At 45.6% G+C, this 143,398-nt stretch overlaps 2 protein-coding genes, 2 long non-coding RNA genes and 2 pseudogenes across 12 annotated transcripts; 1 reads left to right on the forward strand and 5 right to left on the reverse strand.

Moving 5' to 3' along the window:
- Positions 1-9,895: 9,895 nt before the first annotated feature.
- LOC147375272 (uncharacterized) lies at positions 9,896-13,273 on the reverse strand. Of its 2 annotated transcripts, XR_015158610.1 has the most exons (5): positions 13,172-13,273; positions 12,955-12,999; positions 12,534-12,634; positions 11,348-11,544; positions 9,896-10,289 (listed from the first exon to the last, which is right to left on the reverse strand). It is a non-coding gene; the product is annotated as an uncharacterized LOC147375272 (long non-coding RNA). The 2 variants fall into 2 exon arrangements; XR_015158608.1 differs by lacking the exon at positions 13,172-13,273 and having other exon boundaries at positions 12,955-13,090.
- Positions 13,274-33,122: 19,849 nt separating this feature from the next.
- Positions 33,123-39,915, reverse strand: LOC147375273 (uncharacterized). Of its 7 annotated transcripts, none has more exons than XR_015161516.1 (4): positions 39,280-39,915; positions 35,405-35,606; positions 33,905-34,030; positions 33,123-33,627 (listed from the first exon to the last, which is right to left on the reverse strand). It is a non-coding gene; the product is annotated as an uncharacterized LOC147375273 (long non-coding RNA). The 7 variants fall into 7 exon arrangements; XR_015161520.1 differs by having other exon boundaries at positions 33,905-34,033; positions 35,458-35,578; positions 39,280-39,736; XR_015161519.1 differs by having other exon boundaries at positions 33,905-34,033; positions 35,458-35,606; positions 39,280-39,734.
- An 11,394-nt stretch (positions 39,916-51,309) lies between these two features.
- Positions 51,310-76,366, forward strand: CYP4B1 (cytochrome P450 family 4 subfamily B member 1). The gene is made up of 12 exons (XM_086394265.1): positions 51,310-51,521; positions 67,960-68,101; positions 68,283-68,327; positions 68,904-69,031; positions 69,874-69,998; positions 70,279-70,430; positions 70,585-70,691; positions 71,955-72,145; positions 73,893-74,026; positions 74,798-74,862; positions 74,963-75,045; positions 75,454-76,366. The coding sequence occupies exons 1-12, from the start codon at positions 51,342-51,344 to the stop codon at positions 75,635-75,637; spliced, it is 1,536 nt and encodes a 511-aa protein (XP_086250391.1). The 5' UTR covers positions 51,310-51,341; the 3' UTR covers positions 75,638-76,366.
- Positions 76,367-78,457: 2,091 nt separating this feature from the next.
- On the reverse strand, positions 78,458-79,543 carry LOC147375275 (nascent polypeptide-associated complex subunit alpha pseudogene; annotated as a pseudogene).
- A 1,726-nt stretch (positions 79,544-81,269) lies between these two features.
- Positions 81,270-95,302, reverse strand: LOC147375276 (taurochenodeoxycholic 6 alpha-hydroxylase-like). 2 transcript variants are annotated; one of them, XM_086394266.1, is made up of 12 exons: positions 95,108-95,302; positions 91,512-91,653; positions 90,885-90,929; positions 90,304-90,431; positions 89,250-89,374; positions 88,727-88,881; positions 88,176-88,282; positions 87,901-88,091; positions 87,671-87,804; positions 84,196-84,260; positions 83,995-84,071; positions 81,270-81,465 (listed from the first exon to the last, which is right to left on the reverse strand). In XM_086394266.1, the coding sequence occupies exons 1-12, from the start codon at positions 95,300-95,302 to the stop codon at positions 81,270-81,272; spliced, it is 1,560 nt and encodes a 519-aa protein (XP_086250392.1). The 2 variants fall into 2 exon arrangements, with proteins under 2 accessions (XP_086250392.1, XP_086250393.1); XM_086394267.1 differs by having other exon boundaries at positions 87,901-88,282.
- An 18,541-nt stretch (positions 95,303-113,843) lies between these two features.
- Positions 113,844-125,975, reverse strand: LOC147375277 (cytochrome P450 4A11-like; annotated as a pseudogene).
- Positions 125,976-143,398: the final 17,423 nt, after the last annotated feature.

Below are 143,398 nucleotides of genomic sequence, written 5' to 3' on the forward strand. Positions count from 1 at the left end.
CTCCCATAATTCACATTTTAAGAAAACACTGTCCTCAGGCAAGATACATCCTTGTAAAGACCAGGTATACTCCCATAATTAACATTTTAAGATAACAGAAGGTTGAATCCAAAGACTGTCCTTAGGCAGGATACATTATTGTTATATAATCCTAAGGAATGTGGAGAAAGAAAAAAAGTTTGTCCTTTCTTCCTCCTTGAGAATTCCAGACCCCTCTCTCTTTGGGGACCCCTAGACTTCCTATCAACCTGCCTAGGAACTGACTCTCTCATTCCCCCCTTTTCTTTTAGGAGAATTATGTTGCCTAGGGAAAAGGGGCGTCGTTCTCGTTCCATAACTGCTTCTGAGCTGACAAGGGGCGTTGTCCCTAAATTGGTGAGGCAACATATTATCCTAATCCTCATATTGAGGATATCTGATCCAGGGGCCCCAAATAGTAGTTGGAGGAAGCTACAGCAGTAGCAGGAGTTTGAGCAATCAGTTTCCAGCCTGTCACTGACCTATGATTTTGTTGTCTTTTATGAAATTTTTGAAAGTACAGGCCAAATCTTTTGCAAAAATGTCCTTCAATTTAGATTCAAAATGGTTATGTAAATATACACTCCCACCAGTAATTGTCATGATTTTTTTCCCTCAAGATTAGATTCAGGTTATAAGTGTTTGTGGGAGGAATACTTTATCACTGATATGTCTATCTCAGTGTATCACACCTGAGGGTAAAATGTCAGTAGTGTATTTATTGTCAACATTAGATTTTATCATTTGTTGAGGAAGTATCTCTCGGTAATATATTGTATTTAATTACATGTAAATCTTACATAACTTTAGTTATAATTGTTGGAGATATGTCTCCGGGACTTGGAAACAGCAAACCTGAAAGAACAACACTTGGACAGTCTCTGCAAGGACTGACAAGTTTATTTCTGCAGTCAAGCCTTTTTATAGGAGCAAGGAACAAAGAGCTTAGAGCGTAAGGCCAGCAGAACATGTACAAGGCTAGGATATAATCAGTAAAAGATACTTCAAGGAACAGCGCAAACTTAACGACCCATGTATTTATCCATGACCCATTTTCTCAAGCAACGTCTTTAATGTTTAATTGTTAAATCTAGGTGCCAAGCATAGCCAAAGGCAGGAAATGTTCTTCAGCAATCAGTACACAATGCCTGGGTACTTCTGGCCCTTGCCATTTTCCATAGACCTTCTCCTTCAAGGCTATTTTGTACTGTGCCTCCCAACAATAATTATGCCTAACTACTTTGTAATATTGTTGCTATTATAGTTCAGTTCAGTTCAGTTCAGTTGCTCAGTCGTGTCCGACTCTTTGCGACCCCATGAATTGCAGCACGCCAGGCCTCCCTGTCCATCACCAACTCCCGGAGTTCACTCAGACTCACGTCCATCGAGTCAGTGATGTTATCCAGCCATCTCATCCTCTGTCGTCCCCTTCTCCTCCTGCCCCCAATCCCTCCCAGCATCAGAGTCTTTTCCAATGAGTCAACTCTTCGCATGAGGTGGCCAAAGTACTGGAGTTTCAGCTTTAGCATCATTCCTTCCAAAGAAATCCCAGGGCTGATCTCCTTCAGAATAGACTGGTTGGATCTCCTTGCAGTCCAAGGGACTCTCAAGAGTCTTCTCCAACACCACACTTCAAAAGCATCAATTCTTTGGCACTCAGCCTTCTTCACAGTCCAACTCTCACATCCATACATGACCACTGGAAAAACCATAGCCTTGACTAGACGGACCTTTATTGGCAAAGTAATGTCTCTGCTTTTCAATATGCTATCTAGGTTGGTCATAACTTTGCTTCCAAGGAGTAAGCGTCTTTTAATTTCATGGCTGCAGTCACCATCTGCAGTGATTTTGGAGCCCAGAAAAATAAAGTCTGACACTGTTTCCACTGTTTCCCCATCTATTTCCCATGAAGTGATGGGTCCAGATGCTATTATAGTTGGAATCTTTTAAATATTGTTCTCTATGGCAAATGTTTGCTGCTGGTGTATAGAAATGCAATCTTGCAAACGTTTGTCCAATTGCCTTGCTCTGTTAATCTAATAATTTGTGAACTTTTTATTTCATCTTATGTGGACAATCATATTATCTGTACTTGATGACAACTATATTTCTCCTTTTCCAGTTAGTTTTACGTGAATGTCTTTGTCACCTATTAGGACTGAAGTTTCTCCTTTGGACTCTCTCAGCCCCTGTTCTTCCTTGTCATACAAAATTTTTTCTCTTCTGAAACTAAATTCTAAGGAAGGGCCAAGTATGTATGTTTCCCTCAAGCCAGGCTTCAGCAATATGTGAACCGTGAACTTCCTGATGTTCAAGCTGGTTTTAGAAAAGGCAGAGGAACCAGAGATCAAATTGCCAACATCCACTGGATCATCGAAAAAGCAAGAGAATTCCAGAAAAACATCTACTTCTGCTTTATTGACTATGCCAAAGCCTTTGACTGTGTGGATCACAATAAACTGTGGAAAATTCTGAAAGAGATGGGAATACCAGACCACCTGACCTGCCTCTTGAGAAACCTATATGCAGGTCAGGAAGCAACAGTTAGAACTGGACATGGAACAACAGACTGGTTCCAAATAGGAAAAGGAGTACGTCAAGGCTGTATATTGTCACCCTGTTTATTTAACTTCTATGCAGAGTACATCATGAGAAATGCTGGACTGGAAGAAACACAAGCTGGAATCAAGATTGCCAGGAGAAATATCAATAACCTCAGATATGCAGATGACACCACCCTTAGGGCAGAAAGTGAAGAGGAACTAAAAAGCCTCTTGATGAAAGTGAAAGTAGAGAGTGAAAAAGTTGTCTTAAAGCTCAACATTCAGGAAACAAAGATCATGGCATCCGGTCCCACCACTTCATGGGAAATAGATGGGGAAACAGTGGAAACAGTGTCAGACTTTATTTTTCTGGGCTCCAAAATCACTGCAGATGGTGACTGCAGCCATGAAATTAAAAGACGCTTACTCCTTGGAAGCAAAGTTATGACCAACCTAGATAGCATATTGCAAAGCAGAGACATTACTTTGCCAACAAAGGTTCGTCTAGTCAAGGCTATGGTTTTTCCAGTGGTCATGTCTGGATGTGAGAGTTGGACTGTGAAGAAGGCTGAGCGCCGAAGAATTGATGCTTTTGAAGTGTGGTGTTGGAGAAGACTCTTGAGAGTCCCTTGGACTGCAAGGAGATCCAACCAGTCCATTCTGAAGGAGATCAGCCCTGGGATTTCTTTGGAAGGAATGATGCTAAAGCTGAAACTCCAGTACTTTGGCCACCTCATGCGAAGAGTTGACTCATTGGAAAAGACCTTGATGCTGGGAGGGATTGGGGGCAGGAGGAGAAGGGGACGACAGAGGATGAGATGGCTGGATGGCATCACTGACTCGATGGACGTGAGTCTGGATGAACTCTGGGAGTTGGTGATGGACAGGGAGGCCTGGCGTGCTGCGATTCATGGGGTCGCAAAGAGTTGAACACTACTGAGCGACTGATCTGATCTGACCTACCAGTTTGTCCCTTTCTGTTGTCTTAACTTCTTTCTGTCCCTGTGATTCTTTGTCAATATCCATGTCCTCAGAAATTTCTATAGGTTGTGGGAACCTGGATAAACTTGTCTGGTCAAAACTCATCTGTGGAGATTTAGCAAGATTAGTGAGGTGGAGTCAAAATAAAGCTTTAAAGATGAAAGCAACTCCCTCGGGAGTTGGTCCACGAATTCCAGTGAGAAAGTATTACCAAGTGAGGCAAGGTCTTGAGAGCCTTACCTGAATACAAGGTGGGTTTATACCCAGAGACAGCTGTGGCTTTGTCTGGCTGACTCTGTTGACCTTCTACCACATTTCATGGCTTTGAGAGAGAGGGGATTGAAGAGCAGAAAGGATTATGCCAAGAGATGCAGTGATTGGAGTAGGTCATCCTGAGCTTGGCTTTATCCTCTGCCATTTCAGGGCTGAAAATCTGGGTCCTAGGAACAGGCGGACATAACAGCAGGTCTTTCTTTGATTCCCCCAGGCAGGCATAGTCCCCACTCCATCAGCACCTGCCTGAAACATGGCTGTCTCTCCCACCAGACTGGCACTTTTCAAGGGCAGGGCCAACTTCTTATATCTTCCTGGGGTCCCTAGCACCCAGTATGGTGGGGAAGGGACATCAGAAAGTGCTTGATCATTAACATTTGTGTGGTAGCTCAGAGCATGTCTGTTCACAGAGATCATCCAGGCATAATCTATTCTCCTGAAAGTCACAATTCTGTGAAACATGATAGAGATCATCATGCATTTTATAGCCAAGAGGTGCAGACAGGTGAGCTATGAATTCAATTTCAAACTGCTGTTAAGTGTCTGTCTGTCTGTATGCTGCTTCACATGTGCTGTCTCTGGAGGGATCCATATCTGGAGTGAGGCTGGTATCCTCCCACTAAAGAGCGTTTGGTGTATGGGGAATCTCCTCCGGGTGGAGTGATAGGGAGCTCTGTCTGGTGTCAGCATCCTGTGATTCTCTCCCCAGCAGAGTCTGCCTCCTTTGGTCAGCAGAGGGAAGCAGTGAAACAGAACTTTCTGAAGCCCAGGGCTGGGTTCACCCTGCTTTGTATGTTCAGAGCCTCTGCAGAGTTCTAGGCAAGTAATAGTGACTGCCATTTACCGAACACCTACTATGTGCCACAATTATTATAATATATATTATTTCTAATCTTTAAAACAGCTGCACATAGAGAGGATGACCATCTTCATTTTCTAGATGGGGAAATGGACTCAGACATGAAGTCACTTGCCTGTGGCCATGGAGCTGGTGAATGGTATACCTGGCATGTGAACCAGCTGTGCTGGTTCCAAAAAGTTTGTGTGTCTCCGTTAGCAAGCCCAGGACAAATGTCTGTTGAACAAACTTTTTGAATGAAGTCAAGACAGGGTCCTCCTCCCTCTCAGACACCCTGCTCCTCCCAACCATCCTACTTCTTGGGGTGAACACCACAAGCCCTCAACAGGGCTGAGAGCAGATCTTCAGCTTGAGGAGGAGATATTTCTGCTCCCTGCCTTCCCTCTTCTAATTCTGTTACCGCCCAAAGTCTTCCATAATGTCTTTTTTTCTTTCTTTTATTAATTTAATTCTTTTGGTTGTGCTGGGTCTTTGTTGCTGTGCACAGGCTTTCTCTAGTTGTGGTGAGCAGAGGCTGCTCTTCATTGCAGTGCATGGCTTCTTATTGTGGTGTATTCTCTTGTTGGGGAGCATAGGCTCAGTAGTTGCAGCACATAGGCTTTAGAGGGCAGGCTCGGTAGTTGAGGCACATGGGCTTAGTTTCTCCATGGCGTGTGGAATATTCCTGGACCAGCGACTGAACTTATGCACCTTGCATTGACAGGTGGATTATCTACTGTTATCACCAGGGAAGGCCTGCTCTTTTCTTTCCGAATCTATCTCCAATCTTATTTTCCATCCAAAGCTGGGACAGGAAACAGAAGCTTGAGGCTAGAATCTGGTACACTGGAATGGACAGGACTGGACTGCTGACCTCTGCTGCTAGTCTTACATCCAAGTGATCCCCAATGGCCATTGCCCTAGGATAAGTCTCTACCCTCTCTTGTCAGCCCTCCTCACTGCTCTCCTACCCTCCAAGTCTTTCCACATCCCCATATTAATCTCCACGTTAGCTAGAGTGACTAATGCCTCAGGTCCCTTTATGGCCTTCAGTCCTCCCCACGGGCTCTGGGTCAAGCTCCAGGTCCTCAGCCTGGCGTAAAAGGCTGGGCATGCTCTGGTTTGGCCTGCCTCTCCAGCCTCTCCTCTCAGTCTGAACCATACCCACGCCCTGTGCCCCTGGAATTATCCGACAGCTGGCTGACTGTGCCTTGCCTCTTTGGTCTTGGTTATCCATGTCACTTTCTCTGCTAGGGAATGCTTGTTTATCTTTCCAGATGCAGTTCTAATGACCCCTCTTCTGGGAATGCTTCCATGACCTTTCTTTCTATCCCAGCTGTAACAAATTCCTCGCCATGGTTCCAGCAACAGGAAACACTTGACTGCCCTGATTTGTTCTGTACTTTTCTCTCCCGCTCTGGGAGTTCCTCCATGTCTGAGATAGCTCTTTGTCTCCAGCCATCAGCACTAGTATTAGTAGCTCAGGATAGTAGTAGCTTACTGGGTATCTGTTGAATGCATGAACTTGGCCTCAGATGGCTTCCCTGCTCAGGCCTGTGGCTTCAGGCTACTGCTGCTCTGATTGCCTTTGAAGTTGTGCAAAGTGGTATGAAGAAAGAACCGGCTTCAGTATCCCTGCTGGTCAGGCTCTCCCTTCCTCTGGACACCCTTCCACAATGAGGGAGCGTTCTCCACCACATCCCACCAGGCCCAGAGGTATACCCTACTTTGGAGCATAAGCTTTGAGACACATACCCTCCTTCCTTCTCTCCCCACCACTTCTCTCTCCAAAAGTCTGCCAAGAGCCTAGTAAATCTCTGTGCAGCAGCTGACACCTGCTGTTGCCTCTGGCATTACTCACCCCCTGTTATCATTTGTCAGGAGAAAGGGAGAAGGAGCAGGTGTGGTTGGAGATAGTAAGACGTGAAGGTAGAGCGGGTGAGTCATACCTTGATGTTCTAGGGCTTCCATCTCCGTGAAAGGGCAAATGCTGATTCAGCAGAAGTAGCTTCTCTTTGGCCCTCTTTTCAGGGATGGGGTGAATGATTTAGTGTCAGAAACCCCAGGGTCTCCCCTGAGGGAAGGTCCTCAGAGCTATCTGAGCCAGCCTGCTGCCTTTTAGCAGAACCTGTTTCACACTTTCTGCCCTTGTCCTCTCCTTCTCACAGACATGTTTGTGATACATATCATCTGATTTGCTTTTTCACTTTCACTTTCAGACACTAACCATGCTGCAGAGGGGCTCAGGGTTCAATCCGTCTATGCTGATTTTAACTGTCTGCTTTAGTCGAGTTTTGATCATGGGAAGAACCATCACCCATCTCTGGGTATGTCCAGCACAGTCCTGGTCAGTCCCGAAGTCAATTCCAGATACTTATTCCCGAGTCTGCAAATTGCTGTACTCTCTTGTAGCAGTGCTTGTAGTGAGCACCACAAATTTTACACATTTGCCAAATTTTAAGCAAACAGGTTCACGATATGGAAGCAAGCCCGAATGGTTTCAGTTGTACCAGGTGTACACCAGTGTAGTTCAGTGCCCCGGGCAGAGAGTAGTGAGCTTACTACCTTCTGGGCGTGGGGGTGTCAGGCAACTAGCAGCATTGCCCTGGGTTTCCCAAAGTCCTCTAGCCTGTGCAGTCACACTACCCTTGATACTCAAATAGAAACATCTGAGATACATTTCCACACATGGTGGAAAACTAGAATGACCCTCACAATATTTTCAGAAGCTTCTGTTTCTCTTGGTGATTTCCTGGTTGTTGTAGTGATCTTAAACTTGTCTACAAATTCTTCCTATCAGAAGAGTGTAGTCTAATTCCTTCCCTTTGATGATGGACAGGCTTCAGTGATTTATTGCTCATAAACAAAAAGAGGCGGGGGACTTCTCTGGCAGTCCAGTGGTTAGGACTCCATGCTTCCACCACAGGGGGCATGGGTTCAATCCCTGGTTGGGAGCTAAGATCCCACATGCCATGCAGCATGGCCAAAAAAGCAAAAGCAAAAACCAAAAAGCTGGAAAGAGGCAAAGGTGATGCTGTTTGATGCCTGAGGCTAGATGGTACCAGATGATAGAATTTCTATCAGGCTCTGTTTTTGCATACTTGCTTTTGGAACCCACTGCCATGCTGTGAGGAAGCCCAGGCCACACGGAGAGGCCATGTGCAGGTGTTCTGGCCAACAGCCTTACCTGGGGCCCAGGTGACAAACGTGAGTGTTAGGTTTGCCACGTTTGAACGAGGAAGTCTTTGAGAGGACTGCAGCCCTAGGGAAGGTGATGGCACCCCACTCCAGTACTCTTGCCTGGAAAATCCCATGGACAGAGGAGCCTGGTAGGCTGCAGTCCATGGGGTCGCGAAGAGTTGGATACGACTGAGTGACTTCACTTTCACTTTTCACTTCATGCATTGGAGAAGGAAATGGCAACCCACCCCAGTGTTCTTGCCTGGAGAATCCCAGGGATGGCGGAGCCTGGTGGACTGCCGTCTCTGGGGTCGCACAGAGTCGGACACGACTGAAGCGACTTAGCAGCAGCAGCAGCAGCCCTAGGAGGTCTGCTGCCACCGTGCTGCGTCCTAGTAGCACCATCCTCTTTCTATGCCGCTTGGGCCCACATGCACCATTGTGCCTCCTCCTTCATCCCCACAAAGCCCACTCACGCAAGGTTAGTACATGTGCGATGTGGGGCTGCAGAGGGGAGCTGCAGCAAAGATCAGGACAAATGAGAACTTGAATTTGAATATTAGACTCCCATTAGGGAAGATTCACAGGCACTCCACAGGGGATTTTCGCTGGTTCTACAAGCGAGGCCTTCTGCCCTCATTGTGGGGCTCTCTTTCCACTCTCAGTCCTCCTCTCCCTCTTCAGCTGCATTGATTCTTGTTTTCATAGGCAGTCATCCAACCATCACAGTGTTAGTCCATAAATGCAAGGCTGCAGGAAATGAAAGACCATTTCTTTACATGTAAACTTATTTCCTTTCCTCAGTGCCCTTCCTACAGGTGGTGGAAATGTATCTCAGTCAACTCTGGGTCTCCTCACTCCTTCTTCCAGGTGTGTGTCGAGTTCTGGGAGTCACTGCAATACTGTTGAGGCTGGGCTGTGGGGTGCCTGACTCTCCTGAGTGTACACTGTTCTGCCTCACCCTCACTCTTAACTGTTAGCAAAGGTGGCCACTGTGTCTTCCTTCGTGTCCAACCACAAGGTCCTTCTGGGTCAAACTCCCTCCCAGTTGTCCCTGAACGCCCCCTGGGGGAACAGAGCATGCGTCTGCTCCCGTGATGTGAGGCTGTGAAGACCCATCAGCCTAGAAGCACCATGCAGCCCCTTCCTCAGCACCTTTCCAGAGCCACCTGGGCCATGCTGCTTTCCTAGGCTTGACCCTGGGAGGATGTGTGTCCCTTTTCCCTGAGTTCCCACACAGGTAACACAAGGACTTCTCAGGGACTTGCCAGAGTCACACCTTGTCTTCACTCTTCACTGGCTCTTTCTCTGTCCCTGTGTTGTAGAATCTGGAGTCACAAAACACCCCTCGGACACTCAAGACAGTGTAGTTTATTATGCCAGTTTATATTGGTACACCAGTACCAGTTCTAAGGGGAATTGGTTTACAATAAGGACCCTGATGATTTTGGAGGGCTTGGTTTTATGCCCTCTGCTACATGACTGGCCACGTTAGTAATTAGTTTTACAACATGCAGGTGCTGAAAAATTAACAATTACATGTAGGTACAGGCACTATAATCAATATAACTGAGACAACCTGACCTTTACTTCTAGTCTTTGTTTGCCATCTGTGAGGAGGGGGTTCCTGCTTTTTCTTTAATGATGGTTAACAGGGTTCATGCCCAGTTCACATCCTGCCTTAAGATGGCTGACAGTCTTCAAGATGGAATCCCTCTTGCCCTCCTCCCAGTAGTCCCAACATTCCCTCCTCCTGATGCTCATCTTATCTTTAATGGTGGGCATCAGTCATGGGTAAGTATTGTACATGGGGACTGTGTACCTGTAGCAAGGCTGTCAGTCTAGAGGTTATACACAGAGTTATACATTGGAGAATTCAAGGCCTAAAAATAATACAACGATTACAAAAAGATTTTTCCACCAATCACCTTTGATCCAAGAAAATATCGATGACCAAAAAAGGAGTATTATCATTAGACATAGCTTTTACCTCAAATGTCACACATGGGCTTGATCAATTTGGTTAGAGTTTGGATTACATCAAGAAAGAATCGACAGGTTGTGAGTTACTAAAGAAAGAAATGTTTCTCATTGTTGTTTCAAGAACGAGCAGAGGGGACTAAATTCCTCTCTGTGTAAGGGAGACACCCACCAAGGAAGTCCACCCCTCACCGACAAAGGCATGACCCCACAAACCCGACAGTTAAAGTTCGAATATGAGCGGGTCCAGGACAGGAACACATTATCCTGAGTTTGCAGTCCTGGCAGGGTCGTCATGCTGATCAGGAACAGCAGGAATCATCTGACACAGCTCCATCCTGGATCTGGTTGTTGATGGAAGACGAGTCGGGTCAGTGGTTCTTCCGGGTTAGGATGGGCAGTCCAGTGTCCCTTGTCCTCCACTGCTGTCTTGAGCCGAGTGTGGTGAATCCAGGGAGTGATACCTGGAACTTTAACTGCAATGGGAATGGTTAGTACAATTGTGAATGGCCCTTTCCAGGTGGGGGCAACGTCTGCTGCTTCCAGTCCTTTACCCATACTAAATCTCCTGGTGAGTATGGGTGTACTGTAGTGCCTAGAGAAAATGGAATTCTCTCCTGAACATAGCGGGTGATGTCATGGATCACCTTCCCCAACTGTTTCAGTTGCCACAACACCTCCATCCTTCCTGTTTGTAAATTTCCCTTTACTTCCCAAATAAGGGAGGCCTCCCAAACATTATCTCACAGGGAGAATATCCATGCAACTGGGCGGGGGGAGTGGTCATTCTGATTCTCATTAACACTAATGGCATTATATCCATCCAGGGGACGCCAGTTTCTTGCACCCATTTTGCCAAAGTCATCTTGATAGTCCAGTTCATTCTCTCAACCATTTTGAGCATTGTTATGTATGTAGTTTGTATGTATATATGTATATGTACAGACTTATACATTGTATGTAGTTGTACAGCCAGCAGTATAGGATATTGTTTTATCCTTATGGACTGAGCCCCCACCTTTAGCTCTATTATCACAGAAGGGTGGTTTTTCACAAGTCCTGGGGGGTTACTTTCAGCCCATACTTCAGGAAACAGCTTTGTTAGGGCTTTCAGTGTGTGCAACACACCCCCACCCCCTTCCCCGGATGACTGAGACAGCTTCCATTCATCTTCCCTTGGTAACATCACAGACAGGAGGAAAGTCTCTGTTCCCACTTGCAATTTCAGCAGTGATTTCTATCATCTGGGGGCTGGTAAGAGCAGAGAACCCCTCCATCTTTTGGTGTTTCCTTCTAGTATCTGGATATGACTGGGCCATGAAAGCAGCATGTAGGAGCCTTTGGTTTTCAGGGGTCTCTGGATCAAAGTGGGTGTATTGTCGAAAGGCCTCACACAGTATCTCATAAAACTCTGTGGGAGTCTTGTCTGCCTTTTGGATTACGGGGTTAGTTTTGGCCATGTTAGTAGGCTTGTGAGCCCCGCTCTTGAGGCCTTGAATAATGGCTGTCTTACACCGTTCCAAGGATTGCTTACCTTGGTCAGTATTGAATTCCCAGTCTGCTCTTGTGTCTGGAGTGGCTTCTCGGGCCCAACTTTCAGGGTCCAGTTGGCCCTCTGGTGCATTTTCTCAGAGCCACTTATGTGCCTCTGTGAGGATCTGGTGTCTTTCCTCCGTACTGAAGAGGGTGAGGAGAAGCTGGGCTATGTCATTCCACATCAGTTGGTGGGTCCTGAAAATAGTCTCCATTAGGTGAGTCATACCCTGTGCCTTCTCAGAATAGGGAGGGGGTATGCCTTTGCCAGTTCAAGTGATCCATGGTAGAGAATGGCTGATAGTAAAGAGCAGTGGGGCCAGGATGGATGTGCCTGTCTGGCCCCCCTGCGGTACTGCTTGGACCTCCGTAAGAGGCATTTGCAAAACTTCTCTCTTGAGGTTCCTTTGTAGACCTCAGCTATCTCTAAACACTTGACCGTCCCTTTTCTCCCTCTTCTAAACTGGGGAGGGGTGGGTATAATGTTGGTGCAGTAGCTCCCATTGCACTTGGTGGTGCAGTAGGAGGTAGAGAAACCTGCGGCACTGAGGGAAGCAGAGGAGGAAAGCCTTTCTCTTCTCTTGATCTTACCTCTTGTTCAGGGGGTCCCTTTCGTGTTCCCCAGTATGGAGGGTGAGGTGGGAGTTCCTCCTCCTCTGGATCATAATATAATTCCTTTAATTTTTCTCACTTGGATTTTGCCTGCGCCAGAAAAATCTTGCTTTCTCTTTTTCCAAGATAACATACCTGTGCCCAAGGGGGTGTATTCTGTACAATTAGTAGCCATGAGTACGGGAACTGGTCTGGGTGGCCTAGCTGCCTGGTTACCACAGAGTACACAGCTTGAACTTTGTCCAATTCTAGGGTTCCCTCTGAGGGCCATCCAACCCTAAAGGATGGCCAGTCTATCTCACAAAAGGTTCTAAGCTTGTCTGGGGTTAACTTTATACCATAGTCTCCTCTAAAGCCCTTTTTGAAGTTTTTAATCATGTATTCAAGAACGGTTGGCTTGGATTCTCCACTACCCATCCTGCTTTTCTCGTTTCTTCAATCACTTACAGAAAGTCCAACTTCTATTTCATCGCTCCTTTGCAGGGTCGTGTACCCCAGCCACTGCTGATGTCTCCACTCAAAGCACAACTGCCACTTTATCTCGGCTATGACCAGGGTGGAAAAGGTTTACTTACCAAGTGTTTCAGTGGTAATACCCCTCATGTTTTTCTCTCAGAAGCCAGCCAAATCCAAGCAATTAAGCCTTCCACGTACTCCTCCTTGCATAAGTCTGATCCTAGAGAGATCCAAGTCTGTCTTATCATGGGTCAGCACAGACAAACATGCATCCAGAGCCACAGTTCCCAGTCTGGTCCTAAACAACGTTTGGGAGTTCCCTGAATCCCTAAGGAGAACTGGAGGGTGTTGCGGCAAAGGGGACAGTCCCTTGGAAGCCAGAAAATACATGGACAAACAACCAGCACAGATTCAGTTAACAGTCTTTCTTACTTCAGTAAACAATTCCCCACTGAGCCTACGAGGACACAGCTGCTGCAGACTCATCCAGCCCCAAGGGGTTGATCAGGCCCCTCCTTCCATTATTACAGTGGGACATACCTGTGTGCGCTTCCCTTCTGTTGTCTACAGTTCTGTGAAATCCACCTAGAAAGAAGATTCGATTAAACAAGAGCTGATTCAGGGGAGGAGGCGCCTTCCCCTTCCGGATGCTCTCATTCCAGTGAGCCACAGGAGGAGGCTTAGTGTGCCTGTCTCTCTGAGGGTTTCCCAGCCAATGCACCAGAAATGTTGTAGAATCTGGAGTCACAAAACACACCTCGGAGGACATTCAAGACAGTGGAGTACTGTTTATTATGCCAGAGGGTCCAAAGGGAATTGGTTCACAACAAAGACCCTGATGATTTCGGAGGACTTGGTTTTATACCCTCTGCTACATGACTCTTTACACATTAGTAGTTAGGTTTACAACATGCAGGCGCTGAAGAATTAATAATTATAACATGCAGGTGCAGACACTATCGTTAATTTAACTGAGACAATCTGACCTTTACTTCCAATCTTGTTTGCCATCTGTGAGGAGGGGGTTTCCTGGTTTTTCTTTAACAATGGTTAACAGGGTTCAGGCCCAGTTCACATCCTGCCTTAAGATGGCTGACAGTCTTCAAGATGGAAGCCCTCTTGCCCTCCTCCCAGTGGCCCCAACACCTGCCGTACCCATTCATTCGGTCTCAGCTATGGGACGGTGGTACCAATTGTTCATGTTCAGTTCAGTTCAGTTCAGTCGTTCAGTCATGTCCGACTCTTTGTGACCCCATGAACTGCAGCACACCAGGCCTCCCTGTCCATCACCAACTCCCAGAGTCCACCCAAACCCATGTCCACTGAGTTGGTGATGCCATCCAACCATCTCATCCTTTGTCATCCCCTTCTCCTCCTGCCCTCAATCTTTCCCAGCATCAGGGTCTTTTCAAATGAGTCAGCTCTTCGCATCAAGTGGCCAAAGTATTGGAATTTCAGCTTCAGCATCAGTCCTTCCAATGAACACCCAGAACTGATCTCCTTTAGGATGGACTGGTTGGATCTCCTTGCAGTCCAAGGGACTCGCAAGAGTCTTCTTCAACACCACAGTTCAAAAGCATCAATTCTTTGGTGCTCAGCTTTCTTCACAGTCCAACTCTCACATCCATTCATGACCACTGGAAAACCCATAGACTTGACTAGATGGATCTTTGTTGGCACAGTAATGTCTCTGCTTTTTAATATGCTGTCTAGGTTGGTCATAACTTTCCTTCCATGAAGTAAGCATCTTTTAATTTCATGGCTGCAAGCACCATCTGCAGTGATTTTGGAGCCCAGAAAAATAAAGTCAGCTACTGTTTCCACTGTTTCCCCATCTATTTGCCATAAAGGGATGGGACCGGATCCCATGATCTTAGTTTTCTGAATGTTGAGCTTTAAGCCAACTTTTTCACTTTTATCAAGAGGCTTTTTAGCTCCTCTTCACTTTCTGCCATAAGGGTGGTGTCATCTGAATATCTGAGGTTATTGACATTTCTCCCAACAATCTTGACTCCAGCTTGTGCTTTTTCCAGCCCAGCGTTTCTCAGTATGTACTCTACATAAAAGTTAAATAAGCAGGGTGACAAGATAGAGCCTTGACACACTCCTTTTCCTATTTGGAACCAGTCTGTTGTTCCATGTCCAGTTCTAACTGTTGCTTCCTGACCTGCATACAGGTTTCTCAAGAGACAGATTAGGTGGTCTGGTATTCCCATCTCTTTCAGAATTTTCCACAGTTTATTGTGATCCACACACTCAAAGGCTTTGGCATAGTCAATAAAGCAGAAATAGATGTTTTTCTGGAACTCTCTTGCTCTTTCAATGATCCAGAGGATGTTGGCAATTTGATCTCTGGTTCCTCTGCCTTTTCTAAAACCAGCTTGAACATCTGGAAGTTCATGGTTCATGTACTGCTGAAGCCTGGCTTGGAGAATTTTGAGCATTATTTTACTAGCGTGTGAGATGAGTGCAATTGTGTGGTAGTTTGAGCATTCTTTGGCATTGCCTTTCTTTGGGATTGGAAAGAAACCTGACCTTTTCCAGTCCTGTGGCCACTGCTGAGTTTTCCAAATTTGCTGGCATATTGAGTGCCGCACTTTGTTCATGTGCTATTCCTTTAAATTTCCTGTTCATGTTACGGAGCTTATGCTCCAAATCCTTCCGGGCTTAGGTTTTTGAAATCTGAAAGCCTGGTTTTTGCAACTCCATGTCTTGCCTTTTGAATCTGCAAGTCAAGAATGCTACTCTGAATGCTTATCTAGTACCTAGAGGGTACTAGGAAGGGAATGGGGAGAAAAGTGCAGAGAGATTACAGAGTACTGGGAAGTAAACATCTTACACAGTGTTCTGAAGTCTCTTTGTCCATTCAGCTCACATCTAACCTGTGGCCAGGGGCTGTGCTGTTCTTAGCTGCTCAGTCATGTCCAACTCTTTGCAACCCTATGGACTGTAGCCCTCCAGGCTTTCCTGTCTATGGGGATTCTCCAGGCAAGAATACTGGAGTGGGTTGCCACACCCTCCTCCAGGGGATCGTCCCAACCCAGGGATAAAACCCATGTCTCCAGCACTGCAGGCAGATTCTTTACTGTCTGAGCCACAAGGCACTTCATTTAATTTATCTCCAAACCAAAATAACATTCTTTGCCTAAGAGCAATTCTACCTTCTTCCTAAGCCAGTTGGCCCAGATGGCAGGTGACTTTTAAAAAGAACACTTTGTCCTTACTGTTACATAATTTAAAAACTGTCACCAGAGCTATAATGGACACCAGCACTGGGGACCTTGAGACAGAAAGTAGTGACCAATGAGTTGCAAGGGTCAGGTTGATTTCCTGGAAGAAGTGACATTTGAGCTGGGCGCACATTCCAGGCAGAGGGGAAAGCAGGAGAAGAGCTACAGAGGTTGTCCTGGGATCCAGGAGCAGGAGAGGAAGGAGGGAACTGCAGGGTGCCAATGGGGAGAGGACACCAGAGTGACCTGCAGGAATCAGCTGTGCCAGGCCTGGGTGGCAAAGTGTTTGAATTCCATCTCAAGGGTAACAAGTGTGATCCCTTTAGTAGATTCTAGACAGGGAAGGTGTTATTCAGTTGTCCAACTCTATGTGGCCCCATGGATGGTAGCATACCAGGCGTCCCTATCCTTCACCATCTCCTGGAACTTGCTCAAACTCATGTCTATTGAATCAGTGATGACATCCAACCATCTCATTCTCTGTTGTCCCCTTCTCCCCCCACCCTCAATCCTTCCCAGCATCAGGATCTTTTCCAATTTGTTGGTTCTTTGCGTCAGGTGGCCAAAGTATTGGAGCCTCAGATCCAGCATCAGTCCTTCCAATGAATACTTAGAGTTGATTTCCTTTAGGATTGACTGGTTTGATCACCTTGCTGTCCAAGGTACTCTTGGGAGTCTTCTCCAACACCACAGTTCAAAAGCATTAATTCTACTGTGCTCACCCTTCTTTGGAGAAGGCAATGGCACCCCATTCCAGCACTCTTGCCTGGAGAATCCCATGGACGGAGGAGCCTGGTGGGCTGCAGTCCATTGGGTCGCTAAGAGTCGGACATGACTGAGTGACTTCACTTTCACTTTTCACTTTCGTGCATCCGGGAAGGAAATGGCTACCCACTCCAGTGTTCTTGCCTGGAGAATCCCAGGGACGGGGGAGCCTGGTGGGCTGCCATCTATGGGGTTGCATGGAGTCGGACACGACTGAAGCAACTTAGCAGCAGCAGCAGCAGCCGTCTTTATAGTCCAACTTTCACATCTATACATGACTACTGGAAAAAGCATAGCTTTGACTAGACAGATCTTTGTCAGCAAAGTGATGTCTCTGCTTTTTAATATGCTGTCAGTTTGTCATAGCTTTTCTTCCAAGGAGCAAGCATCTTTTAATTTCATGGCTGTAGTCACCATCTGCAGTGATTTTGGAACCCAAGAAAATAAAGTCTGTAGCTGCCTCATAGTAGAAACAGACAAGCAAGTGCCATGGTTCAGGCAGTTTCCTCTCTGACCCTTTCCTGGTGTTTCCTCATTCCACTACCCCTACTTGAAATGCCAGTGCCATTCTCTTCCTTTTATGGGAAAGATATCTGGCCTGGCCTGCCCTGCACTCTATTTCCTTTCTCTCGACTGAAACTTGCATCTCATGGCGCCTTCATTACAGTGACCCTGAATGCACAGGGTCATGTGAAACTTGTGACTATCCCCGTTACTCTTCTACCCCTAGGCCTTTGTTCTTGCTGTTCTCTCCACCTTCCCATACTTCTCTCTGTCTGCCTCCCTCTAACTCATCCTTTAAGTCTTGGTTCTGTAGCTGTGTCCCCAGATCATATCTAAGTCCCTCCCCACAAGTGTTTCTGATCTGTGTCTCCCCTACTTTCCAAAGCGGTCCCAGCCTAACTCCCTGGCCAGAAGCCCCAGCCCTGGGCCTGGAGCTATCTAGGCAGTGAAACTGAGTTGCTTCCTGGTTTTCTTTGGCAGCAGTGTTCCCAGGAGGTGGGATTGGCAGTGTTTCCAGGCCCTGGACATTGATTCTGATGTAAGCTTCAGGGCCACATAGTATAAAATAGGATTAATGGGCAGATCATTAGGCAGCAACAAGTGAGGCTGTGGCACCAGAGAAAGGAACCAGACTTCGTGCTGGGTTTCATGGGCCTTGCTCTAGTTTCAGAATCAGAACACATGTGTCCTAACCCAGTGCCAAAATTACTTTGCCAACAAAGGTCCGACTAGTCAAGGCTATGGTTTTTCCAGTAGTGAGAGTTGGACAATAAAGAAAGCTGAGCACCAAAGAATTGATGGTTTTGAACTGCAGTGTTGGAGAAGACTCTTGAGAGTCCCTTGGACTGCAAGGAGATCAAACCAGTCAATTCTAAGGGAAATTAGTCCTGAATATTCATTGGAAGGACTGATGTTGAAGCTCCAATCCTTTGGCTACCTGATGCGAAGAACTGGCTCATTTGAAAAGACCCTATTGCTGGGAAAGATTGAAGGTGGGAGGAGAAGGGGACAACAGAGGATGAGATGTTTTAATGGCATCACCCACTCAACGGACATGAGTTTGAGTAAACTCCGGGAGTTGATGATGGACGAGGAGGCCTGGCGTGCTGCAGTCCATGGGGTTGCAAAGAGTCTGACATGACTGAGTGACTGAACTGAACTGAACTGAACCCAGTGCCAATGACAATTTGCTATGTGACCCTGCTGAATCTTTTGTCTCCTGAGCCTCAGTTTGCTCATCTATAAAATGAAAGGATCAGACGAAATGATCTGCCTCTGGGGTCTTCTCAATAAGTATTCTTGAGTACCGCACGGGCTCTGCTGGTGATAAAAGGATGAAGCAGACCCTGTTCCTGCCCTCATGGGGAGTATTGTCAGTGCGGGGCAGACCCATGCTCAGCTGGTTCTAATGCAGTGGCAAAGTGGAATAGGTGGGTTTTGTGCTCAGACTGAACTGGGCAAGATTTGGCTGAGTTATCTTGGGCAAATGTCTTTATGCCTCTGAGCCTCAGAGCCCCTTCAGTAAAATGAGGCTGATCATGCCTGCATATGGAGGTTTGTGATGAGGGTTAAATGGAAAAAAAAAAAAAAAAAAATCAACGTGCCTAAAGAACTTGACACTCCAGGCATTATTTCAGAGATGACAATTCTCCAGAGGGGCCTTGTGGGGGGTCCCAGGAGGGCGGGTTCTCTCTGCTTGGGGTGGAGGTGTACCGGGGAAGCTCACCAAGCTGGGCCTTGAGGGTAAAGAGCAGCCCCGGGGGAGGAGCCAGCTGGGCAGGTCCTTAGTGCCCACCCATCCCTGGTCAGAGCACCATCCTCACGGGCTCTGCCCAATCTGCACCAGGCAGGGCCTTTTCTCCCTCAGTTCCCCTCAGCTTCCTGGGCCCCAGCTCCTGTGTCCTTTCTCTGTGGCTGTTCCCGAGCTTCTCCAGCTGGCCATCATCTCCTACTCATCCTTTTCACTCAGGGCAGCCTCCCTTCTGCCTGAAACCTTCTCCTCTGGCTCTGTGAAGGACCTTGTGTCCTTCTAGGTTCCCTCAGAACCCCACCTTCACCCCACCACACTGTTCTCATGCTCATTTGTCCCCTGGGTGCTGTTTATCCTGCCCCGTTGTTCTTGTGTCTCCTGCCTGCTTGGGACCTGGATCTGTCTTTTATTCCCCAACTCTGTCCTGCATTCTCAACTGTGTTCTCTTCCAGTGTCTTCCCTTCAGCATTAAACAATCCTCAGGTATCTTATCTTAGGGCTTCTTGATGGCTCACAGTAAAGAATCTGTCTGTCAATGCAGGAGATTCAGATTTGATCCCTGGGCCAGAAAGATCCCCTGGAGAAAGAAATGGCAATCCACTCCAGTATTCTTGCCTGGGAAATCCCATGGACAGAGGAGCCTGGCAGGCTACAGTCCATGAGGTCACAAAGAGTTGAACGTGACTTAGCAAGTAAACAACCATGAATCCCCTGACGGATTATCAACACCCCACACCCCTTCCTTCACTGCTCCATCCACAGGACCTTTCTCTGAACACCACACCTTTTTAAAACCTGTTCAGCTTCTATCAGCAGGGGTGAGGGCCAGGCAGTGTTTGCTGATAACAGAAAAGAGAGCTGTTCCCAGGGCAGGGCTGGAGACAAGTGTACTTAATATAATCTCTCCGAGGTTTTGGAAGCTGTCCTAAACCCAAGCCTTGTTTAATTGCCAGAGCTGCTGCAGGGCAGATGCAGGACCCACAGTATTACTGAAATCTGAGCCAGGTAATTTGGTAACTTGGTCTCTTGACTGCCCTGCCCCAGCGATCCTTGATAGTTCTTGCTAGAGATAGGTCCACCATCCCACCTCTTTTGGTGAAATAGAGCCCTATTTTATGAGAGGGAAAGGAGTTTCTGAAGGCACTATTCTTTCTCTTTCGTACCCACTAAACCTCAGCCTTGCTTGCCCACTTCCAGTGATGAGGAGGTCACCACTCAGAGGTACCTGCCTGGCAGGCTGATTGTGTAATGGATCTGGCATGGTAAGAGTTTTATAACTGAATTCTTGTTCTCGTGCCCTTTTTCTGTCTCCAGGCAGTGCTACATGTTGAAGAGTTTTTGCCCCATTCTGTCTGATTTGCTATTGTTTGGTTAAAGCATCTGCCTGCAATGTGGGAGACCTGGGTTCAATCCCTGGGTTGGGAAGATCCCCTGGAGAAGGAAGTGGCAACCCACTCCAGTATTCTTGCCTGGAAAATCCCATGGACAGAGGAGCCTGGTGGGCTACAGTCCACAGGGTAGCAAAGAGTCGGACATGGCTGAGCGACTTCACTTTCACTTTCAGTTGCTAAGAAGTGATTCTTTGTGACCTCATGGACTGCAGCGCTCTAGGCTCCCTTGTCCTTCACTATCTCCTGGACTTTGCTGAGACTTGTGTCCTTTGAGTCAGTGGTGTTATCTAATGATCTCATCTTCAGCCCCCTTCTCCTTTTGCCTTAAATATTTCCCAGCATCAGAGTCTTTTCAAATGAGTTGGCTTTTCACATCAGGTGGCCAAAGTATTGGAGTTTCAACTTCAGCATCAGTCCTTCCAATGAATACTCAGGATTGATTTCTTTCAGGATTGACTGGTTTGATCTCTTTGCAGTATAAGGGACTCTAAAGAGTCTTCTCCACCATCACAATTCAAAAGCATCAATTCTTTGGTGCTCAGCTTTCTTTATGGTCCAACTCTCACATCTGTACAATGACTACTGCAAAAACCATAGCTTTGACTATAGAAACTTTTGTTGGCAAAGTGATGTCTTTGCTTTTGATACGCTGTCTAGATTTGTTATAGCTTTTCTTCCAAGGAGCAATTTTAATTTCATGGCTGCAGTCACCATCCACAGTGAGTTTGGAGCCCAAGAAAATAAAATCTGTCATTGCTTCCACTTTTCCCCTTTCTATTTGCCAGGAAGTGATGGGACCAGATGGCATGATATTAGCATTTTGCATATTGAGTTTTAAGCCAGATTTTTCACTCTCCCCTTTCACCTTCATCAGGAAGCTCTTTAGTTCCTCTTCATTTTCTGTCATTAGAGTGGTATCATCTGCATATCTGAGGTTATAGATATTTCTCCTAGCCATCTTGATTCCACCTTGTGATTCATCTTAGCAAAGAGAAGGGAAAGAGGATTCCTAGCTTAGGGAAGAGCATGCATGAAGGCAAGATGGAGCAGAGTGCCTTGGCAGACCCAGAGGAAGATAGGTGACAGTTGCAAGGGAGAGGGCGTGGACAGAGGGATGAAGCTCAGTCGTGGGAATGGGAGCTGGGTTGGGAGTTCGATGAGGGCTGCATTCCAGACTTTATCTTTTAGCTTAAGGGCAATGGAAAGAAACCATAGAAGAGTTCTGTCCGGAGAACCGTGACTAATACAGGCAGCACCTCTGCCATCACATCAAGGCAACAAGATAGTGCTGGAGAAAAAGATAAAGCCAAGGAGTGACCAGCCTCGGTGGCCATCCCTGTCAGACTCTCTGCTGTGACTCAGCCTCATATCAGCCTGTGGAGTTGGCCATGTGAACTCTTGTTGGTTCAGACCCTGTGCTGGCACCACCTCTTCCTCACGCACCACTGTTCTTGCCTCCCCATTGCTTTGCAGAAGCTGGAGCCTTGCTTTTCCCCTTTGGCCTCAGGTTGCACCTTCTGGGCAGATTCGAGATTTAGAGAAGGTCCTGGAGTTTGTCCCTAGGACCCTTGCCCTCTGGGCCACAGATTTCAGGATCCTCTGGCTTTTCTCAGCTGCCAGGAACTCTGCCCATTGCACTGTGTCCTGACTCTGGGCTCCATTCCTGACTAGCTCCAGCTTTTCTCCTCCCTTCCCTGGGCATTGACCCTGGGCCTCCAGCTCTGCCAGAGACTTTCTGTATCAGAGATCACACAAATATAGAGATGGAAGTTCTCCTCCCAGGTCTTTCAGTGACTTGCTGGTCAAGTTCTTCTCTTGTCCAGAACTTATCTAGAAACTGAAAGACTTATTGCTAAAGTTCCCAGCTCTGAAGTCTGTAGTTCTGATGACAGGAAACTGATAAATTGACCAATGACCAACAAGCTGGGAGTTAGGATGGGGATGTTCTCTTGTGTTTTCCTGGGGACAGAACAAATTTGAGGGAAGTATCTCAGATTCTCAAGGAACTTTAGAGGCTTCATGGCAGAGGGAATGGTTTTCATTTCTCAACACTGTCTCTGGTAACTCTAGGCAACAATCCCACCTCACTGCCAAATTGGAAACTTCTATGATGCTGGGGGCTGTGGGATGCTGGGAATTTGCTCAGCTGGCAGCTGGGAGCTAGGTCAGCTGGGAACCAGGACTCTGGGCTCTACTTCCAGGACTCTCTGGGTCATCTCAGTAAGAGAAAGTACTCAGCCTGTGGCCCCGAAGAGAGAATGGAATCTTCTATCACCTTCCATTCAAAAAGCATGGAAGTGGACTACTTTCTTTATTCCTTTTTAATATTCCGGTGAAATGGCTGGATTGCCCATCTCCCCAGTCTCTGAGAATGCCTTTTGCTTCTCCCTGATGTTCCTGTTACTATGACCATCTCAGGAAATCCCCAGGAGTTTTCTGGGGTCAAATGACTACTTCTGGTTTGTATTTAGCACAGAGGGGTCTCCTTGAAGTCAGGAGGACATCATAGCTACCACCAGAAACTCAGAGCATCATAGCTACCACTGCCTCACTGCCCTGCCATGGCTGCTGCTGACACCTGCCACAGCATCAGGTCCCATCTGAGGCTGTGCCCCACACAACTCTAATTCCCACAATAGATCTAGGGTACACATGCCTGTACCAAGGTGATGTCTCAAATTGAACTTTTACATTATGAGACAAGATTCCAAACACACTGAAAATATAAAAATATTCTAATAGAAGCCTATAAACCTATCTCCAAGATCAAACAGATGTGAATATTTGCCATATTTGTTTCAGATGCCTCTTTCTTCTTTAAAAGCAATTAAATGCTCAGTTCAGTTCAGCTTGGTTCAGTGGCTGTCGTGTTCTACTCTTTGTGACCCCATGAACTGCAGCACGCTAGGCCTCCCTGTCCATCACCAACTCCCAGAGTTCACCCAAACTCATGTGCATTGAGTCGGTAATGCCATCCAGCCATCTCATCCTCTGTCGTTCCCTTCTCCTCCTGCCCCCAATCCCTGCCAGCATCAGGGTGTTGTCCAATGAGTCAACTCTTCTCATGACGTGGCCAAAGTACTGGAGTTTCAGCCTCAGCATCAGTCCTTCCAGTGAACACCCAGGACTGGTCTCCTTTAGAATGGACTGGTTGGATCTCCTTGCAGTCCAAGGGACTCTCAGGAGTCTTCTCCAACACCACAGTTCAAAAGCATCAATTCTTCGGTGCTCAGCCTTCTTCACAGTCCAACTCTCACATCCATACATGACCACTGGAAAAACCATAGCCTTGACTACACGGACCTTTGTTGGCAGAGTAATTGCTTTTTAATATGCTATCTAGGTTTGTCATAACTTCCCTTCCAAGGAGTAAGCGTCTTTTAATTTCATGACTGCAATCACCATCCGCAGTGATTTTGGAGCCCAGAAAAATAAAGTGTGATACTGTTTCCCCATCTATTTCCCATGAAGTGATGGGACCAGATGCCATGATCTTAGTTGTCTGAATGTTGAACTTTAAGCCAACTTTTTCACTCTCCTCTTTCACTTTCATCAAGAGGCTCTTTAGTTCTTCTTCACTTTCTGCCATAAGGGTGGTGTCATCTGCATATCTGAGGTTATTGGTATTTCTCTTGGCAAACTTAATTCCAGCTTGTGCTTCTTCCAGCCCAGCATTTCTCATGATGTACTCTGCATAGAAGTTAAATAAGCAGGGTGACAATATACAGCCTTGACATACTCCTTTTCCTATTTGGAACCAGTCTGCTGTTCCATGTCCAGTTCTAACTATTGTTTCCTGACCTGCATATAGGTTTCTTAAGAGGAAGATCAGGTGGTCTGGTATTTCCATCTCTTTCAGAATTTTCCACAATTTATTGTGATCCACACAGTCAAAGGCTTTGGCATAGTTCTTAAATTCTACCCTGATCATTCCTCTTCCTTTGCTGTCTCCACAAAGTCTAAACTTAAATCAACATGTTTCCATATGTATTATACTTAAAAACTGTATGTGTGTAACAGCGATCAATGCAAAGAAATAGAGGAAAACAACAGAATGGGAAAGACTAGAGATCTCCTCAAGAAAATTAGAGACACCAAGGGAACATTTCATGCAAAGATGGGCTCGATAAAGGACAAAAATGGTATGGACCTAACAGATGCAGAAGATATTAAGAAGAGGTGGCAAGAATATACAGAAGAACTGTACAAAAAAGATCTTCACAACCAAGATAATCACGATGGTGGTGTCACTCACCTAGAGCCAGACATTCTGGAATGTGAAGTCAAGTGGGCCTTAGAAAGCATCACTACAAACAAAGCTAGAGGAGGTGATGGAATTCCAGTTGAGCTATTTCAAATCCTGAAAGATGATGCTGTGAAAGTGCTGCACTCAATATGCCAGCAAATTTGGAAAACTCAGCAGTGGCCACAGGACTGGAAAAGGTCAGTTTTCATTCCAGTCCCAAAGAAAGGCAATGCCAAAGAATGCTCAAACTACCACACAATTGCACTCATCTCACACGCTAGTAAAGTAATGCTCAGAATTCTCCAAGCCAGGCTTCAGCAATATGGGAACTGTGAAGTTCCAGATGTTCAAGCTGGATTTAGAAAAGGCAGAGGAACCAGAGATCAAATTGCCAAAACCCTCTGGATTATCGAAAGAGCAAGAGTGTTCCAGAAAAACATCTATTTCTGCTTTATTGACTATGCCAAAGCCTTTGAGTGTGTGGATCACAATAAACTGTGGAAAATTCTGAAAGAGATGGGAATACCAGACCACCTAATCTGCCTCTTGAGAAACCTGTATGCAGGTCAGGAAGCAACAGTTAGAACTGGACATGGAACAACAGACTGGTTCCAAATAGGAAAAGGAGTATGTCAAGGCTGTATATTGTCACCCTGCTTTTTAACTTCTATGCAGAGTACATCATGAGAAACGCTGGGCTGGAAGAAGCACAAGCTGGAATCAAGATTTCCAGGAGAAATATCAATAACCTCACATATACAGATGACACCACCCTTCTGGCAGAAAGTGAAGAGGAACTAAAAAGCCTCTTGATGAAAGTGAAAGAGGAGAGTGAAAAAGTTGGCCTGAAGCTCAAGAAAACGAAGATCATGGCATCTGGTCCCATCACTTCATGGGAAATAGATGGGGAAACAGTGGAAACAGTGACAGACTTTATTTTTCTGGGCTCCAAAATCACTGCAGATGGTGCTTGCAGTCATGAAATTAAAAGACGCTTACTCCTTGGAAGGGAAGTTATGACCAACCTAGATAGCATATTAAAAAGCAATGACACTACTCTGCCAACAAAGGTCCGTGTAGTCAAGGTTATGGTTTTTCCAGTGGTCATGAATGGATGTGAGAGTTGGACTGTGAAGAAAGCTGAGCACCGAAGAATTGATGCTTTTGAACTGTGGTGTTGGAGAAGGCTCTTGAGAGTCCCTTGGACTGCAAGGAGATCCAACCAGTCCATTCTAAAGGAGATCAGTCCTGGGTGTTCATTGGAAGGACTGATGCTAAAGATGGAACTCCAATACTTTGGCCACCTCATGCGAAGAGTTGACCAATTGGAAAAGACTATGATGCTGAGATTGATTGGGGGCAGGAGGAGAAGGGGATGACAGAAGATGAGATGGCTGGGTGGAATCACCGGCTCAATGGACATGAGTTTGAGTGAACTCTGGGAGTTGGTGATGGACAGAGAGTCCTCGTGTGCTGTGATTCATGGGGTCGCAAAGAGTCGGACATGACTGAGCGACTGAAGTGAACTGAACTAAACTGAATACATAGTATGGATTTTTGCATTAAAATTTTACATAAGTGTTTACTTGCTTTTTCAACTTCTCCACCCCCTTCCAGCTTTGTTTTTGAGATTCATTCATATTGATATATGTAGACCTGGCTTACTCAGTTGTATGGTTATTCATGGTATGAATTATTCAGTTTAGGTATCCATTTTCTTACCAAGGGAAAGTTGGAATGTTTCTACTTTTTTACCACTCTAAACTTGCTTTCCTGGTCTCCAAGCATGAGTGTGGAAATTGGTTATATGCCCAAAGAATTGCCTGGTGGTGAGGTTTGCACTTCTGCAACTTTACCAAGCACTGTCACATTGCTCTCATACTTACTTTCTTGCTAGAAATATATGAGGGTTTCCGTTTCCTTACATGCCTGGTACTATCAAACTTGAAAATTTTTGCTAATTTGTTTCATATGAACTAAAATCTAATTGTAGATTAAATTTTCATTTCCCTGATTTCTAATGAGTTTGAACATTTCCCCATGCTTTTGGCCACTGAGGTTTCTTTTATGAATTGCCTGTTTGTATCTTTTGTCAATTACCCTTAGGTTGTTTGTGTTTCATTTATTATTTGTAGATCTTTATGTATTTGGAAAACTAATTTGTTGCTAGTACATGCTTTGTAAATATGTGATTCAGTCTGTAATCATTTAATTTTGCTCTTTATATCTTTTCTATGCACAAACTTCAAATTTTAATGTTTAATTTCCCACTTTTTAATGTGGTCAAATGTATTACTTATCAAGACTTTATAATTTGATAATCTTTTAAAAGTTTTGACATATTTTTAAAGACTTAAGTTTCATGTCTTTGAACCACTTGGAATTTTTGTATATGATATAGGATAGAGACCTAATTTCCCTGTTTCTTTGTGGACAGTCAGTAGTAACAGAACCATCTACTGAGTGTTTCATTTACCTTTACTGACTTGTAATGCTACTTTGTCATTTATGATATTTTGATATAATTCTTAGTTTTTCTGTTCCATTGTATGAGTACATTTAAAAAATATTACTAGACCCATAAAATGTCTTGATATCTTATGGGGGTAAATCTACTCTTATTCTTTTTCAAATTCCTCTGGCTATACTTGGCTCTTTATTTTTCTGTAAAAGTTTTAGGATCAGTTCATTAAGTGCTATGGAAATTCCTGTTGAGATTTGTTTGGAATAGCATTAGAGTTATAGATTGCTTTAAGAAGTGCCATTTTGAAATATTAAGCCTTCCCTTCTTGGATTTGGTTTGTTTTTCCATGTATTACCTCTCTATCTCAGTGGCTACTGAGACAAATATTAGGTTTCCTTCTTTAATGAGCTCACAAGGTTTTGTGAGAATCAGTAGAGATTATACTCAGGAAAATCTTTCCAAAGTCTGTAGTTCTGAACATATTTGTTGCAGCCTTGGCATTTTATTAAGACCAAAAAATTTCTGGCCCCATATCTCACTGAGATTAAAATTCATAGAAATTGGGGGCAGAAAGGGAAGCTCCACATTTACAGGCCTGCAAAGAGTAGCACAGGGCTCAGTTGCTCCACCACATGGGGAATCTTCCCAGACCAGGGATCAAGCCTGTGTCCCCTGCATTGGCAGGTAAATTCTTATCCATTGTGCTACCAGAGAATTTCTGTGCTACTCACTTAATCCTTCACAAACCTTATGAGGCGGCTACTATTATAACCACTGTTTCACAGGTTAGCAACCTGAGATTTAAAGAGGTCAAGGAACTTGTTTAGGGTTGGATGTGTACCTAAGAACAATCAGAAACCCAAGACGATGCTCTTAATTGGTGCTCTTGTTTGTTCCAGACAGCTATTATGTTTGATGAGGAATTAGAGAGGGCCAGGCAAAGCTTAGCCAGAATATGGTTTGAACACCAGGGTCGGGGTTTGGCTGCCCCAGACAGATCTCTAAGGGCAGAAGCTGCTGGAAACTTATATCTGGGAGATATCACATGGGGTGGAGCTGGACAGGGCCTGAGGGGAGAGCTGTAAGACTCACCCTCATGGGGAAACATGCCCTCCTTCCTGGGTTCCTCTAGAGGGGAACAGAAACCCTGTTTGCCAATAGCTCTAGCTGTCCCCAGAGGAAAAGTGCTGAGTCATCATCCCTGGTGGGAGAGAGAAAGGAAAAGGAGGAAAGAAGAGAAGGAAGGAGGGGGGATGAGAGACAAGGAAATAGGTCTTTTTGAAATGTCAGATGAAATTTTCTCTGATGTGCCAAATACACCCTTTCCCCTACACATTCTGAAGCAATTGAGAAACCCCTATATCCCCTTTCTTTATACCTGGGAAACTGGGCATTTACAGAGGGTTTCCAAGTTTCTGACTCTCCAGGACCGGGCTGGTAGAGCTGACCATTGACTCAGGGTCCATTTGACCTAATCAGGGCAATAAAATAGCATTAATGTGTAGGCCCCACCCCCTGCCTTCTGACACCTGTCACCTCAGCTCTTCCCATGCACTTAATCATATAACCGTGAGTCACATAGCTCTATGTCTTAATTTGGGTCTCCCTCAAAGGGAAAGCAGATCATTCATCCCAGAAAATAGGAGGGGTGGGTGGCTGGGAAGAGTGACCAGGAGAGAAGGCAAAGCCAGTCTGAGGTGTGTTATTGAGCTGTTTACCACTGGAGGCAAGAGGGCTCAGTCCTGCTGGGGGACCCTCTGAGGACCTGTTTAGAATATACCTCAGTACTGCTTACCTGGGGCATGGGAGGGGAGAGTACTCATTTATCCACTACCCCTCATTCTTCATTGGTTATGTTAGGGTTCAGGGAAGGCCCCCCCACCCCCAGAATATGCCTCAATTGCATATTGATTATTTTAAATTAAAGCTATTTAAGAAACAGTCTGTATGCAAGGAGGACATTTTGGCTCTCTCTGTATCCCTGAAAGTAGGGAATAAAACTATCATGTGGAAGGAAATAAATCTCTTTCTTATCCCCAGAGATATGAAATTCAGGGTTGAGAGTTCATTTCTTTACTAATTTGCCATCTGTGGGGTCGCACAGAATTGGACACTACTGAAGCAACTTCGCAGCAGCAGCAGCAGTACAAGTTCATGTGTGCAATGCACAGTGACCCAAACAAACTGAAACTCAAAGTTTGGAGCAGAGAAAGGTTTATTGCAGGGCCATGCAAGGAGACATGCCCTAAAAAGCCTCAAGCTCCCTGAAGGGTTTCAGCACACCATTTTTAAAAGCCAGGTGAGGGAGGGGGTCGCAGAGTATGTGATCAGCTCATGCACAATTCTCTGATTGGCTGATGGTGAGGGAATAGGGTGGAGTCACAGAGGTTAACCTTGTCAGTCCTTAGGCTCTGGGAGGCCTGCGCCTATATTCTCATGGTCATCAAGTAGTTAATACCTTCCATTTGATGTGTGTGCATGTGGGGTGGGTTCCATATCTGTAAAACAACCCAGGAAATGTGTTTCTAATACTGTTATCTAGGTTCTTCAGAGAGGAGGTAAAGCAGAGGATGTGGAGGAAAGGCCTGTCCCAGTCCTGCTTAGTTAGAATTCCAGCAGATGCTGCTTTGAGGTAGGCTAGACCAAGGAGCCTGGTGGGCTGCAGTCCATGGGGTTGTGGAGTTGGACACGACTAAGCGACTTCACTTTCACGCATTGGAGAAGGAAATGGCAACCCACTCCAGTGTTCTTGCCTGGAGAATCCCAGGGACGGGGGAGCCTGGTGGGCTGCCATCTATGGGGTCGCACAGAGTCGAACACGACTGAAGCAACTTAGCAGCAGCAGCAGCAGTGACATCTGAATCTGACATAGCTATTACATTTTTACTTCCCAATGTATTGCTCTCCTCAGTGGCTAACACAGGTGTCACCATTAGTGGTTTTAGTGCTTTTCTAGATATGAGAAGATGCAAGAATTTGGGCTCATAAAATCTGAAAATATGTATCTGAAGACCTGTTCTGCTACCTTTTCCCAGAGTATAGAGTGCCTCCTTCCTGATCTCCAACCTGAACTCCTTTTAGGGGGTGTTAAAGGCCAGCAGCTACAGTGGAGAGGTAGATGGAAAAATGCTAATTTTTAGTCAGCAGGACCCCTTCATGATCATAAATTTGACCATGGCTTTGAGAGCATTTCATGACCACTTCATCCCATGGTACTAGGAATGCTCATTCCCAAGTCTGGCAAAGATTTCACTGAGGCCACTCAATGTGCTCTCACTGAACTAAGCCTTGTTAAGTGAAGTGAAGTGAAGTCACTCAGTCGTGTCCAACTCTTTGGGACCCTGTGGACTGTAGCCTGCCAGTCTCCTCTGTCCATGGGATTCTCCAAGGCAAGAACACTGGAGTGGGTTACCATTTCCTTCTCCAGGGGATCTTCCCGACCCAGGGATTGAACTTGGGTCTCCCACATTGGAGGCAGACGCTTTAACCTCTGAGCCACCAGGGAAAACAATAGCCTAAAGTCTCTGGACCACCTGTCTTACTAGTCTCTTATGGTCCAGGAAAATATTCCCTCTTGTTGCTTCTTCCCATATCTAGAGTTACACTGTCATTAATCTCATATGGAACGATGTATCATCATTTTATCAGAGGCTCAGTTATACGTTTGTTAATGCAAGAAACAACAAATTTGTAAAACAGGCAATATCAGTCATTCTTCTTCTAAGTCACTTCAGTCGTATCCGACTCTGTGACCCCACAGATGGCAGCCCATCAGGCTCCCCCGTCCCTGGGATTCTCCAGGCAAGAACACTGAAGTGGGTTGCCATTTCCTTCTCCAATGCATGAAAGTGAAAAGTGAAAGTGAAGTCACTCAGTCGTGTCTGACTCTTTGCAAGCCAATGGACCACAGCCCACCAAGCTAAGTTATTGCAAATATCTCCTGGTTTGGGGGATATATTAATTTCTTCTTTCCTGCAAACGTTCACAAGTGGGATAGGTCAGGATGTTTCCTGTGGGCTGAAAAAAGTGTTTTAGTTTAACATTCAAGCATGGGGGCAGGGGTCCCTGAGACAGGCCAATATGTATAGTTTAAAGGATAGGCAACATCATTTGAGTGATTAATTTGTAGCAAAAGCAACAGAATGCAAAGGTTAAAATAAAAGAAACAGAACTAGTATGGAGTCAGATTCGTTATTCCCTATTGCAATTCCCCACTGTCAATGTCCACTCCACAATCTTGTGGGAAAGGGGCAAAAACCACTCTTGTCTACTTCCTACCAAACAGGGAAGATGAAGGGTGGTTGTGGAACAGAACTGATCAGCCTTGGACAAGGAATATTAGAATCTTTAGAAAATAGCACAGTTCTCTTCTTTATCTACAATTATTTGAACTTGATGAACTCCTTTAACCTTGTTGTTTTCTAATTTGTAATTAGACTTAGGCTTTTAGCTCCAGTTCTGATCCTCATCTATTAATTTAACTTTCTGACTATGCCCTAACTGTATTTAGGGGGAAAGATTTCCTTATATCTGGAAAAGCACAGATTCAGTTCAGTTTAGTTCAGTCGCTCAGTCGTGTCTGACTCTTGGTGACCCCATGGACTGCAGCACGCCAGGCTTCCCTGTCCACCACCAACTCGCAGAGTTTACTCAAACTCATGTCCATTGAGTCGGTGATGTCATTCAACCATCTCATCCTTTGTCGTTCCCTTCTCTTCCCACCTTCAATCTTTCCCAGCATCAGGGTCTTTTCCAATGAGTCAGTTCTACACATCTGGTGGCCAAAGGATTGGAGTTTCCACTTCAACATCAGTCCTTTCAATGAACACTTGGAACTGATCTCCTTTAGGATGGACTGGTTGGATCTCTTTGCAGTCCAAGGGACTCTCAAGAGTCTTCTCCAACACCACAGTTCAAAAGCATCAATTCTTTGGCATTCAGCTTTCTTTATAGTCCAACTCTCACATCCATACATGACTACTGGAAAAACCATAGCCTTGACTAGACGGACCTTTGTTGGCAAAGTAATGTCTCTGCTTTTTAATATGCTGTCTAGCTATAACTAAGTCGCTTCAGTCATGTCCGACTCTGTGTGACCCCATAGATGGCAGCCCACCAGGCTCCTCCATCCCTGGAATTCTCTAGGCAAAAATACTGGAGTGCGTTGCCATTTCCTTCTCCAACATATGCATGCATGCTAAGTCGCTTCAGTCGTGTCTGACTCTATGCGACCCCATGGACAGCAGCCCACCAGGCTCCTCTGTGCACAGGATTCTCCAGGCAAGAATACTGGAGTGGGTTGCCATTTCCTCCTCCGAATATGCTGTCTAGGTAGATTAAAAGCCAGTAATATTTCAGGCAAAACCAAAAAATTATAGCTGTATTCATCAGTTGGCTCAGTTCTGTATAATTAATTCTTTTTACTAACATTTTTATGAAATCAGAGTTTCCATTAGACTTATTTTAACATCTTACCTAGTTTAGCAGTAAGTTATCAGAAATCTGTTTTTGTCAAAATGTCCTTTTCATGACTCTTTTTGAAGATGTGGCAGTTTTGCAAATTGTCAGCTTATCTGTTTATGAATGATAAAGGTCTTAAAAAGATGTGGTTAAAGATCTAATTACAATGTGTCTTGACAAAGAAGCTTATCCAAGTTGTGACATACAACATTGTACAATAACAACTAAAATTAAAACATCATACCAGGGCATGTGTAGTTTCTAGAATGTCTGTATTAATAAAATTTATTCATAACATATAATCTGAGGAGGCTGATCATTCACTGACTTCTGTGTAATTTAACATATCAACCAATTCTAGCCAGTTTAATATGAATATATGTAGTTTTAAATTATATTAAATTTTTTTCTGAGGGGCCCTCTGAAGCATCTCCAAGCTAGCTGAAGTCAAAAGAACTTTAATTAGAATTTGATAGGAAGTGCATAAAAAATATCAAAAAGTTTTAAAAATATTTGGTCAGATAGAATCATAGGTCACTGTGACTATTTAAAAACAAATACAGATCACTTAAAGGCAAGTTCATACAATCTTATCAAAAGCAGCATTCTAAGTAAACATGTTCTCTTAGAATAGCAGAACCAAATCTAGTCCTGCACCAGTCTACTTTTAATAACAAAATCCATTTACCTGAATAAGTTTAACCTAATCTCAGCCCAGCCATGCATAAAAATCCTTTTTTACTCAAAACATGTATCCTACTTTCCTACTGTCACGCGAGTGTATGTTCCTCGGTTCTTTGTCTTGTCACAACAAAGATTTGGAGCGACAGACATTAAAGCCCTTGGCACGTCACAGCTCTTGGGTCTTGGACAAACCATGCTACAGCTCTTAAGTAAATCAGTGTTACAGCTGTATTTTATTTAGAAGATAGCAGGAGAGAGAGAGAGAAAGAGAGGAAGAGCGCACACACGCAGGAGAGAGAGTCCATGAGAAAGCACTTTGGCTCTTCCTTTTAATATGTTTTTTCCTCCACCTGGGCCTGCCCTATGCAAATTGGGCTTAGCCAGGAGTGCTGTTTGTTCTACCTGAAGTCTTCACTCTGGTCCTTGGACCTTCCTTGTCTTTTAGCCACCGCCATTTTGGACTCCTTTTCCCTATTCTACCTACCTAATATTCCCCCCTCAAGAGATGGGAGGCCCAATTCTTTGGGAATAGGGGCATCGAGGTCTTTCTGGCTACTTTCTGCTGAACTGGGATGGCGAGGGGTATTGGGCCTCCCCTTCTTGCTAGTCTCAATCCTCAGAGTCCTTATAGCAGTGTCCAAGGGTGTGTGATATTTTCCGTGGTCAGTTGTAGTTTTGTATCTTTGTTGAACTGGCACTGCATGTTGTAGCTGGTTGACCTGGGCAGAGACAAAACAGGTTAGACAATTGACAGTACATGGAATAATCATAAGCATCATCAATATAGCATAACAAGGACTAGTAGGGACATTGGTCAATTTTAAATTCACATGGCCAGGATGGCTCAAGTCCCTCCTTGTTCAGGGATCAGAAGATCTATCTCCTCTCTGTTTTGGAGTACAGTATCTGTCAAGCTGTGTTGGCTCTTTAGGGTTATCCTGAGAAATTTTATACCCAGAAACCAGATTTTGGGGGTGTTCATTAGAAGGCACTCACTGGTAGTTCTGAATAGGTGTCTGAGATCTCCCAGGGGCTCACAGGTGTATTGAGTGTCCTCTTCTGTTTTCTTCTATGGCTTGACTCGTGAGTAGTGAATCCAGGAGTCATGTCCTGGTACCTTGACTGCTGTGGGGGTAGAAAGTATTACAGGGTAGGGGCCCTTCCATGTGGGCTAGGACTTGAGTCCCTGGAGCATATAGTGGTGACTCTTTAGAATCTTTTGGGTCCTGGTTCATACCCCACAAGTGTATATCCTGTTGGAATTGCCCAATGGCCATGGTATAAGACTGGAGGGTCTGAACCTCTGGATCTAGGAAGAGGTCATTGACATAAACAAAAGGTCTCCCATATAGCATATCATAAGGACTAAGACCAACCTGTTCCTCAGAGGCAATGCGGGTGCAGAGGAGAGCTATTGGTAAAGCCTCCTTCCACCCCAGGGAGGTCTCCTGGGTTATCTTTTTTATCGCTGATTTTAAGAATTGATTGGCTCTTTCTACTTTTCTTGAAGATTGAGGCCTCCAGGCACAATGGAGATAATAAGTAATGCCCGATACTTTCGAGACTCCTTGGGTGACCTTAGAAATAAATGATGTCCCATTGTCACTTTGTAATGACCTAGGCAGACCAAATCTTGGAATGATTTCATGGAGCAGTTTTTTTACCACCTCCTTAGCCTTCTCAGTCTGGGTGGGAAAGCCTTCAATCCATCCTGTGAATGTATATGTCATATAACTAATAGGTATTTATACCCTTGAGAAACTGGCATCTGGGTGAAGTCCATCTGCCAGTCCTCTCCTGGGTAGGCCCCATGTCGTTGGACGGGCTGGGCCAGCTGGGGTCTTCGAGCTCCTTGGGGGTTGTTTCATTGGCAAGTGGGACAAGAGGAGACCACCTGTCTTATAGTTGTTTGGAGGCCTGTTCCTCTGAAGGACCTTTCTAGTAATCTTTGGAGGGCCTTTTCTCCTAAATGAGTAGTGGCATGTAAGGAGTTAACCAACTTCCATTGGAGGTTTCCAGGCAGAAAAAGGAGTCCCTCCTTTTGGAACCACCCCATATGATCTTCTGGAAAGCCCTCGCTCTTAGCTTTAAGAGTCTCACCTTCAGTATATGAAGGAGTTTCTGGCAAATTAGTCTGTGGAACTAAGGTGGCAATCCCTATTAGGTCATGGTCTCTTAATGCTGCTCTCCTAGCTGCCTGATCAGCTGCTTGGTTCCCTCGTGTCACTTCCCTGCTCCCTTTTTGGTGTCTTTTGCAGTGGGAGACTGAAACCTCAGTGGGCAGATGGACTGCCTCCAAGAGTTGAAGAATCTGATCACCATATTTGATTGGGGACCCTCGGGTGGTCAAGTGGCCCCTTTCTTTCCAAACAGCCGCATGTGCATGTAGCACCAGAAAGGCATACTTGGAGTCAGTGTAAATGGCTATTCTTTTTCCTTTTCCCAGCTCTAAAGCTCGAGTCAGGGCTATGAGCTCAGCTCATTGGGCTGAAGTACCTGGTGGCAGAGGCTTAGCCTCTATGGTCTCAAAATTGGAGACTGCTGCATACCCGGCTCTTCTTTTTCCATCCAAGACAAAGCTGCTCCCATCAGTGTACCAGATTTCCTCAGGATTGGTCAGAGGATCTTCTGACAATCCCTCTCAGGGTTTTGTCCAGTGGTCCAAGGTTTCTAGACAAGAGTGAAAGGGGAGAGAGCCCTCGGGGGTAGGCAGGAGGGTGGCTGGGTTAAGAACCTCACAAGGGGATATAGTGAGGCCTAGATTTTCCATCAGCATTACTTGATATCTGAGAATTCTTTGATCAGACATCCATAAATGGCCTCTCCAATTTAGGAGTTGTTTTACTTGGTGGCTGGTAAAAATAGTTAGTTTGCCCCCAAAGGAGAGTTTTAAAGCATCTTCTATCATGATTGCAATAGGTGCAAGATTTCGAAGGCAGGGGGGCCAACCTTGGGAAGTTGGATCGAGCCTCTTGAATAAGTAAGCTACAGACTGGGGCTCAGATCCCAACCTTTGAGTTAACACTCCCAAGGCTATTCCCTCTCTTTCATGGACATAAAGTTGGAATGCTTTTTCTGGGTCTGGCAACCTCAAGGCAGGTGCCTGAGTTAAGGCCTGTTTTAGTGTAGCCTCTGCCTCCTTTTGAGGAGTTCCCCACATCAGTGGGATTGAATCATCTCATCCCTTTAAGCTTTCATATAAAGGCTGGGCAATTAGACCATAGTTGGGTATCCAGATTCTACAATAACCAGTTAGCCCCAGGAAAGCTCGCAATTGTTTTTGAGTCGTGGGGGAGGGCAACTGGAGGATTCCTTGTACCCGATCAGAGGACAGCCTCCTGGACCCGTGTGTAATCTGAACTCCCAGGTAAGTGACCTTTGTCTCGACCATCTGTACCTTAGCACGGGAGACTTTATATCCCCTTTCTGCCAAGAAGTTTAGAACCTGAATTGCATGTTGTTGGGCACTTTTCTCATCTGGAGAGCAGATTAGTAGGTCATCTACGTATTGTAATATTTTCCCATTAGGTCCCAGGTCCAGATCTAGGAGATCCTGGCTAAGGGCCTTTCCAAACAGGTGGGGGCTATCTCTGAACCCCTGAAGTAATACCGTCCAAGTCATCTGTTGGTGTTTTTCTCCTGGGGCTTCCCACTCAAAGGCAAAACGATATTGGGATTCTTTAGCCAGTAGTATGCAAAAAAATGCATCTTTGAGATCCAAGACTGTAAACCACTTGGCACTGGGTGGGATTTCTCCCAAGATTACGTAGGGATTGGGTACTGTGGGATAGAGGGGGACTACAGCTTCATTTATGATCCAGAGATCTTGAACCATTCGCCAGGTTCTGTCTGTTTTCTTTACTGAGAGGATTGGGGTGTTACATGGCGAACTGGTGGGGACCAATAGCCCACAAACAAGGAATTTATTTATTAAAGGCTGTAGTCCCTCCCGAGCCTCTCTTTTGAGAGGATATTGTTTCCGGTTAGGAAACCGAGTAGGGTCTCGGAGGATAATGATGACTGGTTCAGCTTGGTGGGCTCGTCCAGGAATCCCCTGATCCCACACCTGGGGGTTAATTTTGTCTTCCCATAGTTTTTGGCCCCTCTCTATTGAAGGTGTAATGGATTCTTCAGTAGTAACCAGGAGCTGTAGAGCTCTAGGGGCTGAAAAACTTCCCATCACAAGGGTGGTCCCCAGTTTAGTGAGTATATCTCTTCCCAGTAAGGGAGTAGGACACTCAGGGACCACCAGAAACTGGTGGGAAAATTTGTCCATCCCAGCAACAAAGAAGAGCTAGGGTCAATCTTTTAGTAGTTGCTTTTCCTGGAGCACCCAAAATGGTACAGGTTTGGGAGGAGAAGGCTCCGAAGTAGGAGATCAAGACAGAGTAGGTAGCCCCTGTGTCAACCAAGAAATTCTCGGACCTACCTGCCACATCTAGTTGCACTCTTGGCTCCAGCCCCGTGATGGTTATCTGTGACTGGCGGGCTGGCTGGAGCAGGCCACTTCAGTCCTCTTGAACCATCGTGAGGGTAGGCTTGGCTCTTGACCTTGAGGCTCTTGGGTCCCCAGGGCAGAGTGCCGCCCAATGTCCCAGTTGATGGCATTTGTGGCAAGCTGTTCTAGGAGACTTGTCACGGTTTGGACACTCTTTGGCCCAATGCCCTGCCTGTCTATAGATTAGGCATTTGTCTTGTGCCTTGTCCTTCAAGGACTCCGGGTTTGCCATAGGGCTTTTCTGGAGGGCGGCCAGCATCTGGGCATGCCTTGTCTCTTTTTCTCCTTCTCCTGGGCCTTGGCCTCCTTCTCCTGTTGTCTGTTATAAAAGGTATTGGTGGCTGTCTGGACCATCTCATCTAAAGAGGCAGCAGGGTCCTGCTGTTGTAGCTGCTGTAACTTAATTCTGATATCTGATGCACATTGGGACAGGAATTTATCCTTTAAAATCACCCGTCCCTCATAAGAGTCTAAGTCCAGGTTGGTAAACTTTTGGAGTGCCTCTTTTAACCTCTCCAGAAAGGCAATGGGGTTCTCATTGGGCTCCTGAGTTATTGCTGAGACTGGGCACAGTCCCACGAGTAATAGGTTTCTTTATGTTTCCATGGGTGGACTTCCTTAGGGGTGAGTCTTTTGAAGCTTATCCTACCCAGAACTGTTGCAACCTGAGAGCCAGGCGTCCCTGGGTCAGGGTGTGGACCCCCAGGCAGGCTGAGGCGTGACAGCCTCCTAGAGATCAAATCCCCGGGCAGGTCGAGGCGTGATGGCCTCCCGAGAATTGGGTCCCTGGGCAGGTCGAGGCGTGACGACCTCATGGGACCCCTCGGACTAGAGGATCCCCAACAGGTTAAGGTGTGACAACCTTTCGAAGACTGATCCCTAGGCAGGTCAAGGTGTGATGACCTCCTGGGACCCCCCCGGACTGGAGTTTGGGCATCCCCAAGATCTCCAGTGTGACCAGTATTGGGTAGGATTAGGGGGTTGGATATTATAGAGTATTTCCCTCCCAAGGCCAGCTATTTTCTGGTTGTCTCTCCAGAAGATTGTAGAGGCAGGCTTGTGGGTCTGGATGGGGATCAGGAAAAGAGCATGAAACAGGAGGGAAGGGGGCAGAGCACAACCTTTGAAAGAATGACATAGCACAAGGGTATAATGTAAACCAATTAAAATCAATTGGGTCCAAGATGACAAGTCAAATTCAAGTAAACCTTAATCCCCAATCTATAAGCCAACAGACACACCTAGAGGTGGCAGGACAGCTCCAAGGCACAAGGTCAAAAGAGGGATGAGTGGGTGGTTCCCCAATGGCTGGGATGGTCCTCTCACTCATTAGCATATGAATTCCATCCCCTCACAAAACCTAGCCTGGCCTAATTCCATGGCCCCAGCCCTTGACCTTGCCAACAGTTCACACCCTGAAGGGTGGCTTCTCTCTGGATCCTAACAAATTTACCTCTTATCGCTTTGTCTCTCAATGAATTTTTGCAATGAGACATCAGAGCCTGAGTTTCATTAGTTTTAGCCAGGCTTGAGTCCTGGGAGAGAGCTGAAGGACAGGAGGAAAAAGCAGTGGGAAAAACGTGCCAAGGAATCCCCTTCATAGCCCACCGGAAGATTTGCTAAATATCTGACCGGTCCTCATAATTTCATTGGTCTGATCCTTGGCACAGGATAAAGGACAGAAGAACCCCCACCGGCTTGTGTAACAACTACTGGGGCTCAGCAGATAGCGCCTTTGGGACATGCTGAGGAGTAGCCTCTCCAGAGTCCCTCAATTGTTCCCCTGCTGCCTGCCTGTTTGCAGGAGGTTTGAGGAAACAAGAAATGAGAGATTGTAAAGGTCCCTCCAGCCATAGGAGCAAGGACCTCTTACCTTAACCGGAGGTCTTCTGGAATCTGAGACTGGGCCACGTGAGCTTTCTGCTGAGTTCTATTTTCACTGTCCCAGTTTCCAGCACGATGGGCCTTCCCCTGTGCTGGGTTTCTTCGCCTTCCACTTCTAGTGCGGGAGTTTTGCTGAGTTGGGCTCCTGCTGTGCTTGGCCTCTTCTGCGCAAAGGTTGTTTCAGCCAGGTTAAACCCGAGTCACGGCACCATAGATGTCACACGAGTGTATGTTCCTCGGTTCTTTGTCTCGTCACAACAAAGATTTGGAGCGACAGACATTAAAACCCTCAGCGCATCACAGCTCTTGGGTCTTGGAACCATGCTACAGCTCTTAAGCAAATCAGTGTTACAGCTCTATTTTATTTAGAAGATAGCAGGAGAGAGAGAGAGAAAGAGCGCATGAACGCAGGAGAGAGAGTCCATGAGAGCACTTTGGCTCTTCCTTTTATGTGTTTTTTCCTCCACCTGGGCCTGCCCTATGCAAATTGGGCTTAGCCAGGAGTGCTGTTTGTTCTGCCTAAAGTCTTCACTCTGGTCCTCGGATCTTCCTTGTCTTTTAGCCACCGCCATTTTGGACTCCTTTTCCCTATTCTACCTACCTAACACTACTGTGTAGTGAAATGTTGTATTATTTTTAGTAGCACTCATTGCATATTTAAATTAGAATCCCCGAGTCTTAAACATCTTAATTTCTAGTGAAAACCAAGAGGCAAGCAATTGTTACTAAAATTTGGAGAGACTGTTTTAGAGAATTTTCAGAATGCAACTATTCCTGTAGTTTACTGAAAAACTCTTATGTCATTTGTATTTAATTCACCCAGAAAAGTTTCATATCAAGTTATTTTCCTTTCTGACAAATTTACAACAGATATAACAAGATTTCATTTAATTTCCATTAAACTTAGGTGCTTGTACATCTGGAAGTTCTCAGTTCACGTACTGTTGAAGCCTAACTTGAAGGATTTTGAGCATTACCTTGCTAGCATGTGAAATAAGCTCAATTGTGTGGTAATTTGAACATTCTTTGGCATTGCCCTTCTTTGAGATTGGAATGAAAACTTAACTTTTCCAGTCCTGTGACCAGATGTACAAGCTGGATTTAGAAAAAGCAGAGGAACCACAGATCAAATTGCCAACATCCACTGGATCATAGAAAAAGCTAGGGAATTAAAAAAAAATAAAAATAAAAAATCATCTACTTCTGCTTCATTGACTATGCCAAAGCCTTTGACTGTGTGGATCACAGCTATTTGTAAGGCCACCTCAGACAGCCATTTTGCTTTTTTGCACTTCTTTTTCTTGGGGATGGTCTTGATCCCTGTCTCCTGTACAATGTCACGAACCTCCGACCATAGTTCATCAGGCACTCTGTCTATCAGATCTAGTCCCTTATATCTATTTCTCACTTCCACTGTATAATCATAAGGGATTTGATTTAGGTCATACCTGAATAGTCTAGTGGTTTCCCCTACTTTCTTCAATTTCAGTCTGAATTTGGCAATAAGGAGTTCATGATCTGAGCCACAGTCAGCTCCCGGTCTTGTTTTTGCTGACTGTATAGAGTTTCTCCATCTTTGGCTGAAAAGAATATAATCAATCTGATTTTGGTGTTGACCATCTGGTGATGTCCATGTGTAGAGTCTTCTCTTGTGTTGTTGGAAGAGGGTGTTTGCTATGACCAGTGCATTCTCTTGGCAAAACTCTATTAGCCTTTGCCCTGCTTCATTCTGTACTCCAAGGCCAAATTTTCCTGTTACTTCAGGTGTTTCTTGACTTCCTACTTTTGCATTCCAGTCCCCTATAATGAAAAGGACATCTTTTTTGCGTGTTAGTTCTAAAAGGTCATGTAGGTCTTCATGGAACTGTTTAATTTCAGCTTCTTCAGCATGACTGGTTGGGGCATAGGCTTGGATTACCGTGATAGTGAATGGTTTGCCTTGGAAATGAACAGAGATCATCTGTAGTTTTTGAGATTGCATACAAGTACTGCATTTTGGACTCTCTTGTTGACCATGATGTCTGAGGAGGCCTTACAAATAGCTGTGAAAAGCAAAGGAGAAAAGGATAGATATAAGCATCTGAATGCAGAGTTCCAAGGAACAGCAAGGAAAGATCATAAAGCCTTCCTCAGTGATCAATGCAAAGAAATAGAGGAAAACAACAGAATGGTAAAGACTAGAGATCTCTTCAAGAAAATTAGAGATACCAAGGGAACATTTCATGCAAAGATGGGCTCCATAAAGGACAGAAATGGTATGGACCTAACAGAAGCAGAAGATGTTAAGAAGAGGTGGCAAGAATACACAGAAGAACTGTACAAAAAAGAGCTTCACCACCCAGATAATCATGATGGGGTGATCACTCACCTAGAGCCAGACATCCTGGAATGTGAAGTCAAGTGGGCCTTAGAAAGCATCACTACGAACAAAGCTAGAGGAGGTGATGGAATTCCAGTTGAGCTATTTCAAATCCTGAAAGATGATGCTGTGAAAGTGCTGCACTCAATATGCCAGCAAATTTGGAAAACTCAGCAGTGGCCACAGGACTGGAAAAGGTCAGTTTTCATCCCAATCCCAAAGAAAGGAAATGCCAAAGAATGTTCAAACTACTGCACAACTGCACTCATCTCACATGCTAGTAAAGTAATGCTCAAAATTCTCCAAGCCAGGCTTCAGCAATATGTGAACTGTGAACTTCCGGATGTTCCAGATGGTTTTAGAAAAGGCAGAGGAACCAGAGATCAAATTGCCAACATCCTCTGGATCATTGAAAGAGCAAGAGAGTTCCAGAAAAACATCTATTTCTGCTTTATTGACTATGCCAAAGCCTTTGACTGTGTGGATCACAATAAACTGTGGAAAATTCTGAAAGAGATGGGAATACCAGACCACCTAATCAGCCTCTTGAGAAACCTGTATGCAGGTCAGGAAGCAACAGTTAGAACTGGACATGGAACAACAGACTGGTTCCAAATAGGAAAAGGAGTGTGTCAAGGCTCTATCTTGTCACCCTGCTTATTTAACTTCTATGCAGAGTACATCATGAGAAACGCTGGGCTGGAAGAAGCACAAGCTGGAATCAACATTTCCAGGAGAACTATCAATAACCTCACATATACAGATGACACCACCCTTCTGGCAGAAAGTGAAGAGGAACTAAAAAGCCTCTTGATGAAAGTGAAAGAGGAGAGTGAAAAAGTTGGCTTAAAGCTCAACATTCAGAAAACGAAGATCATGGCATCTGGTCCCATCACTTCATGGGAAATAGATGGGGAAACAGTGGAAACAGTGTTAGACTTTATTTTTCTGGGCTCCAAAATCACTGCAGATGGTGACTGCAGCCATGAAATTAAAAGACGCTTACTCCTTGGAAGGGAAGTTATGACCAACCTAGATAGCGTATTGAAAAGCAGAGACATTCCTTTGCCAACAAAGGTCCGTCTAGTCAAGGCTATGGTTTTTCCAGTGGTCATGTATGGATGTGAGAGTTGGACTGTGAAGAAAGCTGAGCGCCGAAGAATTGATGCTTTTGAAGTGTGGTGTTGGAGAAGACTCTTGCAAGTCCCTTGGACTGCAAGGAGATCCAACCAGTCCATTCTAAAGGAGATCAGTCCTGGGTGTTCATTGGAAGGACTGATGCTAAAGCTGAAACTCCAATACTTTGGGCACCTCATGCGAAGAGTTGACTCATTGGACAAGACCCTGATGCTGGGAGGGATTGGGGGCAGGAGGAGAAGGGGACGACAGAGGATTAGATGGCTGGATGCCATCACCAACTCGATGGACATGAGTTTGAGTAAACTCTGGGAGTTGGTGATGGACAGGGAGGCCTGGCTTGCTGCAACTCATGGGGTCGCAAAGAGTTGGACACGACTGAGAGACTGAATTGACTGACTGTGTGGATCACAATAAACTGCAAAATTCTTAAAGAGATGGTAATACCAGACCATTTTACCTACCTCCATAGAAACCTGTAAGCAGGTCAAGAAGCAAAGTTAAAACCAGACATGGAACATCGGATAGGTTCCAAATTGGGAAAGGAGTATGCTGAGGCTGTATACTGTCATCCTGCTTATTTAACTTATATACAGAGTACATCATGAGAAACGCTGTGCTGGAAGAGCATAAGCTGGAATCAAGATTTCCAGGGGAAATATCAATAACCTCAGATATGCAGATGATACTACCCTAATGGCAGAAAGTGAAGAGGAATTAAAGAGCCTCTTGATGAAGGTGAAAGAAGAGAGTGAAAAAGATGGTTTAAAACTCAACATTCAAAAAAGAAAGATCATGGCATCTGGTCCCATCACTTCATGGCAAATAGATGGGGAAAAAATGGAAACAATGACAGACTTTATTTTCTTAGGCTCCAAAATCACTGCAGATGGTGACTGCAGCCATGAAATTAAAATACACTCCTTTGAAGAAAAGCTGTGACAAACCCAGATAGCATATTACAAAGCAGAGACATCATTTTATCCACAAAGGTCCGTATAGTTAAAGCTATGATTTTTCCAGTAATCATGTATGGATGTGAGAGTTGGACCATAAAGAAGGCTGAATGCCAAAGAATTGATGCTTTCGAACTGTGGTGCTGGAGAAGACTCTTGAGAGTCCCTTGGACTGCAAGGAGATCCAACCAGTCCACCCTAAAGGAAATGAACCCTGAATATTCACTGGAAGGACTGATGCTGAAACTCCAGTACCTGGCCACCTGATGTGAAGAGCCAACTCACTGCAAAATACCCTGGTGCTAGGAAAGATTGAGGGCAGGAGGAGAAGTGGGCAACAGAGGATGAGGTGGTTGGATGGCATCACTGACTCAATGGACATGAGTATGAGCACATTCCAGGAGATAGTGAAGGACAGGGAACCCAGATGTGCTGAAGTCAATGGGGTCACAAAGAGTTGGACTGAGCAACTGAAAAACAACAACAACAACACCACCTAGATGCACTAAAAGTATTATACTCAATGTTGATGGCTCTAAAGACAGATCTATATTAATTAAATTGTTCCAGGCGAATTCAAGGTTCTCTCTTCATCTCAAGGGAGAAGGCAATGGCATCCCACTCCAGTACTGTTGCCTGGAAAATCCCATGGATGGAGGAGCCTGGTAGGCTGCAGTCCATGGGGTCGCTAAGAGTCGGATACAACTGAGCGACTTCACTTTCACTTTCCACTTTCATGCATTGGAGAAAGAAATGGCAACCCACTCCAGTGTTCTTGCCTGGAGAATCCCATGGATGGAGAAGCCTGGTAGGCTGCAGTCCATGGGGTCGCACAGAGTAAGACATGACTGAAGCAACTTAGCAGCAGCAGCAGCTTCATCTCAAAAGAATTTGGAAACAAGCAAGGAGGTCAAAGAAAGGAAAGTGAGACTTTAAGCAAGAATACTTCCTTAGGGGAAGAACAGTCAGACGGGTGAGGAGCTGCTGCACTGGGTTTCTTTGCAGGCCAGTCATGAGGGGTATACAAATGAAGGGGTGGAATATTTACTGGGGAAGGAGGAACTTGGGGGTCTGATTTTCATTCCAACTCCATTTCCCCAAGGGGAGGAGGGATTTTTGTACTTATTTAGCTTAGATCAGAAGTGACATGGCATTGGTGCCTGCCAGGTACTTCTTATCTGCAAGGCTAATTTTACTATAATGAGAGCATAATGAGCAACAGGTTACACTGGGAAGCAGGAGATTCCTGCCTTTCCCCACCTATCTCTGTCTGCTTCTAAGACACTTACCACCCAAAAGATGTGGTCTCCTGTCAATCTGTAGGTTCCTTCCTTTGTCTGCCCGTGTACCACCCCCCACGTTTGTTTACAAGATGCGTTATTTCCTGCCATCTGGGCCCTGCCCCCCTAGCTACCGGCCTGCTGTAACAAGATCAACAAACAAACCTTAATATCAGGTATTAACTTAGAATATTTCCCTGTTCATGTGAACTTGAAACTCTTTGTGTAGCTTCTTTTATATCTAATTTATAAATGCTCAAAGTCATTTTATTTCCAGTTCCAAAATACTCAATTCAGATTAAACAAACAAATAACAGTAATATACAGTAATACACATCATCTGCTCACACTCACATGCCTTTCTGCCAGCAAAACCAGGAGAAAAAGCGATTTGGACTCAGCTACTGAGACAATCAATCACAGACACACACCCCCTCAAGATAAAAGCAATGACAAAAGACCCACTTTGATTAAGAAATCAAGCTGTTAGGGACCTTTGCTCTCCAGATCTTGGGGAGTATTGAGGCATTTTCTTTTGTTTAGGGGGCATAGCTAAAGAGCTCTTGTGTGTGTGTGTTAGTTGCTCAGTCGTGTCCGACTCTTTGCAACCCCATGGACAGTATCCCGCCAGGCTCCTCTGTCCGTGGAACTCTCCAGGCAAGAATACTGGATTGCCATTTCCTTCTCCAGAGGGTCTTCCTGACCCAGAGATCAAACCTGGGTTCCCTGTATTGGCAGGCAGATTCTTTACCATCTGAGCCACCTGAGAAGCCCATAAAGAGCTCCTAATTTTGCAGACACCCCAGGGGACTATAAGAGGGAACAGAGTTCTGATCACTGACATTATTCACAGCCACTGTTGTCAAATATCAAGTAAATGGCAATCAAATTTGCCTCTTGGGGTCACAGTTTCCTAGCCCCCAAAAGGAAGATTCCCAACCAGTGCCCCATTAATCCAAAAGAGAAGAATCCCAACCAATGCCCCCGTTGGAGATGAAGCTGAATGAATGACCAAGGCTAGTTCAAAAGGGAAAAAAATCCCAACCAATGCTCCTCCAGAGGCAAAATCAATGCAATGGAGAAGATACTCTGGCTTCATCACTCACAAGCCCCTTATTCACCAAAGATGTCCCAACTGGTCAATGCAAGTACTAACACACATACAAACAACAAACATAAAGTCCCAAAACAAAGGATCAGATGAGGCCGAGTCCAGAATTTCCATTTTCATTCCCAGACGGAGGCTCCAGAGTGGCTTGGCTCCTGAAAGAGAATGGACAACAAGTGGCTCACCTCAAAATGATACACACAAGAACACAAACAACAACTAAGCTACAGGCACACAGACAGAAAATCAGAGGTGGTGTAGTCTGAAATGCCACTCCTACTCCCAGACAGAGGCCTCCAAACATACTGGGCGGGCTCTTGAAAGAGAACAGACCAAGTGGCTCAATTCCTGAAAGGGAAGCAGCCCAGATGGAGTGGAGAGAATTCCCAGCCTGAGCAAGCTGGAGCAACTCACCCAATGACACCTAATATGGACCACAGCTCTGGATATTTCTCAGCTCCAAATTGCCTCATGTCCTGGATGTCTGGCGCCTGTTGGGGATAGTTCTTCTGAGATCCATGGAGTGAAATGAGCCCGGGCAGCTGCTGGAGCCTCAGGGAAGGAGCTGCCCTTAGCTAGGGTTGATTCCTAGGCTGGCTTGCCAAAATTGTTAGCCCAAGTTCATGTGCCTGACATGCAGTGAGGCCAAGCAAAGTGAAACTCCGAGTTTGGAGCAGAGAAAGGTTTATTGCAGGGGCAGGCAAGGAGATGGGTGGCTCAGGTTCTCACAAGCCCCAAGCTCCCCGAAGGGTTTCAGCAAAGCAATTTTAAAAGCCAGGTGAAAAGCAGAGGGTTGCAGGATACGGGATAAGCTTGCACAGCTCTCTGATTGGCTGATGGTGAGGGGACTGGGTAGTGTCACAGAGGTTAACCTTACCAGTCCTTAGGCGTCAAGAAGTTAATATCTTCCATTTGGTGTTTTTTTTTGTTTTGTTTTTTAAATATTAATTAATTTTTGGCTGTGTCGAGTCTCCATTACTTCAAGGGCTTTTCTACAGTTGCTGTGAGTGGGTGCCACTCTCCAATTGTGGTGCACGGGCTCCTTCTTGCTGTGCCTTCTCTTGTTGCAGAGCTCATGTTCCAGGGCCTACGGTCTCAGCAGTTGTGGCATGTGGACTCAGTAATTGTGGTTCCCAGACTCTGGAGAACAGGCTCAATAGTTATGGCACAAGGGCTTAGTTGCTCCGTGGCATGAGGGATCTTCTTGGATCAGGGATTGAACCCATGTCTCCTGCATTAGCAGATGGATTCTTAATCACTGAGCCATCTGGGAAGCCCCTGGTGGGGGCTTTTCACATCTGTAAAACAACTTAGGAAATGTGCATCAAATACTGCTATCCAGGTAGTTCAGAGAGGAGCTAAAGCAGAGGATATGGGGGAAAGGCCTGTCCCAGGAAGGCCCCATAGGGTCCTGCTCAGCTTCATACCCAAGCCCAAACTTTGGAAAAATTCCTTGCTAGTTAAGCACCCAAGCCTAAGTTTCTTTCCTGCAAATTCCTCTTAAATCTATTGTTTCTACATCTAAAAATCAGAAAAGCTGCCTGCTTTGGTCACTTCTCAGGTCCTATTTCTATGAGACCTCTGAACACAGAAATCAAGTTGGTTTCTTTTTTCCCTGTTAATCTGTCTTGCATCAATTTTATTATTAGTCTAGCACAAGAACTCAAGATGGGTGTGTATCTGGGGGGAAGGTTCTCCTTCCCCCACAGTCAAGGGTTGCCTCAGCGTTGTTAACTGTCTGGTCCAAATAGGTGTGTGCACCTACGCTGGCACGACTGCACAGAACCCCACCAGGTGTCTCATTTGGCAGACTCAGGAACAGAAAATGAGAGTTATGAGAAAGAGGTGAGGTGCCAGCGGGTTACATATGTGTGCAACTGGCTGCTGTAGAAATGCCAGAGCATAAAGGCAGGCAGAGAGGCAGTGAGATGGCTTATAAACACTGCTGGAGCAGAGGTGCCATCACTTGTCCTCTGGAGAGCACCCAACATTGCCATTATCTTAGGATCTTCACCACAGCCCATGAACCCCCAGACACCATTTGATGCACTGACAGGGGGCAACGGAGGCACCAAGGGCAGTGGGGTTTCATTTGAGGCCACTCAGTGACCCACAGACAGAATTAAAATCAGAACTCATATTTCCTGACTCTCTCTCAAGAATCTTAAGTCTACTGGGCTTCCTAGAAGCCATCTTCCCAGGAACAGGGTCACCTGGCAGACAGGGGATTTGAGTTCTGGACCCAGGCTTTTGGGAATATTGGGAGAGGTCTTTTTTTTTTTTTTTTTGCAGAACAATGTTAGAATGTGAGCTCCTTGTCTGTCTTGTTTATCATTTGAGTACCTAGTGCAATATCTGCATATAGAAGTTATTCAATACATACATGTTGGTAAACGAATCAGTTTGATGACTGGAGAGAATTGTGCCATTCTTGGCTCCTCTTGTCTGCTGATCTTCTTTTTGATGTTAATCTTCTCAGGCACCAACAGGTTACTTTGCTGTGTGTAACTTGGATCTGCTGGGTTTTATCTGTTCTACTCCCCCACCTCTCTTTCTCCTCCTATTTTCCAAGAATGTATCCATCCTTCCCAGGGTTGAGGCGTCTCTTACTCATTTGTTTCATAACGTTACACAGCTCTCTGTTTTATCCAGAACTGAAATTACCTTACGGTTCCAGGTGAAAGGGCTGGGGGCTGGTGTCCTTGGAAGATCAGGGGTTCTAAGCCAAGTCTTCCTCCATTATGCTGCATCCTTATATGTCTTTGTGACAAAGCCATCTTAGGGTGGATCAGAACACCTTGGAAGAACTCTACTTCTCTCTAGACAGAGCCTGCAGAATAACCAGCTTTGATCCAGCCCAACCCTGTCACATTCCTCTTGCCCTCCCCATCCACATGCTTCACACTTGCCTCCCCTATATCTCATACTTTCAGGACCAAGATACTTGGCCAGAGCTGGTTGGGGTTGCTCATGAGCAAACACAGCACAAGCGGAAGGAGCTGACCACACAGATCTGGGAGTCCCAGATACCAGGTTGAGGAGCCATCCCTCCCCCCCCCCCCCAACTCACTTCGGGCTCTGACTGTAGTAGAGAAAACCAGCAACGAGCACAGACCATTGTCACGCTCTCAGGATCCTCCGCACAACCCCACGAAGAAGGCCATGTGAGCAGAAGACAGATGTGGATGAGCTCAGAGGTGGGGGTGCATCGAGGACATCAGATGTTTCTGAAACTCTCTAGGTGATTCCAGTGTGAATCAGGATGGAGGACTATTGTTCTAGACACAACTTTTCTTTCCTTGGATGTAATCTGATCCCTCCTCACTCCTATCAATAATTCACACTTACCACTCATTCTATATGTCTGACATCCCTAGGAAATTGAAGCAAGCGTAGTAAGTGTCAGGTTGAGGACAGTCGTGAGCTCTGGGCTCCTCACTAGGCAGTGATCCCTGGGACCCAGCCACAAGAGGGGTCAAATTCACTGTCCAGAGTGGTACCAGTACAGCAGTTCCAGTATATTTTGGATTGGTCAATCAACCTTTTCTCACTTTCTCTTCCCCTTATTTCCCACTATAATAGCCAATCCCTTCAAATTTCATTCAACAACAATTATTTATTAAGTGTCTACTGTGCTAGGTGCTGGGGAAGAGGAGAGAACCCTGATACAAAGCCTCCCTTGAAGATTTACTGAGCTATGGGTAAAAGTGGGGCAGTGCAGTGGGTGCATGCTGCCAATATTCTCCTAACTCCAGTAAAACCCAGGGCCTGCAGAACCCTCCAGGGTGTCCATCCTTTCACTCATCCACCTGATCACAGGTTTTGCTGAATGCTTGTATCCTGTCTGTCCTGGCTCAGCCATGTAAACAAAGGAAAAGACCAGCTCAGTCTCTGACACAGCAGAATGGGGAGGTTTGAGACCAAGACAAGCATTCTAGATAAGACAATTGCTGCAAGGCAAAATGTGAACAAACCCAAGAAAAGTTGCAGATGGTTAGAAGACTGGCTCTAGTTTGTGTTTCTGAAATGGAGGAAGGGTGTGTAGGAAGGCTTTCTGGAGGAGAAGAGCTTTTGGAAAGCATTTGGAGAAAGGCAGAGGCTCAATGTCTCCATCTCCTTAACCCAGGTAACTACTGGATTGGAGGTTATCTCTAAGTTTTTCTTTGCAGTTGACATTTTCTACTGGGTCCTTAAGGGCATAGCCAGTGAGAGCTCCAGGAAGGCACATTTTGGTTTCAAGAATCACACTGCCAAGGTAGTGCAAGGGGCAGCTGGTAGGATCAGGGGCTAGGAATTGAATGCTGGCGAGTCTCTGATTCTGGCAATGTGGCGACCTCTCTCTGGTGCTAGAAGTGAGGATGGTTGCCAAATTTCAGCCACCGTGTGAACAGCAGGGTGTGTGACGAGTTGTGTAGCCATCGGCATAATAATGACCACCTTTTCACACAAGTTACCTTGAATGTTACACATTATCTCATTTAACTTGAACAAGAAGGTCATCAGTACTTGCTTTTTAAACTCATTTTCCAGATAATGAAACTGAGGCTCAGCTTGCCTGTGCCTTCTTGCTAGAGAGCTTCCATTGTTCCCTCTGGACACGGACTGCTGGGAGAACTTGCATTTATGTCAGGCTAAGACAGGACAGAAGCGACTTAGCAGCAGCAGCAGCAGCAGCATGATGCTTTAAGTCCTTTTTTTGTTTTGTTTTGTTGAGTCATCTTCAGGAGCAAGGTTCAAGCCCTAGAAGGGAGAACCTGGGTCAGAGAAAGGCCAACTCCACTCCCAAGACCATAATACAAACTTGTGTGTACAAACTTTTCTGACCTTGTTTGGGTTAAATGAGATAGTGTGTGTCAAGTACCTGAAGCAGCCAAGGTAGCTTACATGAAAAGGTAGTCATTATTACGCCAGTGATCATACCAAGAATTGCCTTCTGTTTGTTCCTCTAAGGAACCCATTGCCTCGTTTCTTTGAAGCCCACTATCTAGTTTTCTTCATTTGAGTTTTGGTAGAAATCAGCCAGGCTGTCTCCTCTGTCTGTGAATTTGGGGACTGTTGTCTCTGCCCCGTGGAGCTCAGCCCAGTCTGGGACTGTGGCTGACTGCAGGGTGTGGCTGGACTGGGAGCTGGCAGGGTGCCTGGGCTCATAGTATAAGGGAACTTGAGGGCAGTAGGAGGCAGACAGAAACCCGGGCAACTGCGACTCCAGCCATGGTGCCTGTTCTGCTCTCCCTGAGTCTCTCCCACCTGAGCCTGTGGGCTTTTGGACTGGTCTCAGTCTTGGTCTTCCTTAAGCTCACTCGCCTGCTGCTGCGGAGGCAGATGCTAGCCAGAGCTATGGACAGATTCTCAGGGCCCCCCACCCACTGGCTTTTTGGGCATGCCCTCGAGGTAAGTGACTGAGCGGAGGATAGAGAAAGAAGCCAGCCTCCTTTCCCTCTGGGAGTCTGGCCTAACCTGCTGGGGGCCATGGAAGGAGACCCTATGCTTGGGCAGAGGAATGGGGTTCTGTGAGCCGTGATTCCTGTTCATCTTTCCCACTGGGTCTCCCCCTCACTCTCACTTTCCAAGCTGGCCTCAGGTGGGGGTGGGGAATGGGGGTAGAATTTAAAAGCTGGGACTCAGAAGGGCCACAGATTCCTCCCCATTATTCTGAGGCCCAAGGTTCAGACAGAGCTCTGCTAAGGACTCAAGGATAACCTGGGGAAAAAAATTTCCTAGATAGTCTGATCCTACTAGGCAATCTCATTTAGAACTTAACCAGTATCCTCTTGTTCTGTGCACTGTAAAAATTTCCCTTTTTAGGGCAGAAAGTGGAAGTGAAGGCAGGGACAAGTGCTCTCACCTAAGAGACCTCCTGAACCACTTAAAAACTGGTGCTCCCAGATGTGGAGTTCTCCCTGCCATGCCTATGAACCGGGTCAGGGGCTAGGCATCTTCCTGGGTTCAGATTCTGATTCATCCTTCCCAGTTATCTCAGGGCGGTGGGGACCCTTAGCACCCATTGTCAGGAAGAGCTCTTAGTTCCTACCTCCATGAGGATCTAGAGTAGAGGTTTCTGAACACACAGAAAGGGACAGCTGCATTGGAATCAACTGGGAGAAGCAGATTCCTTGGCCCTTGAGCCCTGAAAACTCTAACATTTTGGAGCTAGGGGGTCTGAGTTAAAAAATGTCCCCAAGTGTTTTGATCTGCAGCCAGGCTTGGGACAGTAGGTATAGCTGCCAGAGGTTAAGGTTTTGAGGGAGGAATTTAGATTTCTACTACATCTTGAGTAAACTTTTCCCAGAAGGAGTCTAGGGAATTGCCTTTCCTTCATGACTGACACTCAGGATAAGCCTTACCTCTGGGTGGGATCAAGGATGTGATTAGTCACTCAGTTGTGTCTGACTCTTTGTGACCCTATGGACTGTAGCCCACCAGGCTCCTCTGTCCATGGGATTTTGCAGGCAAGAATACTAGAGTGGGTTGCCATGCCCTCCTCCAGGGGATCTTTCCAATCCAGGGATCGAACCTGCGTCTCCTGCACTGGCAGGCAGCTTCTTTACTGCTGAACCAGTGGGGAAGCCCAGGCAAGAATAAGTCTCTACAAATAACTGTCTTCTTAGGATGGCCTGGGCTTCCCTGGTGGCTCAGACAGTAAAGTGTCTGCCTGCAATGCAGGAGACCCGGGTTTGATTCCTGGGTTGGGAAGATCCCCTGGAGAAGGAAATGGCAATCCACTCCAGCGCTCTTGCCTGGAAAATCCCATGGACAGAGGAGCCTGATAGGCTACAGTCTATAGGGTCGCAAAGAGTCGGACACGACTGAGTGACTTCACTTTCACTTTAGGATGGCCTAGTAACATACCTGCATCCTAGACACACCCAGAAAAGGACCGAAAGTTCTGGAAGATGAATCAGACCCAGGCTCTGCTCTCAAAGAGCTTACTCTCTAGGGAGAAAATAGATACCAGAGCCTTCGCTGCCACCAGGCTACTAGGGGCTGGGGTGCCTCACCAGTGTTTTGCATCAACCCCAGGTTTGGTATCTCAGTGCTTGTCCTGTATGGTTGTCATCTTCTGTTTGCTTGTTCATCATTCCCACTTGACCATGGAGATCTGGTCTGATTCTTCCCTGTCCCCTCAGGGTACAGTACAAACCTCCCCAGAGTAGGTATCACTGGATGAACAGACAGTGAGTGTAGGAGAGTAGGGCAGGGTATCAAGAGAGGAGACAATGATGGAGAAGACAAGTGGAGGGACCAGGATTTATCTGGGGGGCTGTATTAAGTACAGGGATGTTCTCTTCATGGGAAGGTTGAGGTATGACCCTAATGTGGGAAAGAGAGGCATTTAGATAGACCTTCAATCCCTTTCCTCTCGTGTCTCCTCCTCTTCTCCTTGCCTCCATCAAAGCTGGATTTGCCATCAGCCTGCGGGCTTTCCTAGGACAGAGACCTTGCTCTGTGACCCCCATATCAGTGCTGTCTGCCCTCTTTCCCCCGGGTGCTCCTGCCTTCACCATGAGAATGTATTAAGGACCTGGAACACAACTTAGCTTTGGCTTCCTGGCTCTCACACAAGTATCTGAAGGGCCTTGGCACCAGGAAGGGTGGGCAAGGCCCAGAGGGGTGGTTTCTCTCAGACACAACAAATGTTTCCTGGGGAACCATGGCAGGCCCAACACCCCTGCATTCCTCCAGGGCTTGGCACCTCTGCTCTCAGCTGAATGGACTTGTGCCTTTTCATCCAGGACATGATCACATACAGAGTAACTGCATGTTTGAGTCTCGGGCCTCGTGGTGATGGAAGTAGGAAAGGAAGGAGGAGGACTGGTGGTAAAAGGAAGGGCCCCAGGGGCTGGGAAGAGATGTCCATCAGGATTCACTTCTCCCTTCTTGGCCTCCAGTTATAGTCTGTCCTCTACCCATCAGCCCCCTCAATTCTTAGAATGTATCACCTTGAGGCAGGGGCCCAGAGAGGACCCAGCACATAATAGGTGCTCAGCCACATTGTTGACTGAAAGTTGGGGCCCCTGGGAGGGGCCCGAGGCTCTAATCTGTGTTGGAAGTAGAGAAAGGAGAATGTCAACTCCAAGCCCAGGACAGGTGATCTCCTGGGACTGTAAAAGCCCTCTTCCCTGGTCCTGGTCATTGCTGGGATGGTTCCCTTGACCATGTGCAGGTTAGTGAAGAGTGCTGGCCTGGGGATGTGGCTTATTTTCACTCAGTAGACATTGATCATGGGCCTTCACCATGCTTCCTCTCTGTACTTCCATTTCCTTTTCTCCACATTTAGAAAAGCCCCTTTACCTTGCTGTGTTGGAAGGGGATCAACAGAGATAAAGTAGAGATACACTGTAAACTGCTGGGCAGATAGACATCGTGTGTCAGTCATCATAGGCAGACTCTTGCTGCAGAACACAAGGAAGCACCTGCTTTCTTCTTCTTCTTCCTTCCTCCTAAATCAACCCAGTCTTCGGGAGCCAGATAAGGTTCCCTTTGTTCCCAAGCAGCTAGCATTATCTGACCAATTACTCTGGGTCTGGCCGTATGTTGAGGCCAGAGGAGGAAGAAACAAGACTAGAGCCAGGCCCTAGGGGAACCCGGTCTGCAAGAGAGAGATAATACAGCATAGCGTTCCAGATCCTAGGGCCCAGGGAGGGGTCGATGCGCCAATTCTGAGAAGAATGTGGGCATAGCAGTCTGTGAAAGTGCGGAAGGAAGGGAGGAAGATGATACCTATGATGATACCAAAGGGAGAGGCCAGAAAGAGCACTGTGTGTTTAAGAAATTAATTTGTTCAACAGATGTTTGTTTCTCAAGGTCTTACATGTGCCTGCATAGGTAGTTCTGAGCTTCTGGAGGGGTGAGAGCGAGGGCAAAGAGGAGAAAATAAAACTGGAGTGGGGTTGGAGACAGATCACATGGGACCTCACAGGCCAGGTCAAAAGGCTTTATTGTGAGCACAACAGGGAAGCAGGGAGTAGATTCATGCAAAGGAGTGAAGAGCTCAGATTTGGGTGGAAGAAAGATAAACTTTAGCTTCTGGGGGAAGACTAGATTGGCAGAGACTCAATAGGAGGCAGGGAGAGCAGGGTGGAGGCTGAGGCAGTGTTGATGGTGTGAGCCAGCTGGATGAGGGAAATGAGAGGCAGAGCAGGCTCTCTTGGTGTTGTGGGCATGGGGGGAGAGGAGGCATTGATGCCTTCACTGCAGCCAGATATGAGATGTGTCAGGGAGACTCCCTTCATGTACCAGGAGAAGGGGGACATAGGATTGCTCTGGGAGCTTTGTTAGACTGTGGCATCAACACAGCTGACTCAGAGAAGAATTTGGCAAAATCACCTAAAGAGAGAAAGAACCCCTGAGCCACAAGACTGCTATGTAACCTGGAGGAATCAATTTCTGTGTCTGTCTATGTGTAGAAATGTGGGGATCTGAGACCCAGGAAGTAGGGGCTCAGGGGTTGGCAGCACCTGTCAGTGTCTGGGTATGGGAACCTTAGGTTCTGGATTTGGGGTGTTTCATGGCAGGACCTCTCTCCTCCCCACACCAGCCCCCAACCCCAGAATAGCTACATTTGGTTCTCTGAATTCTGGTTAGCTGATTCCAATGTAAAAGTCTCTTGGTGGATCTGCAGGGGAGAGGGGTAGCCACCACAGGGCGTCTCCCTCAGTATTAACATAAATCTCAGAGAAAACATCATTCCTCGTTTCTGGTTAGTATCAGCATGGATGGTGTTTCCATCCCTAGGTACGGGAGGAGGGGCAGATTTTGGGGGCAAACACGCTGTGTTCACATTTGGAAATGCTGAGTTTGAGGGGCCTGGAGGATGTTATGCAGAAATGTCCACGGGGTAACTGGTCATGTTTCTGGAGCTCAGGAGAAAGGCAAGCTGGGATGAGAGGTCCATTTAAGAACTAGTCAGATAGATGGCAAAGGAAGCAATGGGAGGAGGTGAGCACCTTCAGGGAGAAGGTGCAGCTTGGGAGCAGACTAGAGGCTAGATTTTGGGGAGCCTCAGTCTTTGATTAACAAATGATAGGTGAGGAGCTGCTGAGATGGGGCATCAGGAGAGGCAGGAGGACAACCAGGAGAGAGCTCAAGAGAGAGAGGGGAGCTGACCATGTCCCATCACTACTGGAGAGGTGGGGGCCGAGGCAGGAGCAAGTGGAAACAAGGAGGCAGCTCATTTGAGAAATTGGGTTATGAAGGGAGGAGGGCAATGGGGTGTTAGCTGGAGGAGGAAGCAGAACAAAAGGAGGGTTTGTTTGGTCAAGGGCAAGAGACTTGAACATGTTTTAAATACCAATTGGCAAGGAGCTGGTAGAGAGGGTGTGTGTTAGGCAAGAGAGGGCGGACTGATGGATGAGGTACCCGAGGGGAGGGTTGAAATCTAAAGGGAGTGGCCTTGGACAAGCCCTGGATACCTCCTCTACTGGAATAGGAGGGAAGGTTAGGAGCAGGCAGTGGTTCTTCAGGTCTGGTAGCTGACTTTAAGGGATCTCTTTTCTGATAGGTTCTACTTTGTGAAGCAGAGCAAGACTGCATTACCAGGAGCAAGGAACAGAGGGGTGGAGGGATAGTTGAGGAAAAAGAATTTTTAGAGGGACAGATTCTGGCCAATAATATGAGGCTTTCTAGAAGGTATTTCTGCCGATCTCTGCTCAACTGTCACCTGAGAGAGGGCTTCCTTGATCCTTTAATCCCCTGTCTACTATAGCACCCCTGCTCCCCTTTCTCTTCATTTTTCTTCCAAGAGTTGCCACTACCTGAAATTGTATGCCTGATGTATTTGATTCTTGTTGATTTCCTTTCTCCCCACTTGGCAAGTAAGTTTAGGGAGGGCAGGGCTTTGTCCTATTCACACTATGTCCCCAGGAACTAGCACCATGCCTGGCATTGAGGGTGGGTGCTCCATGCCCATTTGTTGAATATGTGAGTGTATCCCTGGGAGACCCAACTCTGGGCAGCAAAGTCACTCACACAGGGTGAGGGCCAAAGTTTGCACTCCCCTGGACTCCCGGGTGCCTCTTGGATATCTGCCTTTCTGTCTTCTTAGGTGTTGGATTGCTTCCTGTGTTCTGCTCCAACCTGGTTATTCCTGGTGCTGGAGTTCATCTTTGGTGCTGAAGACAGAGACAGGTGTTACAGGCAGAACATATGCAGGGTATGGGACTGGGAAACCTAGACTCGAGAGTTGTGTGCCATTGGGCAAGGCCCATCATACCTCCCAGCCCATATGTGGTGCTAGAAGAGTCACAGAGACCTGTGTCAACCTCATCCAAAGCCTCCCAAGCTCCTTCTGTTGAGCCAGGGGTTGCTTCCATGCGTTATGTATTCACATACATCCACAGATACATGTGCAGTATTCTACTTGTCTCTGAAACAGAAGATAGAGGATAAAGTCACTTACTTGTCTCTAGAGTTGGGGGGGAACCATTTCTCTGCTCCTTGGAGCATCACGCATAGATCCCTTCCTCCAAGTTCCCCATGGCTCCCTGCTCATCCTCATAGTTGAATCTCCAAAGAGTTTGTGTAAATTGAGTATTTTTTTTTTCTCACTGATTTTCATGTTTTTTTCAAGGACACTGCCTCATCCCAATTTTTGTTGCTGCTTCTTGGCAGGCACTCCCAACCCCTCTGGCTTTGACTACACAGATTTGCTGTCCTTGACACTACTGGGGCTCACAAACATCCCGAGTGCTCATGAATCTGGTGTGTGTGTGGGGCGGGGCAGGGCCCATCGTGTGGGGAAGACTATAGCACCCAAGGGTGCCGGAGCCAGCCGGCAAAGTCGATCAGGTCCCGAGAACGTGCACGGCGGGGCTAAGAAAGAAACTAAAGCAAGAGACTACAAAGATGGGGTCGAGAGTTCAGACACGTCACCACGAAGGGACGCAGTCTGACACCAGCTTTATTCAACATCTCATATTTATACAGAAAAGCATGAGAAAGACAAGACAGTTGACATTTTTTCTTGGTTGGCCTATACATCTTACAAACAGTCACAAGAAATCTTGAGAGCATGGGAATGGCTCCCTGTTATTATTTTTTACACCAGATAACATTTCTCTGTGCGTGAGAAGTTTGCACAGAACTCCAGGTGCCTGCAGTAAATAAGCGCCTAATCTCTGGGGTGGCAGGACAGAGAGCTATGTTTGCAAGCAAACCCTCAAAGACTGAGGCAGCTCCCAGAGCTGTGTCCTTCAGACAAAGGACCCCGTTCTCACGGGCAGCTCCCCGCATCTCCCCCTTTCTTTTTATATAGGCGCACGCTTATGTTCTTTTAACCGTAGACCATTTCTATAGATGGAAGCCTTTATGATCCATAGATCATCAATCAGTTTTTTAATTAAACAAGGTGCAAGAAATAAAACAGTTTTATTAGTGTATATGGGAATGGACTGACCCTCCCAGCCCACAGGTTGGAGAAGGGGAGGGTCAGGAAAATAAGCCCAGTAAGCATTTGAATATTTTTCAGAGTGTGCAGTGTTAATCTGATTTAAGATAATTAATAAGGTTATCAGGAGGCTTAAAGGCGATATCGGATCGCCCTGCACCGCAACACGATTCTGTGTCTCTCGCATCAATGCCTGAAGTTGTTGTCGAGATGGTAATTCATCATGCTTTTGAATTGTCAATCTCTTCATCTGATTTGTTAGAGACTGTCTCTGCCGTGTGTACCAACCTTTCTGGCAGCCAGCGCGGCGCTTCGGCATCCTGTGGGAAAACACAAACATGCCCTCGTCCCCAGATTAGTACTGGATCTGGTCTATACCATTTTTCTACAAGTGGGTCTTTTCAAAAGACTTTAGGTCTTATTGTTTGTGCATTAAAGTTTCAAAATCGCTGTGTTATTGAACGGCCACTTATATCCAATTGTAAAAAATTTAGAACAAATAAAGCATAGTTTAGAGAGTTGGAGGGGGTATTGGGATACAATTCCCCCTTCTTTAGTTTTTGCAATTGATGTTTGAGAGTTTGATGTGTCTATTTAATAATTTTTTGACCTTGAGGATTATAAGGGATACCTGTTTATGTGAGATAGACAATTGTGTACAAAATAATTGAAAAATTTTTTTAGTGTATCCTGGACCATTGTCTGTTTTTATGGTTTTAGGGGTTCTCATAACAGCAAAACATTTAATGTAATGAGCTATACAATGTTTGTTAGCTTCTCCGGATTGTAGAGAGGCATGTAAAAAGCCGGAGAAGGTGTCAATAGTAACATGAACAAATTTTTGTTTACCAAATTCAGGAATATGGGTAACATCCATTTGTCATATATCGTTTGGCAACAATCTTCGAGGATTAACTCTATAGTGGGGGACGCTAAAAAATTGAGGACATGTTTGACATTGTTTAACAATCTGTCTGGCAGCTTTTCGAGTAATGTCAAATTGAAGTCTTAAGCTATTGTTGTTTTGATGGTGTAAGCTGTGGGAAGTTTTTGTCATTTGTTCTAGTGAAGGAAATATCATACGTGTAGCTTCATCAGCCAAAGCATTGTCTCATGTTAAAGGTCCAGGAAGTCCAGAGTGAGCACGAATATGACCAAAATAGCATTTATTAACTCTGGAGCAAATTAAATGTTGTATATCACGAAAAAGAGTTTGGATAGTAGAATTCAGGGTACCAATAAATGGAACAGTCTCAATAGTGTTTAAGGCTCTTATGATATATTGACTGTCAGAATATAAATTAAATGGAGCAGAAATTTGTAATAAAGCCTGAAAAACGGCAAATAGTTCTACTTCTTGAGCAGACTTATAATTAGTATGTCAGGTGGTAGTATTGTCCTGTATAATCAAACTAGCTATTCCATTAGAAGAGCCATCAGTAAATACAGTTAGGGCGTCGGCAAGGGGCTGAGAAACAACGATTTTGGGGAAGAGAAATTGGTGATAATGAGCAAATTGCAAAATTTTATCTGAGGGATAATGATTATCAAGCCATCCACTAAAACCAGCTAAGGCAATAACCCTTGTAATGCCGTGGCCAAAGTTATGCCTTGAACGTATGAAGGGCCGATATCAGCACAAATCTGTATATAGTCAGATAAGCCTCCCTTTTTCCTGTAAGGTCTCAGGGCAGCTTGACAAGCCGAATTGGCATTTTTATAAGCAAGCTGTTTAGTCAACACCATCCCCGCCTGCTCATCTCTTATCATTTTACCAATTGTCTCAAGCAGGCGGGCAACAAAATCTTGATATGACTCATCTGGCCCCTGGCGAATTTTAGATAAATCTTCAGTCTTTTTATCAGAATTTGGAAGCTTTTTCCATGCTTGTAGAGCCGCAGCACTAATCTGAGGGTAGGCTCCAGGTAAATAATTAAGTTGACTATTAGTGTCTCGATATTCTCTCTCTTCCACCATCATTTTATAAGTGGTGTTCAGTCCCTGTCGCCGATTGATATCGGCTGTGATCTCACATTGTTCAGCAAACTCAGATTTCCATAGTAAATAATCTCTTCCAGATAAACAAGCTTGAGCAACCTGTTTTTAATCATTAGGTGGCAGATTTTGATTTCTTAAAGTCTCTATAATAGCCTGAGTAAACGGCGCAGTCGGGCCATATTGTGCACAAGCCATTTTTAACTCTTTCAGTTGCTTAAAGGGCAGCGGCTCATAATACCTCTGCTGTTGAGCATTTTCAAACACTGGATAGATTTTTGAAAACCCGGGAATATGTTTTCTTTCTTCATTAGCTCGCTTAATTGTTTGTTGAAGAGGAGATAATAATATCTCACTTTTAATTTTTATGTTTTCACCGGGCAAAGAAGCAGGGATAGATATAAGCTCTCGCGGTTTTACGAAAGGCGGAGGTGGATCGAGTCCAGCAAGAACCGAGGGAGGATATGCTGGAGGCGCAGGCTGGCTGGAGTGGGAGTCTCCCTGTGCATCTTTTTTTACTGTTATAACAATCTTCTGAATTAAATTCTCCAGCTGTTCTTCAGAAAGCCCTGAATGCTTTAATTCCCCTTTTCCCGAGGGGGATTCTATGTTAACCATCATCTCCCAAGGCATATCCTCTCTATGGTACTGAGCCGCTTGTTCATTTAACTCTTTCTGTTCATCAGAGCTTAACACATCATCACTCCCTCCAGCCTTATAAGCTGTTTTCTCAGGCACAGCATAAAGCGGCTCAGGTGGAGGGGCAGAAGGCTCTGTAACTTCGGGTCCTGTGGAATCTCTGAGAGCCGTTTGAATTTTATGTCCCTCATGTTCAGGATCCAGGCAGTCTCTTATGAGAGTCCACAAAGAAAAAGCATCCACAGGAACACGATTGGGACCATGTAAGGAATAATATGTCTGCAATTGTTTTCTTACCTTTTTCTAAGTTTCTAGACTAACTGTTCCTTCCTCTGGAAACCAAGGACAAACCTCTTTTATAAAAAGTAAAAACTTTTTTAGCTGTAACTTATTTACATGAATTCCCCTACCTTTTAACATAGTTTTCAACATATGTACAAATAACTGGCGGCTATTGTCTTGTCCCATGATTTATTACTCTCGACCATCACCCTCTCTGCCCTTTACTTTTAATTATTTAGGAATTCTTTTTTACTTACCTCAATCTTGGCGGGCAGCGGCCGATGTCGCACTCTGATTTTCGAGTCCCTGTTCGGGCGCCACCTGCCGGAGCCAGCCGGCAAAGTCGATCAGGTCCCGAGAACGTGCACGGTGGGGCTAAGAAAGAAACTAAAGCAAGAGACTACAAAGATGGGGTCGAGAGGTTCAGACACGTCACCACGAAGGGACGCAGTCTGACACCAGCTTTATTCAACATCTCATATTTATACAGAAAAGCATGAGAAAGACAAGACAGTTGACATTTTTTCTTGGTTGGCCTATACATCTTACAAACAGTCACAAGAAATCTTGAGAGCATGGGAATGGCTCCCTGTTATTATTTTTTACACCAGATAACATTTCTCTGTGCGTGAGAAGTTTGCACAGAACTCCAGGTGCCTACAGTAAATAAGCGCCTAATCTCTGGGGTGGCAGGACAGAGAGCTATGTTTGCAAGCAAACCCTCAAAGACTGAGGCAGCTCCCAGAGCTGTGTCCTTCAGACAAAGGACCCCGTTCTCACGGGCAGCTCCCTGCACAAGGGCATCTAGGAATGTCCATACTGGAGGAGCGCAGACCCAGGAGGATCTGGCCCCCAACTCCCAAGGGACAGTAGCAGCCCCAGAGAGCAGACTGCAAACTCATGGGGAAGGCCACAATCTGGCAGCTTTTAGTTCAATGACTAAGGAGTCTTTTTAAATTTTTATTTTATTTAACTTCTTAATCTTTTTTTTTTTTTGCCACACTGTGTGGCATGGGGGATCCTAGATCCCTGGCCAGGGATTGAAGCCATGCCCTCTGCACTGGGAGCAGTATGTCTTAAGTGCTGGACTGCCAGGGAAGTAAGAATTAAGATGATCCAGAGATGGTTGGGACTACTACATTTTGAAAAGCAGTAAGTTCTTGGTTGCTTGAGATGTTTGAGCTCTGGGAGCAGAAGTTCCCACATGGTGAAGGAGCTGGGTCAGGCAATTCTGGGTCCTGGGAACCGGAGATCCGCATGACCTGCCTCAGGGGAGCCCCGCAGGCTGAGGAAGAGGAAAGCCCATCCCCTCCCCTCCTTAACAATTTGTTTTTCTGAACTGCTACCCCATTTTGTGAACAGATTTGTTTGTTCCCCGTGGGAGAGCTATGGCTGCAGCAGACTGGCTAAGTGGGTATCTTGTTTCCTGATTTGGCTCAACTGACTGATGACTTGGGCAGGCTCATTAACAGGAGGGGCAGTAGGAAGTGCCTCTGCAGAATCCCAGTCGGCCCCACTCCTGTGGAATGGTTCTCTTTGTCTTTGGAATGTACCATTCCCACCTATAAAGAAGGACGATGGTTTGGCAATATTAATATCTCTTTCAGATCTACTCCTCAGGGCAAAACCTCCTCCAGTTCTGAGGAGGCAGAGAAGAGAGTGGTGCCCATGCTTGCTCTTCCCATCCCCTCCTGTTTATTCTTGGTGATGTCTACAATGGGTGCAAATGTGAGGATAAGTGGCATGTGGCTCTGGAGCCAGGGTCAGGGAATTATCTCCACAACTTGTTCTTTTCCTGCTTCCTTCCTTTTGGAGAAAAACAAGCTGGCCTAGACCTCGGAGTCCTGTAGGCGTCCCAACTTGGGTCATCTGAGGACTGGTCTGAGATGTCCAGTTATGCAACCCAGAGAAGCTAGCCAGACAGCCATGACCCCTCGAGAGAGGATATCCCAGCCCTTTGATGGGGCTGCCCTCCACTAGTGGGGCCAGGTGCCAAGAGCTATCCTCACTCCTGCCAGGATCCAGGGGTGATCAAGGGCATGCAGAAGAAATCTTGGCATGGGGAGGCAGGGCTTGCTCAGGCTGTGTATGTGCTGTGGGTGTGCTATGTGTCAGCATGAGGTCAAATCTCCCATCCTGGGTGGGGATGCTCCCGTCCTCAGGCCAGGGGGACACTCACAGCTAATAAGGAGAAAAACAAGGCACAGATGAACCAGATCAGCCAAGGGTTCCTTCCAACCCTGAGATTCTGTGAGTCTGGCTTTGTGATTTAAGCCTCTCCTTGTCCCCTGTCAACTGAACTTGAGAGGGATGGAGAGAAAGGGCACAGTCATGGTGTTCAAAAAGTCAGCAAGGAAAACCCAGGAGCGCAGATGGAAAAATAAGAGGGACACAGGAGGAAGGGATTATTTCCAGGGATACCAAACAAGAAGGAAGCAAGAAAGAGGTCAGGGACACCAGAAGGAAGGTTCCCTTTTACTAATCGGCAGAGATTATGTTGCTCACTTGTAACCTTTTGGACACTGTGTTCACAAGGGCAATGAAATTCTTACAACCCATTATTCTGGGTTGAACTCAGAATAAAGAGTTCAGAGGCAGAGGGGGAAAGGCTCTATGGGGAGATTACACTGGACCCTACAGAAGGCCTGGAAGGAGAGGAACCCCAGAAAAACCACAGATGATTGGCTGGAGGCCAAAGTAGCCAAGCCCAGTCCCTCTTTGGGATCTTGGTCTAGACAAGGATTCCTGGGGCTAAATTTTCAAATGTCCTGTGTTCTTCTTCAAGGTTGTTTCCTGGAAGATACAACATGGATTAATTGAGTGGGTGAGGACTGTGAAAAGAAACTTTACAAGGAGGAAAAGCTGGGCCAGTCCTTGCACGGCCTTGTCGTGAACAGCACGCCCTAGGATTGTGCAGTATACAGTTTATACAGCTGAACACAACAACCCTGACAGATTTCAGTACAGGGGAGAGAATGTGGGGCTCTAACCCAAGTTAGAGCACTACTAAGCTACAAGCAAAGTGCAAGTCAGTTCACACCTCTGAGCCTCAGTTTTCTCATCTGTAAGATGGGAATAATTGTTCTGCATTAGGTACCTGAAGTGATCTATGAATTCACTCCCGTAGCTCCTGATTTACGGGAGATACACAATAATATCTGTACCCTCCCATCCCCTATGTTGTAAGAAAGAATGTGGAAATGAGCAGTGAATCTGAACTTTAGCCAGAGCAGGCAGGATAGGGTCATCTGGGAAAACAAAAAGAAATCTGTGGTACTGTTTACCACACAGGAAGTGCTGATGGTGGCCTTTCTTCTTTCACTTCCAAGATTGAGTGAGACTTGGACTGGTTCTTCATGAGATGGCCTATCTCTGGCCAATGTTTAGACTAGCCAGATGCTTTGTATGCTTTCTTCCTCCTTTCTAGTCTTCTCTGTCAGCTCCTTTTTCATTCTGTTCATCTGGCACACTGTTTATCAAGGATACTCTGTATCTGGTGAGCTCCATAGTGACCTGGGGACGCCCCACACATGATCTGTGCTTCTGGGAAACTCACGGCCCACAGGTGGGGTCAGGTCAGGGGTCCTGGGTGTGAATCCCAGGTCTATCACTAACAAGCTGTGTGACTAAGCTTCTCATAGTTGACTTGCCCTTAACTCCGAAGTAGGAATTATGATAGTGCCTATCTTATAGAATTTTCTGAGAGTTAAATAAAAGAATTTGCATGTAGTATTAGCTCAGTATCTGAACACATCAAATGTTCAGTGAATGTCAAATATTTTATTAAATTTTGGGGGTCTTGGATAAAAGCAATTATAGCACAAGGCAGAATACGGGTAAGGCCCTGGTAGGGCTAGAGAGGTCCAGAGGAGGCAGAGATGTCAGCTGGTGGAAGGTTAGAGAGGTCCCCAGAGAGGTCATTCAGGCTGGATGCCAAGGTACAGACAGAACATCAATGGGCTCTCTTGGGTAGAGGGTATATGAAGAGTGAGGAATGGTATATAACAAATGCACAGAGATGATGCCACACCCCAAGAGGTCAACGTAGTTTCAAGCACTCAGACTCACAAGGCTACCAGAGGCACAGTTAGCATTCGTTTCCTCCAAGGATATGGGCAACCAGCCAGCAAGGCAGCATCAGGCATTCCTCACAACCTCCACATAGCCATTAGCCACTGTTTGCTCCTCAGGGGACGGCCAAAGTCAGGGAGATAAGCTCCCCATCCTGGATGTGGGTCAAGCTTGTTTTCGAATCTCCAAGTCCCACCGAATCCCTGTGTCCACTAGCAGTCCCAAGGGTCCTGCAAGGTCATGCACATTACCAGAGTCACCACACTCAGAGAAGCCCAAAGCATGGTGCTCTCATCAGGTGTGCATGGTTCTTTCCAGTCCAGATATTATTTACCTCCCAGGGTTCATTTGGCCATAGCTATGTTGCCTAGCAACACAGTTGATGTTCTACAGTTGTCAAGTTTCCAGGGGAATGGGTTGGAGAGTGTAACACAAGGGTCAGTTTACCTTGTAACAGGAGATAATGTTTGGTGAATGCTTTACCTGCAGTTGGAAGTATCTCAGGGCATGTCCAGACCACACTCTTTATTGCATTTTAGGGGCATTGAGGAGGAAGATGTGTGCAGGAGATGCAGGGATGAGGCTTGGAAGAAGATATTGGGAATGGGAGGGAAGGTTTGAAGGAGAGGAAACTTTTAGTCAGTCGAGGGCTTCCCTTTCCCAGGATCCACACGACCTCAAATAATGACATACCTGCCTTGTGTGTTCATTAATGTCACAGTGACTTGCCCGAGTTCACACATCTGAAAAATAGGGGAAATCAATATTCAAACCCAGATCTGTCAGGTTCCAAAGACTGCTGTGAGTTCTTGGGAAGCAACCTCAGATCTCTGTACTTAGGCTCCTCTTACTTCCCTTGTGGCTCAGATGACCTTGGTTCGATCCCTGGGTTGGGAAGAGCCCCTGGAGAAGAAAATGGCAACCCACCCCAGTATTCTTGCCTGGAAAATCCCATGGACAGAATATCCTGGTGGGATATGGTCCATGGGGTCACAAAGAGTTGGACACGACTGAACGACTTCACTTTTCCCTGAAATGGGAAGAATGGTTTTGAAGATGCGATGAATCAAGATATAAGGTGCTTAGAAGAAGGCCTGGCACACAGCAGTTGCTTAATGAAGATTGGTTGTTACTATACTGTCTCCCAAACTATGGTGCTAACCCATGGGCAGGCCACTGGAAAGTTTAAAGTGTACTTCTAAAAGGCTCCTTCAAAATAGGGGGAAATGGATAAATGCATAATGGTATACCCCTGAAGTGGAATACTAGGCAGTTGTTGGAAACACTCTGAAAAAAGTGAAGTCGTTCAGTCGTGTCCGACTCTTTGCGACCCCAAGGACTGTAGCCTATCATGCTCCTCCATCCGTGGGATTTTCCAGGCAAGAGTACTGGAGTGGGGTGCCATTTCCTTCTCCAAAGGATCTTTCCGACCCAGGGATCGAACCCAGGTGTCCCGCATTGTTGGCAGACACTTTGCTGTCTGAGCCATCAAATATCTTAAATAAAAAAGCCATGTCTTGGAAAGGTATTTATCATATACATAAGGCATATACAGTATATGTATATGTATCATATACATATACCACTTACATAAGGCAGCTCTAGGTGAGTAGATGTGGCTAGAAAAACCTCCAAAGTTGGTCTCTGCAGCCTCGTCTCCAGCCACTGCCCCACCTAGTGGCAGCTCCTGGGAGACACCATACTTTTTCCTACTCCAGACGCTGCTTGCTGCTCCCTCTGCCTTAGAGTGCTCTTCCCTTACTTTTCACACGGTCAGCTCCAGTATCATCTTTCAGTTTGACCTTGAATGTCCTCGCCAACAAGAGTCCATCCTGGGTCACTCTATCTCAGCAGGGTCTCCCTGTTAAGTCTCTCTCCCAGCGCTGTGCTTATTTCCTTGTGAGTACTTCCTACTGTCTGCAGCCATTTGACTTTGTTGTTTACTTGTTTATTAACACTTCCCCACCTAGAGTGAACTGGAAGGACTGTGTTTATCTCATTCCCCTGAAACATCTAGACAGTGCTCTGCACATAGTACATCCTCAATTTAAAAAAAAAGTGCCCCATGATTTAGGGGTGGAATCGAGGTGATTTTGAGGTGTATTGAACAACAAGCTGGAATTCTCTAATGAAAACTTTGATGCTGAAAGAAACCTCTTTTTGGCTGCAGTGGAGATAGGTTGGTGACAGGTACCAGATGGAAGTAAGTTGGCCAGTTTGGGTTGCTGCGCTCACCCAGGGGCAATAAAGCGTGGCCTGGACTTAGAGCAGTGGCTCTGGGGCTGGAGAGAGGACTGAGCCCAGAGATGTGCAGGACTGTAACTGGCTGGGAGGGAAGGGCTGCAGGAGGAGGGAGGGGTGCTCCCTGCACCTTCCCGGGCAACCTCCTCTCTTCCCTGCCGGCCTGGCTGGTGATGCTGGGGTCCTGAGTGGCCTGGCCTTCTGTTGCTATTTCAGATCCAGCAGACTGGGAGTTTGGACAAGGTGGTGTCCTGGACTCACGAGTTCCCTTACGCCCACCAACTCTGGGTTGGACAATTTCTTGGCTTCCTGAACATCTATGATCCTGAGTATGCCAAAGCTGTGTACAGTCGAGGAGGTGAGGACTCCTGGAAGAAGTTGGAGCTTCCTGAGAGCAGAGGGCTCAGGGTGCCATGTGGGGAGGGGTCCTGGGCCTGCACCCTAAGTCTGGGCAGGTGAAGTCCTCACCTTATTCATCACCAAACATCCTCCAGGAATCCCCCAGTCCCTGTTTGACCAAGCTTCTCTTTCTCTTATAGACCCTAAGGCCCCAGATTTCTATGACTTCTTCCTCCAGTGGATAGGTGAGTAGGCACTTGCCCTCCCTGTCCTTGGTGCTGGGTGACCAGGAGCCTTCCCTGTCTGATCCCTCCTTGCCCAGTGTCCACTCTTATGGTTACTCCATCCACCGGACCACCTGGCCCCAAGTTGCCACCCTAAGCTCAGCTTCTCAGTAGGAAATAGTGGAGGAGGCAGGAGAACTCTGGGCTGCCTGAGAGGTGGGGTTCAGGCAACTTGTCCTGCCAGGGTGTCCTCTTCCCTGGGTAGGCAGGGCAAAGGCTCTGGGCAATGTTCCTCCCCGCATTAGCGAGGAACAGCTTCCTGGAGGAGGTGGCACTACAGGAGATCTGAGGAGATTATATTGGTGGTGCTGGTTGGGGCAAGGGCCTGTGGAAAGGAATGTGGAAAGACAGGATCCAGGCTGTCTTTCCAGGCTGCGAGGCTGGGTGCCTGAAAGGCAGACCTGGGTTTGGATGCCAGGCTGATCAGGAGGATGGGAGTGGGGTTAGGCGGGGTGGTGTGTGCTTGATCCCAGGCTGCCAGGGGTGGGGCAGGATTGTGTGAACTGACCAGCCATCCCTCTCCCATGCCTCCCCCAGGGAAAGGCTTGCTGGTTCTCCAAGGGCCTAAGTGGTTCCAGCATCGCAAGCTGCTCGCACCTGGCTTCCACTATGATGTGCTGAAGCCCTACGTGGCCCTGTTTGCTGAGTCCACGCGTGTCATGCTGGTGAGCTCCCTGTGCCAGGCTCCTGGAGGCTGTGCTGTGGGGCCAGCCCCCCGCCCCCCAGTTTTTCCTGGGAGAGGGCAGTGAGGAGAGTTGCTGAGGCCCGAGGCCCTGTTCTGCCTGCAGCAGCAGTGTGAGCCTTGCTCTGCCTGATACTTACTGCTGGCTGTGTGCTGACAACGTGCTGAGGCTCCAAGCCGCCCAACAGCCCCAGCTTTTGTCTCCACCGGGAGACCAGCACTCCCTCTTCCCACATCAAAGGGCCTCTGCGAGACCCCAGGAAAGCTCCTACTGTAGCAGACTGGAGGGCTGCCTGTATCTGAGAATATTAGGAAGACCTTTCATATCTAAAAAGTGTCTCCTCATCCTTGGCCTAGCACAACTGCCTGAACTAATGTCGAGAGTAACTCTAAAATGGATGCTGGGAGTCAGGGGTCAAGAACTAGGCTCAGAGGCTTATAGCCGGATAATCCCTGAGGTTACCTGGGCTAGCCTGTCTTCTTGCAGGAGACTACCCCCTCCCCACCTGCCAGCATCACTGCAGGCTTGACGCACACAGACTGTGCTGGGGAGCTTACCACCTTTGGCCCTCCTCTTCCCTCATACACAGCTGCCCTGGCTGTGTGTGCTGGGTGAGGTTCTGTGGGTTCTGAGGGTTCTGACGTTCTGTGGGTTCTGCCCTCTGAGCCTGAACCACCCCCCACCCCCACCCATAACAGCAGGATGAGGCCAGGCCAGGGACCGGAGTGCGTGTGGGGAGGACAGTGGTGGGTCCTGCAGGCACGGTGGGGCACCCAGCCTGGTGGGCCCCCTCCCCTACATCACCTTCCATCTCTGGGCTCTAGGACAAGTGGGAGAAAAAGGCTCGTGAGCAAAAGAGCTTTGACATCTACAGCGATGTGGGCCACATGGCGCTGGACTCGCTCATGAAGTGCACCTTTGGCAAAGGAACCAGCGGCCTGAATGACAGGTCAGGGGGCCCTCGGGGCTGACCACGGTCTCCACCCAGGTCGGTTCAGAGGGCATGTGAGGTGGCAGGAATCCTGGGTCCTGGTCTGAGAGGAGAGGGGCGTCCTGCTCTACGGAGCCCCAGCTCAGGTGGAGCCAGGCCTTTCCCATGGCTCTCATGGGAGGCTTGATGGTGGGGCGAGGACGGGCAGAGAGCGCAGTACTTGGAACTGGATTCCACTCACTCGGGGGCTCTGCTGCGGGTCAGGGTCTCAGCACCTCCCCTTCCCTCTACTGTGCAGGGACAATAACTACTACCTGTCGGTCAAAGAACTCACACTGCTGATGCAGCAGCGCATCGATTCCTTCCAGTACCACAATGACTTCATCTACTTTCTCACCCCACATGGCCGCCGCTTCCTGCGGGCCTGCCAGGTGGCCCATGACCACACAGGTGGGCCTTTCCTGCGCCGCCCGCCCACAGGAGGCCTAGGTTCTGGTCTAGCTCCTCCTGGCCCCTGGGGGACCCCTCCCATTGCAGGACCTCTGTTCCCCTTTTGGGCAGAGGGTGGGTCCGCAGGCAGTGACACCCTGTGCTCCCGGCCCAGACCAGGTCATCAGGGAACGGAAAGCAGCCCTCCAGGATGAGAAAGAGCGGGAGAGGATACAGAGCAAGAGGCACCTGGACTTCCTGGACATTCTCCTGGGGGCTCGGGTGAGTGCGCAGTCACCCACCCTTGCCTAGAACATGTCCCTGACGGGTCTTCAGACTGTCCTCCTGAGACAGGGCTCCCTGGACAGCAGCAGGGGCTGTTAAGCATCTTTTCCCTCTTTCTCCAGCAAATATGACCTGTTTCTTGTCCTGTGGTGCTGTGCTGTGCTCTGTCGCTCAGCTGTGTCCGACTCTGCAACCCCGTGAACTGTAGCCCGCCAGGCTCCTCTGTCAGTGGGGGATTCTCCAGGCAACAATACTAGAGTGGGTTGCCATGCCCTCCTCCAGGGGATCTTCCCAACCCAGGGCTTGAACCCAAATCTCCAGCATTGCAGGTGGATTATTTATTGTCTGAGCCACCAGGGAAGCCCAAGAATACTGGAGTGGGTAGCCTTTCCTTTCTCCAGGGGATCTTCCTGACCCAGGAATCGAACTGGAGTGTCCTGCATTGCAGGCAGATTCTTTACCAGCTGAGCTACCTGGGAAGCCCTTGTCCAATGGTATATATCAGCAAAGGCTCAGAGGTGGGAAGGTGACTGGTGTGGTGCTGGGGAGAGATGTAGTGGCAGGGAGGCTGGGTCTACATGAAACAGAAGACCAATTCCAGCCTTTGAAGACTCTGAAGAATCTTAGCAACCTAGAACCTTAGACTTTATACATTACTCATTCATTCATTCAAGGAGGTCATGGCAACCCATTACAGTACCCTTGCCTGGAGAATCTCATGGACAGAGGAGCCTGGGTGGGGCTAGAGTCCATAGGGTCACACAGAGTTGGACATGACTGAAGTGACTGAACACCCGCAGCAACATTCATTTATTCACTCATTCAACTGGTCCTTCCACTCCACAAACTCACTGAGCCCTACTCTGGGTTAGTTCTCACGCTAGGGACGCACATGCTGAGAAAGCCCTAGCCCTGGTCTCCTGACTCTCACAGTCAGGTGGCAGGGACAGGAGGTAGATGTTGACAAAGACTTCTTCCTCCTCCAGAAGGCATTGTGTGTGTCAGGTGAGCCCAATTGATAGGACTGGGTAAAATCACAAGTCATTTGGCCAGAGGGATCAAAGAAGACTTCCTGGAGTAGGAGTCATCCAAGCTGGCCTTGGGAGAACAGATAGGAATCAAAGAGACGCTCCGAACCCCTAGTCTGAAAAGGAATTTCCCTCCCTCTCCCAGACCTTCATTTGACAGCTACTCTTGTGAGGCCTTGTTGGAACCTACCTCACATGCCTTGGGCTGTCCCATTGTGCTTTCCTGACCCAGGATGAAGAAGGCATCAAGCTATCAGATGAAGACCTCCGGGCCGAGGTGGACACATTCATGTTCGAAGGCCATGACACCACCACCAGCGCCATCTCATGGGTTCTCTACTGCATGTCCCTGTACCCCGAGCACCAGCGTCGTTGTCGGGAAGAGATTCAGGAGATTCTTGGGGACCGGGACACTTTGAAGTGGTGAGTGAGGCTGCAGGTGAGCCCAGTCTGTCCCAAGGAAGAGCTGCGCCTATAGGGCCATCCTGGAAACCAGGCGACGGCAGTTAGCCCTTGTCATTTTCCCCTCCAGAGTTGTGGCTTTTGGGGGGAAGCTATGTGTGGACACAGCCCCGAGCCCTTTCTCTCACCGTGGACCATTTTCAGATGTGTCTTGTAAAGGTGGTCAAGAGGCTGACTTTTATGTTGGCTCCCTCTGGTGGCAGAACGTGACTACCCTTCTGGGTTCCCAGATAGATCAGGGAGCATTGGAAAGGATTTGAACACTGAGGATGAACAGAGCTGGGGTAGCAGGAAGAGCTGATTCCCTCCCACCTGCTTTTGGATGGCCAATGTGCAGTCTCTAGACTCCTCTGATGAAGGAGAAAAGGCTGTTGCACAAACATCATCACTTAGAAACTTACAACTATTTTGTTTCTTCATTCAAGCTTGAGCTCACTATCACAACACTGATTGACGCTGACCTCTCTCTGGAGAATGATCTTTGGCAGTTTTGACTGGCCCCCCTCCTGCATGTGCCCTCTGCCCCGCCTCTCCCTGCCTCTTCCCCTTGGGCTTTCGAGTCCTGTCACCTTTCTCTCTAGACTCCTGTGTTACCTCCAGCCCAGGGATAGGACACAGCAGGGGCCACAGAAAATGCTCAGTCGAGGGAAGAAACTTTAGACTCGCTGAGGGAGACTGACTTAGAATTCCACAATCTGGGATTTGAAGGATGTGGTTTTACTGGTCAGACGTTGGAAACCTCCTAGGGTGTCCAGCCAGGTGCCAGATGCTGTTAGGAGTGTGGGGGATGAGAGTGAGTGGCCAATACTGCCCTGGGGGAGTTTTTAGAAAGACAAACTCTTGCAGAACCAAAAAGCTAGAGAAAACCACAGAGTGGGGTAAGATTGAGCGGCCCCATGTTCAGAAGAGAGGAATCAAAAGGGGTGGGCCCAAGTTGGCTTTCTAAAGAGATGTGTGAGGCTCAGAAAGGCCAAGGGGGAGAACTGGGTGCTCTGGGTTGGGGAACAGTGTGAACACAGCCTGGAGGCAGGGAGTTGAAACATTTATTTAATTTTCATTTTATTCCATCTCAATCTTGAAGCAACTTAAAGGACACATTCAATTAAATGTAGAACACAAATGAAAAATGAGGACCGAGGGAATAAACCCTAGAGTTTGGGGCTCTGTAGTTAGCTGTTGCACAGTCATTATAGCTGGAGCACATTTGAGGTCTGAACTTCCTAGTGGCAAAATGGAAATATCTATCCATCTGTCTATCTATCCATCTGTCTATCTATATGTAGTTACTCACCCCCTCCAAGCTCGTTATTGTTTGACATTTATTCATTCAGCCACTGTATGTCAGCCCCTACCCCTTGCCATTCCAGCTCCATGGGGAATGAAGCAGAACCTAAAGAACTGTTCCTCGTGGGGTTTCTGGGGGACACTGAAAGAGTGACCTTGCCTTTGATGGCCAGGAGCACATACACCCCTAGGATCCTGTGCTTTCCCTTCCTAGCTGTGAAAATGAGGGAGGGATGGAGAAAAGTGGAGCCAGACCCCTGAGTCTGTGTGTCCACTCCACGCCTGGCCTGGACACTTGGAGCACTTGCGTCCCTCTGACTCCCTTATGTGTGATGGTGGTGAAGTGGGGATTCTGGCTGGGCCTGCCTTCCTGCAGGACTGTGCTGCCCCCCAGTCCACAAAGGCCTGCTTGTGTTGCTGGCAGGGACGATCTGGCAGAGATGACCTACCTGACCATGTGCATCAAGGAGAGCTTCCGCCTGTACCCGCCTGTGCCCCAAGTGTACCGCCAGCTCAGCCAGCCTGTCAACTTTGTGGATGGTCGCTCTCTACCTGAAGGTGGGATGCGGTAGATTTCGAGGTGGAGCCAGAGTCCCTGTGGGTGCTCTCTCTACCCCTGTACCAGAGGGGAAGAGACCAGGCTTTGTGTTCGGCCAGCATCAAAGTCCTAGCTCCATAATGTGTGGGTAAATCCACCAACATCTACACCTCTGGTCTGTCTCCTATGAACTGGGGGTGAGAAGGGTCCCTGCCATACAGGGCTGTTTTCAGAATTAAAGAGGCAGTATTCATCAGGGATGTCATGTACCACCAAGCAGATTGTGCCCTGAACAGCTTCAGGAGGCGTCATTCACTTAGACTATGATGTGGTGCAATGGACAAGCTGTACAACTGTGTGTGGTGGCTTTGTAAGGAGCGTTTGACTCTGGATCTGACACATAGTAAGCGCCCAATGAATGGTAGTTGTTACTACTGATGGCATACTACTTCTCTTGAGAGTCAGTTAATGGAAAGTGGGAAGTGGGTAATAATCCTTGCCTGTCCTTCCTCGTGGTGGGGTGGGTTTGGTCCTCTTTAACTTTTCCGTTCTGCAAATATCTGTGTCAGGTGCTACACCTGGTGCTGGGGCTATGGGAAGTAGGTGTGCTGTTGATCAACACACTTTGATGTGTTGAGGGTGGGTATGAACTTTCCGTCACTGGCAGTGCTCAGGGACGGACTGGTGCTCAGTTAGGGGCACCAGTTAGGGGATTCTGACCCTGTGAAGAGGTGGGCCTGGCTGTCCCAGGACTGTCTGGTCACCAGTTTTCTGCTCTGCTCTGCCCACAGGCAGCCTGATTTCTCTGCACATCTATGCCCTCCATAGGAATAGTACAGTGTGGCCTGACCCTGAGGTATGCCATCCCTGGGCTCGGAGTTCAGAGGGGGTGGGCTTCTGTGGGGTCAGCCTGCCCTGGGACCTGGCAGATATTCAAGCAAGCCCTGTCCCCTCAGGTCTTCGACCCCTTGCGCTTTTCTCCCGAGAACGTGGCCGGACGTCACAGCTTTGCCTTCATTCCCTTCTCTGCTGGGCCCAGGTAAGGAGAGCCCAACGTCCCTGTCCAGAGGTGAGGATGGAGGATGTCATGGAACATCCTTTGGGGGAACTCTGCGATGAGGAGGGCCATGCTGGGTGTGTGGTGACCCTGATGTGAGGGAAGTTCCAGGGACCCTCTTCCTGCCATTAGCATACTCTTGTCTTTGGCAGGTGGGGTGGGTGAGTCATTCCAAGAGAGACCCCTAAGTCACAACCCACAGTATGAACCTACCTAGTCTGGGACCCTCACTATGCCCCCAAGATCTGTTTCTGAAGACCAGGCCAATCAATCGATCAGTCAATGATTCATCCATACACAGTGACTGATTTCTGTTGGACACTTAGAGCGCTAGTTTTCATCACTCTGGATGTCTCATAGCCTGATGTCATTTTGTGCTGCTCATTGCAGGAACTGCATTGGCCAGCAGTTTGCTATGGCCGAGGTAAAGGTGGTCACAGCCCTCTGCTTGCTCCGTTTTGAGTTTGCCCCGGATCCCTCGAGGCTACCCATCAAGATGCCCCAACTGGTCCTACGCTCCAAGAATGGCATCCACCTCCATCTGAAGCCGCTGGGGCCAGGCTCTGAGAAGTAGCTCTGCTGAGATGAGAGCTCCAGACAGCCCAACCTGTGGCCTCTTCCTGGACGCTGCCCTCTCCAAGCTGGGTTGTAGAGTAGCTGTGCTCCCCTGTCTTCTGTAGGCTTATGGACTAGAATCAGAATAGGCATCTGATAGACAATCACCTCAAAGGCAATGCCATGTAAACATGTGTGTCTATAAATGCTTACTGCACATGTGTTCCCGAGCTCACTCATTCATTTAACAAACATGCTGAATAACTACTTGCTTCTAGATTCTTTATTGATCTCCCATAATTGTCCATCTTTCTAAAATTTACACAGCGTTCACATGGAATCTGTGCCTTGGGACTGGTGGTTATGATCAGACACTCATCCACTCCACACAATAGACAGATGGCTTTCGGAGCTTGCCCCTTTCACCAAGATCTGTTTCTTTGTTTAACTTTGTATGTATGTGTCTGGAATATAACAGACATAAGGAAAAACTGGGGAGCATGTGATTTTTTTTTTAAAAATAAAATTAAAAAAAAAAAAAAAAGAAAAACAAAAAAAGAAAGAAAAAAAAAAATATGCCTCATAGTATTTGCAAACTGATACCTCTCTTAAATTTATTCTTATTGAAGTATAGTTGATTTACAATGTTATGTTAGCTTCCAGTGTACAGTGAAGTGATTCAGATACATGTATAGATAGATATTCCTAATCTTTTCCACTATGGTTTATTAAAAGATATTGAAATATAGTTCTCTGGGCTATACGTAGGACCTTATTGTTCATTTATTGTATATATAATAGTTTGCATCTGCTAATCCCAAATTTCCAATCCAACCCTCCCTATACCCTTGACAACCACAGGTCTGTTTTCTATCCGTGAGTCTGTTTCTGGGAACTTACCTTCTCTTAACAAAAGAAGAAAGCAAAAAATTAAAAGCATGATGTTGAACAAGAAGAGGAATCAACAAGCAAAACAAAGGGAGACGGGGGCAGCAGCGGCGGCGGCCAGGGAGCGGGGGTGGGGGGGGTGGGTGCCATAAAATACTATGAACGAAAGATTCTGAGGACAAGGGCTTAGGTATAATGTGCAAATAAAATCAGTTATTTGAGCATTATTGCCATGAAATCTACACACATTTTAAGTATATTCAAATATTTTGTAATAAAGTCCTTTTAATTTTGCTAAAAAAAAAAAAAAAAAAAAAAAACAAAGATACATAAGAAGGAATTTTTAGAGAAAACTCCCTGATAACCACTGTTGAGGTTGAGAAATATGGACTATGGTTTCATGGGTATAAATTCTGCCCCTTCTGAGATGGTCTCTGGGGTACTCCTGCCATCATCAGCATCTGTATCACTGTTACCTGGTGCCCTGGGCATGTGAGTTTTGGCTGGGGAAGGTAGCAGAGTGACATTAAAGGGTGGCTTCCTGGAAGAGATGGTGCTTGAATCAGGGTTTAAGGCAGGGTGAGGTATGAGGGTGCAAAGAGGGACTTTTGGAGAAGGACTCAGGCTGGGGCCACGTGGGGAATTAGTGCTTTTCCCAAAGTAGTCCCTGCCTGATGGCTGGGAGCATATACACCTCTAGGGTTCAAGTCTAAAGCCATTAGTGGGCTTCAATCCAGGAACTGGACAGGTGTGGAAGGAAGGGAACTGGGCTCTAGGGGAGAGGCAAGAGAGGGAGAATTCTGGCTTTGGGACTTGGGGATGTCTTTATATTGCCCTGGGGATAGACCACCTGGAGACACATCCTTCCTGCTGCTGATGCGTGGCCTCTGAGAAGAAGGTCACAGCCTTGGGAGTCGGGCCATGGGCCTCATGCTCACTCCTACAAAGCCTTGTCAAGACTCAGATCTCCTTGCTCACCTGAGGCTGGGATGCTGAGGCCTCACCAGAGTGTCTCCCATGCCACCCACTTTCCCCTCTGTCCTGGCCCTGGACAGAACTTTCTCTGCACAAGTGAAAAAATGGTTTCCATAGGCATTCCCGGGAAGAAGAGCTCAGCGTACCATCCATCTCTGACCCATGGGTGGAACTCAAGTCTAGGATGCATCTACTCCTCTGATCCCTGGATTGTCAGGAGGCCAGTGAGGCAGGACTGGAAGAAGCTGTTATCCCACTTAAACACTAAGGGAAGGAACCTGACTCTGCCCTCTTCTGACTAAGACTCCATGGGTAGAATTGCATCTCTCTCTGAGGGCACATGCCCTTGAGACCTCTGGAGTCAGAAGGAATGGGGAAGGTCCCTGTGAGAGGGGAGCTGGGGGACCAATGGGCACCAAAGCTGAATTCCATTTAATCCTACCAGCTCTCCAAAGAGATCCTGCTGCCTCATAGGATCCAGAATTTGTGCACATGTGTGTGAGCAGAGTGTGGAGTGTGTAAGGGGCACATATAGCTTGAGGTTGCACAGGGATTGTCTATGTACAACCCCAGCTGCTACATGTATATGATATGTACAACCCCAGTTGTATCCTGGCAGATGCACGTAGGAGTATGGATGCAGCTGGGGTCTTTCCTACTGCCTGGAACAAGCCGGGTCTCTTCTTGGTCATTCTCTTCAGCTCCTGTAAAATCCTGTGATTACAACTCATGTTCATGGCTGGCCACACAGAAGAAAAAGTTCCCATCTCCCCATGCTCTGAGAGTGACTAGACTGACCCTTTCGGTGCCACTTCACTCCAGGGGACTCGTCAAACTTCCTGCCTAGGACACACCCAGCTAACTCTACTGCTCCATTCCTGGTCAAACACAGTGTCTACCTGGCCACTTTTTTTTTTTTTTTCCATCCAACAAGAAGCATTAACTTTATTAATGTTAGAAACAGTACAAACTTCAAAGTCAGCTGCAGTTACTCTTTTGAAGCACCAAAAAAGGTCCTTTTTTCAGATAGGTATTGTTAATGCCGTAATAGCACTTACAATATCATTACTGTTGTTCTTCAGGGCTCGGACTGCCTTTGTTCTTGACACATTTGCTTGTGACATGACCAATTCTAGCCCCTTAACTTCCACACCCGTTTCATCAACCTCTTCCTCTTCACTCTCCTCTTGTACAGTTGGAATCTGTGTTTTCCTGAATTTTGGAAACAGCTTCACTTTGAACGTTGAATTTCTCAGCAGCTGCTAATTGTACTTGCTGAGATAAGTCCTTGATCTTGGCTTCCCTCAAAACTATCTAGGTATTTGAAGCTGGGCTCTTGTACACATCTGGTTTCTTGATGACAAAAAGGATATTCTTAGATGTCTGGATAGCCACTCTAGTAACCCCTGTAACCTGGTGAAGACCTAGTTTGGACATAGCCTTCCACGCCTTCCTTTCACTCCAGCTCTGTTTTGCTTTCCTAACTGGTTCTTCATCAGTTTCAGCTGCTGCTGCCAGCTGGGCTTGTGTGGTTGCTTGCACAGAATCCTGTTCCTCAAGTTCTGGTTTCTGTTCTAGACCTTGTCTCAGCCTGCGACTGTGGCAACTCCTGCTCTAGGGCAGGGATTTTTCTGCGGCTTCACCGGGTGTTTTGTAGGGGGAGTGCAGAACTAAGATGGCCATAGAAAGAGAGCAAGTGAGAGTGTGACCCACCTGTTGCAGAAGAAAGCCTTCCCCTGGTCACTTCTAGAAGCAGAATGAACTAGCCTGGTGACCTAGGAACCTGGAGATGGGGAGAGGATTACTGGTCTGAAGGTCCCGGCCACAGGCACTGGCTGGGGAGAGGTCCCATTAGGAGGCACATGGCAACAGCACAGCACAGCGCTGCTGGGAGGTCTCCTCTGGCACCAGGACCCTGGTCTAGGAAGGGCAGGGGTGGAAGGGAGGAGGACCTGTGTGCAGAACCAGAAGAGAGCAGGGCTGGGTGCAGAGAGGCTGGAGGAGGAGTGCAAAGGGTCTGGTTCTGGTCAGTGCCCAGGGTCAGGAGGACAGGCCCCAACATGGTCTCCAGGAATGGCAGGGTTGAAGAAGCCTGTCCTCACTCAGAGTGGCCAGGCTGCATGCCAGGGACTCCAAGGTGCTATCCTGTGGGGGAGGTGCCACCAGCTGTCCTGGATTTGGGTCTGACACCTGTTACCAGTAGCCAAGCCTTGTGCCCAGTTGGCTCCTCCTATATCCTCCAGCACAGCTGCCCACTCTAGGCTTCTGAGGAGCCTGAGGCCATGCCTGAGAGGAAGGGCTGCCAAGGGACTGGAGAGAAGGCCAGCCTGGACTCTGCTCAAATCTCATTTGGGGTGAAGAAGCCCCTTGTGTCTGGCCAAGTCTGTAATGTCTTCCCTGCTAGCACAGGGTGGGTGCTGGCTGGGCCCCTCTACAGATGGGGTGAGGAAGCCACCACGGAAGAGCAGGAGGCTCCTTCCCTGACAGGTGCTGGTGTGAGCATCTTCCCTCTGAGCCTTTGGAGACAAACCCTTTCTCCTGACTCAGCTGTCATGGGAGCTTCAGGTGCCAGGCAGCATGTGGGGCATGAGGGACCTCAGAGTGTGAGGCTGCAGTGGGGCCAGACACACTTTCCCTGCTGGGGTTCCAGCCCCACAGAGCAGGTGTCATCTCCCCTCCTCCTCTCTACTGTCTTCCCTCCACTTCTTTCTCTTTTGTTTCATCCAGATCCTTTCAGAGAAGACAAGTACACTCCATATGACATGCGAACTTTATTAAGGGAGAGCAAGAAAGGGGAAGCCACATGACTGACACATGGGTAGGCATTGGAGAGAGCCGGAGACAGGCTGATGGTGGTCACACAAGACTTAACATGTCCAGCAATGGCTGCCCAGGTGTCCTCATCCTAATCACCAGACAGGAGAACAAGTCTGTCTTATCTGAGTTGTTCATCTAATCACAAAAGTCCTGGTGAAAGAGAAAGTGATGTGAAGACAGAAGCAGAGGGACGTTTGAGATGCTGCTCAATTCACATAGGGAGGAGGGCCCAGGAGCCAAGGAATGCAAGGATTGCAGAGCTAGATGCAGAACAGGCAAAGAGTGGAACCCGGTCCTAGATCTTTGGAGGTGGAGCCCACCAACATCTTCCTTTTCCCAGGGAAACCCACTTCAGATTTCTCACTCCAGAGTCTTCAGAGAATAACTTTGTATTTTTCTAAGTCTCTAAGATATTCTGCCCTGTGCTTAGTCAAGTCCAACTCTTTGCCATCCTGTGAACTGCAATCCACCAGGCTCCTCTGTTCATGGGATTTCCCAGGCAAGAATACTGGAGTGGGTTGCCATTTCCTTCTCCAAGGGATCTTCCTGACCCAGATATTGAATTTCTCTCTGGTGGCTCCTGCATACCAGGTGGGTTCTTTATCCCATAAGCCATCAGAGAAGCCCCAAGTCCCTAAGCCAATGGCAAATTATTTTAGAAGCAAATATATGTGAATTCAGGGTCAGATAGGCAGGCAGAAGGGGAGAAACAGAGGAGAGAACAGACAGACTGGAGGGTATCAGGTGATCAGGATTCCAGTGGACAGTGAGAGATACAGGGGGTCAGAGACAGATGGAGAGACAGCAGATAGAGAGCCTGGAGAAAGGTGAGAGGAGAAGGGCAGAAAGTCAGCTGCTGGGCAGGAGGCAGGAGATAAGGCAAGCTGGTAGGGGGTAGACAGAAGCAGGAAATGGGCAAAGGGGCAAGGACAGGGAGAGTGACAGCAAGACAGGATGGCGGGCAGGGGCCCTCAGAGCTTGTCCTTGTCTCCACCTGGATCAGACAGTTTCCTGAGCTGCAAGTGGATCCCATTTTTGGATCTCAGCACCATGATTGGAGTGGGCACAGGGACCCTGGAGGGATCTGGTGACAGCTCAAAGCGAAGCAAGGTCAGGGCCACGGCCACCTTCAACTCATTCATGGCAAACTGCTTCCCGATGCAGTTCCTGGGTTGGGAGATAAAAAGGAAGAGAGCAGAGGTTTCTAACCCCTGCTGATCACAGGGATTCAGGGCTGCCCTCCACATGGCCCAGCCCTGATCCCTTCCTTACTCATTGCATTGAACTTGACAGCCAAGCCTTGGGCCAAACTCTCCCCCTGACCTATGACAAAGCCCACCTCTCCAAGGACTATCTCCTACCTTCTACTTCTGCTCTCAGCAGGAAAACCTGGGGAGCGTCAGTGCTCTAAGCTACAGAGTCAAGTCAAGTGGATCCAGACTGTGAACTAGTACTTTATTCACTCATCCACTGGCAATTCCCGGTTTCAGGTCAGCCCAGGGCACTGTAGGGGCAGGGTGGACAGCCTCTCAGGACCTTACCACCTATGGTAGACAAACAGGCTGCCCAGTTCCCAGAGATGACAAGACAGGGTTGTGTAAGGAGTCAGAATGGCAACAGGGAGGCTTCCTGGTGGGACATGGGTTAACAACCCTAACCAGCTGACCATTTGCCTCTGAATTAATGGTCTGGCTTCCTGTCCCCCTCAGCCCCTCAGTCAATCTACCTTTGGAATGCTCCATTCTAATCCAGAAATGACCTTCCTAACCATCCCTTGGGCTCCTCATCTGGCCTTTTCAGCCTCCATTCCTCCCCTCCCTCTAAAGCCCCAGTAGCTCCAGGCCTGCTATCTTCCACATCACAGGGAGCACACGTCCCAGTGCCTCAGCGGCATCACAGCCCTCTCTGGATTCTTCCTCACTCACCTGGGATCTGTCCAGCTCCTCTTTCTGACTCAGCAACTGTTGAGGTCCCCTCACCTCCTCACCTCTGCCATCCTCATGCTCAAGGCTCCATCCAGTGACCACCACCCTCACCCCCTCTGCTGGCTGCACCTCTTCCCACTCTGGACCCTGAAGGTACCATGGGTGTAACTCAAGGACACAGCACATCCAGTGCCCAGCACAGTGCCGGATCATGGATCCTCCACAGTCTTTTCAAGGAATGAATGAGTGAAAGAGTGGATGTGTGAATGATGTCTGTCTTGAGGAGACATGTTGTTGACAGTGAGCCCTGGGGGAGGACAGCGTTATCATCCCTGTGTTCCCATCTCCTAGCACAGGTCTTGGCACATGGACACGCTTAATACATACTTTCACATTTGAACAATATTAATTGAATTGAAAACAACTCAAATGGACTGAGAGCATAACAAATATTCATTCTGACCTAAAATCAAGCTGCCTAGTTTCCCCTTTCCTCTAGTGGCAGCTGCATGACGTGCAGCCATGTCTACAAGGAAGGACTGGACCCTGGTGTAAACCAAATTCTAGAAGCAATTCAGGAAGACAATTTGCTTCAAAGCTGTTCTGTGAATGTTGATTCACAGTTGAAAATTTCCTAGAACTGTAGAGTCAGAAAAAACTTGTTTCTACTAAGTTACAAAGCCACTGAAGTTACTATTTTAGGGGAGGTTCTGTAGCCCACGGACGGAGGAACCTGGTAGGCTGCAGACCATGGGGTCGCGAAGAGTCGGACACGACTGAGTGACTTCCATTTCACTTTCATGCATTGGAGAAGGCAGTGGCAACTCACTCCAGTGTTCTTGCCTGGAGAATCCCAGGGACAGCGGAGCCTGGTGGGCTGCCGTCCATGGGGTCGCACAGAGTCGGACACGACTGAAGTGACTTAGCAGCAGCAGCTGTAGCCTTTAAGATCTTCAGTCATTTAGGAATGTATCATCCAGGTTAATAGCTATTTCAAAGGTGCTTTATACTTTACATGCAAGGGACTTTACAAATGCTTGTCAAATAAAAAATAGTTTTCTCCCCAAAGCTGACTTGATTGTCCTCCACTTTACTCTTTATCTTGCTAACATTAGACTCTGTAGACTCTGAGACTATGATATATAACTTCTGCTATTATATAAAGAATTTTGGCAACAGGAAAATATGTCATGGTTATATTAATATGAAGCCAAAATTATGTCAGATGTACTGTAGAACTAGAGAACACACTCATGACTGTGAAACTTATTCAAACAACAACTGACTAATCACAGACATGACTCAAAGCCTCAGGACATGGAAGGCAACCGATATTCCAAACCCATGCAAACACAATAGGTACAGTGAGAGGTGGACTGGTGGATTAAGTAGAAAGGCAGTAGGCTGGCTAGCAATGTGGGAACAGAAGAAACCGTCTTTTAAGGTGACTGAAATTGTCCAAACCAAACATGTGTAGCTTAACTTTCAAGAAGACTTCTAATGTTAAGATGTCATACTCCTAAAGTGAGGAAAACCCTGGATACTTTGGATCAGTCACTGACATGGAAATGATGTCCATCCTTGTGGACATCAGGAGGTCAACGTCATTGTGGCGGGCCCTAAAGACCTTCTTGTACATGGAGACCCATGCCTCCTTCTCACCACATCAGCACACAAGGACAGAACTGCATGCACCACATACTAATGTAGACAGTCACACATATCAGGGAGCAACCAGTGACACCTGCTTCCCCCAGTACAGAGGCCTCACCTGGATCCTCCTGAGAAGGGCAGGAAGGCATAGCTGTGTTGAGTAGAACCTGGTGAGAACCGGGTTGGGTCAAACACCTGCAGAGAGAACAATGGGGCTAGGACAGTGATGGTCAAACTCCTCACATCAATCCACAGAGCAGGAGCAGCAGCGGCTGGTGTGGAGCGAGCATCCCATCCCCTCCTCACACCATCAACTTGCCTCCGGATTCGGCCACACGTTTGGGTTGTGATGAAGTCCATAAAAGGAGAGGGAGACTAAGATTCCTGTGGGGCAGAGGAGAGAGAGAAGCCTGATGGTCCCCATGAAGCAGGGGGAGTATGTCTTCACAAAAGTCCTGGGAACCACCATGGGAGCACCCTCCATCACTCTGAATGAAATGATGTTCTTGCAAGACAGGTGGGCTGGGCATGAAAAAGCACATGAGCTCCATTAGGAGTAGGTGACCAGGAAATAGGACTGAGAAGTAAAAGAATTGGAGGCTTACATTTAGGAGCAACTCAGGTGACAACTCACATTTATCAAGTGCCATCATGACCCTGGGGAATGTGCAATAACTCATTTAATCCTCACACAGCCCTCAAGGAAGGCAGTTCTACCCCCATGAACCGATGAAGCACCTGAGCCTCAGAAAGATTAAGGGATTTGTCTATGATCACACAGCTAAGATGGGGAAGGGCTGGGATTCAGACCCACTGTGAGGTGAATCAGTGGGTGGCCTCCAGCCATGGCAGGGCTCTCAGACTTCATCATCAGCTGCTCTCTGCCACCCACCAGAGAAATCCTCAGAGACTGGACTCTCCAACCCATGACAGTGGAGTCCCTAAGCTCCCTCCTTTACTTGGATCCATGTGGAAGAAGCATGCTTCCCCCTGCTTCTGTCTGCTTTTCTCTTAAGTCTTCAGGTTTCAAGGAATTAGAGTTTTAGTTTCCATTATAAGACCACATTCAAGGGTTAACATTTGTTTATTGAGCTTTTGTTGCATTCAAGTTCCGTGTCAATCATGTTTTTAATTGGATGTTACTAGCTGTACAATGTTGTGTGTGTACATTGAGAGAGAGAGAGAGAGAGATGGAAATAGCAACCCACTCATTGTTTTACTTGGATGTTACTAGGACTAGATCTGATAGACAGAGTACCTGGTGAACTATGGACTGAGGTTCGTGACATTGTACAGGAGACAGGGATCAAAACCATCCCTATGGAAAAGAAATGCAAAAAAAAAAAAAAAAAAAAAAGGCTGACTGAGGAGGCTTTAAAAATAGTTGTGAAAAGAAGAGAAGTGAAAAGCAAAGGAGAAAAAGAAAGATATTCCCATTTGAATGCAGAGTTCCAAAGAATAGCAAGGAGAGATAAAAAGAAAGCCTTCCTCAGTGATCAATGCAAAGAAATAGAGGAAAACAACAGAATGGGAAAGACTAGAGATCTCTTCAAGAAAATTAGAGATACCAAGGGAACATTTCATATAAAGATGGCCTCAGTAAAGGACAGAGATGGTAAGGGGTATGGACATAAAAGAAGCAGAAGATATTAAGACGAGGTGGCAAGGATACACAGAGGAACTGTACAAGAAAGATCTTCACGACCCAGATAATCACGATGGTGTGAGACATTCTGGGATGTGAAGTCAAGTGGGCCTTAGGAAGCATCACGATGAACAAAGCTAGTGGAGGTGATGGAATTCCAGTTGAGCTATTTCAAATCCTGAAAGATGATGTTGTGAAAGTGCTGCACTCAATATGCCAGCAAATTTGGAAAACTCAGCAGTTTTCTGAGGACTGGAAAAGGTCAGTTTTCATTCCAATCCCAAAGAAAGGCAATGCCAAAGAATGCTCAAACTACCACACAATTGCACTCATCTCACACGCTAGTAAAGTAATGCTCAAAATTCTCCAAGCCAGGCTTCAGCAATACGTGAACTGTGAACTTCCAGATGTTCAAGCTGGTTTTAGAAAAGGCAGAGGAACCAGAGATCAAATTGCCAACATCTGCTGGATCATGGAAAAAGCAAGACAGTTCCAGAAAAATATCTATTTCTGCTTTATTGACTGTGCCAAAGCCTTTGACTGTGTGGATCACAATAAATTGCGGAAAATTCTGAAAGAGATAGGAAGACCAGACCACCTGACCTGCCTCTTGAGAAACCTGTATGCAGGTCAGGAAGCAACAGTTAGAACTGGACATGGAACAACAGACTGGTTCCAAATAGGAAAAGGAGTATGTCAAGGCTGTACATTGTCACCCTGCTTATTCAACTTCTATGCAGAGTACATCATGAGAAATGCTGGGCTGAAAGAAGCACAAGCTGGAATTAAGATTGCCAGGAGAAATATCAATAACCTCAGATATGCAGATGACACCCTTACGGCAGAAAACAAAGAGGAACTGAAGAGCTTCGTGATGAAAGTGAAAGAGGAGAGTGAAAAAGTGGCTTAAAACTCAACATTCAGAAAAATAAGATCATCGGATCTGGCCCGATCACTTCATGGCAAATAGATGGGGAAACAATAGAAACAGTGACAGACTTTATTTTCTTGGACTCCAAAATCACTGCAGATGGTGATTGCAGTGATGAAATTAAAAGACGCTTGCTCTTTGGAAGAAAAGCTAATACCAACCAAGACAGCATATTAAAAAGCCAAGAAATCACTTTGAGATGAAGGTCCATATAGTCAAAGCTATGGTTTTTCCGGTAGTCATGTATGGATGTGAAGGTTGGACCATAAGGAAAGCTGAGCACCGAAGAATTGATGCTTTTGAACTGTGGTGTTGGAGAAGAGTCTTGAGAGTCCCTTGGACTGCAAGGAGATCCAACCAGTCCGTTCTAAAGGAAATCAGTCCTGAATATTCATTGGAAGGACTGATGCTGAAGCTGAAGCTGAAGCTCCAGTACTTTGGCCACCTCATGCAAAGATCTGATTCATTGGAAAAGACCCTTTTGCTGGGAAAGACAGACAGCTGGAGGAAAAGGGGATGAAGTTTGGATGGCATCCAAACTCCATCCAACCGACTCGATGGACATGAGTTTAAGTAATCTCTTGGAGTTGGTGATGGACAGGGAAGCCTGGCGTATTGCAGTCCATGGGGTTGCAAACAGTCAGACACGACTGAGTGACTGAACCGAACTGATGTCTACATCTCCATTCCTTCTCTGCAAATGGTTCATCAGTACTATTTTTCTGGATTCTATATATATGTGTTAATATATGATATTTGTTTTTCTGTTTCTGAGTTATTTCACTCTGTATAACAGGCTGCAGGTTCATCCACCTCACTGCAACAGACTCAGTTTCATACTGTTTTATGACAGTAATATTCCCTTGAGTTTATGGACCACATCTTCATAATCCATTCATTTGTTGATGGACATATAGTTTGCTTCCATGTCCTGGCTATTGTAAATAATGCTGCAATGAACACTGTGGTACACGTTCTTTTTTATTTCCAGGGTCTCAGGTTAAATTCCCAGTAGTGGGATTGTTGTATATATGGTAGTATTATTCCTAGGTTTTTAAAGGAAAACATTTTTCAAAACTCATTCAAACTAGTGGGTAAGTATTAACTTCTGGCAGAAAAAAATCAGAGCATACTGCAACTGGGAAAGCATATGTGGATTTCTGGTCTACCACATGGTCCTACAGAGTGCTTAGGTGAGTGGTGAGGTGAAGTTCATACCTGCAGGTAAGGAGCGTCCATCAGGGAAGGTGATGGGCTTTCTCAGCTCTCTGCCAATGAATGGTACTGGTGGATAAAGTCTCATTGCCTCCTTGATGCACATGGTCGTGTAGCGCATCTGGTCCAGGTGATCCCTGCAAGGAAGCCCATCTGAGAGCAGGCAGGACAGGACAAGCAGGGATTCTCTCTAGCTAGGTGGGACAGGGCTCTTCCATCTCCTGGACGCTCACCAGGTGATGGAGGCGCCATCCCCCAGGAGGCTCTGGATCTCTTCCCGACACCTCTGCTGATGCTCAGGATGGGAGGCTAGAGCATAGAGGATCCAGGAGATGCCACTGGCTGTGGTGTCATGACCCTCGAACATGAACGTGTCCACTTCAGCACGGAGGTCCTCGTCAGACAAGCTGCTCCCATTCTCCATCTGTGGAGGCAGGGCCAGAGTGCAGGGTCTGCCCTTCCTGTGTGCTTCTGCCCAAAAGCTCAGGCTTCTCTTGGCTACACTTACTCTGGCAAGGAGGAGGATGTCCAGGAAGTCCAAGTGCCTCCTGCTCCTCACCTTCTCCAGCTCTCCCTCCTTCTGCAGGTGAGCCTTCCTCTCCTTGATCACTGCATCTGTCCCAGAAAAGAGGTTCCCAGCCAGAGCTGAGGACTCTGGGGGCCCATATGCAGCCCCACCATAGCACCATCTGCCCCTCAGGCCCAGTCTGGGTGCCAGGTGGATGAGGTGGGTGGCACTGGGTGAGCATGTCAGGACTGAGAGCTCCAGCGACATCTACTCCAGGCAGCAATCCCTAAAGTAACACAGCCCATGAAGGCTCTGCCTGAATGCTGCTGGGAAGGGGGGTCTCACTTAGTCATCACCAACCTGGTGACTCCTGTAACTCCCTACACAACACCTGAAACCCCGACCTCTGGGTTCCCAGTCCCTGCAGCAGGTGGGCGTGTGCCATCTCCTGAAGAGGAAACAGGAGTCTGGCCTCTGCCTGAAGAATCAAGGCCAGGCCCTCCCATATGTGCCTGATGAAGGTGGGGGAGCAGCCCAGGAGGGAGGGGAACCTGTGTGTTGATGGGTGAGCTGGCAGGCCCGGTGGTTCCAGCGGCCTTCAGGAGTCAGCCTGTAGATGAGGTCGTTCTGGTGGAAAGCATTCCGGAGTCGGGAAACAATCAGATGACTGAGGTCCCTGATGGCCTGGATGTAGGACTGGGAGCTCCTGAAGGGAGAGGATGCAGAAGAGGCTGGAGTTGAGGGAGGTGCTGACTTAGAGAGGGACTGGGGCTCTGGGTCAAGGATTCCTCATCAGTGGGGACAGGGAGCACTGAGGTATTGCCATTTCTGTCTTAGCCTGAGGAGCCCCTCAGTATTTACAAGTGGCCTGAGGATCCAGGCTTCTCCCTGTGTAGGAAACTGGAACTAGTGATTGAGTCAAGAATAGTCTGGGTAGAATTTGACTTTGGTCCATGTCTCTCGCAGAACTTACTTTTTGTGCTGAGAAGCATTAACACTGCCCTTATTGCCTCTCAGGTAAGTCATTCCCAGCTGGTGAGAAAAGGACCCTGCTGTTGAAGAGCTGTCACTGACCTGTCCATCTGGACGCTGCCCTGGTGGCTGAAGGCGCACTTCATGATGGTGTCCAGGGTCATCAAGGAGACATGTCCAAAGATCTCCAGATGTGAGTCCTGGCTGACAAGCTCTTCCCACTTGTCCTGTGGAGGTATGGGGATTGACCCTACTCTGCTTCCCCAGAAGGCCTGGCTTTCTCTCTGTCTCTACATCTTCAGATGAAATTTCCTAATTTTCTAAGCAGACTTGTTTTAGCAACTTAGGGCTGTAACACACATGTATAATGCAATGACTATTTCTTTGAACTGTTACTATATAATAGTTGTATTCTCTTCTAATATCCTAATTAATTATGAATTTTAGGAATAATTTATGATATTAACCAGCTTGTGGCTGAGCAGAAAGCATAGTCAGGGGAGAATATTTTGTGTCCTGAGGTCAGATCTGGAAAAGTGTTATCAACACTACAAAGCAAATATTTCAAGGCAAGGAAAAGCTAAAGTGACTCTAATGGGGCTCTTAGAAGGGGCATGAACTACTCAATTCCTTTCATTCATTTAATGTTACCTAAGACCAGGTGATGCCCAGTCCAGATCAGAGGTGATGTTTGTGAAGACCCAGCTCTGTGATGTAGACCTGGACTCATTTCCTCCCATGAGTGGCTCAGTGATGTGCAGAAGCCATGGAACCCAGGCCAGAGCCCACCTGTGTGACATCCTGGGATGTCCACTCTGCCACCGAAGCTGCCATTGCCCAGGCCAGCCAGGGCCAATTTGCACTGACCTCCTTGATCTAACCCCCTGTGTTCAAACATGGAGATGGGAGAAGAGTGGACCCTGAATACACCAAGACCCTGATTTCTCTTGGTGAGGAGAAAAGTATGCATCCAAGCTGGTGCCTAGATGTTCCTCTGTCCCACCTAGCTTTAATGAACACTGTCTCATACTAAGTTGAGAATGCATCATTCCGTGGGGCTCTATTCAATGGATGTCTGAGGGACATAAATGTCTGATAGTGGACTATGTCAGCTGTCCTGGATTCTAGTGCATATGGTGACAAGGGATGGACTCACCAGCATCACTCGGACAGAGTCGGCCATGATTCCCACGTAGGCCTTCAGGATGTCATAGCGAAAGGCTGGGGTCAGCATCCGCCGGTGCTGGAACCACTTCTGCCCCTCCAATAGCAGCAAACCTGTCCCTGAACCATGGATGGGTGTGTATGGGCATTGGGGAGAGTGGGGCCAACTTGAGAGGAACCAAGGGTGTCAGGAGAAGGCTCATCATGGGCAGGGGTGGGAAAAGCCAGTACATTTCAGGGATGTGAATTTACAGTATGTCTGTCCACAGGATGTGATTACGAGAGCAGTGAGATCGAGGTTGAAAAAGAGTAGGTGGACAGGTGATCAAAGGACTTATCGAAAAGTTAGACTGGGAACATTAGTAAAGACTGAGAAATTATGAAGAAGAAGCTTAGGTAAAAGGAGGGCTACAGCACCATTATAAAGGCTGAGGGTTTTATTAGCAGAAGAGAAATGAGATTTGATTCAGAGATGAGGGTGCCTGGCACCTGTTGTTCTCCATTTACGCAAAGAGACTGCTCTTGTTTAACCTAAATGGTGGGTGGTCTGCAGTTGTATTTAAATGTACTTACCAATCCAGGGAGCCAAGTATTTGTAGGTTCTATGAGGCTTTGGGTCTGAAAGGTATAGAAGGAATGTGGATGGCAACAGACCTGGCAAGGAGCCTCCAGAGCAGCTGAGGTCTAGACCATAGACTCCCTTCCTTTCTTGGTTCTTATCAGATGACAATCTTTCTGAAGCCACAGCACTCTTGCTTCCCATCCCTGACTCTTTCTGTCCTGATAGTCATTGTGGTCCCAGGAAGGGAGGCTTGGTGCTCCAGAGCAGAACACCCACAGGACTAAGATGGTGAATTGCCCTGAAACATAAACTCAGTTCACTGCCAGAGAATAAGAAAGAACCTGTGGTTTTTCTACAGCGTGTGGTCATCTGGCCATCTCATGACCCAGAAGAGGCAACAATGAGAGGTGCCCAACCTGTATCAGTGTGGACAGGGAATCATCTTCCAGTTCTGGGATCATCTCAATTCGTTTGTAAAAAGTAAGACAAAAGAGAAATCCTAGTCTTGCTTTTGGTTGGGAGGGTGTTTGGAGGAGCTCAGGCCTTGATGTCTGAAGTGTCAGTCTCTTCTGGAATTTCACATCCAGGGACATGTACTCAAATGAAAGATTGTCTCCAGCTGAGGGTTTCCTTCTTACCTGATCTCCCCAGGAACACCTTCATGTAGTCAGGGTCGTAGACCAATACTAAGGCCTTTGTGCCCCACAGCCAGCGAACACAGGCCTTTGGGTATTTCTCTACCCTTTCCAGTAGTGGTGGCAGCTCACTCTCCTTTTGGAACTGTCATCAAGGGAAAGACAAGTCAATAATGCCTTTCTTTTAGTTCTGGAGCTGATGTCAGGGTGAAGGTCTGGAAGGGTACCAGATTATCATTCTGGATCCATCAGCAGAACTAAGAGTTTAGAACTATTTCTTCTGACCTGGAATCTAATCCAACCTTGCAGGCTGTCTATCACTGTCCTAAGATCGGATTCTGTCCCATGTCAGGTAGAGGTATGGGCCAACACTACAAACTGCCTACAGAAACTTACATCAAAGATAATTACTTGGTTTATGACAATTTTGGAAATCATTTGTTGCTTGAGCAACTGATGATAATTTCTATCACTTGGTAAGCAGTATTGTCATATGATTCAGTTCAGTCTAGTTCAGTCGCTCAGTCATGTCTGACTCTGTGACCCCATGAACCGCAGCATGCCAGGCCTCCCTGTCCATCCCCAACTCCCGGAGTCTACCCAAACCCATGTCCATTGAGTTGATGATGCCATCCAACCATCTTATTCTCTGTCGTCCCCTTCTCCTCCTGCCCTCAATCTTTCCTAGCATCAGGGTCTTTTCAAGTGAGTCAACTCTTTGCATCAGGTGGCCAACGTATTGGAGTTTCAGCTTCAGCATCAGTCCTTCCAATGAACACCCAGGACTGATCTCCTTTAGGATGGACTGGTTGGATCTCCTTGCAGTCCAAGGGACTCTCAAGAGTCTTCTCCAGCACCACACCTCAAAAGCATCAGTTCTTCGGCGCTCAGCTTTCTTCACAGTCCAACTCTCACATCCATACATAACCACTGGAAAAACCATAGCCTTTAATAGAAGGACCTTTGTTGGCAAAGTAATGTCTCTGCTTTCTAATATGCTGTCTATGTTGGTCATAACTTTACTTCTAAGGAGTAAGCATCTTTTAATTTCATGGCTGCAGTCACCATCTGCAGTGATTTTGGAGCACAGAAATATAAAGTCAGCCACTGTTTCCACTGTTTCCCCATCTATTTGCCATGAAGTGATGGGACCAGATGCCATATGATTAGATTTATTTAAAGAATGAACAGATTATATCTTAAGAATTAAATTTATATGTTAATTTAATTTTGCCGTACCAATCACTACACACGTTTAATATTATCCCAGCATACATGTTAATGTTTCTTAGTAAGAAAGATTGTTTGAAATGTATATGGCTAAGTGGAAAAAATTAAATACCACATTGTGTGTGTATATTATTATTTTTCATACCGAGTGTGTGCACAGTTGTAGGACAGATTCTGAGTGTACACATATGAGAATGGTATTGAAATAAGATTTTGATATGTGGATTTTTCATCTCATTTTCATTGACTAACTGTCAGAAACTTTTGTACACTTACCACTACTTAGAGGAATCTTTGTAAACTCCTGATTATGGACCACCAAGGCGTTTCCTTTCTGTCTCTACCGTCTCTACTCTTGCCCTGATGAGGTGGCGATTCCACAGGATGCATTGCTCTGCCTTCAAGATGCTGCTTCCAGTGCTTCTTGCACTGGCTCCACCTGTTCATCTTCCAGGTCTTTGCCCACCTTCTTCCCTCTACCTGGTGGCCTTTTTTCTGTGCCACAGAGCAACTGCCTTTCCTCAACTTTGGAGACTCAGTTTGTTTTGTCACCTCCGGATTTCTCATCAACAATTGGTCCCAGGTGTGTTTCATGTAGTCAAACTGTCTTCACTTCAATGACTCTGTGTAACTCAGAGCAACCCTCTGCCCCTTTGGTATCTGATATCGGCCTACATTTTTCTGCCATCAGAGTTCCCCAGCTTTGAGGCAACTTGTACTGTGGGTCACGTTCCTTCACTAAGCCTGTGTTTACTGAGCATTTACTTTGTGCCAGGCATGGATTTAAGGTACTAAATTAGGATGCGGCTCTAGATGCTCATCTGTTTGGACCCTGCAGGCTAGTGGAGGAGACTCAGATATTAAGTGGCCAAAACAGGAGTGGGTCATGAAAGTGTGATGGAGAAAAGACAAAGCCTATGGGGACGCTTTGGGGAATAGGGTCTAACTCAGAGCTGGATGTTAGAAAAGTCTTCTTCCTGCACTTGCTATTATTTGATTCATAATTTACCAAGATGATTTCAAGATAGAAAAATGAACCAGAGGCAGGCTTTCCAGAAGAAGCTCATAGCTATGATCTTGAAGAGAGAAATAGCTGAATCCAGTTACCACTGAGTTGTGAGAAGGACATCCAAGAGAAAAAGAGTTGTCCTCTCCACTCCTGGGAGACCCAGAATGAAAATGAATTGGGCCTGGGGCTTGTGAGAAAGTCATGTGAGGGATGAGATCATTCCAGGGAGAGAGCACATGGGGAGCCAAGTCCCAGAGGCTGGAATGCACAGGCAGGTGGAGAGGACCTTGAGACACCCAAGGTGCAGGAGATTAGGAAGGAGAGGGGAGAGAGGTACTGGGCCAGCCTGCATGGGGCTTGAGCTACTTCTAGTTCTTCTCTTTGTCTCCACTCTGCTCTAATCGTGCTGCAAAGAGAGGCCTCAGATCTGTTCAACCTGTGATTGTCTCCTAACAATTGTTTAAGCCACAAACCCTTGGTGAGCCATTTCCACGTGGCCCCTGGCTTTGCTCTGAGCTCCCCATACCTCTAGGCAAGTGCTGCCCCTCCAAGCCTGCAAGCTGCTCTTTTCTCTCCTGCCTGTCCCTCCACACAATGGACTGACACCTCTCTGTGCAGGCTCTGGGCTGGGTGCTGAGGGTGAGGGGGATTACAGGCTCAGTTCCAAGAGCTCATAGTTCAGAGAGAGGACACCAAACAGGCAGTTCTCCTCACCTAACCCCATCCTGGGAAACCGTTCCTGCATGACAGCAACTTGTCAGGAATTAAGCACTGTAATTACATACCAGGAAAAATCCCTCAGTCCTAAGAAACGAAGCCAGTTTTTTCTAATACCTGACAAAACATGACCCAGGACGTGAGCCTCTTTTCCTGTGACCCGCACCGTCTTAGATTCCTGTGTGTTGTCTCCACACACAGTGAACCCACAGGGCTGATCCATCAGACTGATGTCTGTGCTCCCAAGCAAGCTCGGGGCCAGGCAGGGAGCATACAATTGAGTAATGAGCAGGGAAACATCTAGAAGCCTGTTTTGTAAGGACAGTTAAAGCTGCTCTGCCTGGAGAGCAGGGAGAGTCAATAAGGAACAGCCATTGTCTTCAAAGGGCAGGGTTTTCAGGACAGCCTGAGATCTCTCTGAGGAAGGGGTGTCTGACAGACTCGAGGACACCAGCACAGGGCCTGGGAGGAGTGAGCCCCCAGGACTGGATGAGGAGCCTAGATCTAAGAGATAAGCTGTGTTACTTCATGGGGCCATGTGCTGGTCACACAAAAAGGCTTTGTCCCATGGACTAACTGACCGTGACCATCTCTTACCCCAGCCTTCCCTGCCCTCCCACTCCCCAATCCTGCTCCATCCTACCTCTTTCTTGTGTCCATAGAACCAGTGGGAAGGAGGAGACGGGAACTGATGAAGGGCTTTGAGCAGCCACTGTCTGCGCAGGTAGAGCTGTGCCGCCTTGAGCAGAAGCAGAACCAGGCCGAGCAGGGAGACCACCTGCAGGAGCCCAGAGACCCCACCCAGGGCTCTGGTGGGACTCAGCACAGAGACACTCATGGTGCAGTGGCTTCTGGATCACTGACTGTCCCTGACTGTGGCTGACCTTCCTGGACACCTAGCTTGGTCTGGGAGGATCTCCCCGCCCACATGGGGGAGGGTGAAGGTGAAGGCAGATCTCACACCTGGGCCTCCAGAGTTTTTTTGTGTGTTAGCATTTGGTTTTATTAAATGTAATCTCTCTTATGTTACAAAATGTAAAGAATAAAAAAGAGAAGATAGTATTTATAACTTGAAGGGGGAGTTTGGGTTGTTCTAGGATCCTGCAAACTATCAAACTATCATATGCATATATATTTTTTGAAATAATTAGACAATTTGAAATAAAACAGGAAAGTAAATGTTTTTTGAAGTTTCCGATGGCTGAGTTCCCTCAATGTTCCCCTGAAACTATCAAACATTGTTAACTGACTATGCTCCAGTACAAAATTGGGCTGGTAGTTCAAATGGTAAAGAATCTGCCTGCAATGCAGGAGACCTAGGGTTCGATCCATGGGTAGGGAAGATTCCCTGAAGAAGGGAATGGCAACTCACTCCACTACTCTTGACTGGAGAGTTCCATGGACAGAGGAGCCTGACAGCCTATCTATAGATATCTATACATAGATGTCTAAGAGGATAGGCTGTCAGAGGAGCCTGATATCTAGATATCTATCAATGTCTATAGACATCTATCCTCTTAAAATTTTAAGTGTGTAATACAGTACTACTTTCTATCCCAAAATAAATTTGCAATTTGGGGTTGCAAACAGTTGGACACAACGAGCAACTAATACTTCCTTTTCAATATAAAATCAGTTCAGTTCAGTTCAGTCGCTCAGTCGTGGCCGACTCTTTGTGACCCCATGAATCACAGCATGCCAGGACTCCCTGTCCATCACCATCTCCCGGAGTTCACTCAGACTCACGTCCATCGAGTCAGTGATGCCATCCAGCCATCTCATCCTCTGTCGTCCCCTTCTCCTCTTGCCCACAATCCCTCCCAGAATCAGTCTTTTCCAATGAGTCAACTCTTCGCATGAGGTGGTCAAAGTACTGGAGTTTCAGCTTTAGCATCATTCCTTCCAAAGAAATCCCAGGGCTGATCTCCTTTAGAATGGACTGGTTGGATCTCCTTGCAGTCCAAGGGATTCTCAAGAGTCTTCTCCAACACCACACTTCAAAAGCATCAATTCTTCGGTGCTCAGCTTTCTTCACAGTCCAACTCTCACATCCATACATGACCACTGGAAAAACCAAAGCCTTGACTAGACGGACCTTTGTTGGCAAAGTAATGTCTCTGCTTTTGAATATGCTATCTAGGTTGGTCATAACTTCCCTTCCAAGGAGTAAGTGTCTTTTAATTTCATGGCTGCAATCACCATCTGCAGTGATTTTGGAGCCCAGAAAAATAAAGTCTGACACTGTTTCCACTGTTTCCCCATCTATTTCCCATGAAGTGATGGGACTGGATGCCATGATCTTAGTGTTCTGAATGTTGAGCTTTAAGCCAACTTTTTCACTCTCCACTTTCACTTTCATCAAGAGGCTTTTGAGTTCCTCTTCACTTTCTGCCATAAGGGTGGTGTCATCTGCATATCTGAGGTTATTGATATTTCTCCTGGCAATCTTGATTCCAGCTTGTGCTTCCTCCAGCCCAGTGTTTCTCATGATGTACTCTGCATAGAAGTTAAATAAGCAGGGTGACAATATACAGCCTTGACGTACTCCTTTTCCTATTTGGAGCTGTCTGTTGTTGCATGTCCAGATCTAACTGTTGCTTCCTGCCCTGCATACGTGTTTCTCAAGAGGCAGGTCAGGTGGTCTGGTATTCCTATCTCTTTCAGAATTTTCCACACTTTATTGTGACCCACACAGTCAAAGGCTTTGACATAGTCAATAAAGCAGAAATAGATGTTTTTCTGGAACTCTCTTGCTTTTTCCATGATCCAGCGGATGTTGGCTATTTGATCTCTGGTTCCTCTACCTTTTCTAAAACCAGCTTGAATATCAGGAAGTTCATGGTTCACGTATTGCTGAAGCCTGCCTTGGAGAATTTTGAGCATTACTTTACTAGTGTGTGAGATGAGTGCAATTGTGTGGTAGTTTGAGCATTCTTTGGCATTGCCTTTCTTTGGGATTGGAATGAAAACTGACCTTTTCCAGTCCTCTGGCCACTGCTGAGTTTTCCAAATTTGTTGGCATATTGAGTGCAGCACTTTCACAGCATCATCTTTCAGGATTTGAAATAGCTCAACTGGAACTCCATCACCTCCACTAGCTTTGTTCGTAGTGATGCTTTCAAGGCCCACTTGACTTCACATTCCAGGATGTTTGGCTCTAGGTGAGTGAGACCTCAATATAAAATTAAAAGGTTTTAAAAAACACAGATAAAAAATGCTCAGATATTTCTTTTTTTTCTAGAGCTCCAGATATGTTTCTAATGAGCAGTCATGTTTAAAAACAACTGGACTATATGATGATCTTTTACTTTTATCTCATTTGTTTCACTTTTTCTATTTCATATTCAGTGCTCCCATTTCATTTTGTTTATGTTCTCCAATTTCTCCATCTCTTCTTTTTTTTTTTAATGCTCTTTCTCAAGCCTTTATCAAGTGTAGTAGAAAAGATTTTGTATACATGCATATACAAATATGTATAATATATATATTTTAGAAAACATGAAATTTTGCCTAACTAAAAATGTATGACATTTTTATTCCACTTATTTGACTTAGTATGAATAGAAGGCTATATTTCTAATTTAATAATAGATATACAACAAGTAACAAAGGTTTACTGTATAACATAGGGAACTGTAGTCAATACCTTGTACTAAGCTATGATGGAAAATAATTTCAAATATATATATATGTATTTGTATAACTGAATCACCTTGCTGTGCACCTGAAACACTGTAATCAACTATACTTCAATAAAATGTATATATTTATTTAAATTAAACCTTTCTCGAATATCTGATGCCTGTGTTATCTTATTTAACATTGTGATGTTGCACAGAACTGGAGTTGAAGTCTGTAGGAACATCTAGCTGTGGAGTACCTTACAAGACAACATGGCTCATTTTCATTTGTCCAATGCAACTGAAAATTCTACTTTTTCTTTTATTTAAACCCTCCAATAGGTTAATACACGCTGAGGCTATGGATGCTTATGTATTTTCTTAAGTTTGCAGTGACTTGTCTGTGTGAATATCCCTATCTTCCATCTTAAGAGATGAGAGAATATAAATTTGAAATACAGTGAAAGATAACCACTACTGAAATATGAGAGTCTTAGTTTTTTGTTTTGATTTTTAAAATTGGGATCGTGTAATTAAGGTTTTGGAAATTTTATTAAAATCTCTTGCTTTAGTTGCCTTTTATAGCCGTCAGTTTCTTAAAGCAAGTTTCCTTTCTGAGTTATTGTTTTCATCCTGTTGCTTATTAATCATCTGCTTCATCTAGATGGGGAAACAGTGGAAACACTGTCAGACTTTATTTTTCTGGGCTCCAAAATCACTGCAGATGGTGACTGCAGCCATGAAATTAAAAGACGCTTACTCCTTGGAAGGGAAGTTATGACCAACCTAGATAGCATATTGAAAAGCAGAGACATTACTTTGCCAACAAAGGTCCATCTAGTCAAGGCTATAGTTTTTCCTGTGGTCATGTATGGATGTGAGAGTTGGACTGTGAAGAAGGCTGAGAGCTGAAGAATTGATGCTTTTGAAGTGTGGTGTTGGAGAAGACTCTTGAGAGTCCCTTGGACTGCAAGGAGATCCAACCAGTCCATTCTGAAGGAGATCAGCCCTGGGATTTCTTTGGAGGGAATGATGCTGAAGCTGAAACTCCAGTACTTTGGCCACCTCATGAGAAGAGTTGACTCATTGGAAAAGACCCTGATACTGGGAAGGATTGGGGGCAGGAGGAGAAGGGGACGACAGAGGATGAGATGGCTGGATGGCATCACTGACTCGATGGACGTGAGTCTGAGTGAACTCCGGGAGATAGTGATGGACAGGGAGTCCTGGCATGCTGCGATTCATGGGGTTGTGAAGAGTCGGACACGACTGAGCAACTGAACTGAACTGAACTGAACTGAACTGAATGGATGTATATGTATATGTGTATACCCCATTATTTTAATTATTGCTTGCCTGATTTTGTAACTGCCATTTGTCTGGCAGTCATCTTTAGTTTCTCATTTTGGGATATTTGTTTTAATCTCACTTAATGCCATAACAAACCACTTGTGGAATCTTTGTTCCTCTCTAGAGATCAAGCCCTGAGCCTTTGAAGAAGGAACACTGACTCCAAGACACTAGACTACCAGTGAACTGAACCTAGTGGGTATCAAACAGTGAGAACTCACACAAAGGAAACCACTTGAGTACAAGACTTGGCATCAGCTAACCACCAATAGCACCCTGTGCAGGATGCCTCATCTAAACAACAAACAAATAGGCCAATATCACTGATGAACATAGATGCAAAAATCCTTAACAAAATTCTAGCAAACAGAATCCAACAACATATTAACAAGATCATACATCATGACCAAGTGGGCTTTATCTCAGGAATGCAAGGATTCTTTAATATTTGCAAATCAATCAATGTAATACATCACATTAACAAATTGAAAGATAAAAACCATATGATTATTTCAATAGATACAGAGAAAGCTTTTGACAAAATTCAACATCAATTTATGATAAAAACCCTCCAGAAAGCAGGCAGAGAAGGAACATACCTCAACATAATAAAAGCTATATACGACAAACCCACAGCAAACATTATCCTCAATGGTGAAAACTTAAAGCATTTCCCCTAAAGAAAGGAACAAGGCAAGGGTGCCCACTCTCACCACTACTATTCAACATAGTTTTGGAAGTTTTGGCTACAGCAGTCAGAGCAAAAAAAGAAATAAAAGGAATCCAGATTGGAAAAGAAGTAAAACTCTCACTGTTTGCACATGACATGATCCTCTACACAGAAAACCCTAATGCCAACATCTGCTGGATCATGGAAAAAGCAAGAGAGTTCCAGAAAAACAACTATTTCTGCTTTATTGACTATGTCAAAGCCTTTGACTGTGTGGATCACAATAAACTGTGGAAAATTCTGAAAGAGATAGGAATACCAGACCACCTGATCTGCCTCTTGAGAAACCTATATGCGGGCCAGGAAGCAACAGTTAGAACTGGACATTGAACAACAGACTGGTTCCAAATAGGAAAAGGAGTATGTCAAGGCTGTATATTGTAATCCTGCTTATTTAACTTCTATGCAGAGTACATCATGAGAGATGCTGGGCTGGAAGAAGCACAAGCTGGAATCAAGACTGCTGGGAGAAATATCAATAACCTCAGAAATGCAGATGACACCACCCTTATGGCAAAAAGTGAAGAGGAACTCAAAAGCCTCTTGATGAAAGTGAAAGTGGAGAGTGAAAAAGTTGGCTTAAAGCTCAACATTCAGAAAACGAAGATCATGGCATCTGGTCCCATCACTTCCTGGGAAATAGATGGGGAAACAGTGGAAACAGTGTCAGACTTTATTATTCTGGGCTCCAAAATCACTGCAGATGGTGACTGCAGCCATGAAAGTAAAAGACACTTACTCCTTGGAAGTTAAGTTATGACCAACCTAGATAGCATATTCAAAAGCAGAGACATTACTTTGCCAACAAAGGTCCGTCTAGTCAAGGCTATGGTTTTTCCAGTGGTCATGTATGGATGTGAGAGTTGGCCTGTGAAGAAAGCTGAGCGCCAAAGAATTGATGCTTTTGAACTGTGATGTTGGAGAAGACTCTTGAGAGTCCCTTGGGCTGCAAGGAGATCCAACCAGTCCATCCTAAAGGAGATCAGCCCTAGGTGTTCTTTGGAAGGAATGATGCTGAAGCTGAAACTCCAGTACTTTGGCCACCTCATGCGAAGAGTTGACTCATTGGAAAAGACTCTGATGCTGGGAGGGATTGGGGGCAGGAGGAAAAAGAGACGACTGAAGATGAGATGGCTGGATGGCATCACCAACTCGATAGACATGAGTTTGAGTTAACTCCGGGAGATAGTGATGGACAGGGAGGCCTGGCGTGCTGCGATTCAATGGGTCACAAAGAGTTGGACAAGACTGAGTGACTGAACTGAACTGAACCGAAAGACTCTACCAGAAAATTACTAGAGCTAATCAATGAATATAGTAAAGATGCAGGATATAAAATTAAAGTACAGAAATCCCTTGCATTCCTATACACTAACAATGAGAAAACAGAAAGAGAAATTAAGCAAACAATTCCATTCACCATTGCAAAGAAAAGAATAAAATACTTAGGAATATATCTACCTAAAGAAACAAAAGACCTATATATAGAAAACTATAAAACACTGGTGAAAAAAAAATCAAAGACACAAATAGATAGAGCAACGTACCATGTTCATGGATCGGAAGAATCAATATAGTGAAAATGAGTATACTACCCAAAGCAATCTATAGATTCAATGCAATCCCTATCAAGCTACCAGCAGTATTTTTCACAGAGCTAGAACAAATAATTTCACAATTTGTATAGAAATACAAAAAAACCTTGAATAGCCAAAGCAATCTTGAGAAAGAAGAATGGAACTGGAGGAATCAATCTGCCTGACTTCAGATTATACTACAAATCTACAGTCATCAAGAGAGTATGGTATTGGCACAAAGACAGAAATATAGATCAATGGAACAAAATAGAAAGCCCAGAGATAAACCCACGCACCTGTGGACACCTTATCTTTGACAAAGGAGGCAAGAATATACAATGGAGAAAAGACAATCTCTTTAACAAGTGGTGCTGGGAAAACTGGTCAACCACTTGTAAAAGAATGAAACTAGAACACTTTCTAGCACCATACACAAAAATAAACTCAAAATGGATTAAAGATATAAATGTAAGACCAGAAACTATAAAACTCTTAGAGGAGAACATAGGCAAAACACTCTCTGACATAAATCACAGCAGGATCCTTTATGACCCACCTCCCAGGGTAATAGAAACAAAAGCAAAAATAAACAAATGGGACCTAATTAAACTTAAAAGTTTGTTCACAATGAAGGAAACTATAAACAAGGTGAAAAGACAGCCTTCAGAATGGAAGAAAATAATAGTAAATGGAACAACTGACAAAGAATTAATTTCAAAAATGTACAAGCAGTGCCTGCAGCTCAATTCCAGAAAAATAAAGGACCCAATCAAAAAATGGGCCAAAGAACTAAACAGACATTTCTCCAAAGAAGACATACAGATGGCTAACAAACACAAGAAAAGATGCTCAACATCACTCATTATCAGAGAAATCAAAACCACATTGAGGTACCATCTCACACCAATCAGAATGGCTGCTATCCAAAAGTCTACAAACAGTAAATGCTGGAGAGGGTGTGGAGAAAAGGGCATCCTCTTACACTGTTGGTGGGAATGCAAACTAGTACAGCCACTATGGAGAACAATGTAGAGAGTCCTTGAAAAATTAGAAGAAGAACTGCCATCAGTTCAGTTCAGTCGCTCAGTCATGTCCGACTCTTCACAACCCCATGAATCGCAGCATGCCAGGCCTCCCTGTTCATCACCATCTCCCGGAGTTCACTCAGACTCACGTCCATCGAGTCAGTGATGCCATCTAGCCATCTCATCCTCTGTTGTCCCCTTCTCCTCCTGCCCGCAGTCCTTCCCAGCATCAGAGTCTTTTCCAATGAGTCAACTCTTCGCATGAGGTGGCCAAAGTACTGGAGTTTCAGCCTTAGCATCATTCCTTCCAAAGAAATCCCAGGGCTGATCTCCTTTAGGATGGACTGGTTGGATCTCCTTGCAGTCCAAGGGACTCTCAAGAGTCTTCTCCAACATCACAGTTCAAAAGCATCAATACTTTGGCACTCAGCTTTCTTCACAGTCCAACTCTCACATCCATACATGACCACTGGAAAAACCATAGCCTTGACTAGACGGACCTTTGTTGACAAAGTAATGTCTCTGCTTTTGAATATGCTATCTAGGTTGGACATAACTTTCCTTCCAAGGAGTAAGTGTCTTTTAATTTCATGGCTGTAGTCACCATCTGCAGTGATTTTGGAGCCCAGAAAAATAAAGTCTGACACTCTTTCCCCATCTATTTCCCAGGAAGTGATGGGACCAGATGCCATGACCTTCGTTTTCTGAATGTTGAGCTTTAAGCCAACTTTTTCACTCTCCACTTTCACTTTCATCAAGAGGCTTTTTAGTTCCTCTTTACCTTCTGCCATAAGGGTGGTGTCATCTGCATATCTGAGGTTATTGATACTTCTCTCGGCAATCTTGATTCCAGCTTGTGCTTCTTCCAGTCCAGTGTTTCTCATGATGTACTCTGCATAGAAGTTAAATAAGCAGAACTGCCATATGACCCAGGAATTCCACCGCTGGGCATACACACCAAGGAAACCAGAATTGAGAGAGATGCATGTACCCCAATGTTCATCACAGCACTGTTTATAATAGTCAGGACATGGAAGCAACCTAGATGTCCATCAGACGAACGGATAAGTAAGCTATGGTACATATACACAATGGAATATTACTCAGCCATTAAAAAGAATACATTTGAATCAGTTCTAATGAGGTGGATGAAACTGGAGCCTATTATACAGAGTGAAGTAAGCCAGAAAGAAAAACAACAATACACTTTTAACTCATATATATGGAATTTAGAAAGATGGTAACGATAACCCTATATGTGAGAAAGCAAAAGAGACACAGATGTATAGAAGTCTTTTGGACTCTGTGGGAGAAGGCGAGGATAGGATGATCTGAGAGAATAGCATTGAAACATGTATGTTATCATATGTGAAACATATCGCCTGTCCAGGTTCAATGCATGAGACAGGGTGCTCAGGGCTGGTGCACTGGGATGACCCAGAGGGATGGTATGGGGAGGGAGGGGGGAGGAGGGTTCCGGATGGGGAATACATGTAAACCCATGGCTGATTCATGTCAATGTATGGCAAAAACCACTACAATATTGTAAAGTAATTAGCCTCCAATTAGAATAAATTAATTAAAAAATAAACAACAAACAAAACAAAAATACAAACCCGATCATCAGCAGACATTACCACCTCACTCAGCCTTGCCCATCAGAGGAAAAACAAACTAGTAAACAAACAAACAAAAACTCAGCACAAATCTCACCCTATAAGAAGCTTACACAAACCATTGGACCAACCTTAGAGGGCAGAAACCAAAAGGAAGAACAAATTCAACCTTGAAGCCTGGGAAAAGGAGGCCTCAAACATAATAAGTTAAAAAAATAATGAAAAGGCAGAGAAATACTACACAAATGAAGGAATGAACTAGAAACACAGAAGTCCAAATAAATCAAGAGGAAATAGGCAAACTACCTGAAAACAAATTCAGAATAATGATAGTAAAGATGATCAAAAACCTTGAAGGCAAAATGGAGGAAATGCAAGAATCAATTAACAAAGACCTAGAAGAATTAAAGAATAAACATGCAGAGACAAACAACACAATTACTGAAATTTAAAGTACTCTAGAAAGAATCAATAGTAGAATATCTGAAGCTGAAGAATGAATCAGTGGGCTGGAAGATAAAATGGTGGAAATAACTTCTGAAGAGCAGAATACAGTAAAAAGAATGAAAATAACTGAGGATAGTCTCAGAGACCTCTGGGGCAATATCAAATGAACCAATATTCAAATAATTGGGGTCCCAGAACAAGAAGAGAAAAAGAAAGGATATGAGAAAATTTTTGAAGAGATTATCATTGAAAATTTCCCCAACATGGAAAAGGAAATAGTCAATCAAAGGCACAAAGAGTCCCATACAGGATAAACCTAAGGAGAAACATGTCAAGGCACATACTAATCAAACTAACAAAGACAAAACACAAAGAATACTAAAAGCAGCAAGGGAGAAGGAACAAGTAACATACAAGGGAAACCCCACATGCTTAACAGCTGATCTTTCAGCAGAAACTCTGCAGGCCAGAAGGGGATGGCAGGATATATTTAAAGTACTGAAAGGGGAAAATCTACAACCAAGACTACTGTACCTGGCAAGGCTCTCATTCAAAATTGATGGAGAAATCAAAAGCTTTTCAGACAATCAAAAGTTAAGAGAATTCAGTACCACCAAACCAGCTTAACAACAAATGTTAAATGGACTTATATAGTCAAGAAATACAAGAAAAGAAAAAAGATCTACAAAATCAACCCCCCCAAAATTAAGAAAATGGCAATAGGAACATATATATCAATAATTACTTTAAATGTAAATGGATTAAATGCTCCAATGAAAAGACACAGACTGGCTGAATGGATACAAAAACACGACCCATTTATATGCTGTCTACAAGAAACCCACTTTAGACCTCAAGACACATATAGACTGAAAGAGAGAAGATGGAAAAATATATTCCATGCAAATGGGAAGCAAAAGAAAGCTGGAATAGCAGTCTTCATATCAGACAAAATAGAGCTTAAAATAAAGAAAATTACAAGAGATAAGGAAGAACATTACATAATGATATAGGGATCAGTCCAAGAGGAAGACATAACAATTGTAAATATCTGTGTACCCAATATAGGAGCACCTCAGTACATAAGACAAACACTAACAGACATAAAAGGAGAAATTGACAGTAACACAATAATAGTAGGAGACTTTAACACCCCACTCACATCAATGGGCAGATCATCAAAAAAGAAAATTAATAAGGAAACACAAGTCTTAAATGATACATTAGATGAGATGGATCTCATTGATATCTTCAGGACATTTCATCCAAATGCCAAAGAATACACCTTCTTCTCAAGTGCCCATGGAACATTCTCCAGGATAGACCACATCTTGGGTCACAAATCAAACCTCATTAAATTTAAGAAAATTGAAATCATATCAGGCATCTTCTCCAACAACAACCCTATGAGACTAGATATCAATTACAAGAAAAAAAATCTGTAAGAAACACAAACACATGGAGATTAAACAATACATTTCTAAATAACCAACAGGTTACTAAAGAAATCAAAAGGGAAATCAAAACATTTCTGGAAACCAATGACAATGAAAACACTACAACTCAAAACGTATGGGATGCAGCAAAAGCAGTCCTAAGAGGGAAGTTTATAGCAATACAATCCTACCTCAATAAACAAGAAAAGCATCGAATAGATAGCCTAACTTCACACCTAAAACAACTGGAAAAAGAAGAACAAAAAATCCCCAAAATTAGTAAAAGGAAAGAAACCATAAAGGTCTGAGCAGAAATAAATGAAAAAGAAATGAAAGAAATAATAGTAAAGATTAATAAAACTAAAAGCTGGAACTTTGAGAAGATAAACAAAATTGACAAATGTTTAGCCAGACTCATCAAGAAAAAAAGAGAGAAGAATCAAGTCAACAAAGTTAGAAATGAAAAAAGAGAAGTTACAACAGACAATACAGAAATATAAAGGATTATAAGAGAATATTATGAAAAACTATATGGCAATAAAATGGACAACCTGGAAGAAATGGACAGATTCTTAGAAAAGTTAAATCTTCCAAGCCTGAACCAGGAAGAAATAGAAATTATGAACAACCCAATTACAAGCACTGAAATTGAAGTTGTGATCAAAATCTCTCAAAAAACAAAAGCCTAGGACCAGATGGCTTCACAGGAGAATTCTATCAAACATTTCAGTTCAGGTCAGTCGCTCAGTCATGTCCAACTCTTTGTGATCCCATGAACCACAGGATGCCAGGCCTCCCTGTCCATCACCAACCCCTGGAGTCCACCCAAACCCATGTCCATTGAGTCACTAATGCCATCCAGCCATCTCATCCTCTGTCGTCCCCTTCTCCTTCTGCCCCCAATCCCTCACAGCATCAGGGACTTTTCCAATGACTCAACTCTTTGCATGAGGTGGCCAGAGTATTGGAGTTTCAGCCTCAGCATCAGTCCTTCCAATAAACACCCAGGACTGGTCTCCTTTAGGATGGACTGGTTGGATCTCCCTGCAGTCCAAGAGACTTGCAAGAGTCTTCTCCAACACCACAGTTCAAAAGCATTAATTCTTCGGCACTCAGCTTTCTTTACAGTCCAACTCTCACATCCATACATGACCACAGGAAAAACCATAGCCTTGACTAGATGGACCTTTGTTGGCAAAGTAATATCTCTGCTTCTTAATATGCTGTCTAGGTTGGTCATAACTTTCCTTCCAAGGAGTAAGCGTCTTTTAATGTCATGGCTACAATCACCATCTGCAGTGATTTTGGAGCCCAGAAAAATAAAGTCTGACACTGTTTCCACTGTTTCCCCATCTATTTGCCATGAAGTGATAGGAACTAACATTTAGAGAAGAGCTAATGCTTATTCTAAAACTCTTTCAAAAAATTACAGAGGAAGGAACACTTTCAAACTCATTCTGTGAGGCCACCATCACCTTGATACCAAAACCAGACAAAGACAACACACACACACACACAAACTACAGGCCAATATCACTGAAAAACATAGATGCAAAAATCCTCAACAAAATTTTAGCAAACAGAATTCAGCAACACATCAAAAAGCTCATACAGTATGATCAAGTTGGGTTTATTCCAGGAATGCAAGGATTCTTCAATATATGCAAATCAATCAATGTGATACACCATGTTAATAAATTGAAAGATAAAAGCCATGATAATCTCAATATATGCCGCAAAAGCCTTTGACAAAATTCAGCACCCATTTATGATTAAAACTCTTTAAGAAATGGGTACAGAAGGAACCTACCTCAACATAGTAAAGGCCATATATGATAAGCCTATGGCAAACATTATTCTTAATGGTGAGAAACTGAAAGCATTCCCTCTAAGATCAGGAACAAGACAAAGGTGTCCACTCTCACCACTATTATTCAATATAGTTCTGAAAGTCCTAGCTACAGCAATCAGAGAAGAAAAATAAAAAAGGAATCCAGATTGAAGAAGAAGAAGTAAAGCTCACACTGTTTGCAGATGACATGATACTGTACATAGAAAACCCTAAAGATAGTATCAGGAAATTACTAGGGCTAATCAATGAATATAGCAAAGTTGCAGGATACGAAATCAATACACAGAAATCACTTGCATTTCTATATACTAACAATGAAAAATCAGAAAGTGAAATTAAGGAATCAATCCCATTCACCACTGCAACAAAAAGAATTAAATATCTTGGAATAAACTTACCTAGGGAGACAAAAGAACTGTACACAGAAAATTATAAGACACTAATGAAAGAAATCAAAGATGACATAAACAGATGGAGAGATATTCTATGTTCCTGAGTAGGAAGAATCAATATTGTGAGAATGACTATATTACCAAATGCAATCTACAGATTCAATGCAATCCCTATCAAATTACCAATGGCATTTTTCACAGAACTAGAACAAAAATTTCACAATGTATATGGAAACACAAAAGACCCCGAATGGCCAAAGCAGTCTTGAGAAAGAAGGATGGAGCTGGAGGAATCAACCTTCCTGACTTCAGATTATACTACAAAGCTACAGTTATCAAGACAGTATGGTACTGACACAAAAACAGAAATATAGACCAATGGAACAAGATAGAAAGCCCAGAAATAAACCCATACACCTAGGGGTACCTTATTCTTGACAAAGGAGGCAAGAATATACAATGGGGAAAAGACAGCCTCTTCAATAAATGGTGCTTGGAAAACTGGATAGCTACATGTAAAAGAATGAAATTAGAAGACTTCCTAACACCATACACAAAGATAAACTCAAAATGTAAATGTAAGACCAGAAACTATAAAACTATAAAGCTCTTAGAGGAAAACTTAAGCAGAACACTCAATGACATAAATCAAAGCAAGATCCTCTATGACCCACCTCCTAGAGTAACAGAAATAAAAACAAAAATAAACAAGTGGGACCTGATTAAACTTAAAACATTTTGCATAGCAAAGGAAACTATAAGCAAGGTGAAAAGACAGCCCTTAGAATGGTAGAAAATAACAGCAAGTGAAACAACTGACAAAGGATTAATTTCCAAAATATACAAGCAGCTCATACAACTCAATACCAGGAAAACAAACAACCCAATCAAAAAGTGGGAAAAGAACTAAACAGACATTTCTCCAAAGAAGCCATACCGATAGCTAATAAACACACGAAAAGATGCTCAACATAGTTCATTATTCAGTTCTGTTCAGTTCAGTTCAGTCGCTCAGTCGTGTCTGACTCTTAGCAACCCCATGAATCGTAGCACGCCAGGCCTCCCTGTCCATTACCATCTCCCAGAGTTCACTCAAACCCACGTCCGTTGAGTCAGTGATGCCATCCAGCCATCTCATCCTCTGTTGTCCCCTTTTCCTCCTGCCCTGAATCCCTCCCAGCATCAGAGGCTTTTCCAATGAATCAACTCTTCGCATCAGGTGGCCAAAGTATCAGGAGTTTCAGTTTTAGCGTCATTCCTTCCAAAGAACACACAGGGCTGATCTCCTTTAGAATGGACTGGTTGGATCTCCTTGCAGTCCAAGGGACTCTCAAGAGTCTTCTCCAACACCACAGTTCAAAAGCATCAATTCTTCGGTGCTCAGCTTTCTTCACAGTCCAACTCTTGCATCCATACATGACCACTGGAAAAACCATAGCCTTGACTAGATGGACCTTTGTTGGCAAAGTAATGTCTCTGCTTTTCATTATTAGAGAAATGCAAATCAAAACTACAATGAAATATCACCTCACACCGGTCAGAGTGGCCATCACCAAAGAGTCTACAAACAATAAATTCTGGAGAGGATGTGGAGATAAGGGTACTCTCTTGCACTGTTGGTGGGAATGTAAGTTGATATAGCCATTATGGAAGATGGTATGGAGATTCCTTAAAAAACTAAGAATAAAACCATCATATGACCCAGCAATCCTACTCCTAGGCATATACCCTGAGGAAACCACAGTTGAAAAAGACACATGTATCCCATTGTTCATTGCAGCACTATTAAAATAGCTAGAACATTGGAAGCAACTTAGATACCCATCGACAGATGAATAGATAAAGAAGTTGTGGTACATATATGTGACAGAACATTACTCAGCCATAAGAAAGAACACATTTGAGTCAGTTCTGATGAGGTGGATGAACCTGGAACCTATTATACAGAGTGAAATGAGTCAGAAAGAGAAAGATAAATATCATATTCTAACGCACATATACGGAATCTAGAAAAATGGTTCTGAAGAATTTATTTACAGGGCAGCAATGGAGAAACAGACATAGAGAATAGACTTATGGACATGGGGAGAGGGGAGAAGAAGATGAGATGTATGGAAAGAGTAACATGGAAACTTACATTACCATATGTAAACAGATAGCCAACGGGAATTTGCTGTATGACTCAGGAAACTCAAATAGGGACTCTGTATCAACCTAGAGGGGTGGAATGGGGAGGGAGATGGGGAGGTTCAAAAAGGAGGAGATATATGTATACCTATGGCTGATTCATGTTGAGGTTTGACAGAAAACAACAAAATTCTGTAAAGCAATTATCCTTCAATAAAAAATAAATTTAAAAAATTGTGAGACAGGCTTTTTAGTCTCCTATTGTTCTCAAATAAAACTTGAAAGAAAAAAAATACCTGACACAGAAATTTCATTCAGTATATTGCATTTGAACCATGCTTGGGCAACATTTTCCTTTCTAGTAAGTTTGTTATGCTTTAGTGTTCAGTGAAATCTATTACCCATCTGTTCTTTAACCTTCTTGTAAAAGCTTCTACATTATTTTGTCTTCAAGCGTCAAGGGAGATTTCTGTATGTGGCTTACAGTTTAAGAGAAGGACTAATTGTGAGATGAGTCTTTCTGAAGTACCAGACCAAAATAATACAAATGTATGATGTGCTCTTCTGGGCTGCAAATAAATATTTAATGAGGCACTGTGGCAAGTATGGTTAATTTTAATACCAATAAGTGCAGTCATCTTATGTTTTTAACATATGTCAGTTCTCTGTGAAATTTTCTCTGTAATGTTCTGGATTTCAATTGATGTTTCATGGTGTTTAGCTGCAATTTTTTGTTGCTGTTTTAAACTAAAATTTTAATTTATATTGGTATCTAGTTGATTTGCAATGTGTTAGGTGTACAGCCAAGAAATTAGTTATACATGTACATATATGCATTTTTCAGGTTCTTTTTCCATATAGTTATTACAGAATACTGAGTAGATTTCCCTGCTATGCAGTAGGTCCTTGCTAACTATCTCTTAAAATATAGTAGTGTGGATATGTTAACACCAAGCCTCTAATTTACCTTGCCCCTAATTTTTCCATTTGGTAACCATAGGTTGGTTTTCCAACTCTGAGTCTTTCCTCCAAACTGCTCCCTTACTAGCTTAACTGGGATCCCAACACCATCTTCCTTTGTCTGAACTCATGATGGAGGGTAGTTCACACACAACAGATCGGGCCACATGTTGGACATTTGTCCAAACTAAAGGTCAAGGGTGGGTAAGCACCTACACTCAACCAACTCCCAGCCCAACCTACAACCCTTTTGGGTTCCTCTCAGATCTCTGCCTTCCCTTCCCCTAAGACCCTGAACAATGAAACTTTCCTTTATTGGTTCAGCAATGTGGTTCAGTGCTATGTGAAGAGAGTGAGGGACCATAATCTCATCCTCTCAGAGTGACCAGTCTGTGCCTTTCTGACTCCCTGACACTGGGGAACCTGCCAAGTTTCCTGCCCAGGATACTCCAAACTAACTTTCCTCCCCACCTCCAGTCAAACACAGAGTGTCCATCTGGCCCCTTCTTGGAGCATAATGAACTAACCTAGTGACCTAGGAACCAGTTGCAGGAGAACTGGTCTCAAGGCCCTAGCTTCAGGCACTGGCTGGGGAGATGTCCCTTCAGGAGGCATATGGTGCAATCACAGCACAGCACAGCACAGGGCTGAAGGGACGTCTCCTCTGGCACCAGGGCCCTGGGCTAGGAAGGGCAGGGGTGGGAGGAAGAGGACTTGTGTGCAGAGCCATAAGGTAGCAGGGCTGGGTGCAGAAAGGCTAGAGGTGGAGTACAAGGGGCCTGTTTCTGGTCAGTGCCCAGGGTCAGGAGGACAGGCCCCAACATGGTCTCCAGGAATGGCAGGGCTGAAGAAGCCTGTCCTCACACAGAGTGGCCAGTCCACATGTCAGGGATTCCAAGGTGCTGTCCTGTGGGAGAGGTGACACCAGCTGTCCTGGATTCGAGTCTGACATACCCCCGCAACAGCCAAGGCTTGTGCCCAGCTAATTCCTCTCAGGTCCTCCAGGACAGGCGTCCACTCTTGGCCTCTGAAGAGCCTGAGGCCTTGCCTGTGAGGAAGGGCTGCCAGGAGGCTGCCTGACATGGCCAGGCTGGGCTTTGCTTAAATCTCTTCTGGAGTGGAGACCCTTGTGCCTGGACAAGTCTATAAAGTCTTCCCTGCTAGCACAGGGTGGGTGCTGGCTGGGCCCCTCTACAGATGTGGTGAGGAAGCTACCAGAGAAGGGCAGGAGGCTCCTTCCCCGACAGGTGCTGGTGTGAGCATCTTCCCTCTGAGCCTTTGGAGACAAGCCCTTTCTCCTGACTCAGCTGTCACGGGGGCCTCAGATGCCAGGCAGGGTGTGGGGCATGAGGGACCCCAGAGTGTGAGGCTGCAAGGGGGCTGGACATGCTCTCCCTGCTGGGGTTCCAGCCCCACAGAGCAGGTGTCATTTTCCCTCCTCCTCTCCGCTGTCTTCCCTCCACTTATCTCTCTTCTGTTTCATCCAATTCCTTTCAGAGCAGACATACACACTCCATATGATATTGTGAACTTTATGCAGAGATGGGGAAAGAGGATGCCATGTGAGTGAAACAAGGGTAGGCCCATCTCACACATGGGAGAGAGCTGAGCACAGGGCAAAGAAGTCACACAGGATTTAGCAGGTCCTGTGATGGCTCCCCAGGTGTCCTCGTCCTAGTTCCCAAAATCCCAGAACAAGCCTGTTTTATCTGAATTACCCAGGTAAATCACAAGTCCTGATAAAAGAGAAGATTATGTGAAGACAGAAGCAGAGGGACATTTGTAGATGCCTCAGGACTTGAATGTGGAGGAGGGCCCAGGAGCCAAGGAATGCAAGGATTGCAGCTCCAGATGTGAAAACAGCAAAAAGTGCAATCCTAACCTAGGTCTCTGGATAGGGGACCTTCCAACATCTTGGTTGTGTCCAGGGAAACCCATTTCTGACTTCTCACTCCAGAACCATCAGAGGATAACTTTGTGTTGTTCTAAGTCCCTAAGGCAGAGGCAAATTATTGTAGCATCAAAATAGAAGTGAATACAGGTATACAGGCAGGCAGAAGGGAAAAAACACAGGAGAGAATAGACATGCTGGAGGAGAGCAGGCAATCAGGATTAGGTGGACATTGAGAGATACAGGGGGTCAGAGACAGATGGAGAGACAGCAGATAGAGAGCCTGGAGAAAGGTGAGAGGAGAAGGGCAGAAAGTGTGCTGCTGGGCAGGAGGCAGGAGATGAGGCAAGCTGGCAGGCAGGCAGATCAAAGCTGGAAGTGGGCAAAGGGGCAAGGACAGGGAGAGTGATAGCAAGACAGGATGGCGGGCAGGGGCCCTCAGGGCTTGTCCTTGTCCCCACCTGGATCAGAGAGCTTCCTGAGTTGAAAGTGGATCCCATTTTTGGATCTCTGCACCATGACTGGAGCAGGCACAAGGACCCTGAAGGGATCCGATGACAGCTCAAAGCGAAGCAAGGTCAGGGCCACGGCCACCTTGCATCATTCATGGCAGACTGCTTCCTGATGCAGTTCCTGGGTAAGGAGGGGAAAAGGAAGACAGCGGAGGCTTCTAACCCCTGCTGAGCACAGGGATTCAGGGCTGTCCTCTACATGGCCCAGCCCTGATCCCTTCCTTACTCATCACAATGAACTTGCCAGTGAAGCTTTGGGCCAAACTCTCCCCCTGACCTAAGACAAAGCCCACCTCTCCAAGGACTATCTCCAACTTCCTACTCCTGCTCTCAGCAGGAAACCTGTAGGGAGGCATCAGTGCTCTAAGCCACAGAGTCAAGTCAAGTGGATCAAAATGTGAACTAGTACTTTATTCACTCGTCCATGGGCAATTCCTGGTTTCAGGTCAGCCCAGGGCACTGTAGGGGGCAGGGGTCCTGAGACACCCTCTCGGGACCTTACCACCTATGGTGGAAAAACAGGCTGTTCAGTCCCAAGAGATGTTAAGACAGGGTTGTGCAAGGAATCAGAATGGCAACAGGGAGGCTTCCTAGAGAGGACAAGGGTTAATGACCCTGAACCTGCTGATCATTTGCCTCCCAATTAATGATCTGACTTCTTGTCTCCCTTCACCTCCTTGGTCAATCTACCTTTGGAACCTTCCCATTCTAATTCAGAAATGACCCTCCTAACCATCCCTTGGGCTCCTCATCTGGCCTTTTCAGCCTCCATTCCTCCCCTCCCTCTAAACCCACAGTAGCTCCAGGCCTGCTATCTTCCACATCACAGGGAGCACACGTCCCAGTACCTCAGTGGCATCACAGCCCTCTCTGGATTCTTCCTCACTCACCTGGAATCTGTCCCTCTCGTCTTCCTGACTCAGCGACGGTTGAGGTCCCCGCCCCTCGCCTCTGCCATCCTCATGCTCAAGGCTCCATCCAGTGACCACCACCCTCACCCCCTCTGCTGGCTGCACCTCTTCCCACTCTGGACCCTCAAGGCACCATGGGTGTAACTCAAGGACACAGCACATCCAGTGTCCAGCACAGTGCTGGATCGTGGATCCTCCACAGTCTGCCCAAGGAATGAATGAGTGAAAGAGTGGATGTGTCAATGATGTCTGTCTTGAGGAGACATGTTGTTGACAGTGAGCCCTGGGGGAGGACAGCGTTATCATCCCTGTGTTCCCATCTCCTAGCACAGGTCTTGGCACACGGAGACACGCTTAATACATACTTTCACATTTGAACAATATTAATTGAATTGAAAACAACTCAAATGGACTGAGAGCATAACAAATATTCATTCTGACCTAAAATCAAGCTGCCTAGTGCCTTTCCTCTAGTGGCAGCTGCATGACGTGCAGCCATGTCTACAAGGAAGGACTGGACCGTGGTGTAAACCAAATCCTAGAAGCAATTCAGGAAGACAATTTGCTTCAAAGCTGTTCTGTGAATGTTGATTCACAGTTGAAAATTTCCTAGAACTGTAGAGTCAGAAAAAACTTGTTTCTACTAAGTTACAAAGTCACTGAAATTACGATGCCATGGACTGTATGTAGCCCATGGGATTCCCACCAGTCCTTGGGATTCTCCAGGCAAGAATACTGGAGTGGGTTCCATTTCCTTCTCCAGCGGATGTTCCCAACCCAGGGATCAAACACAGGTCTCCTGCATTGCAGGCAGACTCTTTACCAACTGACCTACCAGGGAAGCCAAAATTTTTGTAGCCTTTACAATTTCACAGCAATCATTTAGGAGTGTATCATCCAGGTTAACAGCTATTTCAAGGGTGCTTTATACTTTACATGCAAGGGATTTTTCAAATGCGTCTGTCAAATACAAGGAAGCTTTCCACCTGTAGGGAAAGAGCAAATTAACCAAGATGACATGGTCAGGCTCTCTTGCCCTGCGGCCTCTTGCTCTTGCCCCACAGTTTGTAAACAATGATTATGTAACAGATGAGATCACTGTATGGCACTGCATTCACACTTCACATGGTACTCGCTTGGACTGGGGCTACTTTTGTTATATAAGCTCCACCTGGAAAGGCCCTGGGGGCGGTGTGTGGTACACCTTAATTAGTTTCACCAAGAAAACCCTGGCTCCTGCTGCATTGGGGCTATATTGGAGCAACATCATGGTTATGTTATACGAGGTTATGTTCTGACTGTGTTCTGGCTGCCTTATGGTTATGTTATGACTGCTGCTACAGCTGCTGCATCAGCAAGGAGACAGGCAGTGTTATGGCAGCCTTGCCAGCCAGGAGAGAATAAACGTGTCTGCAGTTCCTATGGCTCCTCCAGTCTTCTTCCAGCCTCTTAGCCCATGCCTTGACTACCCTGGGCTCAGCAAACAGTGTGCACAGTGTGAACAGCAAGATAGTTGGCACCATGAGCAGGATCAGCAATACACTCCCCAAAGCAGACTTGATTGTCCTCCACTTTACGCCTTTTCTTACTAACATTAGACTCTGTAGAATCTGGGACTATGGTATATAACCTCTGCTATTATATATAGAACTTTGGCAACAGGAAAATATGTCACGGTTATATTAATACACAGTCAAAACTATCGGAGTTACTGCAGAAATAGAGAACACGCTCATGACCGTGAAACCTTCTTCAAACTACAACTGTAGCTGATCCTATACATGGAAGGAAGCTGAAGTTCCAAACCCATGCAAACATGACAGATACTGTGAGGGGAAATTGGTGAATTAAACAGAAAGGCAGTGTACCAACTAGGAATGCGGTAACAGAGAAAATCACCTTTTAAGGTGACTGAAATTGTGCTAACCAAATGTGTAGTTTAACGTTCATGAAAACTTCTAGTGCTAAAAAGTCATACTCCTAAAGTGAGGAAAACTCTGGATACTTTGGATTGGCCACTGACATGGAAATGAGGTCAATCCTTGTGGATATCAGGAGGTCAATGCCATTATGGAGGGCCCTGAAGGCTTTCTTGTACATGGAGACCCAGGCCTCCTTCTCAGCACATCAACATACAAAAACAGAACTTCATGCTCCACATATGAATGTAGACAGTCACATACAGCAGGTAGCAACCAGTGACATCTGCTTCCCCCAGTACAGAGGCCTCACCTGGATCCTCCTGAGAAGGGCAGGAAGGCATGGCTGTGTCGAGTAGAACCTGATGTGAACCAAGATGGGTCAAACACCTGCAGAGAGTACACCAGGGCCAGGACATGTGGGGTCAAACTCCTAGCATCAATCTACCAGGGAACAAAAATCTCAGAGCAGGAGCAGGAGGACAGGTTGTTGTGGAGAGAGCATCCCATCTCCTCCTCCCACCACCATTGTACCTCTGGGTTTGGCCACACCTTTGGGTTGTGATGAAGCCCATAAAAGGAGAGGGGAGGATGATTCCTGTGGGGCAGAGAGGAGAGAGAGAAGCCTGATGGTCCCATAGTGCAGGGCATGAGTGTCTTCACAAACGTCCTGGGAGCCACCATGGGAGCACCCTCCATCACTCTGAATGAAATGATGCTCTTGAAGACAGGTGGGTGGGGAATGACAAAGCACATGAGCACTGATTAGGAGAAGGTGATCAGGGCTCAGGATTAAGAAGTAAAAGAACTTCAAGGTTACACTTAGGAGCAGTTGAGTGACAATTCACATTTATCAAGTGTCATTATGACTCTGAGGAATATGTAGTAACTCACTTAATCCTCACACAGCCCTCAAGGCAAGCACTCCTATATCTATGAGCAGATGAAGCACTTGAGCCTCAGAGGGGTTAAGGGTTGGGTCTATGATTCCACAGCTAGGAGGGAGTAGGGCTGGGATTCAGACTCACTGGGAGGTGAGTTAGTGGGTGGCCACCAACCATGGCAGGGCTCTCAGATACATGATCAGCTGCTCTCTGCCATCTACTAGGGGGCACCTCAGAGAACAGACCAACTGACCCATAACAGTGCAGTCCTTGAGCTCCCTTCTTTACTTAGACCCCATATGAAAGAACCATGCCTCCCCCTTTGTCTGCTTTTCTCTTAAGCCTTCATGTTTCAAGGAATTAGAATTTTAGGCTCCATCATACGACTATATAGAAGGGTCAACATTTGTTTACTGAGCTTTTGTTGCATTCAAGCTCTGTGTCAATAATTTTTTTTCAATTGGAGGTTAATTTATTTACAGTGTTATGTTGATTTCTCCTATACAACAATGAAAATAATGCACAATTACACACACACTTCATGGCAAATAGATGGAGAAACAGTGACAGACTTTATTTTGGGGGGCTCCAAAATCACTGCAGATGGTGACTGCAGCCATGAAATTAAAATACGCTTACTCCTGGGAAGAAAAGTTATGACCAACCTAGACAGCATATTAAAACCAGAGACATTACTTTGCCAACAAAGGTCTGAAAGGTTGTTGAATCATGTGAAGACACTGGGATTCTTGGCCCCCGGAGGAGAAGAATTCAATCCGGGGCCAGAGACGAGGCTTGATCGCTCAGAGCTTTTGTGTAATAAAGTTTTATTAAAGTATAAAGGAGATAGAGAAAGCTTCTGACATAGGCATCAGAAGGGGGCAGAAAGAGTACCCTCTTGCTAGTGTTAGCAATGAAGTTATATACTCTCCAGTGAATCCAGTTGAACTCTTCCAAATCCTGAAAGATGATGCTGTGAAAGTGCTGCACTCAATATGCCAGCAAGTTTGGAAAACTCAGCAGTGGCCACAGGACTGGAAAAGGTCAGTTTTCTTTTTTTATTTTATTTTATTTTATTTTTAAACTTTACATAATTGTATTAGTTTTGCCAAATATCAAAATGAATCCGCCACAGGTATACATGTGTTCCCCATCCCGAACCCTCCTCCCTCCTCCCTCCCCATACCATCCCTCTGGGCCGTCCTAGTGCACCAGCCCCAAGCATCCAGCATTGTGCATTGAACCTGGACTGGCAACTCGTTTCCTACCTGATATTTTACATGTTTCATTGCCATTCTCCCAAATCTTCCCACCCTCTCCCTCTCCCACAGAGTCCATAAGACTGTTCTATACATCAGTGTCTCTTTTGCTGTCTCGTTTTCATTCCAATCCCAAAGAAAGGCAATGCCAAAGAATGCTCAAACTACCGCACAATTGCACTCATCTCACACACTAGTAAAGTAATGCTCAAAATTCTCCAAGCCAGGCTTCAGCAATATGTGACCATGAACTTCCTGATGTTCAAGCTGGTTTTAGAAAAGGCAGAGGAACCAGAGATCAAATTGCCAACATCTGCTGGATCATGGAAAAAGCAAGACAGTTCCAGAAAAACATCTATTTCTGCTTTATCGACTATGCCAAAGCCTTTGACTGTGTGGATCACAATAAATTGCGGAAAATTCTGAAAGAGATGGGAATACCAGACCACCTGACCTGCCTCTTGAGAAATTTGTATGCAGGTCAGGAAGCAACAGTTAGAACTGGACATGGAACAACAGACTGGTTCCAAATAGGAAAAGGAGTTCGTCAAGGCTGTATATTGTCACCCTGCTTATTTAACTTCTATGCAGAGTACATCATGAGAAACGCTGGACTGGAAGAAACACAAGCTGGAATCAAGATTGCCGGGAGAAATATCAATAACCTCAGACATGCAGATGACACCACCCTTATGGCAGAAAGTGAAGAGGAACTAAAAAGCCTCTTGATGAAAGTGAAAGTAAAGAGTGAAAAAGTTCGCTTAAAGCTCAACATCCAGAAAACGAAGATCATGGCATCCGGTCCCACCACTTCATGGGAAATAGATGGGGAAACAGTGTCAGAGTTTATTTTTCTGGGCTCCAAAATCACTGCAGATGGTGACTGCAGCCATGAAATTAAAAGATGCTTACTCCTTGGAAGGAAAGTTATGACCAACCTAGATAGCATATTGAAAAGCAGAGACATTACTTTGCCAACAAAGGTTCGTCTAGTCAAGGCTATGGTTTTTCCAGTGGTCATGTATGGATGTGAGAGTTGGACTGTGAAGAAGGCTGAGCACCGAAGAATTGATGCTTTTGAAGTGTGGTGTTGGAGAAGACTCTTGAGAGTCCCTTGGACTGCAAGGAGATCCAACCAGTCCATTCTGAAGGAGATCAGCCCTGGGATTTCTTTGGAAGGACTGATGCTGAGGCTGAAACTCCAGTAGTTTGGCCACCTCATGCGAAGAGTTGACTCATTGGAAAAGACTCTGATGCTGGGAGGTATTGTGGGCAGGAGGAGAAGGGGACGACAGAGGATGAGATGGCTGGATGGCATCGCTGACTCAATGGATGTGAGTCTGAGTGAACTCCGGGAGTTGGTGATGGACAGGGAGGCCTGGCGTGCTGCGATTCATGGGGTCGCAAAGAGTCGGGACACGACTGAGCAACTGATCTAATCTGATCTGATCTCAATGAATCCGAAGAATGTCTGGAGGTTGTAAAGACCTCACCAGACCTACTCCCATAATTTACATTTTAAAATAACAGAATTAGCCAGAAGGTTTAATCCAGAGACTGTCCTCAGGCAGGATACATCCTTGTAAAAACCAGGTCTACTCCAATAATTTACATTTTAAGATAACAGAATTAGCCAGAAAGTTTAATCCAGAGACTGTCCTCAGGCAGGATACATTATTGTTATATAATCCAAAGGAAGGTAGAGAAGGAAAAAAAGTTTGTCCTTTCTTCCTCTTTGAGAATTCCAGATCCCTAACTCCTTGGGGACCCCTAGACTCCCTATCAACCTGCCTAGGAATGACTCTCTCAGGTCCATCTAGTCAAAGCTATGGTTTTTCCGGTAGTCATGTATGGATGTGAGAGTTGGACTATAAAGAAAGCTGGGCACTGAAGAATTGATGCTTTTGAACTGTGGTGTTGGAGAAGACTCTTGAAAGTCCCTAGGACTGCAAGGAGATCCAATCAGTCCATCCTAAAGGAGATCAGTCCTGGGTGTTCATTGGAAGGACTGATGCTGAGGCTGAAACTCCAGTACTTTGGCCACCTCATGAGAAGAGTTGACTCATTGGAAAAGACCCTGATGCTGGGAGGGATTGGGGGCAGGAGGAGAAGGGGACGACAGAGAATGAGATGGCTGGAAGGCATCACTGACTCGATGCACATGAGTTTGAGTGAACTCTGGGAGTTGGTGATGGACAGGGAGGCCTGATGTGCTGCGATTCATGGGGTCACAAAGAATCAGACACGACTGAGCGACTGAACTGAACTGAACACAAAAAGAATTTTAGCAGCTGGGAGAAGTGTAATGCTTATAGGAATATACAGCCAAAATTTTGTTGGGATGGACTACAGAAATAGAGAACACACACATGACTGTGTAACTTTCTTCAAATGGCAACTGTAACTGATCACAGACCTGACTTGAAACCTCAGGGCATGGAGGGCAGCTGGAAATCCAAGCTCATGCAAACAGGACAGATATAGAGAGGGGCTAGTTGGTGAATTAAGCAGAAAAGGCAGTGCGCTGGACTAGGAATGTGGTAAGAGAGAAAACCACTTTTAAAGATGACTGATAATTGTGAAAACAAACATCTGAAGTTCAACTTTCATGAAAACTTCTAAAATTAAAAAGTCATACTCTTAAAGTGACCAAAATCCAAGAATAATTTGGACAGGCCACTGACATGGAAATGTGGCCAATCATTGTGGATGTCAGGAGGTCAATATCTCCATGGCAGGCCCTGATGCAATTCTTATACATGGAGACCCATGCCTTCTTAACAAACACATCAGCATACAAGAACATAACTGTGTGTACTTCATATGAATGTAGACAGTCACACACATGGGGTAGCAACCAGTCACACCTCTTCCCCAAGTACAAAGGCCTCACCCGATCCTCCTGAGAAGGGGAGGAAGGCATGGTTGTGTCCAGCAGGACCTGGTGCAGACTAGGATGAGTCAAACACCTGAAGAGAGAGTACCGGGGCCAGGACAAGTGAGGTCAAACTCCTCCCACCAATCCACCAGGGGATAAGTATCCCAGAGCAGGAGCAGGTGAAGGAGTTGGTATGGAGAGAGCATCCAATCCCCTTCTCCCTTGGCCATCATACTGAAGAGGAAAATTTAAAACCTTGCACCCAGCTGGAAATAACCTCATGCTCTTTCTGCTTCTGCAACTCAGCTAGCTCCTGCAAAGTCATGTAAGTTACATAGTTTCAGAAAGACAGAAACTTACAAGGCTAGCAGCTGAAACTTACTTCCATCACCCATGTCAATTACCCAGCCCCTGTAATCATGCTTAACCATGTTTATGGAAAGGTCAGGCATCTCCCCTGCTGTGTCCTAACTGCTGCTTCTGCCTGCAGGACACCCCTAGTTTGAACTAGCCTATAAAGAGTTAGAGATGCCCACTAAAGTCTGGTGTCATGCCCTGTCTATAAAAGCTCTGTAACTCGGTTTTTCAAGCCTCAGAACTGGAAGTGTTAACTCCTCTGGGCTCACCAGCGTAGTAAACCTGAAATTTCCGACTTTCCGAATGCGGTGCTTGGTTTCTTGACAGACCAACTTCTGCAACAGTATTTCCATCACTCTAAAAGAAATGGTGGTCTTGCAAGACAGGCAGTCTGGGCATGACAAAGCACATGAGCACAGATTAGGACTAGCTAACCATGGCCCCAAATTGAGAAGTAAAATAATTCCCAGGTTACATTTAGGAGCAACTCAGGTGACAACCTATATTTATCAAGTGCCATCATGGCCCTTGGGGAATGTGCAATAACTCATTTAATCCTCACACGGCCCTCAAGGAAGGTAGTCCTGTCCCTGTGATGAGATGAAGCCCCTGAGCCTCCAAGAGGTAAGGGATGTGTCTATGATCACAGAACTAGGAGTGGCAGGGCTGGAATTCAGACCCACTTGGAGGTGAGCCAATGGGTAGCCTCCAGCCATGGCAGGGCTCTCAGACCTCATCATTGACTGTTCTCTGCCATCCATCAGAGGGCTCCTCAGAGACTGGGCCATCTGACCCATAACAGTGGAGTTCCTGAGCTCCTTCCTATATTTAGACCCCATATGGAAGAATCACACCTCTGGCTTCTGTCTGCTCTTCTCTGAAGCCTTCACATCTCAAGGAATTAGAATTTTAGGGCCTATTACAAGATGACATTCAGGAGCAAACATTTGTTTGTTGAGCTTTTGCTGTGTTCATGTTCTGTGTCATGCATTTCACACACCTTATCCTAGCTCAGTTCAGCTGCTCAGTGCTCAGTAGTGTCTGACTCTTTGTGACCCCATGGACTGCAGCACGCCAGGCTTACCTGTCCATCACCAACTCCCAGAGCTTGCTCAGACTCGTGTTGTCCCCTTCTCCTCCTGCCTTCAATCTTTCCCAGCATCAGGGTCTTTTCTAATGAGTCATTTCTTCGCATCAGGTGGCCAAAGTATTGGAGTTTCAGCTTCAACATCAGTCCTTCCAATAAATATTCAGGACTGATTTCCTTTAGGATTGACAGGTTTGGTCTCCTTGCAGTTCAAGGGACTCTGAAGAGTCTTCTCCAACACCACAGTTCAGTGCTCAGCTTTCTTTATGGTCCCTCTCACATCCATACATGACTACTGGAAAACCATAGCTTTGACTAGACAGATGTTTGTTGGCAAAGTAATGGCTCTGCTTTATAATACGCTGTCTAGGTTACTCATAGCTTTTCTTCCAATGAGCAAGTGACTTTACAGAGTAAATAATTACCTTAAGTTGGGTACAATAGTCATGTCATCACACAACTAGAAAAGCACACGTGGATTTCTGATCTACCACGTGGTCCTACAGAGTGATTAGCTGAGTGGTGAGATGAAGTTTATACATGCAGGTAAGGAGTGTCCAACAGGGAAGGTGATGGGCTTGCTGAGCTCTCTGCCAATAACTGGTACTGGTGGGTAGAATCTCAGTGCCTCCTGATACACATGTGGTATAAGGCATCTGGTCCAGATGGTCCCTGAAAGGAAGCCCACCTGAGGGCAGGCAGGACTGGACAACCAGGATTCTCTCTACCTAGGTGGGACAGGATTCTTCCATCTCCAGGACACTCACCATGTGATGGAGGCACCATCCCCCAGGAGCCTCTGGATCTCTTCTGTCACCTCTGCTGATGCACAGGGTGGGAGACCAGAGAATAGAGGATCCAGGAGATGCCACTGGTTGTTGTCTCCTGACCCTTGAACATGACCTTGTCCACTTCGGCATGGAGGTCCTTGTCAGACAAGCTGCTCCCAGTCTTCATCTGTGGAGGCAGGGCCAGTGTGCAGGGTCTGCCCTTCCTGTGTGCTTCTGCCCAAAGGCTCAGGCCTCTCCTGCCCACACTCACTCTGGCAAAGAGGAGGATGTCCAGGAAGTCCAAGGGCCTCCATTTCCTCTCCTTCTCCAGCTCTCCCTCCTTCTGCAGGTGAGACTTTCTCCCCTTGATAATTGAATCTGTCCCAGAACAGTGGTTCCCAGCCAGAGCTGAGGACTCTGGGGGCCCAGATGCAGCCCCATCATAGCTGCAAATCTTACCTCTATATGGCAGTAGCACATGTGTGTTGAAGTGTGTGCCACATAAGATGGGTAATAATGTGTCCATGTGTCTGCAAGAGGGAACAGGCTTGGCTGTAGAAGAGAGTTTCAGCATTTGACAATGTGTTTGTGCACTTCCAGTGTGTGACATGTGTGTCTCTGGGATTGACCGCATTATTCTGGGGGGCTGTGTCTGATGGATGTTTGACAGATATATCTGTTTGAGAGTGAACTATGGATTGAGCTTGGTGTGATATGTGCAGATGAAAGAGAGGTGGACTCACCACCATCAGTTGGACAGAGTAGGCCATGTGCCCCATGGAGGGCCTCAGGATGTCATGGTGGAAGGCTGAGGTCAGCATCCCCCAGTACTGGAACCACATCTGCCCCTCCAACAGGAAAGTACCATTCCCTGGACCACAGATGGATGTGTGTGGGGGTCGGGGAGACTGGATCAGAGGAGTGACTGGGGACTGCATAGGAGGAACCCAGATTGTCAGAAGGAGGTATGTGACAGGAAAAGTCAGGAAGGCCAGTACATTTCCAGCAAGTGAATTTCCAAAATTGCTGTACCATTTAGATGTGACAGTTTGAGATAAAGGTTAAAAAAGAGTAGGAGAAACAAGAACCTACAGTATAAAACGAGGAACTACGCTCAATATTTTGTAGTAAGCTGTAAGGGAAAGGAATCTGAATCCCTGTGCTGTACACCTAACACTGCAGAACAAGGTAAATCAACTGCATGGGAATAAAAGTTTTTTAAAATGAGTTATAAAAACTCATATATGTTTGAAGTATGATCACATTCTGAAAACATTTAAAAATCTCTTTCCTTTGATAGTCGTTATTACTTATTTATTGTACAGAAAAAATTAAGAAAACTGAGACATCTCAGAAGTTTTATCCATAGTGATACATCATGAAAGAATCCCCTCCTTTCTAGTATATGAAGAATAAAATTGTGCAGCTTATAGGGTTATTTTTTTAATTAAAAATTTTTAAAATTAATTTAGTCTGTTGTGCTAAACACAGGTTGTGCTGGGTCTTCGTTGCTACGTGCAGCCTTTTTCTATTTGTGGTGAATGGGGAACACATCTGGTGCTTAATAAGAGTTCATGTTAATAGTACTTGTTATCTCTTATTCTTTAGATCTGAGAAAACACTACAGAGAGTTGTTGCTACTATCATGACTATTTTTAATAATAATAATACTATGAACGGCCTTCCCTTCCTGATGATTCTCAGCTATCGACCTGTCTCACCCACTATGAACTTACCTCCCATCCCTGACTCTCTCAGGCTTCAAGGATGGCTGGTAGAGTCGCATACTGATGATGAAGGGCCAGTCTCTGTTGGAATTTCACAGACCCAGGGCATGTACTCCAGAGGGAATATTTGCTCCTGCTGGCATGTGGGTTTCATTCTACCTGTCCTTGGCAGGACCACCTTCATGCCGTTAGGGTCAGAGGTCACAGGGCTAACCTTGCTCACCCATGGAAATTGAGGACAAATACATGGGAATTTCTCTGTCCTTTTCAGAAGTTGTTGCTGACTCTATTCCTTTGGAACTATAACAAGAGCAAAAAATAAAAAACAGCAGCAACTCTGTTTCAAGGTCAAGTGCTTGAGGTAAGGCTGAATGTTTGCACAGGCATGGCGAGATGGTTCTGAGGGTATCCACAGAGATCAAAGACTAGAACTGCTGAGTCAGACTCTGATCCAGACTTCTACTATCTCTCCAGAACTTGGCCTAAGATCTGATTTAGTTTCCTTGTTTGTTTCTCACTCAGAACTGCCATTAGAACTTTAAACACAGTGAATGCTTGACAAATGTTCAGGGATTAACTCCATGGAGTACAAAACATTTTCATAGGCTTATGTAAAATTAAGGCAAACCTGTATGAGGGGGGAATATTACTTGATCTTGTTTCACTGAAGAATGAGGAAACCCATGTAAAGGATATATACCCAGGTGAGATCATTTAAGCCCAAAGCTGCTGACCCCAAGGTGTCCCTTCCTAGGATTCTCAAGACTCCCTGGGTGCCTCTCTTATCACGTTTCCATTCAGTGTTCTAAACGCTTGGCATCATGTTGACAGGCTTGTCTTTCATATCTATCATCCCTGTTTTTAGAGCGAGTGTAGAGCATGTTCATAGAGATTAAGCCTCACTTTTCAAAGAAGCAATAAGTTCATGAAGAAGGAATGAGTACATGTAAGAGTGATGAGTGAGTTTTAATACAAAATTCTGTTTGTAAGTGTCAGATAGAATCATAGCTAATGTAGGAAAGAAGGAAGCACAAAAATAAAGCTGGGGCTCAGGGACATCTCACAGAGCATGAGGGCAGGGGCAGCCAGGGTGTGGAAGGGGAGAACCAGGGACTGGAGGGCTGCCAGGACTGTGTCTCCCATTCCTTCTCTCGGTACATCCATGCAGTCATCCCTCTGCAAGTGTCTAAGGAGGCTCTACCTTAAACAGACAGTTTTCTAGGAGTTGGTGATACAGTCATGAATCAACAGACACAGTCCCTGTCCTTGGGCAGAGTCTGGGCAGTGGAGGACGGAATGTTTACTCTTCTGGGGTTGGCACGTTTCCCCATTCTGCCACCCTTAAGCCTGAGGGGACCTGTTGAATCCTGTTCCAACACTCTGATTCTAATATCATGGCCAAGTGGTCCATCTGTTACAATCAACTGTGGCTGGGGTGAATAGGCCTTCCAAAGACCCACCTTTTTTGAGGGAAGAGATCTCAGAGCAAATGAGCTGGGCAGACATCCCATAATGTTTCCACCACAGTGGATGCCAAGTACATGAAAGAGTAGGTGGGTAGATGAGCTCAGTTATTCATTTATTTGATACCTATATGTTGAGGACTTACTTTGGATGAATTGCCATCCTAGGAGCAAGAGATTCAGCAGTAAGCAACAGAATCCTTGCCTTTATGGAGCTCCTCTTCTAGTGCGGGCTGACAATCCCACCCTGACCTGAGACATGTCCTGCTTGAGTGCATTCTGGGGGCTGCTCTGTGCTCCAAAGTCACGACCATCATTTGATCTGTCTTGTTCTACTGATCCAGTGCAGGAACTGACCTTTAGGAGCCTCCTAACACTCCAGCTATGTTACCTAGTTTTCTTGGATCTCCTCTGGTGGACCCAGAGGACCTGGTCTTTTTTTCTGATTGCTTGGTGTCCAAGAAAGCCAGATGCCTGCAAATCCTTCTTCCTGGGCATGTCATTTGTTCAACCCAATTAAGTTGGCATTCTAATTTCTAACTGAGCCAATAACACAGGTATTGAAAAAAATCTATTATAAGAGCTAGAAGTATTTGGTTGCAATTGCTATATTAGACCAGCAGATATTGACAAATGATTAAGTACCATGTGTTTGTGTTAGTAGCTCAGTCATGTCCTGCTCTTTGCCACTTCATGGACTGCAGCCTGCCAAGCTCCTCTGTCCTTAGAATTCGTCTACGTATTGCAATTCTCCAATATACTCCAAAGTATAATGGAGTGGTAGCTGTACCCTTCTCCAGGGGATCCTCCCGTTTCAGGGATCAGACCCAGGTCTCCTGCATTGCAGGCAGATTCTTTACCATCTGAGCCATTATCAAAGCACCATGAGTAATACAATCAACATAAGAGAAATTGTCTACTTACAGAGTCTATTTATTACGTAATGGCCATCGGTGAAATGGGAACATCAGTGAAAATGTTTTATTGGTTCCATGTGTCAACCCTTAGCTCAGAAAATTGACATTTGCACCCAAAAAAAGACCACAAGTTCTGAAAATCAAAATACTCTGGAAATCTAATACAACAACATCCATGAACAAACTGGGCTTTGGCATCTCTCTGTAGCTGATTCTAACAGTCCCCGTCTTACCTCCGTTCTGCTGATAATGACTGAGACTCCTTCTCTTGAAAAGACTGGCCCCACGGTGAGCCCTCACCCTCTCTACCCCCCAGCCCCGACCCGCCACAGGGCTGAGTGCTGCCTCCTTCAGGGGTGGTAGATGCTGCACTTCCCCAGCCTGCAAGTGGCTCATTTCTCTTTCTCTCTCCACACACCTGGGCTGAGCATCCCTCCAGGTCAGTCTCTCTGCTGAGTTCAGGGGTACAGGGAGGAGATGATACCTCAGCCCCAGGAAACTCACAGCACACTGTATGAGGGAAGAACGCCCAGAGATAACCAGACCCAATTTAAGGGCACAAGTCAAATATCAGCACCCTTTGCCAGATGCCATCCTTGAGGCTGGTCATTCTGTCTGGGAATGTCAGTTTAAACAAAGTCCTGTGTTTCACAAAATCAAGCCAGTTGGCCTACTCTTCCTGACGTAACTCCCCACACAGCAGGTGAGCCTCTTTTCCTTGACATGACACCATCTTAGATTCCTGTCTGTTGTCTCCACACACAGTGGACCCGCAGGGCTGACTCATCAGATTGATATCTGTGTCCAAGGCAAGCTCAGGTCCAGGCAGGGAGGATGGGATTGAAGAATGGGCAGGGAAGCATGGGGAAGCCTGTGAGAACAGCTGAAGGTGCTCAGCCTGGAGAACAGGGAGACTCAGGAAGGAACAGCTGTTGTCTTCTAAGGGCAGGGCTGCCAGGACAGCCTGAGATCTCCTTAAGGAAGGGGTGTCTGACAGACCCGAGGTTACCAGCACAGGGCCTGAAGAGGAGTGAGCTCCCTGGACTGGGTGAGGGGTCAAGACCTGAGAGGTTAGCTGGCTTTTCCCCAGGAACCATGTGATTATTACACAACAAGACTTTGTCCTGTGGGCTTGCTGACCATTACCATACTTTAAGAACCTGAGCCATTCCGGCCCTCCCAGTCCCTTGTCTTATCCTCTCCTACCTACCTCCTGGTTGTGACTGAGGCTAATTAACAACCCTTAGGCACATTTTCATAATCACATTTTAATGACCGGTTAGTCACTGAGGGCTTTTCTGGGTCTTGTGACCCCATGGACTCTCTGTCCATAGAAATTTCCAGGCAAGAATGCTGGAGTGTGTTGCTATGCCCTCCTCCAGATGATCTTCCTGACCCAGGGGTCAAACCTGGGTCTCCTGCATTGCAGGTAGATTCTTCACTGTCTCAGCCTCCAGGGAAGCCCTATGATCACACTGGAATGATTGGTTTTGCAATATCAATACATAATTACTTCTCCATTCAAATACATGAGAATATCAATCAAGTTTTATCCTAGATCTTAATTATACTATTTCCCTACCAATAGGTTTACTTTGAGCTGCAACCAGAAAATGTGCTCACTTTGGACAATACCCCTCACTTTCCATCAGCCATAGAGGATCCAACACCAGTTTCAGTCCTACTTCACTGAAGTACTACAGTTGTAGCAGGAGTAGTTCTAGAAATTCCCTTTTATACTATGTTAGAACACAGTTATATAATCAACAATTTTACACTCTGCTTGGGAGCCTTTAATACACTGTTTGTTGCAACCTGTTCTTAAAGAAAAAAAAAAACTTGTATTTTTTAAAACTTGTGTTAAAACTTGTTGCTTTTTTCTGAGGAAACTTTACCTAGACTCACTAAGAAAAAAAAAAAAAAAGATGTTACAAGTGATACCACAGAAATACAATGTACATAAGAGAATACTATGAATAACTACATGCCAACAAATTTTATGACCTAGAAGAAATGGAAAAATTTCTAAAAGCGTACAACCTACCAAGTCTGAAACATGAAGAAAAGAGAAAACCTAAACTTACTGATTAGTAGTAAGGAGATCGAATCAGTAATCAAAAACTTTCAATAAACAAATTGTCTAGGACCAGACAGCTTCACTGGTGAGTTCTACCAAACCTTTTGAAAGGTTGTTGTTGAATCATGTGAAGACACGGGGATTCTTGGCCCCCGGAGGAGAAGAATTCAATCCGGGGCCAGAGACGAGGCTTGATCTCTCAGAGCTTTTGTGTAATAAAGTTTTATTAAAGTATAAAGGAGATAGAGAAAGCTTCTGACATAGGCATCAGAAGGGGGCAGAAAGAGTACCTGCTTGCTAGTGTTAACAATGAAGTTATATAATCCAAAGAATGTCTGGAGGTTGTAAAGACCTCATCAGACCTACTCCCATGATTTACATTTTAAGATAACACTGCCCTCAAGCAGGATACATCCTTGTAAAGACCAGGTCTACTCCCATAATTTGCATTTTAAGATAACAGAAGGTTTAATCCAGAGACTGTCCTTAGGCAGGATACATTATTGTTATATAATCCTAAGGAATGTGGAGAAAGAAAAAAAAGTCTGTCCTTTCTTCCTCCTTGAGAATTCCAGACCCCTCTCTCCTTGGGGACCCCTAGACTCCCTATCAACCTGCCTAGGAAATGACTCTCTCATTCCCCCCTTTTCTTTTAGAGGAATTATGTTGCCTAGGGAAAAGGGGTGTCGTTCTTGTTCCATAACTGCTTCTGAGCTGACAAGGGGCGTTGTCCCTAAATTGGTGAGGCAACATATTCTCCTAATCCTCATATTGAGGATATCTGATCCAGGGGCCCCAAATAGTAGCTGGAGGAAGCTACAGCAGTAGCAGGAGTTTGAGCAACCATTTGTAACTTAAAAGCTTTCATGCGGCTAGAAACAAATCCAGTTATACAATTACAGATGCAGGCAACATAGTCATTAAAACAAGTTAAAATCAAAATTAAAAGTCACATTATGTCCATAGTTAAAGTGCAACGTGTTGCACCAGTCCATTTTAGGGTTGGTAGATGTCATCAGATGAAGAAGAGGCATCGCATGTGATTGTTGTTGAAGGTATTCACAGACTTGGAGAAAGTCTTTTCCTTGAAGTGGGGATGTCCACCACGGGAAGTCTTCCACTGATGAAGAGGGGAGCGCTCTGCAGACCAGCAGTTAGACCGATTGTGGAATGTAGCATAGGAGTGAGCCCAGGACAGGAAGACATTGTCTTGAGGATCAAATGGCAGACTCAGGATTTTTGGAGTCAGCAGAAGTAGACTCACATAGATTATCAGGCCCATCCGCTGCCTTTTGCTTAATTCTAGAGCTCGGGTCAGAGCCACAAGCTCCGCTAACTGAGCACTGGTTCCCTGGGGGAGAGATTTTGCTTCCAAAACCTGTTTAGCAGTCACCACGGAGTAACCTGCTTTACGCTTTCCATCCTGAACAAAAGAACTGCCATCTGTAAATATTTCCATGTCAGGAGCTTTCCATCCTGAACAAAAGAACTGCCATCTGTAAATATTTCCATGTCAGGATCGTCTAATGGGGTATCCTTTAGATCCTCCCGAGCTGCATAGTTTAAAGTTAGGAATTGAGAACAATCGTGATCAGGTGTTTCATTTTCCTTCTCAGGAAGGAAAGTGGCAGAATTTAAATTTCCACAAACTTTAAGCTTAGTTACTGGTCCTTCTAACAACAATGACTGATACTTAAGAAGCCTACTGTCTGTCATCCAAATATTAACCTTAGAAGTTAAGATTCCACTCACATCATGAGAAGTCAGTACAGTAAGGTTTCATCCATTAATTACTTTTAAAGCTTCAGGTGCTAATAAAGCCGCTGCCCCAATTACTCTTAGGCAGTGGGGCCACCCGCAATAGGTTGCTGGTGAGGCCCTCGGGGTTGTGTCAAAACTCCCAATGCCACATCTTTTCTTTCAGTGACAAACAAATTCTGACCCTGTGGGCAAGCTCAGAGCTGGAGCTTGCAGGAGTGCAGTCTGAAGAACCTTAAAAGCCTTTTGAGTTTCTGGAGACCAAACCAGTTTGTCGGTTTGGGCCTGCTGAGTTTCAGCTATAAGTTTATATAAAGGCCGGGCAAGTTCCCCGTAACCCGGAATCCAAATGCGACAGTAACCTGTGATTCCCCAAAATCCTCTCAATCGTCTTAAAGTCATAGGTAGGGGATGATTTAGTATAGGTTTAATTCTCTCAGGGCCTATGGCCCTAGTCCCTTCTGATATGATTAGGCCCAGATATCTAACCGATTGTTGACAAAGCTGAGCCTTTTCTCTTGATGCCTTGTAACCACAGTCTGCCAGAAAGTTTCAGAAATCTTCTTAGGCTCGCAAACAAGCTTCCTCTGTCTCAGCACAGAGCAAAATATCATCTACATATTGTAACACCACTGCTTCAGAGCTATTAAAGTTTTGTAGATCCCGTGACAAACTTTGTCCGAATAAGTGAGGACTGTCACGAAATCCCTGAGGCAAAACTGTCCAGGTTAACTGAGAAGCTGGCTGTGTAGGGTCTTCAAAGGCAAAAAGAAATTGACTTTCTTCCACCAAAGGCACTGAATAGAAGACATCCTTTAAATCAATTACTGAGAAATATTTGGCCCGTTCAGGAATTTCAGACAATAGGGTATAAGGATTAGGCACCACGGGGTGTAAAGGAACTACAGCCTCATTTATTATTCATAAATCTTGAACTAGTCTCCATTTACCATTTGATTTCTTTATACCCAAAATAGGAGTGTTGCAAGGACTGGTACAGGGAATTAATAGTCTCTGCTCCTTTAAATTTTTGATGATGGGTTTTAACCCTTCCTTAACTTCAGGTTTCAGTGGATACTGCTTCTTATGTGGAAATACGTGTGGGTCTCTGAGCTTAACAAGTACAGGAATAGCATTTTGTGCTCGACCCACAGATTTTCCATCAGCCCATACTCTAGGATTTACATTTTGTTCAACTAAAGGGAGAGAAAGGAAGGGCTCCATATTCATGAAAACAGAGGCATGGACCTTGCTCAGTATATCCCTTCCCAAAAGGGGTGAGGGAGAGTCTGGCACGATCAGAAACTCGTGTGAAAACAGCACAGAATCCCAGTTGCAAGATAAAGAATAACTGAAATAATACCTTTTGGCTCGTCCAGACAGTCCCATTACGGAAGCGGATTGGGAAGAAAGTGGGCCAGGGGCTTCAGTAAGCACAGAATAAGTTGCCCCAGTATCTAAAAGGAAATCGACGGATTGGCCCCCCACAACTATTAATACCTGGGGTTCCTCAGGTGTAATTAGGATGGGAGCCTGTGTGGGGACCCCCGGGCACCTTCAGTCCTGATTGTCTTGAGAGTCCGACCCGGGAGACCTACGCCTCTGGGGGCAGTCTCTCTTCCAGTGTGGTCCTTTGCAGCAGACCGGACATGAAGCCGGGGGCGGCTTAGATGCCTGAGGGCAATCCCGCTTGAGGTGCCCCTCCTTCCCACAGTAATAGCAAGCCCATCCCTTTTCACCTGGGCCCCTCTGGGCATTTTTCTCAGGCTGTTCATAGCCATGGCGAAGGCTTCCGCCTTTTCCTTTGTCTTTTTTTGCCTTTCTTTCTTTTCCTCATATTCCCTACCATAATAGACTGTCTGAGCCAGTTGTAATAGAGTATCTAAAGACTGATTTGGTTCATACGCCCGTTTTAATAGCTTACGGCGGATATCTGGAGCCGACTGAGTGAGAAATCTATCCTTTAAGATCACTTTTCCCTCTTCACTTTCGGGATCAATCTCAGTGAATCTGCGAAGGCCTTCTCTCAGTCTATCTAGGAATTTACCAGGAGCTTCCTTCTCCTCCTGTTCTATGTCTGCCAACTTGCGATAGTTTAAGGCTTAGAACGTGCCTGCCTAAGTCCTTCAAGAATACATCTAACAAAATAACTCTGATTTCATCTTCCTTTAGCTGTATTGTAGTCCCAGTCTGATTCTATAGTTGGGACCGCCTGATTCCCAGTGGGGAGGGCCACTATCTCGTTCTCCCTCTTCCCTACTGATTCATTACCAAGCCATTCATTTCCATAAGCAACCACTTTTCCCAAAACTCGAGTCTTTGACTTGGGAGTCAGTGTTTGTCCCAAGATATACATCACATCCTTCCAAGTGAGGTCATAAAGCAGAGTAACACCTTTAAAGACTCTAATATATTTTTCTGGGTCCTCTAAATAGTCTCCCAGATCTTCCTTGATTCTTTGTATTTCTTGATAAAAGAAAGGCTTATTAACTCTCACAGACTGATTATTTCTCCTGGTGGGTGTTTCATAAAGAGGCAACAGCTTGTGTGGCTGTTCCTCAGTCTCTCTGGCTGCTCTGTGCATATGATCCCAGGGATAGATTGGAGAAACCTGTTTTTCTTTTTCTTTTTGTCTCCTGTCCTCCATCTCATCTCTTACTTCGATGGTCTGAGTTTCTACTGAAACCAGAGTAGTCTGAGGTCGTACTGAGACAGGAGATGTAAAGGAGGGAGCTGAAGGTTTCAAGCCCAAATCTATACCCTTAGGACATAAGTCTGGCATATTTCGCAGAGAGAAAAAGGGCAACACATATGCTACTTCTACCCATTTCCCTTGTTCCTTACAGACCAGGTCTAATTGTAGAACAGTATTATACTTAAAAGACCCTCCAAGTGGCCACCGTTCACCGTCCTCCGATGGATACCGTGGCCATGCAGTATCACATAGGAAGACCAGGTGTGTCTTCTTTAAGCCCTGGGGATCAAATCTATCCCAATTTTTCAGGATACAGTTCAAAGGAATGAGGCTGGAATTGTTATCTCCCATCTGTAAGAGAGAAAAAAAACGACCCATGCCATTTTTTCTACCGGAGGCATCCCTCCCTGCTCTAGATGGGGGTGTAGACAGACGTTACACCAAAAGCTTTTCCTTTCTGGTGGGACTTAGTCTGTCCCTTACCGACCCAGGTGCAGTCTGCATCCCTCCTGGTTCTACCACTGAGATGGGGTGGGGATGTACCAGGGGTAGACTTGATAGCATCCCTACTTGACGTCCAGCTCTTCACCTTTAACCTTGCTTGCCTCTGAAGCCACCCGGGGTGCCATCAGAGTAACCTTCCGGAATGCCTCCCAAGCTAAGACCACGAAAACATTCGTCACCTGAGTGCCTGTGCACGACCCTGAGTATTTCCTGACCACAATAAGACCGACATGAACATAAAACTGAGATGTTCTTTCCAAGCATCATCACACCAGTATAACAGCCTCCTCTGATCCACTAAGAGCCGGCGTTACCAAAGAAACAAAAACCCATTGCAGTCCCAATCTGAGTAACCTTTAACCTCAGAAATGTTCTTGGAGCTAGAGCTCCATCTAGCTTCTGAACTTTTGATTCCTAGCGAGGCTAGGCGCTTTCTTGACTACCAATCCAAGTTTGGGACCTAAGCCACAGTACACAATAACAGTATAGATCACAAGTCCCTTGAAAGTCTACGATCCGATAGATTAGGTTAGTACTTCTAATTCCCAAGGAGTTATGAAATGGTCAAAGAGGCCGAAAAGTTTGACTGAGTAAGGAGAGTTCGGTCCACACACTTTGCTCACTTCTGGTCGGTTCCCGAAGGAGACATTGGGTGCCTCTTGGCATTGGCAGGTCGGTATAACGCCCCAACAGGTTTCTGCCATAAGCCGTATGAGATCACTATGGAACCGCAGAGCAGGGCTCCTTACTTGCTTCACGCAGGGCATGCCATTCATTCACACAAGCACACCGTAGAGTTAGTAAAGCACAGCAGAAAACGTGTTTGCTAAGAGAACAAAGAACTAAAGCTCCAAGCATCCTTACCTTGTCCTGAAGGATCCTGGACGAGCCCCCAAGATGAAAGGTTGTTGTTGAATCATGCGAAGACACTAGGATTCTTGGTCCCCGGAGGAGAAGAATTCAATCCGGGGCCAGAGACGAGGCTTGATCTCTCAGAGCTTTTGTGTAATAAAGTTTTATTAAAGTATAAAGGAGATAGAGAAAGCTTCTGACATAGGCATCAGAAGGGGGCAGAAAGAGTACCTGCTTGCTAGTGTTAACAATGAAGTTATATAATCCAAAGAATGTCTGGAGGTTGTAAAGACCTCATCAGACCTACTCCCATGATTTACATTTTAAGATAACACTGTCCTCAAGCAGGATACATCCTTGTAAAGACCAGGTCTACTCCCATAATTTGCATTTTAAGATAACAGAAGGTTTAATCCAGAGACTGTCCTTAGGCAGGATACATTATTGTTATATAATCCTAAGGAATGTGGAGAAAGAAAAAAAAGTCTGTCCTTTCTTCCTCCTTGAGAATTCCAGACCCCTCTTTCCTTGGAGACCCCTAGACTCCCTATCAACCTGCCTAGGAAATGACTCTCTCACTTTGAAGAAGAATTCATACCTATTCTTTTGAAACTCTTCTCAAAATAGAATAGGTGAACATACTTCCAAACCCTTTGTACGAGGCCAGTATTACCCTGGTAACAAAACCAAATAAGGATATCTCAAGAAAAGAAACTTTCAGGCTAATATCTCATGGAAATCTATACAAGCATCTTCAACAAAATATTAACAAACTTAATTTGGGAAAACTGGTCAACCACTTGTAAAAAAATGAAACTAGAATACTTTCTAACACCATACACAAAAATAAACTCAAAATGAATTAAAGATCTAAACATAAGACCAGAAATTATAAAACTCCTAGAGGAAAACATAGGCAAAACACTCTCCGACATATATCACAGCAGGATCCTCTATGACCCACCTCCCAGAATATTGGAAATAAAAGCAAAAATAAACAAATGGGACCTAATTAAAATTAAAAGCTTCTGAACAACAAAGGAAACTACAAGCAAAGTGAAAAGACAGCCTTCATAATGGGAGAAAATAATAGCAAATGAAGCAACTGACAAACAACTAATCTCAAAAATATGCAAACAACTCCTGCAGCTCAATTCTAGAAAAATAAATGACCCAATCAAAAAATGGGTCAAAGAACTAAACAGACATTTCTCCAAAGAAGACATACAGATGGCTAACAAACACATCAAAAGATGCTCAACATCACCCATTGTCAGAGAAATGCAAATCAAAACCACAATGAGGTACCATTTCACGCCAGTCAGAATGGCTGCTATCCAAAAGTCTAGAAGCAATAAATGCTGGAGAGCATGGGGAGAAAAGGGCACCCTCTTACACTGTTGCTGGGAATGCAAACTAGTACAGCCACTATGGAGAACAGTGTGGAGATTCCTTAAAAAACTGGAAATAGAACTGCCATACGATCCAACAATCCCATTGCTGGGGATACACACTGAGGAAACCAGAATTGAAAGAGACACGTGTACCCCAATGTTTATCACAGCGCTGTTTATAATAGCCAGGACATGGAAGCAACCTAGATGTCCATCAGCAGATGAATGGATAAGAAGGCAGTGGTACATATACACAATGGAGTATTACTTAGCCATTAAAAAGAATACATTTGAATCAGTTCTAATGAGGTGGATGAAACTGAAGCCTATTATACAGAGTGAAGTAAGTAAGAAAGAAAAACACCAGTACAGTATACTAACACATATATATGGAATTTAGAAAGATGGTAATGATAACCCTGTATGTGAGACAGCAAAAGAGACACAGATGTATAGAACAGTCTTTTGGACCCTGTGGGAGAGGGAGAGGGTGGGATGATTTGGGAGAATGGCCTTGAAACATGTATAATATCATATATGAAATGAATCACCAGTCCAGGTTTGATGCAGGATGCTTGAGGCTGGTGTGCTGGGATGACCCAGAGGGATGGTACAGGCAGGGAGGTGGGAGGAGGGTTCAGGATGGGGAACACATGTACACCCATGGCGGATTCATGTTGATGTATGGCAAAACCAATACAATATTGTAAAGTAATTAGCCTCCAATTAAAATAAATGAATTTATATTTAAAAATAAATAAATAAGTAAAAGGTGGAAGCATGAAAGTCCCCACATACCCAAAGCAATCTTGAGAAAATGAACAAATCCGGAGGTATCATGCTCCCAGACTTCAGCCTAGACTACAAAGCTGTAGTAATCAAAACAACACAGTATTGTCATAAAAATGGACACATAGATCTTTGACATAGAACAGAGATTCCAGAAATAATCCCACACATATGTGGTCGGTTAATTCATGACAAAGGAGTCAAGAATATACAATGGGAAAAACACAATCTCTTTAATACGTGGTGTTGGGAAAACTGGACAGTAACATGCAAAACAATGATGCTGGACCACTATCTTACACTTAACTGAAAATAGATTAGAGACGTGAACATTAGCTCAAAAGATCCTATTAGAAGAAAACATAGTTGATAAACTTATTGACATCAGTCTTGGCAATAACTTTTTGAATTTGACACCAAAAGCAAAGATAACCAAGTGGGATATAACATACAGATTAAACTGAAAAGCTTCTGCACAGCAAAGAAAGTGATCAACAAAATGAAGAAGCAACCTGCCAGATGGGAGAAAATATTTGCCATTCATGTATCTGGTAAAGGGTTGGTATATAAAAATGCATAAAGAATTCATAAAAATAATAGCAGACTTATATATCTGATTAGAAATGAGGAGAAGATATGGATAGGCATTTTTTAAAAGAAAACATATAGATGGCCCACAGGCACATGAAAAGGTGCTCAATATCAATAATCATTAGGGAAATGCAAGTCAAAGCACAATGAATGATCACCTCACAACTGTTAAAATTCTTATAACCAAAAAGACAAGAAATGTGTTATCAAGGATGTTAAGAAAAGGAAATGAAAGAAAGTTACATGGCTCAAAATAGCCTGGAGTTAAAACTCCCCTCCTGGTCCTCCCCATCATTCTATGCAAATCAAAGAACTCTCTCACCTGAAGAAAAAAATGGATATTAAGGTTGATTACGCTCAGCTCCCAGCTGGTCCAGCCTCTGGCCGATCTCCAAAATTCCTTGCCCCAGCCGTTTAAGAGAAAACTACTCCAAACAACCTTGGAGAAGAACAGGCCCCCTTAAGACAGTGGAGTTCCACATGTATGCCTATATATACTTACTCTTTTCTTGGGTTAGTGCAACAGCTCACTAATTTGACTGCTGCCCCTTCTCACCTCATTAGAGGTGATCTGTTCCTGTAAAGTGCCAGTCTCGTTCTTTTTCCAAACCTGGCCTTCTCTAACTCCCTTACCCAACACTTTTTGGTGCCAGAACCCGGGAGGTTGAGATTCCTTCTTGTTCTCCATGGCCAGCTCTTTGGAGCATGGAAGCCTGCTGAGCTCACTTTCCTGCCTGGGCTTTCAAGACCTCCTTGAGAGGACACCCCATGCCTTCGTGAGCAGTACAAGTCCTGTGTAAGGGCTTTATTGGTTTTCCACATAACCTGAAGAATATTGGTCTCTCTCTCTCTTGTTTTTTTCTCTACACTTTCTTTTCCATGAGACCGAACAACTCCAGGACAGAGGCCTTTTGCCATTCTACCTCCCTCCATCCACCATGAATTCTCGCCTGACCCCGTAGCCCAGGTAAGCTCGGACAGTACTCTAGACTATTGCCATAGACTATTGTCCTTTCTGGGTTCCCAGAGAACCCTCTGGCCAAAAGGCCCTTTGGGGAGGTACTTGGGGGACGCCCCTCCCTCCTTCAGAGTCTCTCTCTCTCTTTGCCCAGTCAAAGATTAGGTGACCACCTTTTCTTGACCAGACAGTCGCTAGCCATTTGATATGGGGTCAAGCCAATCTGTCCCACAGGACTCTCCCTTGGCCTGTGTAAAACAAAACCTCAAACCTCTACTCTTGACCGATCTCAAGGTTCATAAACTCGAGTCACTTTGCACTCAAATTTGGCCTCAATACAAACTGGATAACCAAAACCTGAGTTTTGGGACTTTCAATTTCAACATTTTATCAGATCTCACTAACTTCCTCAAACGGAATGGCAAATGGTCAGAGGTCCCCTATATTCAAGCCTTCTGGGACCTTAGAATCTGTCCTTCTCTCTGCAAGGACTGTTCTACCTTTCAAATCCTCCTCTGCTCTCTCTCCCCCTCCATTACAAAAGAATCTAAATCTAAAGCCCATAAAAGGCCCCCTAAACTCTCAGCCCCCCATTTCGACCCGGCAGATGAGCCTCCTCCCTACCATCCCAGAGAGAAAGCTTTCTGGGACGAGACCCCATTCTTTAGCCCTTCCTCCTCCAAAACAGGAAGTGATGACTCTGACACCCCAAAAGAGATTTCCACCCTCCCTCCATTGGCCAGGACCCGAAGCAAACACATGTTTCCTTTCAGAGAGGTAGCGGGACCGGAGGGCCCTACACGGGTTCATGTGCCTTTCTCAATTTCTGATATGAGCCAAATTGAAGGAAGATTAGGATCCTTTTCAGAAAATCCTACTAGATACAGAAAAGAATTCCTCTGCCTTACAGAAGCATATCATTTAACCTGAAATGATCTTTATTACATCTTAAATGCCACTTTAATGCCTGATGTAAAGGAACAGATATGGCAGGCTGCCTGGACTCATGGTGATCAGCTCCATAACCAAGATAGGACTAATCTGGTGGCTGATGATGCAGTGTTCCTTTAACTCAGCCACGATGGACATATCAAACCAGTGAGGCTGGCATCCGGTACCCCCACCATATGATCACCTGTTTACTAGAAGGAATGCTAAAAGGCTATCACATTCATGTTAACTATGATAAGATTCAGTATGAACAAAGCAAGTGGAGGTGATGGAATTCCAGTTGAGCTATTTCAAATCCTGAAAGATGATGCTGTGAAAGTGCTGCACTCCATATGCCAGCAAATTTGGAAAACCCAGCAGTGGCCACAGGACTGGAAAAGGTCAGTTTTCATTCCAATCCCAAAGAAAGGCAATACCAAAGAGTGCTCAAACTACTGCACAATTGCACTCATCTCACATGCTAGTAAAGTAATGCTCAAAATTCTGCAAGCCAGGCTTCAGCAATATGTAAACCGTGAACTTCCAGATGTTCAAGCTGGTTTTAGGAAAGGCAGAGGAACCAGAGATCAAGTTGCCAACATCCACTGGATCATCAAAAAAGCAAGAGAGTTCCAGAAAAACATCTATTTCTGCTTTATTGACTATGCCAAAGCCTTTGACTGTGTGGATCACAATAAACTGTGGAAAATTCTGAAAGAGATGGGAATACCAGACCACCTGACCTGCCTCTTGAGAAACATGTATGCAGGTCAGGAAGCAACAGTTAGAACTGGACATGGAACAACAGACAGGTTCCAAATAGGAAAATGAGTATGTCAAGGCTGTATATTGTCACCCTGCTTATTTAACTTCTATGCAGAGTACATCATGAGAAACGCGGGGCTGGATGAAGCACAAGGTGGAATCAAGATTGCTGGGAGAAGTATCAGTAACCTCAGATATGCAGATGACACCACCCTTCTGGCAGAAAGTGAAGAGGAACTAAAAAGCCTCTTGATGAAAGTGAAAGAGGAGAGTGAAAAAGTTGGCTTAAAGCTCAACATTCAGAAAACGAAAATCATGGCATCTGGTCCCTTCACTTCATGGGAAATAGATGGGGAAACAGTGGAAGCAGTGTCAGACTTTATTTTGGGGGGCTCCAAAATCACTGCAGATGGTGACTGCAGCCATGAAATTAAAAGACGCTTACTCCTTGGAAGGAAAGTTATGACCAACCTAGATAGCATATTAAAAAGCAGAGATACCTGCAACTTTACTATATTCATTAATTAGCTCTAGTAATTTTCTGGTGGTCTTTGGACTCTGTGGGGGGGGGGGGGATGATTTGGGAGAATGGCATTGAAACATGTATAATATCATATAAGAAATGAATCGCCAGTCCAGGTTCGATGCAGGATATAGGAAGCTTGGGGCTGGTGCACTGGGATGGGATGACCCACAGGGATGGTATGGGGAGGGAGGTAGAAAGGGGGTCCAGGATTGGGAACTCATGTACACCTGTGGCAGATTCATGTTGATGTTGGCAAAACCAATACAATATTTAAACTAATTAGCCTCTAATTAAAATAAATAAATTTAATTTAAAAAATAAAATAAAACTGAAAACAGAAAAACAAAACAAAACAAAACAAAAAAAAAGCAGAGATATTACTTTGCCAACAAAGGTTTGTCTAGTCAAGGCTATGGTTTTTCCAGTTGTCATGTATGGATGTGAGAGTTGGACTATAAAGAAAGCTGAGCGCCAAAGAATTGATGCTTTTGAACTGTGTTGTTGGAGAAGACTCTTGCAAGTCCCTTGGACTGCAAGGAGATCCAACCAGTCCATCCTAAAGGAGACCAGTCCTGGGTGTTCATTGGAAGGACTGATGCTGAGGCTGAAACTCCAATATTTTGGCCACCTCATGTGAAGAGTTGACTCATTGGAAAAGACCCTGATGCTGGGAGGGATTGGGGGCAGGAGGAGAAGGGGACGACAGAGGATGAGATGGCTGGATGGCATCACCGACTCAAAGCACATGAGTTTGGGTGAACTCCGGGAGTTGGTGATGGACAGGGAGGCCTGGTGTGCTGTGATTCATGGGGTCGCAAAGAGTTGGACACGATTGAGCAACTGAACTGAACTGAACTGAATGATAAGATTAGGGAGGTGACTCAAGAAAAAGATGAAAATCCTGTCCTTTTTCTTTCAGGGCTTACTGAGGCAGTCCAAAAATACACTAATCTAGATATTTCCACCCCTGCCAGACTTCTGTACCTACATGTCCAGTTCATAAGCCGGTCAGCCCCCGATATTTGCCAAAAACTATGCCAGTTAGACAAGGGCCCCGAAACCCTTCAGCGAGATCTCCTAGAAATAGCCTTTAAAGTTTTCAACAATAGGGAAGAAGAAGCGAAAAAAGAAAAAGAAAAGGAAAGAAAGGCCAAATATGCTTTATTTGCTGCAGCTATCCAAGAAAAAAATTCAACCCCTTTGGCCCATCAACCTTGGCCCACCCGTATGGGACCTCACCCTCCAGGCCCCTGCTTCAGATGTAACCAAACAGGAGACTGGCCTAGGTCCTGCCCAAACCCCCGGCCACCCACCAAACCCTGCCCCACCTGCAAACAATGGGGCCACTGGAAAGTGGATTGTCCTCAGACACTACACACCAAATCTCG

The sequence above is a fragment of the Bos grunniens genome, chromosome 3, assembly GCF_055505025.1.
Source record: "Bos grunniens cultivar Pamir isolate PY7600 chromosome 3, Bosgru_T2T1.0, whole genome shotgun sequence".
In the NCBI taxonomy this organism is placed as follows: Eukaryota; Metazoa; Chordata; class Mammalia; order Artiodactyla; family Bovidae; genus Bos; species Bos grunniens.

Bases quoted from the DNA above. Each gene is read 5' to 3' on its own strand.
- CYP4B1 (XM_086394265.1), top strand. From the start codon at position 51,342: ATGGTGCCTGTTCTGCTCTCCCTGAGTCTCTCCCACCTGAGCCTGTGG. The intron at 69,999-70,278 runs GTCAGGGGGCCC...TCTACTGTGCAG, and splicing joins ACCAGCGGCCTGAATGACAG to GGACAATAACTACTACCTGT. The intron at 70,431-70,584 runs GTGGGCCTTTCC...CTCCCGGCCCAG, and splicing joins GGTGGCCCATGACCACACAG to ACCAGGTCATCAGGGAACGG.
- LOC147375276 (XM_086394267.1), bottom strand. From the start codon at position 95,302: ATGAGTGTCTCTGTGCTGAGTCCCACCAGAGCCCTGGGTGGGGTCTCT. The intron at 84,261-87,670 runs GTATGAACTTCA...TCTGCCCCACAG, and splicing joins TGGACGCTCCTTACCTGCAG to GAATCTTAGTCTCCCTCTCC. The intron at 81,466-83,994 runs GTGAGGCCTCTG...CTCCCAACCCAG, and splicing joins CCCTTCTCAGGAGGATCCAG to GAACTGCATCGGGAAGCAGT.